At 33.6% G+C, this 144,179-nt stretch overlaps 9 protein-coding genes across 12 annotated transcripts in view; 8 read left to right on the top strand and 1 right to left on the bottom strand.

The window, feature by feature from the left end:
* Nucleotides 1-2,763, top strand: part of LOC25497667 (probable disease resistance protein At1g61300) — a 6,627-nt gene extending 3,864 nt beyond the window's left edge. For all 3 annotated transcript variants that reach the window (XM_039828353.1, XM_039828352.1, XM_039828351.1), the window contains one exon: nt 1-2,763. This exon is cut by the window's left edge and continues 26 nt beyond it. In XM_039828353.1, the coding sequence (XP_039684287.1) occupies nt 1-2,637 (2,637 nt within the window). In that variant the 3' untranslated portion in view covers nt 2,638-2,763.
* Nucleotides 2,764-9,271: 6,508 nt separating this feature from the next.
* LOC120576946 (probable disease resistance protein At1g61300) lies at nt 9,272-16,124 on the top strand. Its single transcript, XM_039827811.1, has 3 exons — nt 9,272-9,402; nt 9,940-11,762; nt 15,360-16,124. The coding sequence occupies exons 1-3, from the start codon at nt 9,333-9,335 to the stop codon at nt 16,122-16,124; spliced, it is 2,658 nt and encodes an 885-aa protein (XP_039683745.1). The 5' UTR covers nt 9,272-9,332.
* Nucleotides 16,125-42,403: 26,279 nt separating this feature from the next.
* On the top strand, nt 42,404-47,003 carry LOC120576830 (probable disease resistance protein At4g27220). Its single transcript, XM_039827354.1, has 4 exons — nt 42,404-42,512; nt 43,077-43,349; nt 43,623-43,712; nt 44,310-47,003. Exons 2-4 carry the CDS (start codon nt 43,091-43,093, stop codon nt 46,883-46,885), a joined length of 2,925 nt encoding a protein of 974 aa, XP_039683288.1. The 5' UTR covers nt 42,404-42,512; nt 43,077-43,090; the 3' UTR covers nt 46,886-47,003.
* A 2,669-nt stretch (nt 47,004-49,672) lies between these two features.
* LOC120576945 (uncharacterized) lies at nt 49,673-51,679 on the bottom strand. Its single transcript, XM_039827810.1, has 3 exons — nt 51,585-51,679; nt 51,213-51,500; nt 49,673-49,784 (listed from the first exon to the last, which is right to left on the bottom strand). Exons 1-3 carry the CDS (start codon nt 51,641-51,643, stop codon nt 49,673-49,675), a joined length of 459 nt encoding a protein of 152 aa, XP_039683744.1. The 5' UTR covers nt 51,644-51,679.
* Nucleotides 51,680-56,505: 4,826 nt separating this feature from the next.
* LOC120576944 (probable disease resistance protein At1g61300) lies at nt 56,506-64,684 on the top strand. The gene is made up of 4 exons (XM_039827809.1): nt 56,506-56,788; nt 57,051-57,140; nt 57,240-59,224; nt 64,604-64,684. Exons 1-4 carry the CDS (start codon nt 56,506-56,508, stop codon nt 64,682-64,684), a joined length of 2,439 nt encoding a protein of 812 aa, XP_039683743.1.
* A 676-nt stretch (nt 64,685-65,360) lies between these two features.
* LOC120577113 (probable disease resistance protein At4g27220) lies at nt 65,361-67,832 on the top strand. The gene has a single exon (XM_039828111.1). It carries the CDS (start codon nt 65,399-65,401, stop codon nt 67,679-67,681), a length of 2,283 nt encoding a protein of 760 aa, XP_039684045.1. The 5' UTR covers nt 65,361-65,398; the 3' UTR covers nt 67,682-67,832.
* Nucleotides 67,833-84,643: 16,811 nt separating this feature from the next.
* LOC120576885 (probable disease resistance protein At4g14610) lies at nt 84,644-87,370 on the top strand. The gene is made up of 4 exons (XM_039827486.1): nt 84,644-84,754; nt 85,321-85,599; nt 85,878-85,967; nt 86,569-87,370. The coding sequence occupies exons 2-4, from the start codon at nt 85,335-85,337 to the stop codon at nt 87,291-87,293; spliced, it is 1,080 nt and encodes a 359-aa protein (XP_039683420.1). The 5' UTR covers nt 84,644-84,754; nt 85,321-85,334; the 3' UTR covers nt 87,294-87,370.
* Nucleotides 87,371-90,126: 2,756 nt separating this feature from the next.
* LOC120576832 (disease resistance protein UNI) lies at nt 90,127-93,627 on the top strand. Of its 2 annotated transcripts, XM_039827366.1 has the most exons (4): nt 90,127-90,545; nt 90,779-90,868; nt 91,267-91,301; nt 91,353-93,626. In XM_039827366.1, the coding sequence occupies exons 1-4, from the start codon at nt 90,476-90,478 to the stop codon at nt 93,138-93,140; spliced, it is 1,983 nt and encodes a 660-aa protein (XP_039683300.1). In that variant the 5' UTR covers nt 90,127-90,475; the 3' UTR covers nt 93,141-93,626. The 2 variants fall into 2 exon arrangements, with proteins under 2 accessions (XP_039683300.1, XP_039683299.1); XM_039827365.1 differs by having other exon boundaries at nt 91,267-93,627.
* Nucleotides 93,628-107,298: 13,671 nt separating this feature from the next.
* LOC25497666 (disease resistance protein UNI) lies at nt 107,299-114,196 on the top strand. The gene is made up of 4 exons (XM_024771271.2): nt 107,299-107,427; nt 109,880-110,185; nt 111,078-111,167; nt 112,005-114,196. Exons 1-4 carry the CDS (start codon nt 107,358-107,360, stop codon nt 113,891-113,893), a joined length of 2,355 nt encoding a protein of 784 aa, XP_024627039.2. The 5' UTR covers nt 107,299-107,357; the 3' UTR covers nt 113,894-114,196.
* The last annotated feature ends 29,983 nt before the right edge of the window (nt 114,197-144,179 follow it).

Genomic DNA, 144,179 nt, shown 5'->3' with positions numbered 1-144,179 from the left:
AGTGTTTATGAGAGTGAGATTAATCAATTAAAACAATTGGTTATTGATTTGGAACGTGATGAAAACGATATTGCAAAACAACTGCAATCGTTGGAGTCTCGGGGCAAAAAACGCAAACCAGAAGTTGATGAGTGGTTGGAAGAATTACTAAATTTGAAAGAAAGTGCAAATGAGATGAATAGCTCAGATGACATTCATGAGATAAATCATTTCATCGACAATATGAAACGACACAAGAAAAAGAAGCCTTTCACTTTGTCAACTGAATTTGTCGGGGGGAGATTAGATGAAAAAATCCATAAAGTGTTGAAACAACTTGACGATGATAAAGTCTTTGTCATTGGCATATATGGAATGGGAGGAGTAGGAAAAACTTTACATGCAACTCTCGTGGAGAATGAAGTAAAAAGGAAAGCAACTTTTAAGCATGTGTTTTGGGTCACTGTTTCTCACAATTATAGCATCTTAAAACTGCAACATAATATAGCAAAAAGAATAGGCTTGAAGCTTGATGAAGATGATGAAAAAGTTAGAGCTGACAACTTATCTTTGGCATTGGAGAAAAAGGGAAAATCAATTCTTATTTTGGATGATGTTTGGAAATATATTGATTTGAAGGAGGTGGGAATTCATCCAAAAGTAAATGGCATTAAAGTGATTCTAACAACTCGTTTGAAACATGTATGTCACCAGATGGATTGCCAGCCATGTGCTATACTACAAATAGATCCTCTTGATGGCCACAATGAAGATTGGGAGTTGTTTATGCTAAAACTCGGACATGATGGAACACCTAAGATATTTCCAAATGAAATAGAAAAGATTGCGAGATGTATTGTAGAGAGATTTAAGGGTTTACCGCTTGCAATCAATGTTATGGCTAGAACCATGAAAGGGGTTGATGACTTTCATCAATGGAAACATGCACTAAATAAACTTAGAAAATTGGAAATGGGGCAAGAGGTGGAAGAAGAAATCTTCAAAGTATTAAAACGTAGTTTTGATAATTTAATGGAAAAGAACCTGCAAAATTGTTTTTTGTATTGTGCATTATTATCAACTGGTACTTTAATTGAAAAAGATGAGTTGATCATGAAGTTAGTTGACAATGGGCAAATAAATGGGAGTATGTGTTTGGAAGAAATATTTGTTGAAGGGAATACCATATTGAATAAGCTTGAATCCCATTCTTTGATTAGTTTATATGGTGATTCTGTAGCCACACATCAAATGGTGAGAAATATGGCCTGTTATATATTGAAACAGAGTAAGAGGGATGCTATAGTGAAGTTCAAAGACTGTGTGACCGAGATACCTCTTTCACATGAATGGGCAGCTAACTTAGAATTGGTTCATATGTGGGGTTGTGATATAGGACCAATCCCAGAGGGCATGTCACCTAATTGTCCAAACTTGTCCACCTTGATTATAAATAGAGTGTCCATTAGTCATGTTCCTGAGAGTTTTTTCAAATATATGAATAGTTTATCAATACTAGATATATCCTATAATAAAAGGCTAGAATCATTGCCAAACTCTGTGAGTGAATTGAGGTCTCTTATTACTTTAGTGCTCAAAAGTTGTTATTCATTGAAACATGTTCCACCATTGGGAGAACTACAAGCATTGTCAAGATTGGTCATTTCAAAAACTTCCATTGAGGAAGCACCACAAGGATTGGAAAAACTAATCAATTTGAAATGGCTTGATCTATCTAGCAACGAGTGTTTAAAGGATACAAGGTCTTTTTTATCCAATCTGACTAAAATACAATACCTCAATCTCCAACATACCAATGCTTTGATTAAAGTTGAAGATATTCAAAGGATGAATATGTTAGAATGTTTAGGAGGCGGCTTTGACTGCAAAGATCACAATCAATACATGCAAAAAAATCTTGACATGAGTTTTGGGCCCAAAAGCTATATTCTCACATTTGCAAGTGTTTGGGGGGAAGATGGTGTTAGTTTGATAAGATTTGATTCTGATGATCCTGAAACTAAGACTATGCAATTTGGAGATTGTGATCATTTCTCCCACATACTGCCTAATGACCTTACATGTCTCTATATAGATGACAATAATTGGGTTTGCTTATGTGCTGCTCTTTCATATAACACTGCTTCTTCTTTGAGGCAAATTGGAACTTATGATTGCAACCAAATGGAGAGCTTGTTTTGTTTATCAGGTTTTTGTTCCTTTTGCACCATGATTCACAACCTTGAAGTTTTGGATCTTCAAAGACTGGAAAGTTTAACCATTGTCTGTAAAGAAGTTTTTGGTGTTAGACAATCTTTGACACAAGGTGGCATATTCTCTTGTCTCAAAAAATTTAATATTTATCATTGCCATTTGATAGAGAAGTTGTTTAGACCACAATTAGTTCAACAACTTCAAAATCTGGAGACAATAGACGTACAGCATTGTTATTCAATGAAAGAGATATTTGTAGTGAGCAACAGTGATGACAATGACCAATCCATCATTTCACTTCCTAAGTTGACCAGATTAACCTTGTATTATTTACCAGAATTGAAAATCGTGTGCAAAGGGAGTATATCATGTGGATCTTCACCAAAAGTAGACATCCATGACTGTCCAAATTTAGAAAGGTATCCAACCATTCAGAGATGTTGAGATTCCTGATTTTTAGTCTGCGTTTTAATTTTAATTAATGTCTGATCACATTTTGACGTTGAACTTTGTACAAAATATTAGATTACTTTTTTTGTTTTTAATAAATTATACAATTTGTATTCAGTTCATGCAGATCCATCATTTCGTATCTTTTTTATAAGCAGAACGATGTGAAAATTTGCAATTGCGTGCTTTTTTCTTATCAGTTCTAATCTACTTTCCGTTTTATGATTAACTCCTTTTTAACCTTTGTGGTTGTTTTGCTTTTTTCTTCTATCATTTTTCCCAAATATATCATAGTTGAAAAAATATCAAATATTATAATTCTTGTTCTTGGATATAAAACAAACAAGGGTGGAAGCACCATTGAGGTCCGTGGATGCACCTGAACCACGTGCATTTTTTAATTTACACTTGTAATGAATAATGATATGGTTTTTTATGCGCTTATTATAATTATTGCACCGCTTTTGCACAAGCTCTCTTATTATAAGTCTTATACTTCTTTTAAGTCCGAGTAATGATACATTAATCACCTTATATGGCAACCCTTCATTGTACACCACTATGTGGTATTTGTTTAGTGGATAAAAGAGAAATAAATTGATAAAAGGGAAGAGAAATATGAATAAAAAATGTCATTTGAAGTGATATATAAGTGGTATCGAAAAAAAAGTTGTCAACCCATAATTCTCCTATACATAAGGTAAAGCCAAACAAGCTTTATTATTATATTTGATTTTATATGATAATGATAAATTATAATTATATTGCATTTCAAAATTAAAATGATCACCATAATATGACATGACGGGGCGTTGAACTTGGTTGTAGTAATAAAATATCACAAACACCGCCACTCAGCCATACATGTGATATAGACTCTGTTTGGTAAAAATAAGCTATAAGTTAGTTGATAGTTGATGACTGATAGCTGATATCTTATAGCTGAAAAGCTTGCTTATTAAAAATAATGTGTTTGGTAAAATTAGCTGTTGAAGTAGCTGATAAGTATAAAATGACATAAAAGGACATGTTTTTTTTTAATATATTTATAGACACACATTTTTTGGAATGTATTTATTTTTTAATATTTTTAATTATAGTTAAATATATTTTTGGTTCCTATAAATATTCAAACTTTTGGTCTTAGTCTCCATAAAAAAAATTCTTCGACCTTTAATCCTAAAAAAAAATTCATCGACAATTTTGATCTCTACTTTATGAATCCCAAAAATAAGAGAAAGGTGGAAACAAAATGTGAGCAAGAATATATAAAATTTTACAACGTACAATAGACTAGTTATTTTTTCCTTTAAAAAAAACAATAGGCTAGTTATTTTTTGTGTGGTGTACGACAGATTAGTTATAGCAAAATATAAAACATATCCTTAAAAAAATACATATATATATATATATATATATATATATATATATATAAAGTGCTCCTTAAAAAAAAAAACAACGTGACATTTTTTTAAGGAAAAAAATGGGGCGGTTATAAAGATGAACATGGGTAGTTGTTTAATTAAAAAAATAATTAATTTAAATTAATAGGGTTAAAGTTGGAAGAAAATATAAAAAGCTACTTGAAATAGCTTTTCAAAAAATGCTATAAGCTCATAAAAAAGCTCGTTACCAAACACGCCACGTTTTCATCTAACGAGCTTATAAGCTAATCCAACAAGCTATAAACTAGCTTTGTTGTGTTACCAAACACAGCCATATATACTATGGTCATTAGCTACTTTTAACCAAGTGATTGGACTCAAGTGATTAATGATTTTTCACTATGATGAATCGTTCGGGAAAATCCGACTTCGATTCTTGGTCAAGCTTTACTTACCCCAAAGCCAAACTTAGAATTACTATGCTCATTCTCCTATGAACCAAAAGAGTAACAAAAACAATAACTACTTTTAAGATCAAACTTACAACATAAACTACAAGTCTAAAGCCCTTGATTTAACTACCAACCAAGTTAGAAGCAATTTTTTTTTAATAATTTTAGTTACAGAATTATATTTAAAACGACCGGAATATGAGGCCTAAAAATCTCAAGGGCCTAAAGCCCTTGCTTTGTACTGACCTTGACTTTTCTATTTACTTCACTTCTCTATACATTAGCTGCGACTTATCTCAAGAATTACTATGGTTAAATTCACTCTCTCTTTTCTACTCAAAATAATTTCATCCTCTCAACCAAGTTTTTTTTCTTTCTGCACTACCGGGTTGTCCTGCATATCGACTTCAAACACTTTGATTGCGAATGCAAGCATAGACTTTTTGCAACTTTTATGTATTCTATCTTCAAAGGATCTTCCTTTTAATCCAATTCCACCTCAAACTCTGGCTTCTATAGCATTCTGTTCATCAACAAGCTTAATATTCTCAACCTACTATGAATCCTAGCGGGAATTTAGTAAACGAATGCAAATGCAAAATAGTACAAACAAATTCACAAGAAAAAGAAAAGAAAAAGAAAGATGAACAAAACACAAATTATGATCAACAAAATGCAAACAATTGCTCTAGACAGGAAGTGATTCAACTCCAGACATCTCTAAATTGTGAGATGGCATACCATTAATAACATTCTTGATCCTTTTTGGAATCCATTGAAAGAGTTCTTTTCGATTCTTATAGAACATCAAAGCAAAGATTAAGATCCACAAACCCAAATAAATCCAAGCAATTGTCGGCGAAATGCTAAAATTGAAATAACACTTCCAAGTAAAAGAATTACCATCATGTATGGAAGGAAACTATTGATGTGAAGCTGTAACATTGTCACAAGCACCAAAGCTAGGTAGTAAAGAAAAATAGCGAAAACCAAAGCCATCATCAGTAGAGATTTTCCGTTGCTTGTATTCATTGCTGCAAACCCGACGATTGCAAACAATAGCTTGAAAAATTGGCCAAATAATTCTCCAACTTCATTCAATCTAGAAAGGGTTGAATGAATTCAAGAAAAAATTAAATGTTTGAGTAGTGATTGAAAATTGAAGTTATTTACCTTATTGAATCCGATGAAGTTCAAGTTCAAGTTGCATTTGGAATTGTAGCTCCTAATTCTGCCGTTGTTCTTCAAACTTAACTTTTGATAAGTACAACACATTCTTCAATATTGCTTTTATAGAGTTGAGGTTTGGAGCTATGAAACAATTTGGATGAGACAGTGACCCATTAAAAACGTTTAATACGAATTCGTTTTATACTATAGTTCTCGATTGAAATTTCTTGTCCAACGAGCAAAGAAAATTGAACCTGTCCCACCAAATAGATTCCATTTATTCCTTCATTTTTATATTGTTAGTTTTTGTCTTTAATCTTTTAAATGTTTGACATTTTTTCAACTTGTTCATTTGAGCATAGTCACATAATTTGCAATTCATGTTGATCACGTATGGACGGATTCGCGGTACGCAATATGAGAAACCCGGTTAAGTATAGTAGACTAACTTAATATTGCAAAAAAGTAGTGCCCACGTTTCAAAATATTCTTTTACATTCACTTTTTTTTTATCGTTATTATTTTGCAAGAGACTATCTCTTTCTCCAAACTTCAAAGAGGTTTTCTTAAAAAATTGATTTGCTACATCGGATTTTTTTTCTTCTCTTTTATCTTCTACTTAACTTCTTCTTCATCTTTCTTCGATCTTCACCCACTTGTATCGGTTCGTTCAGTTCCTCAGTTTCCATAAAATACAAGGGAACTTGTGCGAATCAATTCACAAAAGTACCACGAACCGGCACACAAGTATCGGTTTAATATTTCCATTTTGCAAATAAAAATGAATGACTTTAACATTATAATTATCTTATCACCTGTTTTTTGAAGATAGCTTTGAAAGTAAAATTCTTAGGTGCTCCTTAAAAAAAGTAAATTTCTTAGGTGATAGTTTTGCCTGTGATAGAGACTAATTTTTAAAAAGAAAAAAAACAACTTTACAAGTCTCAAGTATCCACTTACAAGATAACTTTGTTCAATAGAAGGGTTTCAAACGTATTAAACCGCAAAAGCGCGTCATCTTTATATGTAATAAAAATAAAAATGAGTCTCTAAGATGTAGACAAGGAAATAAGATATTGCACCGTTTGACTATATATATTCCACCATTTGAGTTACACATATATACATGGCTAATATTAGGGTAGTCCTACATTGTTACATATACAGTAATTATTAGATATGATGTAAAATATTTTGTACTGAAAAACATAAGATATGATTTAAAATAGAGAAATGTTAATAAGTTCTTTTAGAAAAATGCTAACAAATGATAAAAAGTTTAAAATGAAAATTTTATTTTAAAATTTATGTATTCAACAGATTGAAAACATAAAAAAAAAAAAAAAAAAAAAAAAAAAAAACATTTTTTTATACATGAAAGTAACAATTGTTTTCATTTTTAAATCACTGACATTTGTTAGCGAAACCCTTTAAAATATAAAGTATGAAATAAAAAAGTATATTGGTGGAAAAGAATGGATATAAATGTTTGTTAAAAAAGAAGGATAAAAATGAAAATAAAATTATTCTTTTTCCAACACAATTTCCTATCTCCTCTCTGATGAATGTTCTAAAATTATAAGCCAATCCGGATGCGAACGACTTTTTCACGAATCTACTTGAAATTGTGATTGATTACTTTTAGAAGTAACATTAATGCTTCTAATATTCTTCCATCTAACTTTTAAGATAAAAATGCTTCTATTGTCTACTACATAGTGCTCATCACCATCCCACTCTCAATTTTTAGGCCAAATATCTCCTAGTGTTCTTTAAAGTTTAAACTTGGTTATAAATATTTACTTGCATACTTTGAGATCAATGACAACCTATGGATAATCATGCTTCTTAATTGGACAAATATGCCGATCGTCACAACTTCAGTAAACAAATCATCTAGTTGTCCCTCAGTTTGACAATGTATGATCTTAAGCATTTCTTCATTCACTTGTTCTCTGGTGAAGTGAAATCTTCTCTCAATGTGTTTGCTTCTTCCATGAAGCATTAGATTCTTAGCTAAATCTATGGCAGATTTTTTTATCAATGAGAAATGCAATAGGCTTGCATACTTCTATCTTCATTTCTTTCAACCCATAATCCAACCATATTGCGTGACATGCTGCTAAATAACTTACTATAAAATCAGATTCACAAGTTGAGACCACAGGTTGTTTCTTTGTACACCATGATATTGGAGCATTCATAAACTTAAACAAGTACCCATAAGTGATTTTTTTTGTCTTGCTTATCTCCATACCAATTTGCGGTTGAATAAGCAATTAGGTTCATAGTAGCTGATGCTAGTAAAATAGTTTCCTATTTCTCATGCATATTTAGTGGAAGTATAAACTGTCGCAACAAGTAATAAAGAGTAAGTAGAATATCGATCCCATGAGGATTGTCGTGGATAAGTTCTAAGTATTTTTAAATGCTAAGTTTAATTATTTAAGATCCAAAAAGGAAAATAACAAAGACAAGGCTTTAAGAATCTAAATAGTAAAATGCAGAAGTAAATAAAGCATGTAAAAAAATGAATTATTGATTCAAGTGAAAAATTGTGGTTAAGGAATTGACTTGGTAAAGATAGTGGTTTGCATGATTTAGAAAACTACAACTCTGATATGGAAGCTATAGCTTCGTAGAACTTCCCACGGAGAAATGTAAAGAGTTATAGCTTCGCATAGCTTCCTGTGAACCTGGTGGCCACTAGGTGTATTGTGCACTCATCCTTCGTGTTAAGCCTATGAAGACACACCTCTCGGAGTTCAATCTTGCAGAACTTAACATGCAACATTGCTAGGTTAGGATCTCAAGATTTTCCAACTAAGTGTTACTTTGTTTGAGCCTTTGGGCTATGAAAAGACTCATATCTAGATCCTAGAGTCTATCCTTCTTGTAAGATCAAGGTCATGTTCAAGCAATCTCTATTGATCCTTTCGCCTCTCGATGCTTAGGGACAAATTCACATCTATTAAACATGTTCCACTCCAATACCTAGTTATGATGAGAGAGATATAGCATTAGAAGCAAAAGTGATCAATTCTTACTTCAAAAGATTTTGAGTTAAATCAGTTTTTTAAAAAGAAGTTTAAAAGCTTGTAATGAACTGAACTAGCAAACATAATTATTACCTAATCATTCCGTAACCGCAGGTGGTTTGTTCATAATGAACATAAACACAAAAATTGAAATGGAGAAGATAAGATATAAAAACATAATTGCATAAATCTTATAAGATTAGAGTTTACACAAGATAAATTAAAATCCTTTGAGGATGAAGGTGATTCTTTGCAGACTCACTAAACAATTCACTTTAATGACTCTAAAACTCTAAGATTCTAACTAATATGCTTTCTATAGGAAATGGAAGAAGGTATGAGATGAAGAAGAAAGATTTGAATCTCTAAGTTCGTGGCTAGGGTTGATTGGAGGATGTTACCTCCAATCTCTATTTTATTCAGCACATCCAACCACTAACTCACACTCACAAATGAAGGCTTATTGTCCTTACAAGTCTTTTATTATCCTTTAATGCCCTTTTGGTCTTTTCCCATGTGATGGTCCTTGACTTAACCGTCAAACATTTTATTTTGTGACAACATGGTGGTACATGTTTTTGTCGAAATTTAAAAATTGTGACAATTTCTATCTTTCATTGATAGTGGCTGAAGGTATTCCTGAGATGATTTGCGCTCCTACCAGCAGCTCAGTTAACCATCAAAATAATGCCGAAATCATGAATTTATCTGAAGGTACATGTTCTAAATTCATTATTTTTGAAAAAAACAATTATTGCAATGAAGTGCACTTCTACTACTCCTCTATTTTAAAATAACTGTGGTCCAAAATTATTGTACATATATTAAGAATGATGAAATGAATGGATTTGATGAATTTAGATTTAAATGGTAATCCATTAAAAATTCACTACAAATTATTTGTATAGTTTTGAGTTCAGCCCCAAAACAGATTTATTTGTATAGTTTTGAAAAACAAAATAATTAATTTTTTTTTAATTTATCGATTAAATATTAAGACCTAGGTTTTTATCAAAAATAAATAAATCTAAGTTTACAGTGAATTTTTTGAGGAAAAAAAACAGAGCTACCTAAAGAAACAGAGCTACATTGTTTTTTTTTTTTTTTTTTTTTTTTTTTTTTAAATTTGTTGTTAAAAAAAGCTACATTGACTTTTTTTAAAGTATTATCCCATATATAAAACCAGTAAACAATTTAAACACTTAAATGATTAAGCTTTTATTATGTAACATGACAAACACAATGGAGCAGGTGTGAATGGTAGCGATGGTAACAGAAGTGTTTCCGAAAATGATATTGCAAAGCAACAACAATCGTTGGAATCTCGGGGCAAAAAGCGCAAGCGAGAAGTTGATGATGTATGGCTGAGAAAATTACAAGAGAATCCTCTCACTCTATCGACTGAATTTGTTGGGAAACAATTAGACTTACACATCAAGAGAGTGTCCAAACTTCTAGAGGATAATAAAGTGTTTGTTATTGGCATATGTGGAATGGGAGGAGTGGGGAAAACTTTACTTGCAACTCTCGTGGAGAATGAAGTAAAAAGGAAAGCAACTTTTAAGGATGTGTTTTGGGTCACTGTTTCTCACAATTATAGCATCTCAAAACTGCAACATGATATAGCAAAAATAATAGGTGTGAAGCTTGATGAAGATGATGAAAGAATTAGAGCAGAAAATTTGTCTTTGGCATTGGAGAAAAAGGGAAAATCAATTCTTATTTTGGATGATGTTTGGAATTATATTGATTTGCAGAAGGTGGGAATTCATCAAAAAGTGAATGGCATTAAAGTGATTTTGACAACTCGGTTGAAACATGTATGTCACCAGATGGATTGTCAAACAAATGGTATAATACAAATGTTTCCTCTTGGTTGCCTCAAAGAAGTTGAATCTGAATCTGAAGTTGATGAAGATGAAGATGATGAAGATTGGGAGTTGTTTATGCTAAAACTTGGACATGATGAAACACCTAGGACACTTCCACATGAAATAGAAGAGATTGCGAGATGCATTGTAGAGAGATTTAAGGGTTTACCACTTGGAATCAACGTGGCTAGAGCTATGGATGGGGTTGATGATATTCATCAATGGAAACATGCATTAAGCAGACTTCAAAAATTGGAAATGAGGCAAGTGGTGGAAGAAGTCTTTAAGGTATTAAAGTGTAGCTATGATAATTTGATGGAAAAAGACTTGCAGAACTGTTTTTTGTATTGCGCATTATTTTCTATTGATGATGAGGGTTGGAAGATTAACAAAGATGAGTTGATCATGAAGCTAGTTGACAATGGACAAATAAATGAGAATATGTCTTTGGAAGAAATATTTGATGAAGGGAATACCATATTGAATAAGCTTGAATCCCATTCTTTGATTAGTTCTACTAATAGTTCTTCGGTATACACACATCCCTTAGTGAGAAACATGGCCTGTTATATCTTGAAAGAGTGTCAAAGGAATGTTATAGTAAAGTTGAATAAGAGATTGACCGAGATACCTCTCTCACACAGATGGGCAACTGATTTAGAGTTGGTTCATATGCGGGATTATGACATAGAAGAAATCCCAAAAGGCATGTCACCTAATTGTCCGAAGTTGTTCACCTTGATTTTAAATGAATTGTCCATTAGTCGTGTTCTAGAGAGTTTTTTTATTTATATGAATAATCTATCAATACTGGATTTATCATATAATGAAGACCTAGAATCTTTGCCAGACTCCATCACTAAGTTGAGGTCTCTTGTTTCTTTAATACTAAAAGGATGTGATTCACTGAAACATGTGCCCCCATTGGGAGAATTACAGACATTGTCAAGATTGGTCATTTCAAACACTTCTATTGGAGAAGTTCAAGGCTTGGAAAAACTAATAAAATTGAAGTGGCTTGATCTATCATGCAATAAGAGATTGAATTTGGAATTAGGGTCTTTGTCCAATTTGACCAAAATGCAATATCTTGATCTTCGAAATACCTGTGCTATGATGGCGGTAAAAGATGTTCAAGGAATGAATATGCTGGAATGTTTTGGAGGCACCTTTGACTGCAAAGATTACGACCGTTATAGGAAAATGTTATCATGGTTTTTGGGTGCCAAGCCATTAATTGGACTTGAACCTTTTGACCGTTGATATTCTCTATTTTTTTTTTGGGAAGGGCAAAATTGAGAAAAACCCTTAGATTCTAAGTTCGGGGGTCGTTTTCGCTACGGGAAGGTGTTAGGCACCCGGAGCGATTATGGTATTCCATAAGAACCGCTTTCCTAAGTTTATTTCTACGCTTTAATTTTATTGCTTATTTGTAAAAAAGAAGGTGTGATTAGTTAAGAATGGAGGTGAGAAGAGGTAGAATTTGATTTTTATTTCGGCTTGGATGAGTTTTGACTCATTGCCTACGTACCCTTTTAAGGGATCAAAACCGTTCGTAGTTCTTGCTAAAAAAACTTGTTTTTTTTGTTTTAATTGTTTGATTTCAAGTTTTGAAAAAAAAAAGGTTTTGAAGAAGGAGATTGGGAGGCTTCATGAGCATTAGATTTAGCAAAAAAGTGAGGTTTGATTAGTGATTAGAAAGAAAGTCTAAATGATTAAGATGAATTGAATTTTTCTTAAGAAAAAAGAAAGGAAAAAAATGAAGTGTTGACTTCATACTTATTATGAAAGTTTTTGAAGTGAAGTTCAATTATTTTTTTGAAAAAAAGATGGATTTTCTCTAAGTGTTTAAAACCTAAACGCTTATTTAACCATACAATCCTATGCATACATCTAAGGTGAGTGTGTGCGTGTCGGTGCGTCATAGTGTCCATAGTCCATATTACAAAAATTGCCTAAATACATTCTATGGCCTCTTTGCCAAGCTACAAACCAATGATAACAAATTACATTACCAAATGAATTAAAACTTGCAAAAAAATAAATGCTAGGCTAAAAAGTGGAGGGAATGCTAAATGAGATGCATGAAACATGGAAATAAACTTGTTAGTGAAATAAAGCATAAAGAGTAGCAAGAGGCAAGAACGCATAAAATGCCATAAAGATAGTAATAAAATGGTAATAAACCTAAAATTTTGATATGAAACCCAAGGCATTTGTAGCTTCTAATTCTCATGCTATAGCAAGTCTGAAATAGTTTCTTTTATCTCAAGCTATAAACATAGGATCATTAGAAACAAACAAGCTTAGCTCCATACCAATTTTGAGATAGAATTATCATTTTATTACTTTTTTAGAATATGCATACATTGCTCATACAATCAAGGTTTCATGAATCAATCTAAAACAGCAAAGTAAACATAGAATTGTAGGCATGAGCACCTCACATTAACATGTCAAATGGCATTTATCACATATTCACAAATCAATGATAGAATTGACAAAATAATCATAAGAAATAATCCAAGAGAAAATTAAAATGCCATGGATTAATCATACAAGAATTTTGCTAATTCCAGCGTGCAAAAATACCATAAAACATCAAGAAAATGTCAAGAAGTAAGCATGGATTTTCTAGGAAATTTATCAAAATTTTTAATCAAGACATTGGTTCACATAGCAAAGAAAAACAGTGCAAATAGTAAAAAAAGCAAAAAAACGTGAAAGAAAACTGAGGCCCAAACCAAAACCCAAAACAGACTGGACCTGGATCATCCAAAGGCCTCAGAGGCGTTGGATTGATCCGGATCCAGATCTAACGGTTCAAAACACGCAGCGCATGGTAACGTAATCAAGCATACAGTAACAACGCATCACAGCCATTCAACAAAAGAAACCCTAGATCCTACGGTTCAAAATGGAAGCAAAATAAACCGGACCGGTTCAAACGTCTATATAAGGACGTAGACGCCGGTCCAGTCCATTTCTTCCATCTCTTTCTCTCTCTAAGCTTCCCTCTTCTCTCGCCTCTCTCTAACCCTCACCGCCGGTGAGGATGAAGCCACGGCGGAGACCTTGAAGGTCCGCCGGAAGCTTCATCTTCTCCGGCGAGTTCATGAACTCCGGTGACCTAAAATTTCCAGAATGCCAAAATTTCTTCACCAATCCATTCGTTTTTAAACCCTAATCAAGAATCTGGCAATTATCTTTTCAAAAACAGCTTGAAACGACGCAGATCTAGAAAATTTCATACGGTCTTGAAATGTTTTCTTTGATTTTTGAACAAAAGCATTTAGATCTTTAAAGATCTACATCGTTTCGTCGCTTGATTACTTTTCTGGTATTCGTTCTTGCTTTCAAAACTTAGATCCTTATGGATCTAGGTTTTGTGTTTACGGTTACGGCTTCGCTTTTGAATTCTGGAAATCTTAGATCTGTGTTGCTTGCATGTTTTTACAGGTTCAACTGTGATATTATATTTTTTAAAAAAGATTCTGAGTTTTACCTGAAATTTTTGATTGGAGATTTTGTGAGATTCTTCAGAAAACTTGATTCTGTTCTTGCTGATTTTTGATGCTTCTGCTTGTTCTTTGGACCGAAAATAAATCGGTGATTCACCGGTTCTGTTTCTTCATCTTCTTCGCCGGTTTAGAACCTTGTTTCTTTCCCTCTTCTTCTCGCTGAACCTTCTTCGTGATCGGTACTGGAATTTGCTGCTTCTGCAGTGAATCCGTGCCTTGAATTGCGAAGGAGATGATTCAATGATGATGATTCCTAAGGAATCTCTGAGAATCAATGGAAAATCCAACGAATTTTGATGATTCTTGCTTTCTGGAAAACGGTTAGGGTTTTGTGTTTTTGGTGTTCTTGGTGAATCTGAGAAATTTTTCTGTTTTGATTCAGTTGCTGGAAAAAGAAAATTGAATTTGTGTTTATGAGTTGGCGTGTGATTAATGGCCTTGAGTGGCACTGTGCACCTTTTATAGCATGACATGTGTGCCTCTGAACAAATGAGAAAGTGACACCTGGACCTGAAAAAAAAAAGAATGACACGGCCTTGGACAAAAAATGAAATTTGGACCTTCTTGCAAAAAACAAAACTTAAGGACTAAACTGCAATTGACCAAAAAAGGACTAAAATGAAAATTGGAAAAGAAACTGGACTGAAATGTAATTTTGGGACCTCAATTGAGGGACCAAAATGTAATAAAAAATAAAATTGAATAAAAACGTAATTTGACCAAACGTAAAGCGAAACAAAAATAAAATTGACAAAACGGACTAAAACGAACCAATGGCCTAAATGAGGTACTTCAAAGTAACCTCCCCATGCCAAAATTTCATGTGAAATGACCAAAATGCCCCTAGGGCTACAAACGACCTAAACAGATTCAAATTGACCTGACACTGACTCAGACGCAAATTTAAAATGAATTTAAACAGGGTTTACTGATGAAATGTCAAAAATGAATTTGAAAAGACTCAGAGATAGTCACAAGGATGAAAATGGGACCCACTGCAGGAAATGACCAAAATACCCTTCTGTATGACTTTTTGCAAATTTTGAAATAAACTGTAGAAAAAGCAATGTAATGATTCAGAGACACTTTGGAATGACTTACAAGACAAGTAAAGACATTTCGAAAGGTTTTATGCAAGAAAAACATAGGTAAAATTGTGATTGAAAATACTGCGAGGCAGAGACAATTTGAACTGTGCAGTTGAAATTTGATAATTGACAAAGTTTGAAATGAAATTGGGCCCAGTATTTTTAGGTCCAAAAACAGGGTATAACAGAAAACAAAGCTTGAGCTCAAAGCATATCATCTCACTTTCGCAAATGTATGTGGTCAAGAAATAAGGATGGATGATTATGTTGATTTGAAAAAATTTGACAGTGATCCTAGCACCAAGACAATACAATTTGGAGATTGTAAAAATTTGGGCCACAAACTGCCTAAAGACCTTACATGTCTGCATATACTTAAAAATATTCACTGGGTTCGCCTATGTGATGCTCTCTCATTTAACAATTCTTTGAAGATGATTGACATTATCAGTTGCCGACAACTTGAGAGCTTGTTTTGTTCATCCGGTTCTTGTTCCTTTTGCACCAATATTCACAAGCTGGAAGTTTTGGAACTTCAAAGATTGGAAAGTTTAACTGTTGTCTATAAAGTTGTTGACCAATCTTTGTCACGGAGTGGCATATTCTCTTGTTTGAAATATTTTAACATTTCCAAATGTAATCTGATAGAGACCTTGCTGACACCACCATTAGTTCAAGGACTTCGAAATCTGGAGGAAATGTCTGTATGCTATTGTAAATCAATGAAAGAGATATTTTCAGTGAGCAACTGTGATGACGAAGACAGTACTTCAAGCATTGCACTTCCCAAGTTGACCAAATTATTGTTGTGGGATTTACCACAATTGAAGATCGTGTGCAAAGGCAGTATACGCTGTGGAACTTCTCTACCGAAACTGGTTATTAACCTATGTCCGAGATTAGATAAACAACATCCTACAATAGAAATCCAAGATGTTCAAATTCGAAATTTTTGATTCTCTTTTTTTTCTTCTTAAAATAAGATTATATCAATCAGTGTTTATGTTAACATATAAAATACCTATAATTGGTACATATGTAAGTGTTGGCAGAAAAGCCTATAACTAGGTAGTGTAATGTTTTACTACATATGCTTTTTTTTTTTTTGAAACAGCTTATCTTATTAATACCAGCTTATACAAGGAGTACAAATACATGGTGACTGCAAAAGCGCATAAACAGAAAAAAGCACTAAGGTTGTAATACTGCTGATAACCACAGCCAACCTGCACCCAAACCAAAACTAAACCCCTGAACCGGCAGCTATACCAGAAAAACCGCAACAAACAGAAAACTGGCATAGCAGAAAACAAAAGCCCAAAAAGTGCAGCAGAACTAAAGCAACCTCAACAGACAAAAGTCCCGGACACCTCTAAAACTGCCCCACATTATCTCAATAAGCATTCCTTGGGGTTCCAGCACCACTCGTAATAGAGGCATGGAGGACTCCTAAGTCTAGAATTAGCCCAATTCCACGAAATCACCTTAATATCCTCCACCAATTCACCAAAATCCTTGGAAATATTGTTAAAGATCATATCATTTCTCGCTTTCCAAATCGACCATAACACTGCGTGCCAAATCAACCAATAACCTTTCCGAAGCTTACGCCTCCCAATCTCCCCATTCCAACACTCAAAATGTTGAAAAAGGGATTGAGGTGTAATGAAATTTATCCCCAACCAACCACCTACCTTCGACCACACTTTAAACGTCCACTCACAATGAAGAAAGAGATGTGCCGCCGTTTCAACCACTTTATCACAAAACTCACACTTCCCCAAAGACACCGGTGGTAGTATACGCCTACTCAGCAAGTTGTCTTTTGTTGGTATACGATTGAGGAGTAATTGCCAAGAGAAAACAACCACTTTTAGAGGCGCCGGGCTTCTCCACAACAAATCGAACACCACTTTCTTCGTCCTCTCCAAGGACTCTAGGGGCATCAACAAACTCTCAAGAGAAGCGTAAGATGAGGACACCGAAAACATCCCTTCCTCCTCCAACTTCCACCACCATAAATCTACCTCTCCCACCTTCTCCCATCCGACTAAACACTCAAAAAGGCTATGAACCAACCCCTCTTCCCAAACAAAAAGATTTCTCCTCCACATGAAATGCCAATCACCCCCTCCCACCCCCTCCACCCATACCTCCCCCACCATAGCCTCTTTTTGACTGGAGATAGAGAAAAGTCTTGGGAAACTAATATAAAGAGGCTCATTTCCTACCCATCGGTCCAACCAAAATCTAGTAGTCTCCCCATTCCCCACCTTCCTCACCACCTCCCTATAAATCCAATTTTCCCCCACCACCCTTTCCAAAGACATCAAATCTAACCACCAAGAAGATGCACAAGACGGCCACACAATCTCTTCCGGAAACAATGGAAAACAAATACGGTTCCCATATTTACATATAAGGACCTCCTTCCACAACGATTGCTCTGGTTGCATCAACCTCCACCTCCATTTGGCCAAAAGGCTAAGATTAACCAACCTAATATCTCTAACACCCAAACCCCCCTCTGATCGAGGAAGACAAATCGTTGACCATTTAACCCAACAAACCTTATTTCCACCCTTCACTCCTCCCCAAAGAAATTGACGTTGAATTCTAACCACCTTCCTCCACACCTTCACCGGAAGCTTAAAAAAGGAAAGATAAAAAATTGGGATAGCATTCAACACCGCATTAAGGAGAATAACCCTTCCACCAAGGCTCAGACACTTATTTCCCCAAGAATTAAGTCTAGTATTCAAACTTTCCAACAAAGGATTCCATGTTGACAATCTTCTCGGATTTGCCCCTATCGGCAAACCCAAATACTTGAACGGAAGCATTCCTTCCCTACAATTCAAAAAATTGCACGCCGCATCCATAAACTCCCTACCAACATTCACCCCAATCAAGCAACTCTTCGCAAAATTAACTTTCAACCCCGATACCATCTCAAAACCTCTTAGTAAAGCCTTAAGAGTCCATAAATTATCCACGGTTGCCTCCCCTATGCAAAGTGTATCATCGGCATATTGGAGGTGTGAAACCACTATTCCGCTATTCCCCAAATCAAAACCTTTAAAGGAATTCGAATTAACGGCGTTCCTCATTAAACCACTAAAGCCTTCCGCCACCAAAAGAAATAGAAAAGGCGCCAAAGGATCTCCTTGCTTTAGCCCTCTCTCTATACAAATTTCCTCCGTCGGTGTGCCATTAACTAGGATAGACATATTACCTCCAAAGACACACGCCTTCATCCAATTTATCCACTTCGAACAAAAACCCACCCTCCTAAGCATATACTCCAAGAAACTCCAATCCACCGTATCATACGCCTTTTCAAAATCTACTTTTAGGATTAAACATTCTCGGTTAGCTCTTTTCGCCAAATCCACCACCTCATTGATAACCAACACCCCATCCACCAAATTTCTCCCTTTTACAAATGCCGATTGAGCCGAAGAAATAATAGAACTCATCACTTTAGACAATCTATCGGCCAACACTTTAGCAAGAAGTTTGTATAAACATCCTAAAAGGGAAATCGGACGAAACTCCTTCAAAGTAAAAGGATTGTTGACCTTTGGTATAAGAGTAACAAAGTAGGACAAAAAACTCTTCGGCACCACCTCATTACCATGGAATTGATCAAACATAATTCTCACTTCATGCTTAATTAGATACCAAAATTCTTTCAAGAAAGCAAAATTAAAACCATCCGGGCCCGGGCTCTTATTTCCATCACTTGCTTTAACAACCTTTTCAATTTCCTCAATCGTGAAAGGTGCTATCAAGTTTGTGTTTTCCGCTTCCGAAACCATATCAAAAGCCACCCCATCTAGCCTTGGTCTAACCCAATAAGAAGTTGCCACTTGTCTTTTAAAATACTCCACCACCTCTCTTCTAACCTCCTCCGGAGTTTGCACCCAACCTCCTTCCACTTGTAGAGCTCTAATTGAGTTTTGATTAGCCCTCAATTTCACACTCCTATGAAAGAATTTCGAATTGGCATCACCCTCTTTGAGCCATTTAGATTTGGACCTTTGCACAAGGGATGACTCTTTACTCTTAAGAAGCTTCCATAATTCCTCAAATTTTGACTTCCTTATTTCCACTTCTTGAGGAGTAAGCGCTCCACCCTCCCCCAACAAATCCAACTCTTCTATATCCACCTTCAAACCCACAATTTTCTCCTCCATTCCACCATATTCCTCCTTACTCCACCCCCTAAGGCAATCTTTCAACCTTCTTAATTTATTTTTCAACACCACTCCCATCCATCCTGTCAACCCGTCCGCCCGCCAATCATCCTCCACCACCTTCTTAAACTTCCAATTCGAGATCCAATAATTATTAAAACGAAAAGGCTTAGGCCCCCAATCACTTCCCCCCGTCTTTAGAAGCAACGGACAATGATCGAAAACGTCTCTAGGAAGCACCCATAAAGACGGCACACCCCATACCAACTCCCAATCTTCCGACACCAAGACTCTATCAATTCTACTCATAGCCACCCCGTTAGAATGGAACCACGTGAACTTCCTACCAAGCGGATTTTGATCTTCCAATTCTATCTTATCGAAAAAATCATTAAAAAGTCTCATCTCCCTACTACGAAAACTAGGATTCACCCCTTGAACTCCTCGTCTTTCCTCCCGAGTTCTCACCGCATTAAAATCCCCCACCAAACACCACACACCATCACCTAAACCATCCTTCAACTCCACCAAATTATCCCATAATGTTCTTTTGGCCACTAGATCACACTTCGAATAAATATTCACGACAAAACATCTAGTCGCCAACGGACCCCATTCTAAACAAACGCCCACAAAACCAACACCACTAAAAGAGAAGATAAGTTTAGAGATTGACTTATTCCACAACGATAAAATACCTCCACTGTTGCCCTCCGAAGGGAGAAAAGCCCAATTACAATTTTGACTCCCCCAAAGCTTATAACACAATGCCGGAGAGACGTTGTCCAACTTTGTTTCTTGAATAGCCATAAAATCCACCCCATGATTACGGATTAGCTCCTTTATTTTCTTTTTCTTCAAACTACCTCCCAATCCTCTAATATTAAAAGATGACAAAATCATAGGTCAACCTCTAAAATCTCCAAATGCACACTCTTCTTCACATCCACTTTCTCAAGTTCCACAAGTTTATCCAAAATTGGACCATCCGGCACCGCAAACGTCACACCATTTTTCTTTTTAACTCTAAGAATCCTTTCCGCATCTAGAGCTTCTTGCAGAGTAACTTGATTCAAAGAATTTGAGGACTCCGGTACAGTCTTTGCAGCTTCCACCTTCCTACTAACACCCCATTCGGCACTACCTTTACGTCCTTTCCCCTTCTTCTTAGATTTACCCACCTTTGCCGCTTCCGCAAGCCTACCACATTTGGTTAAACCCATCCCCACTGGGCACTTAACATTATGATACTTCCTAGGAAGCACACCAACGTTTACATTTACGGGATCAAACTGCTCCTCCGATTCTGAGACTGAATTAGACACGGATTCAGAAAAATCGGAAAACACTGTTTGTTTTTTGCACCCCCCAACCTCCAAAATAGGACACTCAGAATTTTTAGAACAAAATGCTCCCTCTTCCAGACCCACACGGCCCAGCCCAATACACACATTTGTACTTTCCTCTTGATCCAACAAACCAGAAACAAGTGGGACCGGTGGGCCCCCTTTGCAGAACGTCTCCCCCACTCTCTCAAACGCGTAAACAGTACGCTCTTCTCCCCCCACACACGCCTGGCTTCTTTCCTGCCTCCTGGGAGAACACACCAACTGGAACTCACCCCCATCAGACTTGTCACCAACTACTGTACCCCCCTCCTTTTGTCCCCTCAAAACAGTACTAGGCTGCTCCCCTAAATCCGCCAAAATTGGTAACGAATCAGGTACTGCCACGTCAGCTTCTTCTTCATCCTCCTCTGATTCTCCTTCACCATCGCCGGAACTACCAGCTTCATCACCGGAAAAAATGGCTTCCGGCTCCTCTCCTCTTCGTTCAACACCGAACTCCAAGAAATCATCCTCTTCTCTTTCTCCTTCCTCCTCCATCTCCCTTCCAACAACCCTTCTATCCTCCACCACCCACAACTTAAACACTGCCCCAACCACCTTAATAGGCACCTCTTCATCTATGAATCTCCACCTCTCCGTACTGACTTTGATTCTAGCAACATCCATCCTTTTCCTACTTGCTGTGGCCTCGTCAAAATCCAAAAAAGTTCCGAACTTGCTTCCCAACACCTTGAAGAAATTTTCATCCCATACATGCAAAGGGATTCCCACAATCTTCAACCAGACAAATCTTCTCCTTGCCACCAAAACCGGTGACCAAGGCTTGACCTCCGAAAACATACCCTCCCACCAACACTTGTCTTCCTTCTGAGCATTTTCCACCACCCCAACCTCTTCACAACTGATAACAACCATATTATCACCCATCTCAGCCACCTTAATCCCCTTGTTACCCTTCATGAACAAACTGGTTTGAATGCTCCTAGCCGACATGGGGAACTTGAGGAAACCCACAAAAGATTTGCTCAACTCTTCTAACACCAGATCACTCGGTAACACCTCCAACAGTTCCAACTCCCTCGTTGCTGGATTTCCCATCACAGAACCACCCTTAGTCACCGAGCTAAAGGATCTGCCATCAACCACCTTCGCCGGAGACACATGAGGCACCACCGCCTTCACCGTCGCTGCTGGAACAGCAACTTCTCTGCTGAATCTTGCCAAGTTAACCCTGAGCCTCACATTACCCATAGAGACATTTGACAACCTGCGCTCCATAGCCTCCACATCGGAAACCCCTTTAAACTTGACGAAACCGAACTTCCGTCCCCATCTGTCAACCTTGTTAGGAATGAAGACCTCTCCAACATGACCGAATCTAGCAAAGATTTTCCAAAGTTTCACTGATTCCACATCCTCCGGGAAACCCGTAAAGAAAAACGATGTAGTATCTCTGTCCAAAGGGTGTACAAAACCAGATTTGCGCTGCTCCTTTGGGACACTCACAGTTTGTGGCCCTTGTTGCCCCTTTCCCCCCAGACCTTCTCTCTCTAGATTCTCTCTCATCCTATCTTTTTTTTTTACTACATATGCTTTGGAAAGCCTCCAGCACATTTCTATATTAGTTACTTGAATTGCGATTGTTTAATTCAGTCTCTCTTTTCTCTTCAAAATAACTTCCATTTTTTGTTTCTGTTTTTCCATAATCTTCACATCAATAATATCATGGTGTTCGTCAACAAGCTTCTGATTCTCAATTTAATAACTGTTCATGTTTGCAAGACACTGAGTTTATTAGAGTAATGATTTTGGGCTTGCGAAAGTAGCATTGGATTCAAAGACACGCGTAACTACTCGTGTAATGGGAACCTTTGGGGTAGGTTAAACCTCTGTTTGTGGTATAGCTCGAATCATATTTCAGTGTTTACATATGAAAATAAGCTGAAAACAACTTATGAGCATGACATTAGTTGTTTTCATATGCTTTTCCAAAATGTCTGGCATGTTCTTATTCCATTAGATAAGCTCAAATATGCTAATTCCAACCGGCCTTAAGTAGTTTAGCTCGTTCCCACCACTACATCTTGAATATGCTAAGCTCAAATATTGAATCATTTGAATATTGATAATACTCAAACTCAAGTATGTACAGTTCCCATTCTGAGTATATCTAATGGAATAATTTGTTTCTGAATCGCCATGTACTATTCTGATCTTATGTATATTCTTTGTGTTAAGTTACTAGAATATTAAAATCTAATTATTTTTCAGTGAAAACGGATTATATTAAACAAAATTGGTTCCTCATTATGTAACCTATCTATATGTTGTTCTCGTAAACTTAGTTCAGTTGGCGGGGATAATGCATAATAAATGCAAGGTCTGTGGTTCAAACCCCGACCAAAAAAAAAAAGACTATCCATATGGTACAATTTTCAACTAGTCATATACACCTTTACTGATAGCACTTGAGTGACATAGATTTGGTAACATTGGTCAACCACAATACCACAAATGGCTTTTTTCTCTCTCTTTCATAAGGACCGTGACATTGTGATTGATTAATGTCATCAATGTCACCAATTCTATGTCACGCAATTGTTACGCCTTTAATGAATGAAACTCCTTAATGATTCAAGCCTTTATTACACTATTTGAAAACATTGAGTTTAACATGTGTTATATCCTGATTTTGGACCTAAAAATACTCATTCGAATTTATTTTCTACCACTGATATTTGTCAATTTGCTGTTATTTTACTCCGAACCTTTACTCTCTTTTCATCTGCATATTTTACTGTCTCCGTCTCAAAGTATGTTTAATCATGATTTTCTTGCATAAAGCTATCCAAAGTGTTTTTCTTGCATTACAAGTCATTCGAAAAACTCTCTGAATCATTGCATTACTTTTTTTTGCATTTTATTTCAAAAATCATACAAAAGGGTATTTTGGTCATTTCCTGCAGTGGAACCCATTTTAGTCCCTGTGTTTGTCTCTGAGTCTTTTCAATTTGTCTCTACAAATCATTGTTGAGTCTTTGTTTGAAAAATCATTTCAAAAATTGCATCTGAGTCGGTTTGGGTTAATTTAGTCCCTGGGGGCATTTTGGTCTTTTCCTGTCAAAATTTCGACAGGAAGGTATTTTAAAATACCTCATGTCAGTATTTGGTTCGTTTTAGTCCTTTTGTTGATTTTATTTTTTGTTTCACTTTACGTTTTTTCAAATTACCAATTTTAATCCAATTTTATTTTAACTTGCATTTTAGTCCAAAACCTTTTTTAAATTGCATTTAGATCCATTTTTTTTATTGCAGTTCAGTCTTTTTACTTTTCTTTTTTGCAGCAGAGTCCCAAGTCCAATTCTAGGTGGCATTACCCCATTGGTCCTGGAATACACATGTCAGCTATAAATACAATACAGTGTCAGAATTTCAGGGGAGAGATCAATCACGCGCCACTACCAAAAAACACCTGAGAATTCTCTCTCTCTTGGCAGTTACAGATCAAAACAGAAAAAATCACAAGAACAATCACATAAACCCTAGATTTCCACATTCATCACAAATTCATCATTTTCTTTTCGATTTTCAGAGATTCATCAAAGAATCTTCATCATTGGATCGTTTTGCTCTGCAATTCGAGTGCGAGTTCACCACTGAAAGCGGCAAACTCAAGCACGATCGCAGAGGCGTTTTTGAGGAAGAAGAAGAGGGAAAGAAGAAGCAGAACCAGTGAAATCACCGGTTTATTTCCGGTCCAGCAATCAAATCAACAGCACAGAAAACGAAGAATCAAGTGTTTCCGAAGAAATTCAACAAAATCTTCATTAAATCACAGGTAAAACTCAAACTTCACCTTTCTTTCTCAAGAACATCAACAAAGACGAATCAAATGTAGATCTGTGAAGTTCTAAAGCTTTCATTCAAAAAAAAGAACTAAAAAAGACCGAAAAAGATTTCGAAAACCGTAAAAAAAGAATTTCAGATCTACGTTGATTCGAAGCTTGCATGCAAAATCTAGTGCCATATTCGTGTTCAGGACAAAAAAGGATATTTAAAAATGTAAAAATTTTCAAAAACGGAGAAGCTTGTTCAACTCCGGCGGCGGCGGCGCCACCCTTGGGCGGCCGGCCACCACGCCGGAGGGACAAACCTCACCGGAGAAGATGAAGATCATCCTCCATATGCAGTTTCCGGCGAGAGAGAGAGAGAGAGGAGAGAGGTGAGAGCTTCTCTCACTAGGTTTAGGTTAGAGAGAGAGAGAGGAGAAGGAAGAATGAATTGAACCGGTCCCCGAACCTTTTTATAACCAACTGAACCGGACCGGTCCAATTCTGGTTCGCTTCCCCTCAATCTAGACCGTTGGATCTAGGTTTCCATCTCCTGGATCAATCCAACGATCCCTGTGCTTTCCTGTATGATCCAGGCCTTTAGGTTGTGGGCTTGGCCTTTGTTTTACAGTTTCTTTTGTTTTTTTTGCCTTTTCTTTGCTATCTGCACCTTACTTTCCTGCTATATACGCCTCTATTTGTTCTAAAAATTTCCTAAAAATTCTATATGTTTTTTGTTGTATCTTTTGACATTTTGTGTGATATTGCTACCTGTTTAAAGATGATAAAAGTGTAGGTGTTATTTTTTTTGATTAATTTGTTCTTTTTAGACTAATTTTGTGAATTTCTTGCCATATTTTTTTTCATGAATTTTGGCACATGTTATGAACAATTAGTATGCAATTTTATGATAAATGTGATGTTGATTTTTTGATTGTGCTACTGTTTTGGTATGATTTGTGTGTTTCTTGCATTTTAAGCAACTTTTCTTCTCATTATGTCTTGGTTATTTTCACCATTTCTTCACCATTTTATTTCATATTCAATTGATTACTTTTTCCTATCACTCATGTTATATTTTTTCATCTTGTTTTGCTAACATTGTTGACTCATGTTTCACTCATCTCATAGCATCTCACCACATCATTCTCATTTCTACTAGATTAGGTTTTATTTCTTGCAATTTTCCTTTCTTTGTATTTCCAATGGTTATGTAATATTTTAGGCTAGTTTAAATTCATCTTTTAAATTCTTGCAAGACCATAGCATGTATTTAGGACTCGATGTAAAGGACTATGGACACTATAAGTGATGTACACCGACACAAGCACCGACACATGCACACACCCCACATGGGTATCCTAGATGCATGATTAGGGAATGTATGTTTAGATGTATGCTTAGGTTTTATAATGCTTAGACAAAAAAATCATTTTTCCCAAAAAATGTGAATAACCTCACTTGAAAACCTTTTTCCAAAAAATAGGAGTCAAAACTCCTCATTTTCCTTTTATTTTCTTAAGTAAAAATCTTAATGAATTTTAATCATACTTAGACTTTATTTTGCAAAATAACTAATTCCACCTCACATTTTCCAAATCTCATGCCCTTGAGGCCTCTCATCTCCATTCTTCAAAATTCCTTTTTCAAACTTAAAATCAACAAATAAAAACAAAAAAAAACAATTTTTGAGAATGAACTACGTTTGGTTTTGATCCCTTAAAAGGGTACGTAGGCAATGAGTTAAAACTCCTCCAAGCCAAATAAAAATAAAATCTCAATCATCTTCTCTCCCCCATTCTTCACTCAAATAAAACTTCTTTTTCAATAAGTAGGCAATAAAAGTAAAGCGTAGAAATAAACTAGGAAGAAGGTTCTATAATCATTGCGGGTGCCTAACACCTTCCCGTAGTGAAAGCGACCCCCGAACTTAGAAACTCTAAGGGTTTTCTCAATTTTGCCCTTCCCAAGAAAAAATAGAGATTATCAAAGATTGAAAGGTTCAAGCCTAATCAATGACTTGACACCCGAAAATCGCGATAACAACATGTAATCATACTGCTACTATATTTTTTGTTTTTTTCACCATGTAATCATACTGCTCCTATTTTTTTTAATTAGCATTGAAGGATATTTTTGTAATCATGTGTAAGATGAACTTGTCCTTGCATTTACTTATCTAAAAATAGTTACTCAATCACATGCTTTTTTATGGATTGTCATATTATTATAGAGATTAATTAGAATAGAATGACAATGTAATTAATTTTACACTATCATGCTAGCTAGATTAATCGGAAGATTAAATGTGATGATGTGGCAGAAGGACTAAATTGAAAACGTTAACGAACTTACTGGCTTATGTGTGACCAAAATAACTTAAATAACTAATCTGTTACAAATTTTAAACTTAAAGACTTATGTGTGACTAAAATAACTTAAAAGACCAATATATTACAAACCTTAAACTTAAAGGACTCCTGATGCAGTTTTACCTTTAGGAGGCTCATTCAATAGTTTTCCAAGAGTTGCTTAGTTGAAGTAATTGAGGACTTATTAAGTATTTACATTAAAAAAAAACGTAAATACTAAGATGTATATATGAGAGTCATTTAAACAATCACTTAATATGACTATTATTAGAGATGCCCTAAAATTTGTAGAAATAGACTCTTGTTTGGCTAGTTATTTAAGATGCCATTTGATAAAAACGTTCAGTTTGCATTAATTGGGGAGTTCCTCTTTTGAAAAGCAAAAACAAAGCGTTGAAAAAAAACTGTAGCACGCAGACCGAATTAAACGTTTAATACGAATATTATACCATATAATCAATTCAATTACGGGTTATTATTATTATTAATATTTATGTTGACAAGTAAAATATCCAAATGCTAGATCGATTGGGTCAGTGTATATTAAACGTATTAAACGTTTGATTGGGACAGTGCCATATACTAGATAATCATATAAAAGTGAATAAGATATAGAAAAGGAAAAAGGATTTTGCACTTATTGACTTCCACACACGTCTTTCTATAATAAAAGAAAATAGAGTAAAAATAGAAGAAAATGAAATAGTAAACTATAGAAGGTAGTAAATAAAGATTAAAAACGAAATATTATTATTTATAAAATAGAAGTGAGTTACATATATACATCGTTCGTTTCAACAACAGCCACTATTATGAACAATATCCTCAAGTAAAATATCCAAGTACTAGACCGATTGGATCAGTGAATAGTATAAATTTTGTAGGGAAATGTTAACTAGTGCCCTCGGGGCACTGGTTAAGGAATTATAAAAGGAGATATTGTCTTGGAAATTGTATATTCTACTTTTTAAAGTTAAAAAGTATTCTTTTCAATAAAAAATTTGACTTTTCTTTCCACTTTCAGTTCATTAACTAGTGCCCGGGCACTAGTTACATGACCAATTTGTATTAACGGTGGACAGTGAATAACAAGCATATAATTCTAAAACATCAAATTCTGCCATTGTTCTTCAAACTCAACTTTTGATGAGTACAACACATGCTTCAATATTGGTTTTCTTATATAATAGTTGATGTTTGGAATAGACATCTATGATATTCTCCAATATTGGTCTTTAATATTTTAAATGTTTGACATTTTTTCAACTTGTGGATCTGAATTCAACCACCAATATATGGAGAAGAACGATGAGCAACTGATGAACATTATGATGCATGAATATAATATGGACATCGAACACATACCAACACTGATAATAAATTTAAAAAATTATATATTTAATTTATTTTTGTGATCGTGTGTTGGTGTCGAATATAATTTTGTGTAATTATTTTTGACAGAATATAATTTTGTATTCTATTAACAAAAAATGTAAAACCTTAAAATTGATTTGAGTATCATATGATCATAAAATAAAATAAAATAAAGAGTTGAGCATATAGAACAAAATTCGTATTAAACGTTTTCTTAGGGTCGTATTAAACGCTTGATTGGGACATTGTTCCAGAAAGTAATACAAGTTATATGTTGATAAGATAAAAGCGAAATACTCCTCCGTTTCAAAATACATTTCAAGTCAACAACTACATATGCCAATGCACAATTTTGACGTTAATATATAATTATCTAAAGTAAAAATTATAAAATTTAATATTTGAAAATATTTGTCGAGACAAATCAAAAACATCTTACACGCTAATATTTGTATTTATACATTAGTTAAAAATTATGGTCAAAGTAAGCCAAGTGAATAGTGCACATTGCAAAAGTTGGACATGTATTTGAAACGGAGGGAGTACAAAGCTAGTCATATAAAAGTGAATAAGATATGGAAAAGGAAAAAGGATTATGCAGTTATTAATTTCCACACACGTATTCTTGTAAAAAAAAAAAAAAAAAAACTTCCACTCATACTTTGTACAAACACTTATTTTATATAACAAAAAAAAACATTTATTTATTGGCCTTTTTGTCTTTTAGTTTGATATAATTTTCAAGTTAGTCTTTTAAAATTATAAAATTCTAATCAGGTATTTTTAGTTTGAAAGAATTATCAAGTTAGTCCTTTAAATTTCAAAAGTTTTAAATAGGTCATTTTAGTTGATAAATTATTTCATCATTGCTCATATAATCAGCATCCGTTTAACTGATGTTGATGTAGCCGTTAAATTGTTGATTTGTTCACAAAAACTCACATTCACATTCACACACACATACAAAAAAACTCACATTCACACACTCTCACATGAGAGTGGTACATAGTGTGTATGGAAAAAACATTCCATGAAACAATATCCAAAATAAAAATAGAACACAAATTGTTCTAAACGTATTAAACCACAAAAGTACGTTGTCTTCTACACACACTTTGTACCGAAAAAAAGACTTCCACTTTTACACACACTTATCAAAATCAGTTCAACAAGAACAAAACCATGAAATTAATTATTTCACAATAGCTATATTATAGGATATTACAAATTTCAAATGAACATTTTACATCATAGAACAACTTGACAAAAAATAGAAACTCATTCAACAAAAACAAAAACAATAACAGCAAAATAAAAATACAACACACAATTTGTTCTCAAGTAAGATACAAATATATATATTACAACTCCTAATCGCCACTATGAGTCTAACCCTCAAAAACTTTCTTGATCCTTTCTGGAATCAATATTTGATAGAGCTCTTTTCGATTCTCATAGCACATCAAAGCAAAGAGTAAGATCCACAAGCACAAAAAAATCCAAGCAATTGTAGGAGAAATCATCATCAAAGCTAGAACTGAAACAACACTTCCAAGTAAAACAATAACCATCATGAATGGAAGGAAGCTCTTGATGTGAATCTGTAACATTGTAATAAGCACCAAAACCATGAAGAAAAGAGCAACCATGAAAACTAATGTCATCATAATCGGGAGGTCGATATCAACTTGAGACTTTCCATTACTTGTATTCATTGCTGCTAACGATAGCCCGGAAAATTTTCCAAGTAATTTTCCCTCTTCAGTCAAGCTAGAAAGAGTTGAATCAATTCAAAAATATCAAATGTTAGGAATAGTATATTCAACAAACTACAATAGAAACATTTGAAGTTATTTACCTTGTTGTAGTTCCTAATTCTGCAGTTGAATTTGACATGTCATTGTTACCCTCAATAGAATTCTTGATCCTTTGGGGAATCATTTGATAGAGTTCTTTTCGATTTTTATAGCCCATCAAAGAAAATATTAAGATCAACAGCCCGAAATCAATCCAAGCAATGGTAGGGGAAATATTCATCAAAGCTAAAATAAAAACAACACTTCCAATTATAAGGAGACTCCTTATCTGAAGTTGTAAGATTTTCACAAGCACATAAACCCAATAGTATAGAGCAACCATGAAAACTAAAGCCAACACCAGTGGAGATTTTGCCATACTTGTATTGATAATTGCAAACAATAGTACAAACAGTTGAGTAAACAATTCTCCAACTTCTCGCAAGCTATAAAGGATTGATTGAATCAGTATAACACATGGAATTGATGCTATAACTACATGAATAATGAGTATTATTACCTTGTTGAAGAGAATGAAGTTGAAATGATCCCGGTTGCATTCGCAGCTGCAGCTTCTTCAGGCATTGTTCCTCTCACTCAATCTTTGATTTGATGAGTTCAAAACTTTATTGCTAACTGCTATATATTTATAATGAAATGAGCTTTTCATTGGACTTTATTTGCTGAAGAAAGTGCATGGAAAATGATACTCGTTTAATACGTTTAATACGATCTTTGAATAATACAAAAGTTGAACTTTACCTCTCAATCCAAAAGAGAACAAAAAATTCAAACTTTCCCATCATAAACCACGTAATATTCTCAAATTTTGTCTTTAATCTTGTTGGGGAATTTAGATGATCATCAAGAGCAACAGCATATCAATATTCCGAAACCACAAAATAATAGATAGATGTTATATATCACCATACAAAAGCTCAGACATTAGGTATATGAACCACATCTTAATATATTCGATATTTAATGTATGACTAACCATTCACACTTAAATTAACAATTTCTTTCTCAAGTTTGAGTCTGGGTTTTAAATAATGGTCGCGGTCGCGTTAAGGTTGTCGCAATTTCGGCTGTTACGGCGGATGTTGCGTTACAGATTGTGGTCGTCGCAAAGTGAATTAATCACAACAATGCACAAATATTATTAAATCATTTATTCTATCATATAGTGTATAATAACTTAAATTGTACTATTATTTTATATATTCTAAGATGGTTAAAATAAATATAATAATTACAACATTACAACACTATACAACATTTGCTCAACAAAAAAAAAAACACTATACAAGAATACAACACGAAAATAGGCGTGAAAGGAATATGAGATACTACTGGCTCATTAGAGTCTCTCATTATGTATTTTTCCTTATGAACGTTGTTGTGTTTTTCGCTTCTGTAATGGTGTGTCGCATTAGTAACGGAGTTTTACGGTTGCATCGGCTTTTTGTAATGGTTGTAACGGGAGTTTCGGTGTGATTTTTCATCTCACCCTTAAAACAGATAAAAACGGTATCGGTGACCACCTATACCTTTTTGTCGCGGCCGTTTTCGCGGTAACGGATCCGTATTTAAAACCTTTCCCACACGTCCTATACTTACACTACGGTTAACACAAATAGAACACTCATCCCGACTACATGTATTGGAGGTGCTCTAAAATTTGTAGAAATAGACTCTTGTTTGGCTAATTATTAAGCTGACCTTTGATAAAAACGTCAAAAAGATAAAGAGTGTTCAGTTTGCATTAATTGGAAAGTGACTTAATTTATAATACTTTGTGGGACACCGACCGAATTAAACGTTTAATACGAATTTTATATTGTATAATCAATTCAAATCCGGGTTATTTGTTTATTTATGTACGTTTCAAGTATAAAACAAATTAAAAAAAAAAAGTCAGAGTTCGAACCTCGGACACCTCATTTATATGCAGGGGTCGGGATTCGAATCCCGGACACCCCACTTATTCATCTTAGGTGAATTTTAGCCACTAGGCTACCTGATCAAATATAAAATATAAAATGGATTTAAAAAAATAAAAAAGTGTAAAATTGTTTTTTTCTGTTTTTTTTATCAAAAAATAAAAATAAATAAATAAGTATAAAATAGGTTCTCGTCAAAAAATCATAAACCATGTCGTGTAAGAAAAAACTGTATAACAAGTATGTTCAATATATCCTCTCAAAAAAAGTTTTTTCAATATATATTTGTTTCAGACTCTAAAACGTCGAAGTTCGTCTGCCAACCTATGAAATAATATCGATTTGCTTTCACATTTGAGGTTAGGTATTTAAACTAATTTAAAATTAAGGATTTTTTTTTTTTTTTAACAAGTAAAAATGGATTATATTATAAACGAAAGAGCATTCTCAAGCACAAGATGTGTTAGAGGAAACTTAAAAAGTACATAGATACAAAGCCAAAATAAAAGATAAAAGTTAGGTTAGCCAATGCCCAAACAAACAAAAAGGCTCGACCATCACATATGAAAATTAGGCCGAATAGAGATATTAAACGACTTCATCCACCAAAAGGAACGAATCTTGACTTTCTCTACCAATTGATGAACAATACTCTCTGTATTTTTTAAGATCCGACTATTTATTTCATTCCACACAACCCACACACAACATAACCAAATAAGTTGCAGAAAAAAAAAATAATAATTAATATATTAACACTCTCTATTAAAAAAAATTAAAAATTGATTGAATATATTAAAATTTTCTATTAAAAGAATTTAAAATTGCTTAGTTGAAGTATAACCGACTATTTATCAAGTATTAACATTTTCTTTTGGCAAAATCAAGTATTTACATTAAAAAAAAACATAAAATGTGTATATATATATGAGATCCACTTAAACAATCGCTTAATATGACTATTATCGAGATGCCCTAAAATTTGTAGAAATAGACTCTTTTTTGGCTAATTATTTAAGATTCCATTTGATAAAAATGTTATATATAAATCGTGATCAGTTTGCATTAATTGGGGACTGCCTCTTTTGAAATTTTTGTCTCTCGCTAAACTACATCACAATTTTTGCCCCAAATAAAAGTTGTCTAAAATACTTATTGTGAAAAACCAAAGTCCACGATAGATAGATAAGACTCTTGATAAGAGTTTATAAAGAGAAGACACTCATCACCTTAAAAACTGATTTTGTAAGAATGATTTTATAAAAAGACTCATGTCTACGTTGAATGTATAAGACTCTTGATAAAAATTTATAAAAAGAGGCATTCCACATCTTAAAAGCTGGTTTTGTAAAGTTAGAGCCTAAATTTCAACAATATCAAAATATCATCTTGTCCCTCAAAAATCGTATAAAACCAAAAATTGATCAAATACCATAAACGTTTGTCTTCTAATGTTCTATCTTGTGCTGTTTTATCTTGTATTGTTATGTCTATTACTTACTTTTTAGTAGATTAAACACATCCTTAATGTTCAAGGACAATAAACCGTTGTCAAAAAGACTTCTTTGTTACATTTCGACATGATAGGTTTTTAAAAGTTATACCGTTTGAAATTTAAAATGATCTACTTATTTAGAATTCTCCTATTTTTCTTTTCCAAATATGATCTTCGAGCCATAGTATTTAAAATAGAACTGCTCTTTTAATGTTGGTCTTTGAGAAAAATGAACTTAACTCGCTTGAAAAGTTTACTACAAAATTTGTGTGTAAAATTTATATTTTATATCAGCTGAGCAAGAAGAAAACCATGCAATCAATTATTTGACAATACCCATTGCAGTATATGACAAATTTCAAATGAACATTTTACAACAAAATCACAAAAACTAGAACTTTATTTAGCAAACACACAAATTGTTCTAAAGCAAGCTCCACGTATCGATTTTACTTGTTTTATTGATGGGTTTCAAAGGTATTAAACCACAGACACAAACTCGTTGTCTTTTATCATATATGTTGACATGGAAAATACCCAAATACTACCTAGTCATGTCATATCATATCATATAAATATAAAAGTGAATAACTTGTAGAAAAAGAAAGAGGATTTTACACTTATTAATTTCAAATACACACTTCTTACCAAAAACTAAATAATTTATTATGAGTTTTCTATTATATGCAAATTTGTACGATAACAACAAAATAAAAATACAACATATAATTGTTCTTAAGCAAGATACACATAGAAATTGTACTTTAAGGTTTTTATAAGACTTTGTTGAAGAAAAAACATAGATAAAGAGATTTGATATAATTTGGGTAAACGGTGACTGAAAGTGACCCATAAAACGTTTAATACGAATTCGTTTTATACTAGCGCTGTCCTTCATGTACGCAGAGAAGAACATTGAAGCTACGAGACTTGGAAGAACATGACTGAAAGTGACCCATTAAAAACGTTTAATACGAATTCATTGTATCCTATATATATATATATACTCAATTGAAAAAAAAAGATTGAACTTGCCCTACCCATATATATATATATATATATATATATATATATATATATATATACACACACTAGTACTTTTATCTGTGCTACCGCCCGAGACAATTAACAATGGAGAAGCTGATATATTGCAATATAATCTATTACATCGAAAACAAAATGATTCAATATTTTATGTCCTTAGATCACACACTCGTGCGTCGTACGGGCGAGATATATGTAAAATATATTACTGTCATGAATTGATATAGATAAAATTATCGTTAAGAATCCAATTCAAAGCCAATCTATAGTAAATAACACATAAAAACACTATTAAGATAACTAACATGATCCATAATTGGATAGAAGTTCAGATTGTGAAATCTCACTCTAAATTTGTATCTAACTGAGTATGAAGAGTTGGTAGGTTTGGATAGAAGCTAGCGTTAAGCCTTTTTGTTTTCTAAAAAAATTGACTTTTTATCATCATGTTAGTAGATCCAACTTTTAGAGTTATCTTGGTAGAGTGGATGTTGGATTCGAGAATATCAACACTTTAGAGTTATCATACACTTTAGAGATTTCTTATGAAGCTTTCTGTTTACCTCATCCTTGCAACTATATCAGTTTGTTTAATTGTAAAAAAATAATCAAGTTTACATTCAAACGTGGCTATTTAATGAAAAATTAACATTACTAATGAAAGAAGCATGGAGACAGCATAATTGTGCCAACACTACCAATGAAGGGCTAAACATGGAAAATAAAATGACAATATCATGGTTGAATTACTCATTGGCCAAGTGGCAATCCTTGGGTAGTGTGAATAAGAATGTATGAGAAAAAAAGACATTGGGCTGAAGCAAAAGAGTAGCGTAACATGCATTGGAATGAAAAAGAAAACTAGGTTATGCTTGCTATATAAGAAGAAGGAAGCCGCACAACACAATTATTCAATTCTTGGGAAACTAGGAGGAATCACGGTACGGCACAGAAGGGTGACGTTTTGGAAAGGAGTTCACGCTTCACGGGACAGGAGAAGGAGAGAGGCACATGGGAGTTGGAATACAACAGCAGTACTGATTAAAAAGAGCAAAGCCGGCAACGATGGACTTCGATCGGTTTATTTCTTTTACTATGTTGTTTGTTCCTTTGATCATTTTAGCTAAGTCCCTTTGATTAAGCCAAAATGAATCTATTGTATCTGTGAATCCATGTAGCTTTTGACTATATTGTTATCAATATTGTTAAGTAGCATATTTCGTGAGGGGTTAGGTGAGGGGTAGGGAATTGGTTTGAAGATAACATTCGTAGGGAATTGGTTTGCCTCTGTTTGGGTGCTTTGGAAGGAAAGGAATAATCGAGTGTTCCAAAATTTGGTGTCCGATCTTTCGACTCTTGTGGAACATGTTAAAATGCATTATTTCTTATGGTTGAAATCTCAACAGGAAATCTTTAGCTTTAGCTTTCATGATTGGTGGAAACATCCTCTTTTGTGTATGGGTGTCCACTTGTAATTTATTTTCTTTGGTGGCAATCCTCTTTTGAGGACACCTTGACTTTGTAAATACTTTTCGGTGTTTTGCCTCTTGCACACCTTGTGCAGGGTAATTCATCTTGGTTTATATCATATCTCATTTTAGCTTGTTAAAAAAATATATAATTTAGTCATTATTCATAATTATTCTTGCTTAATGCTTTTCTTAATATCGTTTGTCTGACTATTAACACTAGCTTTTATCGATTGCTTGAATTGAATTTAAGCTTCCAAAGTTATTCAATCGGTTTAAGAGATTAAAAGGTTATAACCTAGGAAAGGACTTTGAGTCAAGAGATTGATCAAAGCTAATAAGTTAATCTGTCGGAAAGGCTGAAATTACATTGAGAACATAGAGAATCTAGCTACCACGGTGACCAAAGGAGGATTCGATATTGGGAAAAACCCAAGTCCCACATCGGATAGACAAGACTCTTGAGAAGGCCCCCAATTTCAACAGATTTGAAAGCTTAATCATCTGTTTTCCATTTAATTTCCAACCAGTTTAATTTTACTTGCAATTTACTATTTTTAGCATTTAACCCCACTGCTTAGGGCAACCTGAATTTAATACATTCTTTATTTTAACACTTTTGTCGAGTAGAAATTGAAACAATCCCTATAAATACGAACTTATAAATTTTATTAGTTCGATATTTTAGTACACTTGCTAAAAGTTTATCACATAAAAATCCTTTAAGTAATTCAACATAACCTGAAATAGGAAGTATTACCAATGTCAAAATAAAGAAACTTGGGCCACAGAAAATCAGCAAGAGGATTAGGGACAGTAAACTAAGAAAGCATTCAACATTAGATGTTACATCAACAAAGCATTCAACAAAAAGTAAAGCATATCTCTAATATATTATAACATAACATATTTAAGAAAAAAAAATTATAGCTTTACCTGATGCATAATCAACAAGAGGCTTAGGGACACGAGAAATACCATGCTGTCAACCTTCTTTAGGTTTCTGCAGAAACTATTCTGCCTGGAGCCAGAATCATGGGCGATCTCGGATCATCTGGAGATGAAACATGAAGGAAATAATTTGATACACTAGGCCATAGGCTTCTTGGACCGGAGCTAGAAAAGGATGCATTGTGCTTCATCTTACTATGAAAACTTTACTGACAGAATCTATGGCCAATCAGAAACCTTAAATAGTTGGTTTTACAACAAGAATTTTTGTGGATTGTGAATGACAAAAACCATAAACTTAACAAAAAACAACAAAGGAAGAAGAGAAGAAAGTGTTTGCTGAATCAATTTCATGTGTGAATTGCGATGACAAAAATCAAAACATTTGACACCTTTTCTATAATATCGGTGTCACAAGACAAGCTTAATACAAAACATTTTAATTTACTTACAAAAAGATAGCTCATATTGAAGGTATTTTCCTGTCAGCTGCATCACAATCAGTTGACATTGGAGTTATCATAGCTACAGAGTTCATTGCGCCAAAACATAAAGGACTTTGAGGCTATTATTAAGTCTTATTAAGATCGTAGTAATGTTTAATGAGAGCCCCAATTGAACTCCTTGAGAATGAAAGTGGTAAGTTAGCTAGAAGACGGAAAGGAAATTGAGCATTCAGAAAACACTAAAGAAGCCCCATTACAAGATGGAGTTTGACCAAGTCCCCGAAAGATATTCACGTGCTTATTCACTTGTGATAAGTGCCAGAAAGTAGTAATTCAAATGAATATTTAAGACACTTTTGTTACTTGTTTTGCAAGTTACTTAGGGAAAAGTCGAGATATAAGTGTGTATTACTCTCTTACACTTTATCTATCTTACTTTACCCATTTATGCAGGAATTTAACTCAAGACACTAAGCAAAGAAGAAAAACAAAGAAAAAGTACAAAGGGTTACTCGCAATGGCGAGTAGAAGGAGATCAAAGGTGAGTCAAAGGCGAGCAATAGACAGAAAGTACCAGAAACTACTCACACTCAACATGCAAAGGACAGGAGGTGAGTGCACTCACAATGGCGAGTGGAAGGCGAGTCCAAAAGGCGAGCAAGTTCCAGAGAGCACCAGTTTTTACACGCCCTCAACTCGTAATGGCGAATGGAAGGTGAGCAACTCGCAATGGCGAATGCATTTACTCGCGAGGCGAGTTAGGGCGGCTAAAATTCCTTAGAGATGACGTGGCACAAACCCACTGGTGAAGAAACCTCAACTCGCCAAGGCAAATGAAGCTACTTGTGAGGCGAGTTGATGCAGATCATAAAGTTTATAAAAGCTCACTTGATCCATTCATTTCCAACATCTTAGAATCTCATAGACTTTTCTGTATTAGCTTTAGAGAGAGAGATATGGCTTGTTCTTCATAGAGTGAGAGTGATAGAAGGTGGGTTCTTCCTCATTTGTTGAGAAATCACATGTTGTAATGAATCTTCATCTTTCAATTCAATCTTGCAAAGCTTCCATTCTTCATTTTTGGGATTAAAGGTACTTGATCTTAGTTAAACATGTAATCTTTTGATCTTTGTCATATCCCTTGCTCTTAAATTATTCAATCCTTGAAACAGTTTATGATCAAACATAATACAACTGAAATTGTCGTGTCCGGTCTCTAATTTTTCCACCGATCAAACATATCATTAGGTTTGCAACTTCATTCAAGCTAGAATGGGTCTGACAGTGACCCATTAAAATGTTTCTTTTGTTTTGTTTTCATTAGGAAACATTAAAACGTTTAAAAAAATGTTTTTTTTAATAAATTTTTTAAAAGAAATGTTTTATAATACACTTTTCTTTTTATTTGTATAATATATGTTTGCCATTGAAAAAAACTTTTCTTTCTTTTTGGGTTATAATACACTTTTTTTTTTTTTTTTTTTTACAAAAGCAAAATTAACTCATATTATTAAGGGTTAATTAAGTTTTTGGTCCCTATAAATATATGCAGTTTTGTTTTTAGTCCCTATAAAAATAAATCACACTTTTTAGTCCCTACAAAATTTTCTGTTAGTGTTTTTAGTCCCTGTTAAATTAAAATTTGTTTAATTATGCTTAAACTTCTAAATTTGTGAAAGATTTTTTACATACATGTTCATAACATCATAAGACACTCTTTTGTAAATTATTTTAGTTTTTTAACATGTAATGAATTAAATATGAATTTTTTTAAAAGCCAAATTTTCAAGATTATATTAATGAAAGTTAGGACCTAATAATAAAATTTTAAATTACTTTTTTGCGGAGGAACCTTGAATAATATTCTAAGTAAGTATGTGAAAAATATATGTTACAAATTTAAAAGTTTAAGCACAATTAAGCAAATTTTAATTTTACAAGGACTAAAAGTATGTGTTGGTCCCTGTTAAATTGAATTTTTTTTAATTATATTTAAACTTTTATATTTTTAAATGATTTTTAACAGACATGTTAAGAACATTATAATAATCTCTTTTATAAAAAATTAGAACTTTTTAACATGTAATGAATTAAATATAATTTTTTTAAAACGCCAAAAAGTCAAGATAAAACTAACGAAAATTTGGACCTAAAAATAAAATTTTGAGCTAATTTATTGTGGCGGAACCTTTTATAATGTTTTAAACAAGTATGTAAAAAATCATTAAAAAAATTTAAAATTTTAAGCATAATTAAACAAATTTTAATTTAACAGAAACTAAAAACATTAACGGAAAATTTTGTAGGGATTAAAAAGTGTGATTTATTTTTATTGGGATTAAAAACAAAACTGTAGATATTTATAGGGACCAAAAACTTAATTAACCCTATTATTAATAAGGAAATGTTCAATACAGAAATGATAAATCTCGAAAACATGTTGATTAGCCCATGAACCATCTGTCCTAGATAAAGAGTGAGCAAGTATGTTCGCTTGTCAACAAATAAACTTCACGTCAAAGTTGAAATGTATAAATAATTGATTCCTAATAACCGAAAGTAGCATATAAAATTCAAAAACTCTGCTACACTGTGACAATAGAGAATTCACAAGAGTACATGAATCCGACTAAAAAATGACATTGAGCCATCCTTTACTGCTAACAAACCCGATTGTCTCCACCAGGACCATTGCCTCTCCTTCCAAGACAGGCATTTTCATTCTTTTCCACCTTGTTTAAAATATGGAGTTAGTTAAAGTTTAGTTTGTTGGTTAACATTTGTTATTATATGGTTAATTGATTAATGTCTAACAAGCTCCATGTACTTAAAGTTTATGTTTTCTAATGGGAAATCATTATATAATTATGTATTCTTTTGATTATGTCTTTTCTCCTACTAACTCATCGAAAAAAGATAGGTAAGTTTATATTCTATATTCAATTAATTTGTTTATATCTCTATAACCTAAAAATATGTAGTACAAAATTGAAAATAAGAGAGTTGAGTATAATATGTACAAAATCCGTATTATTAAACGTTCAATTGGGTCAAAGTTTGATCTCAAATAATGATAATATAGTTTATTGGGGACTATTATGGGGACCACGGCTGCCCACTTCCTTTAAATTAAACAATTTATGGACGACGCGTACTTCATGTGGTTTTTTCTGATATATCTATCATCTACTTATGAAATATAGACATACAAATGAACCCAATAGGTTTAGCTAGTAGATCACTCCAATAGATGAGAATCATGAGTTAACAACATGCAAAGAGACTAAACACAACTTACCAAATTAACAACAACTACGTTTTAGACATACGAACAACAAAGAGGGGGAGGTGACAAAGAGAGGAGGTTTCGATGCACTGGAGAACGATTCGGATGGACAAGCACAAGAAGTATTAACAACAATTTTACCATGACTGAAAGTACAGGCACAAATAGAAGAAGAAGATGGCGAGAGAAAGGGAACGATGTCTAGCACATCGATCTAACAACACTACCAAAGTAGCGGAGATGGCGGCTTTAGGGAATCTAAGAAACCCTAAGCCGCAAGAGGAAGTGCGCACCAACGACTCTCAAAAAGTCATTGCTGCCTGGGAATAAGATGTGATATTGTTTAGTGAGGGATAAATTTTTTAATTTTGTCATATCCCTTGCTCTTAAATTATTCAGTCCTTGAAACAGTTTATGATCAAACATAATACAACTGAAATTATCGTGTCCAGTCTCTAATTTTTCCACCGATCAAACGTATCATTAGGTTTGCAACTTCATTCAAGCTAGAATGGGTCTGACAGTGACCCATTAAAATGTTTCTTTTGTTTTGTTTTCATTAGGAAACATTAAAACGTTTAAAAAAAATGTTTTTTTTTAATAAATTTTTTAAAAGAAATGTTTTATAATACACTTTTCTTTTTATTTGTATAATATATGTTTGCCATTGAAAAAAAAATTTCTTTCTTTTTGGGTTATAATACACTTTTCTTTTTGTTAAACCACCAACGTCAATATTAGAAATATGGAGTTAGTTTATTTTTTTTATTTTTTTTACAAAAGCAAAATTAACTCATATTATTAATAAGGAAATGTTCAATACAAAAAGGAGAAATCTCGAAAACATGGTGATTAGCCCATGAACCGTCCGTCCTAGATAAAGAGTGAGCAAGTATGTTCGCTTGTCGACAAATAAACTTCACCTCAAAGTTGGAATGTATAGATAATTAGTTCCTAATAACCGAAAGTACGTAGCATATAAAATTCAGAAACTCTGCTACACTGTGACAACAGAGAATTCACAAGAGTACATGAATCCGACTAAAAAATGACATTGTGCCATCCTTTACTGCTAACAAACCCGATTGTCTCCACCAGGACCATTGCCTCTCCTTCCAAGACAGACATTTTCATTCTCTTCCACCTTGTTTAAAATATGGAGTTAGTTAAAGTTTAGTTTGTTGGTTAACATTTGGTATTAGATGGTTAATTGATTAATGTCTAACAAGCTCCATGTACTTAAAGTTTATGTTTTCTAATGGGAAATCATTATATAATTATGCATTCTATATTGAATCAATAGATTTTTCTCTTTTTTAATTAGTTTTGTGAGTCAGACGACATAAGATTGAAAGTTCTTTTGAGTATGTCCTTTCTCCTACTAACTCATCGAAAAAAGATAGGTAACTTTATATTCTATATTCAATTAATTTGTTTATATCTCTATCACCCGCACTAAATGGTAAGAATATAACCTAAAAATATGTAGTACAAAATTGAAAATAAAATTATAAAATAAAGAGAGTTGAGTATAATATGTACAAAATCCGTATTATTAAACGTTCAATTGGGTCAAAGTTTGATCTCAAATAATGATAATCTTGTTTAATTGTGGCATCGCTTCCACTTCCTTTAAATTAAACAATTTATGGACGACGCGTACTTCATGTGGTTTTTTCTCTGTTTTTTCTGATATATCTATCATCTACTTGTGAATGTGAAATATAGACATAATTCATAAGTCATAACAAGAGTTTGTTGCTGCTGTTTTCGAAGGACCTTCTTTTTTGGTATATTCTTTTCTCTTTTTTCAATGAAATTTGGATTATGATCTATACTCTACTAAGTTGTACAATTTATTTTATTGATTTCTATTATATTATTTTTATTTATTTGTTGTTAGATTTGAAAATTATTGGATTGTGAGTGCTGCTGTGAATGATCAGTTTAACTATGATTTATTTTATTGATTTGAAAAACATAGATCTAATTTAAACCAAAACTGTGACAAACACTAAATAATAAATCAAGAAAACCTTTTTCTGTCAACTTCTCTGCTTGTAAGTTGTAACGCCATCACGAAGCTTTGAGGGAGATGAACATAGAAAGAATAAACGTTTTTCTGATAGAAGAAGCTAGGATATTAAATAGAGATAGAGGAAGAAGCTTTGAGAGTAACATTTTCACTCAAAACCCACACTATTCTTTTTAAAAGACATTAAATTAAATGGATGTTAAGGTTTGAGAGTAACCTTTTCTTTAAAATTTAGTAAAGCACATATATAATTTAGATATATATATCATATTATATGCTAAATACAATTATTTGAATCTAGCTTTGGATCTGTGTTTAGGAAAGATATTGATAATGGGTAGAAAAAAAAACGAGGACTGCCGGAAACACGTTACAGAAGTAGAAAATAAGAATACATGGATATGCAATTATTGTAGTATTGAGTATAGTGGAGGAGCTTCTAGAATTGAAGCACACCTGGGTTTGAATGGCAAAGGAGGAAACATTAGGCGATGCTCCCATTATCATGAAGGAATTCACAACAATATGGCATCAACTTCAAGTAATCCACCAGAAGCTGTGATTAATAGACTTTATTCAACACAATATCAAGGTAAATGTGAACAACTTTTTTATATCGAGTTCATGAATTAACTAGCATATCATACAATAATAAGTTATTAAAGAAGTATGTCAATTAATATTCGTTAGTATTGAGGATGTGTAGTTCGCTTGGTTGAACTAAGAGATTAAATGAGATAAAGATTCAAAGTTCTGTCTTTTATATGAACTCGCTTCAAACATTATATTTTGTCACAACATGCTGGTACATACATGTTTTTGTTGAAATTTAAAAACTGGGAGAATTTCTATCTTTCATTGATAGTGGCTGAAGGTGTTCCACAAGTGATTGGCACTCATACCAGAAGCTCGGTTAACCATCCAAATAATGCTGAAATCATGAATTTATTTCAAGGTGCGGGTTCTAATTCATTGTTTTTGAAAAAAAGAAAAAAAAAATTATTGCAATGAATTGTAAATTTAATACTCCTCTGTTTGAAAATAAATGTCTTTTAAAGTTGTTGCACATATATTAGGGATGAAAAAATAGATGGATTTGATTTGGATGGTAATGGATCCTAGATCAAAATGATCAATTAGAAATTAGAAATTCTTTTAAGAATTCAATCAAATATATCCAGTAAACATCAAATCCATCTACTAAAGCATATTAGTTTTTTTTTTTTTTTTTTCTCTCATGAATTCATCCCAAAAACATTTATTTTAATAGTTTTAAAAAAATTAATATTAAAAATTAATTTATTTTTAAAATTTATCATTTAAATAATAATGCCTAAGTTTTTATCAAAAAAAAATTAATAATACCTAGCTTTACATTGACTTTTGTAAGTAAAAATACAGAGCTACATATTGATTTTGTTTTAATTTGTTGTTAAAAAAAGCTACATTGACTTTTTTTTAAAGGTGTTATCTAATATATAAAACCAGTAAACAATTTAAACACTTAAATGATTAAACTTTTATTATGTAACATGACAACACAATGGAGCAGGTGTGAACGTTAGCGGTGGTAACAGAAATGTTTATGAAAGTGAGAATAATCAATTAAACCAATTGGTTGTTGATTTAGAATGTGAGGAGTCTCGGGGCAAAAAACGCAAACCAGAATTTAATGTGTCGTTGGAAGAATTACTTGCTGATGAAAATAAGCCTCTCACTTTGCCGACTGAATTTGTCGGGTCGAAATTAAATGAAAATATCCATGAAGTGTTGAAACTCCTTGCTGATGATAAAGTCTTTGTCATTAGCATATATGGAATGGGAGGAGTGGGAAAAACATTACTTGCAACTCTAGTGGAGAATGAAGTAAATAGGAAATCAACTTTTAAGGATGTGTTTTGGGTCACCGTTTCTCACAATTATAGCATCTCAAAATTGCAATATGATATTGCAAAAAGAATAGGTGTGAAACTTGATGAAGATGATGAAAAAATTAGGGCAGAAATTTTGTCCTTGGCATGGGAGAAAAAGAGAACATCAATTCTTATTTTGGATGATGTTTGGAAATATATTGATTTGCATAAGGTGGGAATTCATCCAAAAGTGAATGGCATTAAAATGATTTTGACAACTCGGTTGAAACATGTATGTCACCAGATGGATTGCCACCCAAAAGCTATAATACAAATGTTGCCTCTCAGATGCAACAAAGGATATGGATCTGAAGATTGGAAGTTGTTTATGCTAAAACTCGGACATGATGGAACACCTAAGATACTTCCAAATGAAATAGAAAAGATTGCGAGATGTATTATAGAGAGATTTAAGGGTTTACCGCTTGCAATCAATGTGATGGCTAGAACCATGAAAGGGGTTGATGACTTTCATCAATGGAAACATGCACTAAATAAACTTAGAAAATTGGAAATGGGGCAAGAGGTGGAAGAAGAAATCTTCAAAGTATTAAAACGTAGTTTTGATAATTTGATGGAAAAGAACCTGCAAAACTGTTTTTTGTATTGTGCATTATTATCAACTGATACTTTAATTGAAAAAGATGAGTTGATCATGAAGTTAGTTGACAATGGGCAAATAAATGGGAGTATGTGTTTGGAAGAAATATTTGTTGAAGGGAATACCATATTGAATAAGCTTGAATCCCATTCTTTGATTAGTTTATCTAATAATATAGTAGCCACACATCAAATGGTGAGAAATATGGCCTGTTATATATTGAAACAGAGTAAGAGGGATGCTATAGTGAAGTTCAAAGAGTGTGTGACCGAGATACCTCTTTCACATGAATGGGCAGCTAATTTAGAGTTAGTTCATATGTGGGGTTGTGATATAGGACCAATCCCAGAGGGCATGTCACCTAATTGTCCAAACTTGTCCACCTTGATTATAAATAGAGTGTCCATTAGTCATGTTCCTGAGAGTTTTTTCAAATATATGAATAGTTTATCAATACTAGATATATCCTATAATAAAAGGCTAGAATCATTGCCAAACTCTGTGAGTGAATTGAGGTCTCTTATTACTTTAGTGCTCAAAAGTTGTTATTCATTGAAACATGTTCCACCATTGGGAGAACTACAAGCATTGTCAAGATTGGTCATTTCAAAAACTTCCATTGAGGAAGCACCACAAGGATTGGAAAAACTAATCAATTTGAAATGGCTTGATCTATCTAGCAACAAGTGTTTAAATATGGATACAAGGTCTTTTTTATCCAATTTGACTAAAATACAATACCTCAATCTCCAAAATACCAATGCTTTGATTAAAGTTGAAGATATTCAAAGGATGAATATGTTAGAATGTTTAGGAGGCGGCTTTGACTGCAAAGATCACAACCAATACATGCAAAAAAATCTTGACATGAGTTTTGGGCCCAAAAGCTATATTCTCACATTTGCAAGTGTTTGGGGGGAAGATGGTGTTAGTTTGATAAGATTTGATTCTGATGATCCTGAAACTAAGACTATGAAATTTGGAAATTGTGATCATTCCTCCCACATACTTCCTAAAGACCTTACATATCTCTGTATAGAGAAAAATAGTCATTGGGTTTGCTTATGTGATGCTCTGTTATGCAACACTGATTTTTCTTCTTTGAGGAAAATTAAAACTTATTATTGCCAACGACTGAAGAGCTTGTTTTGTTTATCAGGTTCTTGTTCCTTTTGCACCAAGATTCACAACCTTGAAGTTTTGGAACTTTCATATTTGAAAAGTTTAACAGTTGTCTGTAAAGATGTTGTTAATGTTAGACTATCTTTGACGCTAGCTGGTGGCATATTCTCTAATCTAAAAGACTTTAATATTTTTTGTTGCCATTTGATAGAGAAGTTGTTTACACCACAATTAGTTCAACAATTTCAAAATTTGGAGATCATATCCGTAACTCTTTGTGCTTCAATGAAAGAGATATTTGCAGTGAGCAACAGTGATGACAATGACCAATCCATCATTACACTTCCTAAGTTGACCAAATTATCCTTGAGCAGTTTACGACAACTGAAGAGCGTGTGCAAAGGGAGTATATCATGTGGATCTTCACCAAAAGTGGACATCTTTAACTGTCCAAATTTAGAAAGGTATCCAACAATCATTCAGAGATGTTGAGATTCCTGATTTTTGGTCTGTGTTTTTAATTAATGACTGATCACATTTTGACGTTAAACTTTGTACAAAATATTAGATTACTTTTTTTGTTTTTAATAAATTATTACTTGTCAACGGTACAATTTGTATTCAGTTCATGCAGATCCATCATTTTGAAACCTTTTTTTTTTGTTTGACCATTTCGTTACTTTTTTTATAAACAGAACAATGTGAAAATTTGCAACTGCGTGCCTTTTTCTTATACTGCGTGCCTTTGTGGTTGTTTTGCGTTTTTCTTCTATCATTTTTCCCAAATATATCATAGTTGAAAAAATATCAAATACTATTATAATTCTTGTTCTTGAAAATTTAATTTACACTTGTAATGAATAATGATATGTTTTTTTATGCGCTTGTTATAATTATTGCACCGCTTTTGCACAAGCTCTCTTATTATAAGCCTCATACTTCTTTAAATCAGAGTAATGATACATTGACCAACCTATATGATAACCCTTCATTGTATACCACTATCTGGTATTTGTTCGGTGGATGAAAGAGAAATAAATTGATAAAAGGGAAGAGAAATATGAATAAAAAATATCATTTGAAGTGATATATAAGTGGTATCGAAAAAAAGTTGTCAAATAAATAATACAACTCGAGAGTTTATCTCAACTCATTTTAGTTATGTAAACTCGACTCGTAAATTTGTACGAGTTTACCTAAAATTAAATTGTATAAGATATTTTATATATATATAACATATGTAAGCTAATATTTAAACAAAACATAACCAATTAACCACATTTAAATAATAAACTCTAACAATAAAAAATAAAATTTATCAGTACATTTAAACTCTGTTTCATCTTCAGTTGTAACTTTAACTTCAATTGTTCCATTTTCTCATTTAAATACTTGAGCAAGTAATATATTTGAATGATTTCAAATCAATCAATAATAACAAGCTTCTGAATGCATTACCTAAAATTTAATGTATGTCATTGTCACACATTGGCGTAGCTTCTGTACAGAACAAACATGGAAAAAACGAGTTATGTTAATTGTAAAGGCAACATTTCAGCACTTTGGGATTGAAAAAAGAATTGGATTTTGAAAGAAAATGAGACAAAAAAATAACCAAAATAAAAAAATAAAAAAATTCAAAGGTAAACTCGGACGAGTTTACTCCGAGTTTAACAAGTTTAACACGTGTTAACTCGGTCAAACTCGTCAAACTTTCCGATTTCACCAAAAATCGAGTTTACCTTCGAATTTACACATTTTTGCCACCTAAAAACGTAAACACTCGATTTGTGGAACAATGTTGTCAACCCATAATTTTCCTATACGTAATGTAAAGCCAAACAAGCTTTATTATTATATTTGATTTTATATGATAATGATAAATTATAATTATATTGCATTTCAAAATTAAAATAATCACCATAATATGACATGATGGGGCGTTGAACTTGGTTGTAGTAATAAAATATCAAAAACACCGCCACTCAGCCATACATGTGATATACTATGGTCATTAGCTACTTTTAACCAAGTGATTGGATTCAAGTGATTAATGATTTTTCACTACGATGAATCGTTCGGGAAAATCCGAGTTCGATTCTTGATCAAGCTTTATTTACCCCAAGGCCAAACTTAGGATTACTATGCTCATTCTCCTATGAACCAAAAGAGTAACAAAAACAATAACTATTTTAAGATCAAACTTACAACATGAACTATAAGTCTAAAGCCCTCGATTTAACTACCAACCAAGTTAGAAGCAATTTTTTTTAAATAATTTGAGTTACAGAATTATATTTAAAGCGACCCGAATATGAGGCCTAAAAATCTCAAGGGCTAAAGCCCTTGCTTTAGAGGCAGCCCCTTAGAATGACCTTGACTTTTCTATTTACTTCACTTCTCTATACATTAGCTGCGACTTATCTCAAGAATTACTATGGTTAAATTCACTCTCTCTATTCTACTCAAAATAATTTCATCCTCTCAACCAAGTTTTTTTTTCTTTCTGCACGACCGGGTTGTCCTGCATATCGGCTTCAAACACTTTGATTGCGAATGCAAGCATAGACTTTTTGCAACTTTTATGTATTCTATCTTCAAAGGATCTTCCTTTTAATCCAATTCCACCTCAAACTCTGGCTTCTATAGCATTCTGTTCATCAACAAGCTTAATATTCTCAACCTACTATGAATCCTAGCGGGAATTTAGTAAACGAATGCAAATGCAAAATAGTGTATTGTTAACAAGAAGTGGAAGTAAAATTCCATCATTTTGTAAATCTGAACTCGTCCAAGCTTTGCACTTTATTAACTATTTTACTCGTAAAGAATTTTAGCTTAATTTTACAATGTGCACTGCATCAATCATTTTATTTTATAACATTTTTTGAGAGACTGTCAAATCCTTTGCAAGTTTCAGCACTAGACAGATTCAGCTAAACTCTTTGTATGGTTTGATGGTTTGATTTTTCTCTGAGAAACTTTTTGATTCCCCAAGTCTTGATTCTTCTTTTGCCAATTTTCTTCTTTGAATTTCATTTCCTCCACTTCTCTAATATAGACTTCTCTCAAGTATTACTAAATGTTTAACTCACTCCTCAAATTAACATCCTCTAAAGCAAGTTTTTTCTTTCTGTTCTAAGCTGCAAGCATAGAATTTTGGCTCACATTCTCTCTCTTTTTCCTTAAGCTTCTCTGCTTTCTTTTCCAAGGTTACTCCTGCCATGTGACTGATTCTCCCAAGCTTCTCTACTTTCTTTCGTCTACACTTCCACCAATCTAGACTTCAATACATCCATCTTCAAAGAACTTTTCCATTTTATCCAATTCCACATCAAACACCGGCTTCTTCACATCAAGAATAGCATTATGCTTTTGAGTTGTTCTCAACCTAAAATGAATACAGGCTGAAGTTCAATAAGCGAATTAAAATGCAAAATAGTGATGGAATGCCATTCAATGCTTCTTAAAAGACAGAGATTAAACCATGTGTCAGATAAATTTATTGTGTACTCATCTTCCATAATCTCACAAAATAAATATAGTTCCTCTTTGAGTTCCAAGTTCATTTACATTCCTGAGTCAAAGGTTAAGCACAAAAATACTAATTGCAACTAGGAAATCAATATGAATTAAAATTAATTAGCCATAATAATGGGAGTACTATGCAATGAAAAGTATTCCCTTTAGAGTGCATATTCATGAGCCACCATGACTTATGATTTCCTATCAATCTCTGAACTCAGTCTGCTAATTTAAGCAAGTATGGCATAATAACACTACAAGAAAATATTGATTTTGCCACCATTATTTTACTACAAATAATTCTTTTTATTTCTTGAGAAGATTACTTATGATTAGTTTTAGTAAAAAATATATGATTATTACTCTCTTTCTTCATCAACAATTACTCAATTTCACTGAATCCCTAAAACTCATCTGCACCATCTTTGAATCCCTGATTCATCACCATCGCTGCATCACAATCAGTTGACATTGGAGTTACTATATGTAAGATTGGTTGACGGCTAAATCAGTTGTCGGCTATCAGCTTAACATAGCTAGAAAGTTCATTATATCAAGATATAAAGAACTTTAATTTGAGGCTATTATTAAGTCTTATTAGGGTCGTAGTAATGTTTAATGAGAGCCCCGATTGAACACCTTGAGAATGAGTGTGGTAAGTTAGCTAGAAGAAGGAAATGAAATATGACTATGAGCATTAAGAAAACACTAAAGAAGCGGACTCCAGCTGCCCTTATCAGAGAAAGAATCCATCACACGATGCAGTTTGACTAAGCCTCCCAAAGATATTCATTTGCTTATTAACTAGGTCAGAAATGATTGGGCGCAAAAGGAGGGGAGCCCGGATAAAGGTTGTTGCCTACCAGGGTGGGGATCGATCTGGCAGCCACATCCTACCAGAATGGTTTCGAACGTATTAAACCCCAAAAGCATGTCATCTTTTATATGCTAACTGTATAGAAGGAAATAAATAAACAAATACTAGATAGTGATGTAAAAGTGAGTTTACACACACATACATGGCTAATATTTGGCTAGTTTTACATTGTTAAACAAACACTTACAACAGTACTGAACTTTTTTTTCTAAGTTGTACAAACAAATTCACAAGAAAAAGAAAAGAAAAAGAAAGATGAACAAAACACAAATTATGATCAACAAAATGCAAACAATTGCTCTAGACAGGAAGTGATTCAACTCCAGACATCTCTAAATTGTGAGATGACATACATTAATAACATTCTTGATCCTTTTTGGAATCCATTGAAAGAGTTCTTTTCGATTCTTATAGAACATCGAAGCAAAGATTAAGATCCAGAAACCCAAATAAATCCAAGCAATTGTCGGCGAAATAACCATCAATGCTAAAATTGAAACAACACTTCCAAGTAAAAGAATTACCATCATGAATGGGAGGAAACTATTGATGTGAAGCTGCACCAAAGCTAGGTAGTAAAGAAAAATGGCAAAAACCAAAGCCATCAGTAGAGATTTTCGGTTGCTTGTATTCATTGCTGCAAACCCGACGATTGCAAACAATTGCTTGAAAAATTGGCCAAATAATTCTCCAACTTCATTCAATCTAGAAAGGGTTGAATAAATAAAATATTAGAAGAAACAGAGTAAGTTAATGTTTGAGTAGTGATTGAAAATTGAAGTTATTTACCTTGTTGAATCTGATGAAGTTGAAGTTGCATTTGGAATTGTAGCTCCTAATTCTGCCATTGTTCTTCAAACTCAACTTTTGATGATGAGTACAACACATTCTTCAATATTGCTTTTATAGAGTCGAGGTTTGGAAAAAGAGCTATGAAGAAAAAACATGGAAAAGGAGCTATGAAACAATTTGCATGAGACAGTGACCCATAAAAACGTTTAATACGAATTCGTTTTATACTATACTCGATTGAACTTTCTTGTCCAACGAGCAAAAACAATTGAACCTGTCCCACCAAATAGATTCCATTTATTCCTTCATTTTTATATTGTTAGTTTTTGTCTTTAATCTTTTAAATGTTTGACATTTTTCCAACTTGTGCATTTGAGCATAGTCGCATAATTTGCAATTCATGTTGGTCACCTATGGGCGGATTCGGGGTACGCAATATGAGAAAAATTCTACCCGATTAAGTATAGTAGGCTATCTTAATATTGCAAAAAAGTAGTGCCTGCGTTCCAAAATATTCTTTTATATTCATTTTTTTTATCCATGTTATTTTGCAAGAGACTATTTCTTTCTCCAAACTTCAAAGAGGTTTTCCTACAAAATTGATTTGCTACACCGGATTTTTTTTTCTCTTTTATCTTCTACTTAACTTCTTCTTCATCTTTCTTCGATCTTCACCCACTTGTATCGGTTCGTCCAATTCCTCAGTTTCCATAAACTACAAGGGAACTTGTGCGAATCAATTCACAAAAGTACCATGAACCGGTAGACAAGTATCGGTTTAATATTTCCATTTTGCAAATAAAAATGAATGACTTTAACATTATAATTATCTTATCACCTGTTTTTTGAAGATAGCTTTGAAAGTAAAATTCTTAGGTGCTCCTTAAAAAAAGTAAATTTCTTAGGTGATAGTTTTGCCTGTGATAAAGACTAATTTTTAAAAAGAAAAAGAACAACTTTACAAGTCTCAAGTATCCACTTACAAGATAACTTTGTTCTATAGAAGGGTTTCAAACGTATTAAACCGCAAAAGCGCGTCATCTTTTATATTTAATAAAAATGAGTCTCTAAGATGTAGACAAGGAAATAAGATATTGCACCGTTTGACTTGTATTCCACCATTTGAGTTTACACATATATACATGGCTAATATTAGGGTAGTCCTACATTGAAATTGAAAGAAGGTAGTGTTTTCTCTTCTTTTAATTTTAATTTTTTTTTCTTGATTTTTTAATTTTTTAATTTAGTTTTTCAATTATTTAATTTAAAAAAGGATTATATGAGTTTTTTATTTTTTTAATTCAATAATTACACACGTGGCATGCCACATTGGCGTTGACCGACAAAATTGAGAAAAAGGACCAAATATGCAAAGGGGCTAGTTCTTGATAGGCCAAAATTGTAGTTTTTATACATAGGGGGCCAAATTGCAACTTTTTGAAAGTTAGGGGGGAAAAATGCACTTTAACCAAACATTTTTTATGATGTATACATATACAGTAATTATTAGATATGATGTAAAATATTTTGTACTGAAAAACATAAGATATGATTTAAAGTAGAGAAACGTTAATAAGTTCTTTTAGAAAAATTCTAACAAATGATAAAAAGTTTAAAATGAAAATTTTATTTTAGAATTTATGTATTCAACAGATTGAAAACATAAAATAAAAAATAAACATTTTTTTATACATGAAAGTAACAATTGTTTTCATTTTTAAATCACTGACATTTGTTAGCGAAACCCTTTAAAATATAAAGTATGAAATAAAAAAGTATATTGGTGGAAAAGAATGGATATAAATGTCTGTTAAAATAGAAGGCTAAATATCCTTTGCATGCACTCAAGGTAGGCCCGTTCCTAGAGTTTTACAGGCCTTAGGCATAATATGAAAAAAGGGCCATTACATAATGCATCATAATTTTTTTAGCTCATTGTTGTGTTTTTTTGCTTTTCATTTCATTTTTTATTTCGCTTTTCATTACAAAATAAATGTTTTTTTTAGACAACATCTGAAAATAAATTAAATATTATATATACACCAAAACAAAATAAAAATACCGTAGAAGTAGAGAAAAATAGCACATGTGAAGTAGACTGAAATTTTAGCACCCTATTTTCAACTAAAATAGAATTTGCTTTGTTATGAAAATTATCTCAATTTCTTGGATAATAAATATCGTTGATATTTTTAATATTAATGAAGCACGTTATTAGGAACAAAGGGCCCAAAAAAATATCACCAATTTCTTCGATAATAAATTTTTGAGCATATTATCAAGAACAACCAATTTTTTTATAGGAGGGTGTATATAGAAATGTTTGTGTTACATTGGATATATATAGCAAATCTCACTAAAAGGGCCAACAATACTAATAGATGTCAGCCCATTCCTTTATCATGTCAAAGTTTGGGCCTTTGCAGAGAATTTTTCTATATATACCCCCCGAAATCCAAATATTTCTATATACACCCCCTTACCTTAAAAATTTTTTGGCCCCCTACCGGCATGGGCCCTAGGGCCGGCCCTGACTCAAGGATCACGTAAAATAAGAGATAAATGCAAGATAATAACTAACATATTTGGTGGTCATCAATAGCTCTAATGGCATTTGTAGGAAATAGTATACCATAATCTAAAGTTATCTTGATGTATATCATAACCCTTTTTGTTGCAAGTAGATGAGAGCTTCTAGGTTAACTCATAAACCCACTGATCATGGAACACTCTAAACTCTGAAAGCAATAATCATTCAATAAATTCAATAATTTAAGAGATTTAGATTCTATGTTTACATTTTTTCAAATCATACACAACTTGGTTTCCATTAAAATTTACAACGGAAGACAATCAACATTTATAAAATCTCATCACTGAGTAGTAATCTTTAAAAAAAAAAAAAAAGAGTAATCAATCTCAATATGATATTGTCACTCCACATAAATACATCACCATGATACAATTATCTTCATCATATAATTAACATAAGTCATCAATGGTATCAAAGACAAGGTCATAAGACCAACACCCCTACATCAGAGTAGGCATGGCAATGGGGCGGGGTGCGGAAGGGTTTTACCTTCCCCGTCCCCATATCCGATTCTCATATACTTACCCGTTACCCTACCCATACCCAACGGGGATGAGAAATTGAATCCCATCCCCGACGGGTTCGGGTATCCCCGCCCCATCCCCGTCCCCGCATTGAATAATTTTTTTAATAAAAAATAGAAGTTTTTTTTGCATCCCCAAGAGCAACATTGTAATACATTATCCAACAATAAGCTCACTTTCACATTTGTTAGACAAAATGATTTAGTTGATCCTTTAAATATCAATGGTAGTTTTTATTAACATGACAATTATCAAACAAAATAACATAACATATCAACATAAAGTAATTTTTTACATTTGGGCCGGGTTTGGGTATGGGTTCGGGGTGGGTACCTATATACCCGTTACCCGTCCCATACCTGTGTTTTGAGATCGGGGAAAACTCATACCCATACCGAAACCCAGTCAAAACGGGAAAAACCCGTCAAATTGGGTTTGGTTCGGGCGGGTAACCACGGGTATGGGTTTTGTTGCCATGCCTACATCAGAGTCCATTTAGACTCTAAGCAAAAATAAATAAACGAGGAAGCACCCAAGCTAACCCTCAAGCATCAAAGAAAAGCAATCACTTCAATCCTACCAATCACCTACGCCATTCAAAGAAATGACACGGAACGACCACTGGGTTTAGATTATATTCCACAAATAATATATAATCAGGTGAAAGTAAAAAACATATTTATTTTCAAATGATCAATAAACAATTAATCAAATCATTCACAAAGAATTCCACATCGACATTAATCATCGAGCATACAAGCATAGTAAAACATGTACAAATTCACCCCTTTCACATGTTCATACGCATTCACTAAATTTCACCAATGTATATAATCATCAATTCACAAAGTCGAGTACGACAAGTTTCACCAATTATCAAATGCATGCGATGTTCTAGACTCTTCTAGATACATATGGTACCAAATGGATTCCGGAGATAATTTTACCGTTTCAAATGCATGGACTCTCAAGTAAAGACTCGAAAATACACAAATAACCAATTCTATATTATACAATTTACACCATCATATAATATCTTCACCAAATTTACCAAATACATTATCAAGTATTTACATCGAAACAATCAACAAGTCATAATTTAACAAGAGTGAACATATCATCACCGGATATTAATTTTTTACATTTCTTTTCATTCAACTATTCTTTTACTGTTTGCTTTACTTTTATTGGGGTTCACGGCTGCCCACTTCCTTTAAACTAAAAAATCTATTGATGCGTTGACTAGAGAGCCTTAATACTTCATCTGTTTCTTTGCTCTGTTTTTTCTGATATTAAAATACTTCAGAAAACTTAGAGAGAATAACAAGAGTTTGTAGCTTCTGTTTTGGAAAGGACTCCTTTTTTGGTAATTTTTTCACTCTCTTCTATTATCTTTTTGTAATGAAATTTGGTCTATGATCTATACTGTACTCTATTAATCATTGTACAATTTATTTTAATGATTTCTTTTACTTTTATTGTTAGATCTGAAAATGATTGGATTCTGAATCTTGAATTTATAGGAATGTGAAGTTTATTAGGGGAGGTTTCAATTCATTTCCCTGTTTTTGATCATACTTATCCATGTTTGTTTTTATGTTACCAAATTATAAGAAATAATTGTAAGTTATAGGTTACAAAGTTTGGGAGTAACAATTGTAACAAAAATAACTTTTACTTCATGATTTTTTGTGGTTTCCCCAAGTTCTATTTTTTTCTTCATCATTTACTATCTAGAGACGCGCACATATACAGTTATTTGAATTTAGCTTTGGATCTGTGTTTAGGAAAGGTATTGATCATGGGTAGAGGAAAACACGAGCACTGCTGGAAACATGTTACAAGAGTAGAAAATGAGAATAAATGGATATGCAAATATTGTAATGATAAGTTTAGTGGAGGAGCTTCTAGAATTGAAGCACATCTGGGTTTGAATGGCAAAGGCGGAGGCATTAGGCGATGCTCCAATTATCCTCCCGTGGCTGGTAATGAAGGAGTTCAGAATAACAACAATATGGCATCCACTTCAAGTAATCCACCTCCGGAAGTTGCGATTAATAGAGTTTATTCAACACAAGATAAAGGTAAATGATAATCTGTTTTTACCATTATTTGGCTTCTATACATATTCAGTTAGGAATTAGTTAGTCTATTGAGTTGTATAAATAAGATAATCATGTACACAACTTACTATCGTTTTCAATCTAATTCAATATGTAATTGTTTTCAATCTAATCCATGATTCTTTGTAGAACTCACTTCAAACATTTTATTTTGTGACAACATGGTGGTACATGTTTTTGTCGAAATTTAAAAATTGTGACAATTTCTATCTTTCATTGATAGTGGCTGAAGGTATTCCCGAGATGATTTGCACTCCTACCAGCAGCTCAGTTAACCATCAAAATAATGCCGAAATCATGAATTTATCTGAAGGTACATGTTCTAAATTCATTATTTTTGAAGAAAACAAGTATTGCAATGAAGTGCACTTCTACTACTCCTCTATGTAACATGACAAACACAATGGAGCAGGTGTGAACGGTAGCGATGGTAACAGATGTGTTTCCATAAGTGAGATTGATCAAATAAAACAAATGGTTCTTGATTTAGAATGCGAGGAAAATGTTATTGCAAAGCAACAGCAATCGTTGGAATCTCGGGGCAAAAAGCGCAAGCGAGAAGTTGATGTATGGCTGAGAAAATTACAAGATATGAAAGGAAACCTCTCAAATGACACTTCTGATGTAAGTAAATTGATAGAAAATTTGAAAAAGCTCAAGGAAGAGAAACCTCTCACTCTATCGACCGAATTTGTTGGGGAAGAATTAGACTTAAATATCAAGAGAGTATTTAAACTTTTAGAAGACGACAAAGTTTTTGTTATTGGCATATGTGGAATGGGAGGAGTCGGAAAAACTTTACTTGCAACTCTTGTGGAGGATGAAGTAAAAAGGAAAGCAACCTTTAAGGATGTGTTTTGGGTCACTGTTTCTCACAATTATAACATCTCAAAATTGCAACATGATATAGCACAAAGAATAGATGTGAAGCTTGATGAAGATGATGAAAGAATTAGAGCAAAAATTTTGTCTTTGGCATTTGAGAAAAAGGGGAAATCAATTCTTATTTTGGATGATGTTTGGAAATATATTGATTTGCAGAAGGTGGGAATTCATCCAAAAGTGAATGGCATTAAAGTGATTTTGACAACTCGGTTGAAACATGTATGTCACCAGATGGATTGTCAGACAAATGATATAATACAAATGTTTCCTCTTTGTTGCCTCAAAGAATCTGAAGATGAAGTTGATGAAGATAAAGTTGATGAAGGTTGGGAGTTGTTTATGCTAAAACTCGGACATGATGAAACTCCTAGGACACTTCCACATGAAATAGAAGAGATTGTGAGATGCATTGTAGAGAGATTTAAGGGTTTACCACTTGGAATCAACTTGATGGCTAGAACCATGGATGGGAATGATGACATTCATCAATGGAAACATGCATTGAGCAGACTTCAAAAATTGGAAATGAGGCAAGTGATGGAAGAAGTCTTCAAAGTATTAAAATGTAGCTATGATAATTTGATGGAAAAAGACTTGCAAAACTGTTTTTTGTATTGCGCATTATTTTCTATTGATGATGAGGGTTGGAAGATTAACAAAGATGAGTTGATCATGAAGCTAGTTGACAATGGACAGATAAATGAGAATATGTCTCTGGAAGAAATATTTGATGAAGGGAATACCATATTGAGTAAGCTTGAATCCCATTCTTTGATTAGTTCTACTAATAATTCTTCGGTATACACACATCCCTTAGTGAGAAACATGGCCTGTTATATCTTGAAAGAGTGTCAAAGGAATGTTATAGTAAAGTTGAATAAGAGATTGACCGAGATACCTCTCTCACACAGATGGGCAACTGATTTAGAGTTGGTTCATATGCGGGATTATGACATAGAAGAAATCCCAGAAGGCATGTCACCTAATTGTCCGAAGTTGTTCGCCTTGATTTTAAATGAATTGTCCATTAGTCGTGTTCCAGAGAGTTTTTTTATGTATATGAATAATCTATCAATACTGGATTTATCATATAATGAAGACCTAGAATCTTTGCCAGACTCCATCACTAAGTTGAGGTCTCTTGTTTCTTTAATACTAAAAGGATGTGATTCACTGAAACATGTGCCCCCATTGGGAGAATTACAGAGATTGTCAAGATTGGTCATTTCAAACACTTCTATTGGAGAAGTTAAAGGCTTGGAAAAACTAATAAAATTGAAGTGGCTTGATCTATCATGCAATAAGAGTTTGAATTTGGAATTAGGGTCTTTGTCCAATTTGACCAAAATGCAATATCTTGATCTTCGAAATACCTGTGCTATGATGGCGGTAAAAGATGTTCAAGGAATGAATATGCTGGAATGTTTTGGAGGCACCTTTGACTGCAAAGATTACGACTGTTATAGGAAAACAAAGCTTGAGCTCAAAGCATATCATCTCACTTTCGCAAATGTATGTGGTCAAGAAATTTGGGGTGCTTGCTGTAGCAACGGGAGTGAAGAACGGTGGAAGCCCATACGGAAACCCCACTGGCATAGTAAAGCGATTGTCTGCAGAAGTGGTAGGGAGCACGCTTGTAGTTACTGGTGCAGCTGTGGTTGTAGGGATAGCTGTAGCTGATTGCTCTTGAGCAGCTAGTAGAGCAGTCATGACGTCATTAGCTTTAGCCAATTCCTCCTTTAGAGAGGCTAACTCGGTGCGAAGCTGAGCGTTCTCTTCTTCCATAGCCCTTTTCTTTCTTCTGTATTCTCTGGTTCGATCAATTCTATCTGGTTCGTAAATCCTCTGAGCACGAGCCACTTTTCACACTGCGGCAGAGAAACCAGGAGGTGGTAAGCACTTGGAAGCCTTTGGGACCGATGCATGATACATATGATGCATGATATGCAAATGCAAATGCGAAAGACTTATTTTTTTCATCGAAGGATTTTTAAACAAATTAGAAATCTTTGCAAATAATCAAAACTACATAGCATTTTCAGAAGGAAGACTTTGAAATTTCAACAAAATAAACAAATGAAGCCCTCAAGCATAGGAAGTAGTCGGAGGATCATCGGACTCGGAATCTGAATCACAGTATCTATCAAAGAAGTCTCGTCGTCCTCGAGCTCTATTGGAGTCCCTCATAAGCAGCTCATCTTTCTCTTCCAATTCCCTCCGGGCCTTAGCTAGCTCTTTCTTCAACATTAGATTCTCATGAGTCTTCTGCTCATCTCTACCATCCAAAGTCATGATTAGATTCTCGGCTTGATTATACCGAGCTTTCCACACTTGCTTCTCACGACTCTCCATAGCTAGATGCTCCTGATACATATCCTGAGTTGCGGGAAGCAGAGGTAGAGGCATAGACGGAGTGGATGAAGACACGTATCTCATAGCTGGATAAGGCATACCAATCTCCTCAGCTCGATCTATCACCCACTGAGTATAGGCCTCATGGGCGACACCGGATCTCACACCTAGATGCTTCACACTTTTCCTTCGAACCTTGGACCAAGCATCCACGAAAGCTTTCCTTTGTCCGGTAGGAGCATTCGTGTAGAAGAAGAACTCTGGAGATGTAGCAAGATTGATGGGCTTCGACTTCATAGGGAAACCAAACTGTCTCATAGCAAGCTCGGGATTGTAGTTGATTCCCCCACGGGTACCAAGAAGAGGTACATTGAGAAAGTCTCCACAACCCATAATGATTTCCTTCACTTGAGCGGCTGGAGTGAGCCAGACAACCTCATTAGGAGTGAGGGCCATAATCCGCTGCGAGTAGGACCAATTCTCCGAGTTGTCATGGAAGGAACTCGGAAGGTGCGAAATAAACCACCTATACAAAAGAGGTGTGCAGCAAAGAATATACCCACGGCCCTTGAGAGTCCTGTCATGAATGGCGTGGTAGGTATCCGCTAGCAAAGTAGGAACCGGGTTCTTGGAATGGAAGATCTCGATAGCATTCATGTCCACGAAGTTGTCGAGGTTCGGAAAGAGAATGAGCCCGTAGATAAGCAAAGCAAGGATAGCCTCGAGTGTATCCTGACGAGTGGTACTGAGATTAGCCTGCTCAAGAAGATACTTCGAAGTGAAACCCCGGATGTGAGACTTGGTAATAAGATGGTTGGAGACGTCGGAAGTCTTGAGGTAGAGATCCTTAGCAATAACCAGAGGAGTAAGAGAAGTCCCGGGACCGGTGAAAGGCGTCTTCTCGGCTATAGGTAAACCCACTAGATTGGAGTAAGCCTCGAGAGTAGGAACCAACTGGAAGTCCGGGAAAGTGAAGCAACGGAAGCTCGGATCATAAAATTGCACCAGAGTGTGCACTAGCTTCTCATCTACATCGGTTCGGAGCAAAGTAAGCAATCCCCCATATCGGAGTCGGAACCCTGTTTGACTCTTGACCTTGAGTGCCAACTCTCTCAAACTAACCAAATCCACTTCCTTGAACTTGTAGCACTTTGTCTTCTTCATACCTGTGATTATTTACAAAAATTTCCATTTGTTTAAACCCTTCGATGAATGCATGAAAAATGTTTATGCATGAATGCATGTATGCATGATTGTGTTGTTAAAGAACAAAGTGGGTTGAGTTTCAAAGTAACGGGGCCACGGATGGACACGGCGTCCGGTGAACTAAGGCTTTGGATAGTAGTAACCAAGGTTCTAACACAGTTCCCAAACTGCAACCTCTCTCACATATATCATGGTAGTACAGGACGACACCCGTTCCATGATTATTTGTGAGAAGGTCTAGTTTGAGTGTAGTATCGCGTGACGACTAAAGTTTGAGACAACACTCAATTTAGCCACCGCACTACGTCCTAAAAAGGTTAGGATGGGTTTGGTAACTACGGTTCATAGCTTCGTCGAACAATTGAAAGTGAAGTGCCTAAGCATGACAACACACGCCGACAATATCACCTTCAAAATGCCTCAGCTATGTGAGATTGATCGCATAATCCAATACACGAGGCAACCCCCGGATCGAATTGTCGATTATATCTCTACCTAAACATAAGTTCACTCAGCCCGGGTTAGGACTTTTGATATTCTCACCCCACACGTTGAATGAAAGTAAACAAATATTCACATATGTAAGCAATAAAATAAAGCGTAAATATAAACTAAGGAAAACTAGGCGCGACCCGCTAAAAAGATCCCCAGTGAAGTCGCCATTTCTGTTATCATGGTTTTGGGGTGCCAAGCCATTAATTGGACTTGAACCTTTCGACCGTTGATATCTCTCTTTTTTCTTGGGAAGGGTAAAAGGAGAAAAACCCTTAAAAAATTCTAGATTCGGGGGTCGTTTTCGCTACGGGAAGGTGTTAGGCACCCGGAGCGATTATGGTATTCCATAAGAACCGCTCTCCTAAGTTTATCTCTACGCTTTAATTTTATTGCTTATTTGTAAAAAAAAGGTGTGATTAGTTAAGAATGGGGGGTGAGGAGAAGTAGAATTTGATTTTTATTTCGGCTTGGATGAGTTTTGACTCATTGCCTACGTACCGTTTTACGGGATCAAAACCGGCGTAGTTCTTGCTCAAAGATGGCTTTTGTTTTTCTTGGTTGATTTTAAGTTTGAAAAGAGATTTTGAAGAATAGAGATGAGAGGCCTCAAGGGCATTAGATTTAGCAAAAAAAAAGTGAGGTTTGATTAGTGATTAAAAAGAAAGTCTAAATGATTAAGATGAATTGAATTTTTCTTAAGAAAAAAGAAAAGAAAAAAGATGAAGTATTGACTTCATATTTATTATGAAAATTTTTGAAGTGAAGTTCAATTGTTTTTTTTTTGAAAAAAAGATGGATTTTCTCTAAGTGTTTAAAACTTAAACGCTTATTTAACCATACAATCCTATGCATACATCTAAAGTGAGTGTGTGCGTGTCGGTGCGCCATAGTGTCCATAGTCCATATTACAACATTGCCTAAATACATTCTATGGCCCCTTTGCCAAGCTACAAACCAAATGGTAAAATATTACATCACCGAATGAATTACAATTTGTAAAAAGGAAAACTAAACTAACGGATACAATAGTGAAGATAATGAAGTGCTATGAAGTGATCAACATGAAAGGAAACGTTAGTAGCAAAATAGTAAAAAAGAATATGGCATGAAGCGATAGAAGAAAGTATAGCATAAGACGGTAAAGTGACGATGAAAATAAGCCGGAAACATGTGATGAATAATGCGCATGAAGCTAAAATAAGACCCAACACATCAAAACAGTGACATACACATAGCAAACAGTAGCAAAGTTCACATGGAATGGTATGCAAATCAAACATGACGAACACGAACATTATGCACATGAAGTAACGGGTAGAAATGCGAGAAAAATGACTTAAAGTGGTAAAAACCCTAACAAAACAACACATATGTTTTTACCAGTCTTTTCCAAGCGAAATACCACTAAAAATTATCAAGAAAGTAGTAAAAATTACGTGGTAATTTCCTCGGATTTCATGGTAAAAATTTGGAGCAAGCAGGGGTGCAGGAAACACAGTGAAGTGGTGCAAGTAGCAGATAACACACAGAAACGTAAAGAAACAAAAGCCCAAACCAAAGCCCAATCACTAAGAGATCCGGATGCACAGGGAGCGTTGGATTGATCCAGGGAAGGAAACCCTAGATCCAACGCTCAGGATCGAAGGGATTGGACCGGTCTTGAACCGGTCCGGTTTAGTTGTCTATAAAAGGGAACTAGCACCGGTTTAATTCATTTTCACTCCCCTTTCTCTTTCTACACTCAGAGCTTCTCTCTCATCTCTCACCTCTCATCAGACTTCCTCACCGGAGTTGATGAAGCCACGGCGGAAACCTAGGTGGTTCGCCGGAAGCTTCATCTTCTCCGGTGAACCAGCGCCCAGAAACCAACCAAACTCGCACCAAATCCTTCGCCTCCTTCTTCTAAACACGAATCCGTAATCTGTTTTCATATTTGAAACGTGAATCAACGCAGATCTGATATTTTCTTTTACGGTTTCAGAAAGTTGAGTTTTCGTTTTTTTTTGATAAGATTCTATGGATTTGGCACAGATCTTCGTTGATTCACTTGGATTGATGTTTTTCGAAAGAGATGAAGTGAACAAAGGCTTTAAGCGATGTGGATCTAGAACTTTGACGCGACGTGAAACTGTTTTGAGGTTTTTTTATCTTTTTTGAATTGAAACATTTTGATTCGTACAGATCCACATCACGTTGGTCTCGCCACTGTTCTTGATGAAGAAAAACTGAGAGGAAACGTTTTTTGTTTACGATGTAGATCTTATTGATTTCAGTTTCGGTTTCAAAGGTGTTTTTTGGTTTTCGAATTTTCTTAAACCAAAACGTTTTTTATCACTAAGTTCTACATCGTTTTCCAGTGATTGAACTTCTTTATGAGAAAAACGAGGTGTTTGAAGTTATACCTGAGGTTTTAATGGAGATTCTGGTTGATTTTCTTCAGAAAACCGTGATCTGCTTGCTGCGTTTTTGATGATTTTGTTATTGAGCTACTGAAAATAAATCAGTATTTTTGTACGTGAATCTTCATCTTCATCACCGGTTTAAACCTAGCTTCTTCCCTCTTCTTTCTCTTCACTGTTTCCTCGTGATCAGTGCTTGAGTTCGTCGCGTTTCAGTGATGAACTCGCACTTTGAATTGCGAGGAAATTGATTCTGTGATGATGATTCCGTGTTGAATCTCTGAGAACCAACGAGTAATCAAAGAAACTTTGTTGAATTCTGTTGAATTTGGTGTTTTTGTGTTGATTTGGTGGAAATCAATGGTGGATTGAGGTGGTTAGGGTTTCTGCCATTGATGAATCTTTGAAGCTTTTTGTTGATTCTGTTTTGATCTAACAGAAAAGAGAGAGAAAGTTGAATTCTGTTTTGGTGAGTTGGCGTTTGATCATTGCTTCTGATTCTGACTCAATGCTTTTATAGCTGACATGTGTGCATTGGAACCAATAAGAAAAGGACACCTGGACTTGTAAAAAAAAATGGCACGGCTTTGGACTTAGAATTAATTTGGGACCTTTCTGCAAAATTGAAAAATTAAGGGACTAATATGAAAATAAAAAAGGACTAAAATGCAAATTGGAAAAGAAACTGGACCAAAATGCAATAAAAAAATGAAATTGAATAAAACGCAATTTGATCAAACGTAAAGCGAAACAAAAATAAAATTGACAAAACGGACTAAAACGAACCAATGACCTAAATGAGGTACTTCAAAGTAACCTCTCTATGCCAAAATTTCGTGTGAAATGACTAAAATGCCCCTAGGGCTAAAAATGACCTAAACTGACTCAAACAGACTTGACACTGACTCAGACGCAAGTTTGAAATGAATTTTAACAAGGTTTACTGAAAAACAATTTGAAAAGACTCAGAGACAGCCACAAGGATGAAAATGGGTCCCACTGCAGGAAATGACCAAAATACCCTTCTGTACGACTTTTTGCAAATTTTGAAATAAACTGTAGAAAAAGCAATGTAATGATTCAGAGACACTTTTGAATGACTTACAAGACAAGTAAAGACATTTCGAAAGGTTTTATGCAAGAAAAAACATAGGTAAAATTGTGATTGAAAATACTGCGAGGCAGAGACAAATTGAACTATGCAGTTGAAATTTGATAATTGACAAGGTTTGAAATGAAATTGGACCTTGTATTTTTAGGTCCAAAAACAGGGTATAACAATGTGTTTTGGGTCACTGTTTCTCACAATTATAACATCTCAAAATTGCAACATGATATAGCACAAAGAATAGATGTGAAGCTTGATGAAGATGATGAAAGAATTAGAGCAAAAATTTTGTCTTTGGCATTTGAGAAAAAGGGGAAATCAATTCTTATTTTGGATGATGTTTGGAAATATATTGATTTGCAGAAGGTGGGAATTCATCCAAAAGTGAATGGCATTAAAGTGATTTTGACAACTCGGTTGAAACATGTATGTCACCAGATGGATTGTCAGACAAATGATATAATACAAATGTTTCCTCTTTGTTGCCTCAAAGAATCTGAAGATGAAGTTGATGAAGATAAAGTTGATGAAGGTTGGGAGTTGTTTATGCTAAAACTCGGACATGATGAAACTCCTAGGACACTTCCACATGAAATAGAAGAGATTGTGAGATGCATTGTAGAGAGATTTAAGGGTTTACCACTTGGAATCAACTTGATGGCTAGAACCATGGATGGGAATGATGACATTCATCAATGGAAACATGCATTGAGCAGACTTCAAAAATTGGAAATGAGGCAAGTGATGGAAGAAGTCTTCAAAGTATTAAAATGTAGCTATGATAATTTGATGGAAAAAGACTTGCAAAACTGTTTTTTGTATTGCGCATTATTTTCTATTGATGATGAGGGTTGGAAGATTAACAAAGATGAGTTGATCATGAAGCTAGTTGACAATGGACAGATAAATGAGAATATGTCTCTGGAAGAAATATTTGATGAAGGGAATACCATATTGAGTAAGCTTGAATCCCATTCTTTGATTAGTTCTACTAATAATTCTTCGGTATACACACATCCCTTAGTGAGAAACATGGCCTGTTATATCTTGAAAGAGTGTCAAAGGAATGTTATAGTAAAGTTGAATAAGAGATTGACCGAGATACCTCTCTCACACAGATGGGCAACTGATTTAGAGTTGGTTCATATGCGGGATTATGACATAGAAGAAATCCCAGAAGGCATGTCACCTAATTGTCCGAAGTTGTTCGCCTTGATTTTAAATGAATTGTCCATTAGTCGTGTTCCAGAGAGTTTTTTTATGTATATGAATAATCTATCAATACTGGATTTATCATATAATGAAGACCTAGAATCTTTGCCAGACTCCATCACTAAGTTGAGGTCTCTTGTTTCTTTAATACTAAAAGGATGTGATTCACTGAAACATGTGCCCCCATTGGGAGAATTACAGAGATTGTCAAGATTGGTCATTTCAAACACTTCTATTGGAGAAGTTAAAGGCTTGGAAAAACTAATAAAATTGAAGTGGCTTGATCTATCATGCAATAAGAGTTTGAATTTGGAATTAGGGTCTTTGTCCAATTTGACCAAAATGCAATATCTTGATCTTCGAAATACCTGTGCTATGATGGCGGTAAAAGATGTTCAAGGAATGAATATGCTGGAATGTTTTGGAGGCACCTTTGACTGCAAAGATTACGACTGTTATAGGAAAACAAAGCTTGAGCTCAAAGCATATCATCTCACTTTCGCAAATGTATGTGGTCAAGAAATAAGGATTGATGATTATGTTGATTTGAAAAAATTTGACAGTGATCCTAGCACCAAGACAATACAATTTGGAGATTGTAAAAATTTGGGCCACAAACTGCCTAAAGACCTTACATGTCTGCATATACTTAAAAATATTCACTGGGTTCGCCTATGTGATGCTCTGTCACTTAACCATTCTTTGAGGATGATTGACATTATCAGTTGCCGACAACTTGAGAGCTTGTTTTGTTCATCCGGTTCTTGTTCCTTTTGCACCAATATTCACAAGCTGGAAGTTTTGGAACTTCAAAGATTGGAAAGTTTAACTGTTGTCTATAAAGTTGTTGACCAATCTTTGTCACGGAGTGGCATATTCTCTTGTTTGAAATATTTTAACATTTCTAAATGTAATCGGATAGAGACCTTGCTGACACCACCATTAGTTCAAGGACTTCAAAATCTGGAGAAAATATCCGTATCTCATTGTAAATCAATGAAAGAGATATTTTCAGTGAGCAACTGTGATGAAGAAGACAGTACTTCAAGCATTGCACTTCCCAAGTTGACCAAATTGTTGTTGTGGGATTTACCACAATTGAAGATCGTGTGCAAAGGCAGGATACACTATGGAACTTCACCACCGAAACTGGTTATTAACCTATGTCCGAGATTAGATAAACATCCTACAATTTGAAACTGATTCTTTTTTTTTCTTAAAATGTGTAAGTTTTAATGCCTATCTACATTTTGAAGTTCAATTTGTAAAAAATAATATCAAACTACTTACCTATCAGTGGTACAAGTTGTATTCAGTTCGAGCAAGAATGTGTTTATGTTTTGGGATACTCTCTAATTAGTCTAATACTATTTTTCTATTCAACCATGTTGTTCTGAAGCTTTTCTGCCAACACTTACATGTATGTAATGTTTTACTGCATATGGAGAGACTATCAACATTTTATTGCTTTAGAAAGCCTCCAGCACTTGATAGCTGCAAGAAATGTTTACTTCACTTATCTCTATAATATCAAAGCCCTTCCCCTTCAAATTTCTTGCAAGAAATGTTTACTATCAACACTTTATTGCTTGTTCAATTTAACAACTATCCATGCTTGCAAGACACTGATTTTGGGTTTGCGAAATTAGCATTATTGGATTCAAACACATGTGACTCTACTCGTGTAATTGGAACCGTTGGGTAGGTTAAACCTCTGTTTGTAGTATAGCTCAAATCATATTTCAGTATTTACATATATGAAAATAAGCTGAAAACAGCTTATGGGCATGACATAAGTTGTTTTTATATACTCTTCCAAAATGCTAATCCAAACGGGCCTTAAGTTTGCTCGTTCACACCACTACATCTTGAATATGCTAAGCTCAAATATTGAATCATTTGAATATTGATGATACTCAAACTCAAGTATGTACAGTTCCTATTCTGATCTGATGTATATTCTTTGTGTTAAGTTACTAGAATATTAAAATCTAATTATTTTTCAGTGAAAACGGATTATATTAAACAAAACTGGTTCCGATTATGTAACCTATCTATATGGTGTTCTTGTAAACTTAGCTCAGTTGGTGGGGATAATGCATAATATATGCAAGGTCTGTGGTTTAAATTCCGACCACAAAAAAAAAAAAACTATCCATATGGTACAATTTTCAACTAGTCATATACACCTTTACGGGTAGCACTTGAGTGACATATATTTGGTAACACCATTTTGAGTTTGACATATAATCATACTGCTACTATATTTTTTATTTTTTTCACCATGTAATCATACTGCTCCTATTTTTTTTTTTTTAATTAGTATTGAAGGATATTTTTGTAATCATGTGTAAGATGAACTTGTCCTTGCATTTACTTGTCTAAAAATAGTTACTCAATCACATGCTTTTTTATGGATTATCATATAAAACAGACAACGGAAGGAATTGAGTACAAAGAAAACTATATTATATATTATAGAGATTAATTAGAATAGAATGACAATGTAATTTTTTTTACATTATCATGCTAGCTAGATTAATCGGAAGAATAAATGTGATGATGTGGCAGAAGGACTAAATTGAAAACGTTAACGAATTTACTGGCTTATGTGTGACCAAAATAACTTAAATGACTAATCTGTTACAAATTTTAAACTTAAAAGAACTTATGTGTGACTAAAATAACTTAAAAGACCAATATATTACAAACCTTAAACTTAAAAGGACTCCTGATGCAATTTTTCCTTTAAGAGGCTCATTTAATAGTTTTCTAAGAGTTGCTTAGTTGAAGTAATTGAGGACTTATTAAGTATTTACATTAAAAAAAAAAACATAAATACTAAGATGTATATATGAGAGTCATTTAAACAATCACTTAATATGACTATTATTAGAGATGCCCTAAAATTGGTAGAAATAGACTCTTGTTTGGCTAGTTATTTAAGATGCCATTTGATAAAAACGTTAAGTTTGCATTAATTGGGGAGTTCCTCTTTTGAAAAGCAAAAACAAAGCGTTGAAAAAAAACTGTAGGACACAGACCGAATTAAACGTTTAATACGAATATTATACCATATAATCAATTCAATTACGGGTTATTATTATTTATTTAATATTTATGTTGACAAGTAAAATATCCAAATGCTAGATCGATTGGGTCAGTGTATATTAAACGTATTAAACGTTTGATTGGGACAGTGCCATATACTAGATAATCATATAAAAGTGAATAAGATATAGAAAAGGAAAAAGGATTTTGCACTTATTGACTTCCACACACGTCTTCTTATAAAAGAAAACCTCGATAGAGTAAAAATAGAAGAAAATGAAATAGTAAACTATAGAAGGTAGTAAATAAAGATTAAAAACGAAATATTATTATTTATAAAATAGAAGTGAGTTACATATATACATCGTTCGTTTCAACAACAGCCACTATTATGAACAATATACTCAAGTAAAATATCCAAGTACTAGATCGATCGGGACAGTGAATAGTACAAATTTTGTAGGGAAATGTTAACTAGTGCCCCGGGCACTGGTTAAGGAATTATAAAAAGAAATATTATCTTAGAAATTGTATATTCTACTTTTTAAAAGGTAAAAAAATATTTTTTTCAATACAAAATTTGACTTTTCTTTCCACTTTCAGTTCATTAACTAGTGCCCCGGGGCACTAGTTAACATGACCCAATTTTGTATTAAACGTTTGATTGGGACAGTGAATAACAAGCATATAATTCTAAAACATCAAATTCTGCCATTGTTCTTCAATCTCAACTTTTGATGAGTACAACACATGCTTCAATATTGGTTTTCTTATATAATAGTTGATGTTTGGAATAGACATCTATGATATTCTCCAATATTGGTCTTTAATATTTTAAATGTTTGACATTTTTTCAACTTGTGGATCTGAATTCAACCACCAATATATGGAGAAGAACGATGAGCAACTGATGAACATCTATGATGCATGAATATAAATATGGACATCGAACACATACCAACACTGATAATAAATTTAAAAAATTATATAATTTAATTTAATTATTTGTGATCGTGTCGTGTTGGTGTCGAATATAATTTTGTGTAATTATTTTTTGACAGAATATAATTTTGTATTCTATTAACCAAAAAATGTAAAACCTTAAAATTGATTTGAGTATCATATGATCATAAAATAAAAATAAAATAAAGAGTTGAGCATATAGAACAAAATTCGTATTAAACGTTTTCTTTAGGGGTCGTATTAAACGCTTGATTGGGACATTGTTCCAGAAAGTAATACAAGTTATATGTTGATAAGATAAAAGCGAAATACTCCCTCCGTTTCAAAATACATTTTCAAGTCAACAACCTCACATATGCCAATGCACAATTTTGACCGTTAATATATTTAATTATCTAAAGTAAAAAATTATAAAAATTTAATATTTTGAAAATATTTGTCGAGACAAATCAAACAACATCTTACACGCTAATATTTGTATTTATACATTAGTTAAAAATTATGGTCAAAGTAAGCCAAGTGAATAGTGCACATTGCAAAAGTTGGACATGTATTTTGAAACGGAGGGAGTACAAAGCTAGTCATATAAAAGTGAATAAGATATGGAAAAGGAAAAAGGATTATGCAGTTATTAATTTCCACACACGTATTCTTGTAAAAAAAAAAAAAAAAAAAACTTCCACTCATACTTTGTACAAAACACTTATTTTATAATAACAAAAAAAAAACATTTATTTTATTGGCCTTTTTTGTCTTTTAGTTTGATATAATTTTCAAGTTAGTCTTTTAAAATTATAAAATTCTAATCAGGTATTTTTAGTTTGAAAGAATTATCAAGTTAGTCCTTTAAATTTCAAAAGTTTTAAATAGGTCATTTTAGTTGATAAATTATTTCATCATTGCTCATATAATCAGCATCCGTTTAACTGATGTTGATGTAGCCGTTAAATTGTTGATTTGTTCACAAAAACTCACATTCACATTCACACACACATACAAAAAAACTCACATTCACACACTCTCACATGAGAGTGGTACATAGTGTGTATGGAAAAAACATTCCATGAAACAATATCCAAAATAAAAATAGAACACAAATTGTTCTAAACGTATTAAACCACAAAAGTACGTTGTCTTCTACACACACTTTGTACCGAAAAAAAGACTTCCACTTTTACACACACTTATCAAAATCAGTTCAACAAGAACAAAACCATGAAATTAATTATTTCACAATAGCTATATTATAGGATATTACAAATTTCAAATGAACATTTTACATCATATAACAACTTGACAAAAAAATAGAAACTCATTCAACAAAAACAAAAACAATAACAGCAAAATAAAAATACAACACACAATTTGTTCTCAAGTAAGATACAAATATATATATTACAACTCCTAATCGCCACTATGAGTCTAACCCTCAAAAACTTTCTTGATCCTTTCTGGAATCAATATTTGATAGAGCTCTTTTCGATTCTCATAGCACATCAAAGCAAAGAGTAAGATCCACAAGCACAAAAAAATCCAAGCAATTGTAGGAGAAATCATCATCAAAGCTAGAACTGAAACAACACTTCCAAGTAAAACAATAACCATCATGAATGGAAGGAAGCTCTTGATGTGAATCTGTAACATTGTAATAAGCACCAAAACCATGAAGAAAAGAGCAACCATGAAAACTAATGTCATCATAATCGGGAGGTCGATATCAACTTGAGACTTTCCATTACTTGTATTCATTGCTGCTAACGATAGCCCGGAAAATTTTCCAAGTAATTTTCCCTCTTCAGTCAAGCTAGAAAGAGTTGAATCAATTCAAAAATATCAAATGTTAGGAATAGTATATTCAACAAACTACAATAGAAACATTTGAAGTTATTTACCTTGTTGTAGTTCCTAATTCTGCAGTTGAATTTGACATGTCATTGTTACCCTCAATAGAATTCTTGATCCTTTGGGGAATCATTTGATAGAGTTCTTTTCGATTTTTATAGCCCATCAAAGAAAATATTAAGATCAACAGCCCGAAATCAATCCAAGCAATGGTAGGGGAAATATTCATCAAAGCTAAAATAAAAACAACACTTCCAATTATAAGGAGACTCCTTATCTGAAGTTGTAAGATTTTCACAAGCACATAAACCCAATAGTATAGAGCAACCATGAAAACTAAAGCCAACACCAGTGGAGATTTTGCCATACTTGTATTGATAATTGCAAACAATAGTACAAACAGTTGAGTAAACAATTCTCCAACTTCTCGCAAGCTATAAAGGATTGATTGAATCAGTATAACACATGGAATTGATGCTATAACTACATGAATAATGAGTATTATTACCTTGTTGAAGAGAATGAAGTTGAAATGATCCCGGTTGCATTCGCAGCTGCAGCTTCTTCAGGCATTGTTCCTCTCACTCAATCTTTGATTTGATGAGTTCAAAACTTTATTGCTAACTGCTATATATTTATAATGAAATGAGCTTTTCATTGGACTTTATTTGCTGAAGAAAGTGCATGGAAAATGATACTCGTTTAATACGTTTAATACGATCTTTGAATAATACAAAAGTTGAACTTTACCTCTCAATCCAAAAGAGAACAAAAAATTCAAACTTTCCCATCATAAACCACGTAATATTCTCAAATTTTGTCTTTAATCTTGTTGGGGAATTTAGATGATCATCAAGAGCAACAGCATATCAATATTCCGAAACCACAAAATAATAGATAGATGTTATATATCACCATACAAAAGCTCAGACATTAGGTATATGAACCACATCTTAATATATTCGATATTTAATGTATGACTAACCATTCACACTTAAATTAACAATTTCTTTCTCAAGTTTGAGTCTGGGTTTTAAATAATGGTCGCGGTCGCGTTAAGGTTGTCGCAATTTCGGCTGTTACGGCGGATGTTGCGTTACAGATTGTGGTCGTCGCAAAGTGAATTAATCACAACAATGCACAAATATTATTAAATCATTTATTCTATCATATAGTGTATAATAACTTAAATTGTACTATTATTTTATATATTCTAAGATGGTTAAAATAAATATAATAATTACAACATTACAACACTATACAACATTTGCTCAACAAAAAAAAAAACACTATACAAGAATACAACACGAAAATAGGCGTGAAAGGAATATGAGATACTACTGGCTCATTAGAGTCTCTCATTATGTATTTTTCCTTATGAACGTTGTTGTGTTTTTCGCTTCTGTAATGGTGTGTCGCATTAGTAACGGAGTTTTACGGTTGCATCGGCTTTTTGTAATGGTTGTAACGGGAGTTTCGGTGTGATTTTTCATCTCACCCTTAAAACAGATAAAAACGGTATCGGTGACCACCTATACCTTTTTGTCGCGGCCGTTTTCGCGGTAACGGATCCGTATTTAAAACCTTTCCCACACGTCCTATACTTACACTACGGTTAACACAAATAGAACACTCATCCCGACTACATGTATTGGAGGTGCTCTAAAATTTGTAGAAATAGACTCTTGTTTGGCTAATTATTAAGCTGACCTTTGATAAAAACGTCAAAAAGATAAAGAGTGTTCAGTTTGCATTAATTGGAAAGTGACTTAATTTATAATACTTTGTGGGACACCGACCGAATTAAACGTTTAATACGAATTTTATATTGTATAATCAATTCAAATCCGGGTTATTTGTTTATTTATGTACGTTTCAAGTATAAAACAAATTAAAAAAAAAAAGTCAGAGTTCGAACCTCGGACACCTCATTTATATGCAGGGGTCGGGATTCGAATCCCGGACACCCCACTTATTCATCTTAGGTGAATTTTAGCCACTAGGCTACCTGATCAAATATAAAATATAAAATGGATTTAAAAAAATAAAAAAGTGTAAAATTGTTTTTTTCTGTTTTTTTTATCAAAAAATAAAAATAAATAAATAAGTATAAAATAGGTTCTCGTCAAAAAATCATAAACCATGTCGTGTAAGAAAAAACTGTATAACAAGTATGTTCAATATATCCTCTCAAAAAAAGTTTTTTCAATATATATTTGTTTCAGACTCTAAAACGTCGAAGTTCGTCTGCCAACCTATGAAATAATATCGATTTGCTTTCACATTTGAGGTTAGGTATTTAAACTAATTTAAAATTAAGGATTTTTTTTTTTTTTTAACAAGTAAAAATGGATTATATTATAAACGAAAGAGCATTCTCAAGCACAAGATGTGTTAGAGGAAACTTAAAAAGTACATAGATACAAAGCCAAAATAAAAGATAAAAGTTAGGTTAGCCAATGCCCAAACAAACAAAAAGGCTCGACCATCACATATGAAAATTAGGCCGAATAGAGATATTAAACGACTTCATCCACCAAAAGGAACGAATCTTGACTTTCTCTACCAATTGATGAACAATACTCTCTGTATTTTTTAAGATCCGACTATTTATTTCATTCCACACAACCCACACACAACATAACCAAATAAGTTGCAGAAAAAAAAAATAATAATTAATATATTAACACTCTCTATTAAAAAAAATTAAAAATTGATTGAATATATTAAAATTTTCTATTAAAAGAATTTAAAATTGCTTAGTTGAAGTATAACCGACTATTTATCAAGTATTAACATTTTCTTTTGGCAAAATCAAGTATTTACATTAAAAAAAAACATAAAATGTGTATATATATATGAGATCCACTTAAACAATCGCTTAATATGACTATTATCGAGATGCCCTAAAATTTGTAGAAATAGACTCTTTTTTGGCTAATTATTTAAGATTCCATTTGATAAAAATGTTATATATAAATCGTGATCAGTTTGCATTAATTGGGGACTGCCTCTTTTGAAATTTTTGTCTCTCGCTAAACTACATCACAATTTTTGCCCCAAATAAAAGTTGTCTAAAATACTTATTGTGAAAAACCAAAGTCCACGATAGATAGATAAGACTCTTGATAAGAGTTTATAAAGAGAAGACACTCATCACCTTAAAAACTGATTTTGTAAGAATGATTTTATAAAAAGACTCATGTCTACGTTGAATGTATAAGACTCTTGATAAAAATTTATAAAAAGAGGCATTCCACATCTTAAAAGCTGGTTTTGTAAAGTTAGAGCCTAAATTTCAACAATATCAAAATATCATCTTGTCCCTCAAAAATCGTATAAAACCAAAAATTGATCAAATACCATAAACGTTTGTCTTCTAATGTTCTATCTTGTGCTGTTTTATCTTGTATTGTTATGTCTATTACTTACTTTTTAGTAGATTAAACACATCCTTAATGTTCAAGGACAATAAACCGTTGTCAAAAAGACTTCTTTGTTACATTTCGACATGATAGGTTTTTAAAAGTTATACCGTTTGAAATTTAAAATGATCTACTTATTTAGAATTCTCCTATTTTTCTTTTCCAAATATGATCTTCGAGCCATAGTATTTAAAATAGAACTGCTCTTTTAATGTTGGTCTTTGAGAAAAATGAACTTAACTCGCTTGAAAAGTTTACTACAAAATTTGTGTGTAAAATTTATATTTTATATCAGCTGAGCAAGAAGAAAACCATGCAATCAATTATTTGACAATACCCATTGCAGTATATGACAAATTTCAAATGAACATTTTACAACAAAATCACAAAAACTAGAACTTTATTTAGCAAACACACAAATTGTTCTAAAGCAAGCTCCACGTATCGATTTTACTTGTTTTATTGATGGGTTTCAAAGGTATTAAACCACAGACACAAACTCGTTGTCTTTTATCATATATGTTGACATGGAAAATACCCAAATACTACCTAGTCATGTCATATCATATCATATAAATATAAAAGTGAATAACTTGTAGAAAAAGAAAGAGGATTTTACACTTATTAATTTCAAATACACACTTCTTACCAAAAACTAAATAATTTATTATGAGTTTTCTATTATATGCAAATTTGTACGATAACAACAAAATAAAAATACAACATATAATTGTTCTTAAGCAAGATACACATAGAAATTGTACTTTAAGGTTTTTATAAGACTTTGTTGAAGAAAAAACATAGATAAAGAGATTTGATATAATTTGGGTAAACGGTGACTGAAAGTGACCCATAAAACGTTTAATACGAATTCGTTTTATACTAGCGCTGTCCTTCATGTACGCAGAGAAGAACATTGAAGCTACGAGACTTGGAAGAACATGACTGAAAGTGACCCATTAAAAACGTTTAATACGAATTCATTGTATCCTATATATATATATATACTCAATTGAAAAAAAAAGATTGAACTTGCCCTACCCATATATATATATATATATATATATATATATATATATATATATATACACACACTAGTACTTTTATCTGTGCTACCGCCCGAGACAATTAACAATGGAGAAGCTGATATATTGCAATATAATCTATTACATCGAAAACAAAATGATTCAATATTTTATGTCCTTAGATCACACACTCGTGCGTCGTACGGGCGAGATATATGTAAAATATATTACTGTCATGAATTGATATAGATAAAATTATCGTTAAGAATCCAATTCAAAGCCAATCTATAGTAAATAACACATAAAAACACTATTAAGATAACTAACATGATCCATAATTGGATAGAAGTTCAGATTGTGAAATCTCACTCTAAATTTGTATCTAACTGAGTATGAAGAGTTGGTAGGTTTGGATAGAAGCTAGCGTTAAGCCTTTTTGTTTTCTAAAAAAATTGACTTTTTATCATCATGTTAGTAGATCCAACTTTTAGAGTTATCTTGGTAGAGTGGATGTTGGATTCGAGAATATCAACACTTTAGAGTTATCATACACTTTAGAGATTTCTTATGAAGCTTTCTGTTTACCTCATCCTTGCAACTATATCAGTTTGTTTAATTGTAAAAAAATAATCAAGTTTACATTCAAACGTGGCTATTTAATGAAAAATTAACATTACTAATGAAAGAAGCATGGAGACAGCATAATTGTGCCAACACTACCAATGAAGGGCTAAACATGGAAAATAAAATGACAATATCATGGTTGAATTACTCATTGGCCAAGTGGCAATCCTTGGGTAGTGTGAATAAGAATGTATGAGAAAAAAAGACATTGGGCTGAAGCAAAAGAGTAGCGTAACATGCATTGGAATGAAAAAGAAAACTAGGTTATGCTTGCTATATAAGAAGAAGGAAGCCGCACAACACAATTATTCAATTCTTGGGAAACTAGGAGGAATCACGGTACGGCACAGAAGGGTGACGTTTTGGAAAGGAGTTCACGCTTCACGGGACAGGAGAAGGAGAGAGGCACATGGGAGTTGGAATACAACAGCAGTACTGATTAAAAAGAGCAAAGCCGGCAACGATGGACTTCGATCGGTTTATTTCTTTTACTATGTTGTTTGTTCCTTTGATCATTTTAGCTAAGTCCCTTTGATTAAGCCAAAATGAATCTATTGTATCTGTGAATCCATGTAGCTTTTGACTATATTGTTATCAATATTGTTAAGTAGCATATTTCGTGAGGGGTTAGGTGAGGGGTAGGGAATTGGTTTGAAGATAACATTCGTAGGGAATTGGTTTGCCTCTGTTTGGGTGCTTTGGAAGGAAAGGAATAATCGAGTGTTCCAAAATTTGGTGTCCGATCTTTCGACTCTTGTGGAACATGTTAAAATGCATTATTTCTTATGGTTGAAATCTCAACAGGAAATCTTTAGCTTTAGCTTTCATGATTGGTGGAAACATCCTCTTTTGTGTATGGGTGTCCACTTGTAATTTATTTTCTTTGGTGGCAATCCTCTTTTGAGGACACCTTGACTTTGTAAATACTTTTCGGTGTTTTGCCTCTTGCACACCTTGTGCAGGGTAATTCATCTTGGTTTATATCATATCTCATTTTAGCTTGTTAAAAAAATATATAATTTAGTCATTATTCATAATTATTCTTGCTTAATGCTTTTCTTAATATCGTTTGTCTGACTATTAACACTAGCTTTTATCGATTGCTTGAATTGAATTTAAGCTTCCAAAGTTATTCAATCGGTTTAAGAGATTAAAAGGTTATAACCTAGGAAAGGACTTTGAGTCAAGAGATTGATCAAAGCTAATAAGTTAATCTGTCGGAAAGGCTGAAATTACATTGAGAACATAGAGAATCTAGCTACCACGGTGACCAAAGGAGGATTCGATATTGGGAAAAACCCAAGTCCCACATCGGATAGACAAGACTCTTGAGAAGGCCCCCAATTTCAACAGATTTGAAAGCTTAATCATCTGTTTTCCATTTAATTTCCAACCAGTTTAATTTTACTTGCAATTTACTATTTTTAGCATTTAACCCCACTGCTTAGGGCAACCTGAATTTAATACATTCTTTATTTTAACACTTTTGTCGAGTAGAAATTGAAACAATCCCTATAAATACGAACTTATAAATTTTATTAGTTCGATATTTTAGTACACTTGCTAAAAGTTTATCACATAAAAATCCTTTAAGTAATTCAACATAACCTGAAATAGGAAGTATTACCAATGTCAAAATAAAGAAACTTGGGCCACAGAAAATCAGCAAGAGGATTAGGGACAGTAAACTAAGAAAGCATTCAACATTAGATGTTACATCAACAAAGCATTCAACAAAAAGTAAAGCATATCTCTAATATATTATAACATAACATATTTAAGAAAAAAAAATTATAGCTTTACCTGATGCATAATCAACAAGAGGCTTAGGGACACGAGAAATACCATGCTGTCAACCTTCTTTAGGTTTCTGCAGAAACTATTCTGCCTGGAGCCAGAATCATGGGCGATCTCGGATCATCTGGAGATGAAACATGAAGGAAATAATTTGATACACTAGGCCATAGGCTTCTTGGACCGGAGCTAGAAAAGGATGCATTGTGCTTCATCTTACTATGAAAACTTTACTGACAGAATCTATGGCCAATCAGAAACCTTAAATAGTTGGTTTTACAACAAGAATTTTTGTGGATTGTGAATGACAAAAACCATAAACTTAACAAAAAACAACAAAGGAAGAAGAGAAGAAAGTGTTTGCTGAATCAATTTCATGTGTGAATTGCGATGACAAAAATCAAAACATTTGACACCTTTTCTATAATATCGGTGTCACAAGACAAGCTTAATACAAAACATTTTAATTTACTTACAAAAAGATAGCTCATATTGAAGGTATTTTCCTGTCAGCTGCATCACAATCAGTTGACATTGGAGTTATCATAGCTACAGAGTTCATTGCGCCAAAACATAAAGGACTTTGAGGCTATTATTAAGTCTTATTAAGATCGTAGTAATGTTTAATGAGAGCCCCAATTGAACTCCTTGAGAATGAAAGTGGTAAGTTAGCTAGAAGACGGAAAGGAAATTGAGCATTCAGAAAACACTAAAGAAGCCCCATTACAAGATGGAGTTTGACCAAGTCCCCGAAAGATATTCACGTGCTTATTCACTTGTGATAAGTGCCAGAAAGTAGTAATTCAAATGAATATTTAAGACACTTTTGTTACTTGTTTTGCAAGTTACTTAGGGAAAAGTCGAGATATAAGTGTGTATTACTCTCTTACACTTTATCTATCTTACTTTACCCATTTATGCAGGAATTTAACTCAAGACACTAAGCAAAGAAGAAAAACAAAGAAAAAGTACAAAGGGTTACTCGCAATGGCGAGTAGAAGGAGATCAAAGGTGAGTCAAAGGCGAGCAATAGACAGAAAGTACCAGAAACTACTCACACTCAACATGCAAAGGACAGGAGGTGAGTGCACTCACAATGGCGAGTGGAAGGCGAGTCCAAAAGGCGAGCAAGTTCCAGAGAGCACCAGTTTTTACACGCCCTCAACTCGTAATGGCGAATGGAAGGTGAGCAACTCGCAATGGCGAATGCATTTACTCGCGAGGCGAGTTAGGGCGGCTAAAATTCCTTAGAGATGACGTGGCACAAACCCACTGGTGAAGAAACCTCAACTCGCCAAGGCAAATGAAGCTACTTGTGAGGCGAGTTGATGCAGATCATAAAGTTTATAAAAGCTCACTTGATCCATTCATTTCCAACATCTTAGAATCTCATAGACTTTTCTGTATTAGCTTTAGAGAGAGAGATATGGCTTGTTCTTCATAGAGTGAGAGTGATAGAAGGTGGGTTCTTCCTCATTTGTTGAGAAATCACATGTTGTAATGAATCTTCATCTTTCAATTCAATCTTGCAAAGCTTCCATTCTTCATTTTTGGGATTAAAGGTACTTGATCTTAGTTAAACATGTAATCTTTTGATCTTTGTCATATCCCTTGCTCTTAAATTATTCAATCCTTGAAACAGTTTATGATCAAACATAATACAACTGAAATTGTCGTGTCCGGTCTCTAATTTTTCCACCGATCAAACATATCATTAGGTTTGCAACTTCATTCAAGCTAGAATGGGTCTGACAGTGACCCATTAAAATGTTTCTTTTGTTTTGTTTTCATTAGGAAACATTAAAACGTTTAAAAAAATGTTTTTTTTAATAAATTTTTTAAAAGAAATGTTTTATAATACACTTTTCTTTTTATTTGTATAATATATGTTTGCCATTGAAAAAAACTTTTCTTTCTTTTTGGGTTATAATACACTTTTTTTTTTTTTTTTTTTTACAAAAGCAAAATTAACTCATATTATTAAGGGTTAATTAAGTTTTTGGTCCCTATAAATATATGCAGTTTTGTTTTTAGTCCCTATAAAAATAAATCACACTTTTTAGTCCCTACAAAATTTTCTGTTAGTGTTTTTAGTCCCTGTTAAATTAAAATTTGTTTAATTATGCTTAAACTTCTAAATTTGTGAAAGATTTTTTACATACATGTTCATAACATCATAAGACACTCTTTTGTAAATTATTTTAGTTTTTTAACATGTAATGAATTAAATATGAATTTTTTTAAAAGCCAAATTTTCAAGATTATATTAATGAAAGTTAGGACCTAATAATAAAATTTTAAATTACTTTTTTGCGGAGGAACCTTGAATAATATTCTAAGTAAGTATGTGAAAAATATATGTTACAAATTTAAAAGTTTAAGCACAATTAAGCAAATTTTAATTTTACAAGGACTAAAAGTATGTGTTGGTCCCTGTTAAATTGAATTTTTTTTAATTATATTTAAACTTTTATATTTTTAAATGATTTTTAACAGACATGTTAAGAACATTATAATAATCTCTTTTATAAAAAATTAGAACTTTTTAACATGTAATGAATTAAATATAATTTTTTTAAAACGCCAAAAAGTCAAGATAAAACTAACGAAAATTTGGACCTAAAAATAAAATTTTGAGCTAATTTATTGTGGCGGAACCTTTTATAATGTTTTAAACAAGTATGTAAAAAATCATTAAAAAAATTTAAAATTTTAAGCATAATTAAACAAATTTTAATTTAACAGAAACTAAAAACATTAACGGAAAATTTTGTAGGGATTAAAAAGTGTGATTTATTTTTATTGGGATTAAAAACAAAACTGTAGATATTTATAGGGACCAAAAACTTAATTAACCCTATTATTAATAAGGAAATGTTCAATACAGAAATGATAAATCTCGAAAACATGTTGATTAGCCCATGAACCATCTGTCCTAGATAAAGAGTGAGCAAGTATGTTCGCTTGTCAACAAATAAACTTCACGTCAAAGTTGAAATGTATAAATAATTGATTCCTAATAACCGAAAGTAGCATATAAAATTCAAAAACTCTGCTACACTGTGACAATAGAGAATTCACAAGAGTACATGAATCCGACTAAAAAATGACATTGAGCCATCCTTTACTGCTAACAAACCCGATTGTCTCCACCAGGACCATTGCCTCTCCTTCCAAGACAGGCATTTTCATTCTTTTCCACCTTGTTTAAAATATGGAGTTAGTTAAAGTTTAGTTTGTTGGTTAACATTTGTTATTATATGGTTAATTGATTAATGTCTAACAAGCTCCATGTACTTAAAGTTTATGTTTTCTAATGGGAAATCATTATATAATTATGTATTCTTTTGATTATGTCTTTTCTCCTACTAACTCATCGAAAAAAGATAGGTAAGTTTATATTCTATATTCAATTAATTTGTTTATATCTCTATAACCTAAAAATATGTAGTACAAAATTGAAAATAAGAGAGTTGAGTATAATATGTACAAAATCCGTATTATTAAACGTTCAATTGGGTCAAAGTTTGATCTCAAATAATGATAATATAGTTTATTGGGGACTATTATGGGGACCACGGCTGCCCACTTCCTTTAAATTAAACAATTTATGGACGACGCGTACTTCATGTGGTTTTTTCTGATATATCTATCATCTACTTATGAAATATAGACATACAAATGAACCCAATAGGTTTAGCTAGTAGATCACTCCAATAGATGAGAATCATGAGTTAACAACATGCAAAGAGACTAAACACAACTTACCAAATTAACAACAACTACGTTTTAGACATACGAACAACAAAGAGGGGGAGGTGACAAAGAGAGGAGGTTTCGATGCACTGGAGAACGATTCGGATGGACAAGCACAAGAAGTATTAACAACAATTTTACCATGACTGAAAGTACAGGCACAAATAGAAGAAGAAGATGGCGAGAGAAAGGGAACGATGTCTAGCACATCGATCTAACAACACTACCAAAGTAGCGGAGATGGCGGCTTTAGGGAATCTAAGAAACCCTAAGCCGCAAGAGGAAGTGCGCACCAACGACTCTCAAAAAGTCATTGCTGCCTGGGAATAAGATGTGATATTGTTTAGTGAGGGATAAATTTTTTAATTTTGTCATATCCCTTGCTCTTAAATTATTCAGTCCTTGAAACAGTTTATGATCAAACATAATACAACTGAAATTATCGTGTCCAGTCTCTAATTTTTCCACCGATCAAACGTATCATTAGGTTTGCAACTTCATTCAAGCTAGAATGGGTCTGACAGTGACCCATTAAAATGTTTCTTTTGTTTTGTTTTCATTAGGAAACATTAAAACGTTTAAAAAAAATGTTTTTTTTTAATAAATTTTTTAAAAGAAATGTTTTATAATACACTTTTCTTTTTATTTGTATAATATATGTTTGCCATTGAAAAAAAAATTTCTTTCTTTTTGGGTTATAATACACTTTTCTTTTTGTTAAACCACCAACGTCAATATTAGAAATATGGAGTTAGTTTATTTTTTTTATTTTTTTTACAAAAGCAAAATTAACTCATATTATTAATAAGGAAATGTTCAATACAAAAAGGAGAAATCTCGAAAACATGGTGATTAGCCCATGAACCGTCCGTCCTAGATAAAGAGTGAGCAAGTATGTTCGCTTGTCGACAAATAAACTTCACCTCAAAGTTGGAATGTATAGATAATTAGTTCCTAATAACCGAAAGTACGTAGCATATAAAATTCAGAAACTCTGCTACACTGTGACAACAGAGAATTCACAAGAGTACATGAATCCGACTAAAAAATGACATTGTGCCATCCTTTACTGCTAACAAACCCGATTGTCTCCACCAGGACCATTGCCTCTCCTTCCAAGACAGACATTTTCATTCTCTTCCACCTTGTTTAAAATATGGAGTTAGTTAAAGTTTAGTTTGTTGGTTAACATTTGGTATTAGATGGTTAATTGATTAATGTCTAACAAGCTCCATGTACTTAAAGTTTATGTTTTCTAATGGGAAATCATTATATAATTATGCATTCTATATTGAATCAATAGATTTTTCTCTTTTTTAATTAGTTTTGTGAGTCAGACGACATAAGATTGAAAGTTCTTTTGAGTATGTCCTTTCTCCTACTAACTCATCGAAAAAAGATAGGTAACTTTATATTCTATATTCAATTAATTTGTTTATATCTCTATCACCCGCACTAAATGGTAAGAATATAACCTAAAAATATGTAGTACAAAATTGAAAATAAAATTATAAAATAAAGAGAGTTGAGTATAATATGTACAAAATCCGTATTATTAAACGTTCAATTGGGTCAAAGTTTGATCTCAAATAATGATAATCTTGTTTAATTGTGGCATCGCTTCCACTTCCTTTAAATTAAACAATTTATGGACGACGCGTACTTCATGTGGTTTTTTCTCTGTTTTTTCTGATATATCTATCATCTACTTGTGAATGTGAAATATAGACATAATTCATAAGTCATAACAAGAGTTTGTTGCTGCTGTTTTCGAAGGACCTTCTTTTTTGGTATATTCTTTTCTCTTTTTTCAATGAAATTTGGATTATGATCTATACTCTACTAAGTTGTACAATTTATTTTATTGATTTCTATTATATTATTTTTATTTATTTGTTGTTAGATTTGAAAATTATTGGATTGTGAGTGCTGCTGTGAATGATCAGTTTAACTATGATTTATTTTATTGATTTGAAAAACATAGATCTAATTTAAACCAAAACTGTGACAAACACTAAATAATAAATCAAGAAAACCTTTTTCTGTCAACTTCTCTGCTTGTAAGTTGTAACGCCATCACGAAGCTTTGAGGGAGATGAACATAGAAAGAATAAACGTTTTTCTGATAGAAGAAGCTAGGATATTAAATAGAGATAGAGGAAGAAGCTTTGAGAGTAACATTTTCACACAAAACCCACACTATTCTTTTTAAAAGACATTAAATTAAATGGATGTTAAGGTTTGGGAGTAACCTTTTCTTTAAAATTTAGTAAAGCACATATATAATTTAGATATATATATATCATATTATATGCTAAATACAATTATTTGAATCTAGCTTTGGATCTGTGTTTAGGAAAGATATTGATAATGGGTAGAAAAAGAAACGAGGACTGCCGGAAACACGTTACAGAAGTAGAAAATAAGAATAAATGGATATGCAATTATTGTAGTATTGAGTATAGTGGAGGAGCTTCTAGAATTGAAGCACATCTGGGTTTGAATGGCAAAGGCGGAGGCATTAGGCGATGCTCCCATTATCATGAAGGAATTCAGAATAACAAAAATATGGCATCAACTTCAAGTAATCCACCAGAAGCTGTGATTAATAGACTTTATTCAACACAATATCAAGGTAAATGTGAACAACTTTACTATGCATATTCAGCTCATGAATTAACTTGCATATCATACAATAAAAAGTTTATTAAAGAAGTATGTCAATTAATATTCGTTAGTATTGAGGATGTGTAGTTCGCTTGGTTGAACTAAGAGATTAAATGAGATAAAGATTCAAAGTTCTGTCTTTTATAGGAACTCGCTTCAAACATTATATTTTGTCACAACATGCTGGTACATACATGTTTTTGTTGAAATTTAAAAACTGGGAGAATTTCTATCTTTCATTGATAGTGGCTGAAGGTGTTCCACAAGTGATTGGCACTCATACCAGAAGCTCGGTTAACCATCCAAATAATGCTGAAATCATGAATTTATTTCAAGGTGCGGGTTCTAATTCATTGTTTTTGAAAAAAAGAAAAAAGAAATTATTGCAATGAATTGTAAATTTAATACTCCTCTGTTTGAAAATAAATGTCTTTTAAAGTTGTTGCACATATATTAGGGATGAAAAAATGGATGGATTTGATGAATTTTGATTTGGATGGTAATGGATCCTAGATCAAAATGATCAATTAGAAATTCTTTTAAGAATCCAATCAAATATATCCAGTAAACATGAAATTCATCAAATCCATCTACTAAAGCATATTAGTTTTTTTTTTCTCTCATGAATTCATCCCAAAAACATTTATTTTAATAGTTTTAAAAAAATTAATATTAAAAATTAATTTATTTTTAAAATTTATCATTTAAATAATAATGCCTAAGTTTTTATCAAAAAAAAATTAATAATACCTAGCTTTACATTGACTTTTGTAAGTAAAAATACAGAGCTAAATATTGATTTTGTTTTAATTTGTTGTTAAAAAAAGCTACATTGACTTTTTTTTAAAGGTGTTATCTGATATATAAAACCAGTAAACAATTTAAACACTTAAATGATTAAACTTTTATTATGTAACATGACAACACAATGGAGCAGGTGTGAACGTTAGCGGTGGTAACAGAAATGTTTCTGAAAGTGAGAATAATCAATTAAACCAATTGGTTATTGATTTAGAATGTGACGAGTCTCGGGGCAAAAAACGCAAACCAGAAGTTGATGCGTCGTTGGAAGAATTACTTCTTGCTGATGAAAATAAGCCTCTCACTTTGCCGACTGAATTTGTCGGGTCGAAATTAGATGAAAATATCCATGAAGTGTTGAAACTCCTTGCTGATGATAAAGTCTTTGTCATTGGCATATATGGAATGGGAGGAGTGGGAAAAACTTTACTTGCAACTCTCGTGGAAAATGAAGTAAAAAGGAAAGCAACTTTTAAGCATGTGTTTTGGGTCACTGTTTCTCACAATTACAGCATCTCAAAATTGCAACATGATATTGCAAAAAGAATAGGTGTGAAGCTTGATGAAGATGATGAAAGAATTAGAGCAGAAAATTTGTCTTTGGCATTGAAGAAAAAGGGAAAATCAGTTCTTATTTTGGATGATGTTTGGAAATATATTGATTTGCAGAAGTTGGGAATTCATCCAGAAGTAAATGGCATTAAAGTGATTTTGACAACTCGTTTGGAACATGTATGTTACCAGATGGATTGCCACCCATATGCTATAATACAAATGTTTCCTCTTAGTTGTTACTACAAAGAATATGGATCTGAAGGTAGTGATGAACAGTGTTTTCATCCAGACGAGTTTACGAGTTAACACTCAATTTGTGGAACAGTGTTTTCAACCCATAATTTTCCTATACGTAATGTAAAGCCAAACAAGCTTTATTATTATATTTGATTTTATATGATAATGATAAATTATAATTATATTGCATTTCAAAATTAAAATAATCACCATAATATGACATGATGGGGCGTTGAATTTGGTTGTAGTAATAAAATATCCCAATCACCGCCACTCAGCCATACATGTGATATACTATGGTCATTAACTACTTTTAACGAAGTGATTGAACTTAAGTGATTAATGATTTTTGATAATAAAAATGAATGACTTTAACATTATAATTATCTTATCACCTGTTTTTTGAAGATAGCTTTGAAAGTAAAATTCTTAGGTGCTCCTTAAAAAAGGTAAATTTCTTAGGTGATAGTTTTGCCTGTGATAGAGACTAATTTTTAAAAAGAAAAAAAACAACTTTACAAGTCTCAAGTATCCACTTACAAGATAACTTTGTTCTATAGAAGGGTTTAAAACGTATTAAACCGCAAAAGCGCGTCATCTTTTATATGTAATAAAAATGAGTCTCTAAGATATGTAGACAAGGAAATAAGATATTGCACCGTTTGACTTATATATATTCCACCATTTGAGTTACACATATATACATGGCTAATATTAGGGTAGTCCTACATTGTTACATATACAGTAATTATTAGATATGATGTAAAATATTTTGTAATGAAAAACATTAGATATGATTTAAAAAGAGAAATGTTAATAAGTTCTTTTAGAAAAATGCTAACAAATGATAAAAAGTTTAAAATGAAAATTTTATTTTAGAATTTATGTATTCAACAAATAGAAAACATAAAAAAAAAAAAAAAAAATTTATACATGAAAATAACAATTGTTTTCATTTTTAAAATATAAAGTATGAAATAAAAAAGTATATTGGTGGAAAAGAATGGATATAAATGTCTGTTAAAAAAGAAGGATACAAATGAAAACAAAATTATTCTTTTTCCAACACAATTTCCTATCTCCTCTCTGATGAATGTTCTAAAATTATAAGCCAATCCGGATGCGAACAACTTTTTCACGAATCTACATGAAATTGTGATTGATTATTTTTAGAAGTAACATTAATGCTTCTAATTGACCAAAAAAAAAAAAAAACATTAATGCTTCTAATATTCTTCCAAGTTCCATCTAACTTCTAAGATAAAAATGCTTCTATTATCTACTACATAGTGCTCATCGCCATCCCACTCTCAATTTTTAGGCCAAATACCTCCTAGTGTTGTTTAAAGTTTACACTTAGTTATAAATATTTACTTGCATACTTTGAGATCAATGATAACCTATGCATAATCATGCTTCTTAATTGGACAAATATGCCGATCTTCACAACTTTAGTAAACAAATCATCTAGTTGTCCCTTAGTTGGACAGTGTATGATCTTAAGCATTTCTTCATTCACTTGTTCTCTGGTGAAGTGAAATCTTCTCTCAATGTGTTTGCTTCTTCCATGAAGCATTAGATTCTTAGCTAAATCTATGCAGATTTTTTTATCAATGAGAAATGCAATAGGCTTGCAAACTTCTATCTTCATTTCTTTCAACCCATAATCCAAAGTTATCTTGATGTATATCATAACCCTTTTTGTTACAAGTAGATGAGAGCTTCTAGGTTAACTCATAAACCCACTGATCATGGAACACTCTAAACTCCGAAAGCAATAATCATTCAATAATTCAAGAGATTTAGATTCTATGTTTACATTTTTTCAAATCATACACAACTTGGTTTCCATAAAAATTTACAACGGAAAACAATCAACATTTATAAAATCTCATCACTGAGTAATAATCTTAAAAAAAAAAAAAAACAAGAGTAATCAATCTCAATATGCTATGTGTCACTCCACATAAATACATCACCATGATACAATTATCTTCATCATATAATTAACATAAGTCATCAAAGGTATCAAAAGACAAGGTTATAAGACCGTACATCAGAGCCCATTTAGACTCTAAGCAAAAATAAATAAACGAGGAAGCATCCAAGCTAACCCTCAAGCATCAAAGAAAAGCAATCACTTCAATCCTGCAAATCACCTACACCATTCAAAGAAATGACGCGGTGGTCAACCGAACGACCACTGGGGTTTAGATTATATTCCACAAATAATATATAATCAGGTGAAAGTAAAACAACATATTTATTTTCAAATGATCAATAAACAATTAATCAAATCATTCACAAAGAATTGCACATCGACATTAATCATCGAGCATACAAGCATAATAAAACATGTACAAATTCACCCCTTTCACATGTTCATACGCATTCACTAAATTTCACCAATGTATATAATCATCAATTCACAAAGTCGAGTATGACAAGTTTCACCAATTATCAAATGCATGCAATGTTCTAGACTCTTCTAGATGCATATGGTACCAAATCGATTCCGAGAATCTGCGAACGTAATAAACACCTACAATTACGTTCTTCACCATAACCAACATCATTCTTTACGGAAAGTGTTCTTCACCATAGACTCGATATGACTATGAATGCATGAACCCTCAAGTAAAGACTTGACAATGCACAAATAACCAATTCCATATTATACAATTTACACTATCGTATAGTATCTTCACCACCAAATTTACCAAATACATTATCAAGTATTTACATCTAAACAATCAGCAAGTCATAATTTAACAAGAGTCAACTTCAAATCATCACCGGATATTAATTTTTTACATTTCTTTTCATTCAACTATTCTATTACTGTTTGCTTTACTTTTATTGGGGTTCACGGCTGCCCACTTCCTTTAAACTAAAAATCTATTGATGCGTTGACTAGAGAGCCTTAATACTTCATCTGTTTCTTTGCTCTGTTTTTTCTGATATTAAAATACTTCAGAAAACTTAGAGAGAATAACAAGAGTTTGTAGCTTCTGTTTTGGAAAGGACTCCTTTTTTGGTAATTTTTTGGTAGAGGAAAACATGAGCATTGCTGGAAACACGTTACAGAAGTAGAAAATGGTCGTAAATGGATATGCAAATATTGTAATGATAAGTTTAGTGGAGGAGCTTCAAGAATTGAAGCACATCTGGGGTTGAATGGCAAAGGTGGAGGCATTAGGCGATGCTCCAATTATCCTCCTGTGGCTGGTAAAGAAGGAGTTCACAACAATATGGCATCCACTTCAAGTAATCCACCATCGGAAGTTGCGGTTAATAGACTTTATTCAACACAATATCGAGGTAAATGATAATCTGTTTTTACCATTATTTGGCTTCTATACATATTCAGTTAGGAATTAGTTAGTCTATTGAGTTGTATAAATAAGATAATCATGTACACAACTTACTATCGTTTTCAATCTAATTCAATATGTAATTGTTTTCAATCTAATCCATGATTCTTTGTAGAACATGGTGCTACATGTTTTTGTCGAAATTTAAAAATTGTGACAATTTCTATCTTTCATTGATAGTGGCTGAAGGTATTCCCGAGATGATTTGCGCTCCTACCAGCAGCTCAGTGAACCATCAAAATAATGCCGAAATCATGAATTTATCTGAAGGTACATGTTCTATATTCATTATTTTTGAAAAAAACAATTATTGCAATGAAGTGCACTTCTACTACTCCTCTATTTTAAAATAACTGTGGTCCAAAATTATTGTACATAGATTAAGAATGATGAAATGAATGGATTTGATGAATTTAGATTTAAATGGTAATCCATTAACAATTCACTACAAATTATTTTAAAAAAAATCCAATCAAACATGAAATTCATCAAATCCATCTTTCTGTGATGAATTTAGCCCAAAAACAGATTTATTTGTATAGTTTTGAAAAACAAAATAATTAATTTTTTTTAATTTATCGATCAAATATTAAGACCTAGGTTTTTATCGATTAAACACTTAAATGATTAAGCTTTTATTATGTAACATGACAAACACAATGGAGCAGGTGTGAACGGTAGCGATGGTAACAGAAGTGTTTCCGAAAGTGAGATTGATCAAATAAAACAAATGGTTCTTGATTTAGAATGTGAGGAAAATGATATTGCAAAGCAACAGCAATCGTTGGAATCTCGGGGCAAAAAGCGCAATCGAGAAGTTGATGTATGGCTGAGAAAATTACAAGATATGAAAGGAAACCTCTCAAATGACACTTATGATGTAAGTGAATTAAAAGAAAATTTAAAAAGGCACAAGGAAGAGAAACCTCTCACTCTATCGACTGAATTTGTTGGGAAACAATTAGACTTACATATCAAGAGAGTGTCTAAACTTCTAGAGGATGATAAAGTGTTTGTTGTTGGCATATGTGGAATGGGAGGAGTGGGAAAAACTATACTTGCAACTCTTGTGGAGAATGAAGTAAAAAGGAAAGCAAGTTTTAAGGATGTGTTTTGGGTCACTGTTTCTCACAATTATAGCATCTCAAAACTGCAAAATGATATAGCAAAAAGAATAGGTGTGAAGCTTGATGAAGACGATGAAAGAATTAGAGCAGAAAATTTGTCTCTGGCATTGGAGAAAAAGGGAAAATCAATTCTTATTTTGGATGATGTTTGGAATTATATTGATTTGCAGAAGGTGGGAATTCATCAAAAAGTGAATGGCATTAAAGTGATTTTGACAACTCGGTTGAAACATGTATGTCACCAGATGGATTGTCAAACAAATGGTATAATACAAATTTTTCCTCTTGGTTGCCTCAAAGAAGTTGAATCTGAATCTGAAGTTGATGAAGATGAAGATGATGAAGATTGGGAGTTGTTTATGCTAAAACTTGGACATGATGAAACACCTAGGACACTTCCACATGAAATAGAAGAGATTGCGAGATGCATTGTAGAGAGATTTAAGGGTTTACCACTTGGAATCAACGTGATGGCTAGAGCTATGGATGGGGTTGATGATATTCATCAATGGAAACATGCATTAAGCAGACTTCAAAAATTGGAAATGAGGCAAGTGGTGGAAGAAGTCTTTAAAGTATTAAAGTGTAGCTATGATAATTTGATGGAAAAAGACTTGCAAAACTGTTTTTTGTATTGCGCATTATTTTCTATTGATGATGAGGGTTGGAAGATTAACAAAGATGAGTTCATCATGAAGCTAGTTGACAATGGACAGATAAATGAGAATATGTCTTTGGAAGAAATATTTGATGAAGGGAATACCATATTGAATAAGCTTGAATCCCATTCTTTGATTAGTTCTACTAATAATTCTTCGGTATACACACATCCCTTAGTGAGAAACATGGCCTGTTATATCTTGAAAGAGTGTCAAAGGAATGTTATAGTAAAGTTGAATAAGAGATTGACCGAGATACCTCTCTCACACAGATGGGCAACTGATTTAGAGTTGGTTCATATGCGGGATTATGACATAGAAGAAATCCCAGAAGGCATGTCACCTAATTGTCCGAAGTTGTTAGCCTTGATTTTAAATGAATTGTCCATTAGTCGTGTTCCAGAGAGTTTTTTTATCTATATGAATAATCTATCAATACTGGATTTATCATATAATGAAGACCTAGAATCTTTGCCAGACTCCATCACTAAGTTGAGGTCTCTTGTTTCTTTAATACTAAAAGAATGTGATTCACTGAAACATGTGCCCTCATTGGGAGAATTACAGACATTGTCAAGATTGGTCATTTCAAACACTTCTATTGGAGAAGTTCAAGGCTTGGAAAAACTAATAAAATTGAAGTGGCTTGATCTATCATGCAATAAGAGTTTGAATTTGGAATTAGGGTCTTTGTCCAATTTGACCAAAATGCAATATCTTGATCTTCGAAATACCTGTGCTATGATGGCAGTATAAGATGTTCAAGGAATGAATATGCTGGAATGTTTTGGAGGCACCTTTGACTGCAAAGATTACGACCGTTATAGGAAAACAAAGCTTGAGCTCAAAGCATATCATCTCACTTTCGCAAATGTATGTGGTCAAGAAATAAGGATGGATGATTATGTTGATTTGAAAAAATTTGACAGTGATCCTAGCACCAAGACAATACAATTTGGAGATTGTAAAAATTTGGGCCACAAACTGCCTAAAGACCTTACATGTCTGCATATACTTAAAAATATTCACTGGGTTCGCTTATGTGATGCTCTGTCACTTAACGATTCTTTGAAGATGATTGACATTATCAGTTGCCGACAACTTGAGAGCTTGTTTTGTTCATCCGGTTCTTGTTCCTTTTGCACCAATATTCACAAGCTGGAAGTTTTGGAACTTCAAAGATTGGAAAGTTTAACTGTTGTCTATAAAGTTGTTGACCAATCTTTGTCATGGAGTGGCATATTCTCTTGCTTGAAATATTTTATCATTTCTAAATGTAATCTGATAGAGACCTTGCTGACACCACCATTAGTTCAAGGACTTCGAAATCTGGAGGAAATATCCGTATCTCATTGTAAATCAATGAAAGAGATATTTTCAGTGAGCAATTGTGATGAAGAAGACAGTACTTCAAGCATTGCACTTCCCAAGTTGACCAAATTGTTGTTGTGGGATTTGCCACAATTGAAGATCGTGTGCAAAGGCAGGATACACTATGGAACTTCACCACCGAAACTGGTTATTAACCTATGTCCGAGATTAGATAAACATCCTACAATTTGAAACTGATTCTTTTTTTTCTTAATGCTTATCTACATTTTGAAGTTCAATTTGTAAAAAATAATATCAAACTACTTACCTATCAATGGTACAAGTTGTATTCAGTTCGAGCAAGAATGCGTTTATGTGTTGGGATACTCTCTAACTAGTCTAATTTTATTTTTTTATTCAGCCATGTTGTTATGTTGTTCTGAAGCTTTTCTGCCAACACTTATATGTAGTGTAATGTTTTACTGCATATGCAGAGACTATCAACACTTTATTGCTTTAGAAAGCCTCCAGCACTAGATAGCTGCAAGAAATGTTTACTATCAACACTTATTATCTCTATATTAGTTACTTGAATTGCGAAGAAATGTATCAACACTTTATTGCGAAGAAATGTTGACTATCAAAGCCCTTCCCCTTCAAATGTCTTGCAAGAAATGTTGACTATCAACACTATATTGCTTGTTCAATTTAACAACTATCCATTCTTGCAAGACACTGATTTTGGGTTTGCGAAATTAGCATTATTGGTACTCTTCAATTTGAATGTTTTACATGTGGTCAACTTTACAACCACTTACAACTAAATTATAATAAATCTTTTTTTTTTTTGGTACAAGAGAGGGCCGAAGCCCAAAAGAGAAAACTAAACAATTACACGAACATTTCTAGGCATACAAGCACCAGAGATGTCATCAAAGAGGAGACTATTGAGCTCACTAGGAGGGGTCTCCAAAATAGTAAAATTCCATGAATCCATGGTAAGGCTAAAGTTGGCAAGCCAATCAGCACTTCTGTTGCCTTCTCTCAAAGTGTGATGAACCTGAATCCGCCAATTACGATTCAAAATATTTTGAATACGCCGAATGAGCACAAGGATTGTCCCATTCATCTTGCAATTATTTGTTATCATGTCAATAAGCAATTTTGAATCACTTTCAACGCAAAGCTGAGAAATACCGTCCCTCCAAGCCAACTCTAGACCAAGGTACATACCCCACATCTCTGCATGAAGAGCATCACACACGCCAATCTTGCGGACAAAACCTTTGATCCATCTACCATTAGCATCCCGAAGTAAACCTCCACAACCCGAGCGATCTCCATTCTCTTTGCAAGCTCCATCACAATTGAGTTTGATCCATCCCTCTTGAGGATATTTCCAGCCAATATAAATTGTTTCAGTGTGTCGAAGATCCATTTGAAAATGATTAAGTGTACAATCTTCAATATCACTAGTAAACTTTTGGATGATACTTGTGGGATTCTCTGGTCTCTGGAAATTTTCCTCGAAGACTGTCTTGTTCCGCCATTTCCAAATATACCAGCAAGTAGACATGAAAGTTGTCTTCCACTTAGAGTTGAGATCTCTGTTTTGACGCTTATCGAGGTTTGTAAAAACCCAATCCCTGCAATCAAAGGAAAAAAAGTCAGTTATACAATTTGAAGGTATAAGTCTGATCCATACCTCGGTTGCATAAGTGCAGTCTCTGAGTACATGAAGAGTAGTCTCATCCTCACTCCCACAAGAAGGACAAATTGGGGATATGCCAACACCCCATCTACTTCGACGGTAATTAGTTAAAATGCGATCATGAGCAACCAACCAAATGAAGGTTTGAATACGTTGCGGACCCTTCCAATTCCACAAACTTTTCCAATCCCCTCCGGTATTAGCATGATTTCCGTCTTTCATGTCGTAAGCACTTTTGACTGAGAATTGTCGCGTACTCGTGCCTCCCCAACCAATAATGTCATTTATTGAGCAAAATCAATAAATAATGAATCTCTTATACAATCCTATAGCGACAAAATCAAGTTCATTTATTGAGCAAAAATAAGGGTGTGTTTTTTTTAAATTATATTTGTAGATTCAATAAAATCATAAAAATGCATATGCTTATGTTTCTTACAAGTATATTAAATTATTATCATTTTGTGATGAATTGTTAACGGGAACCAGACAAAGGTATGAGAAGTTTAGGGAAAGCAAAAGAGACTTAAGCAAAAGAGACAAAGGTAATTTTGTAATCCCGTTATTTTAGCCTATTCTAATTGATTTCATTATTATAACTAGTTTAATCTTGACACACCGTCATTGTAAAACTTTTAATGCTAACAACAAATTACACCCAACCATGAGAATGTCCTCACAACTCAAAATCAAAAAGATTTACGCACACTCACATAAAATTAAAAAATTAAAACAAAATTAAATCAATCACATCAATTAATATCATTTAATTTTTTTTCTATGTTTTGTGAGTGTGTCTAAATCATTTTGATTTGGGGTTGTATTCATCTCAGACTTCCTCTCCAACCATATTAGTGTTAGGAAACTATGCAAAATTTCTCTAATAAGACCGGTGAAAGTGAAATAAAGGCTAACACACCTAATTGATAATAGCGTTTGGCCATTTATGCCTAATCTCTGGGCCGCTACAAACCTTTTTTTGAGGTGTCTAAAATTCAAACTTCAAACTATATACTATACATTATTTCTACTAATTGAATTAAGCTCACAAAGACATATACATGTGTTTTTAAACACCCGTAAACTATCTCTACCCCAACTCAATTTCACCAAAAAATATGCATTCTTCCGAATACAAGTCTTTATTTATGCGAGAAATAAGATAATATAAACTTAACAATCCTTTACCAATTATTGTTGCAAGTTGAATGTGAAGTCAGCATGTATCACATTTCTTTTCTTCAAAATCGGCACCGAACTATAACATAACTTTATTATTTAATTGAAGAAAAAATAATCACCCTTACATTTATTTAATGCACGGTGTGAAAGTAGGCCAATAATTTAAAATAGCTTTCTGCTTTTCACTTTTACTTTGGTTGGACAATATCCACATGCAATGGGTCCTAGTGTTTAAAGTTAAAAGTAAAGGTTGACAAATGCATGAACTTTTTTTTTTTTTTTTAAGGAAACATATGCATGAACCATTTTGTTTATAAAATTAAATAATGCATGTCGCATTTTTTTGTTTTTGTTTTTGAGAAACTGCATGTAGCATATTTATTCATTTGAAGTTTTGAGAGGTTATTCATTTGAAGTCTTCTATACAAAGTCTTCGGTTTTGTCATTTTTTTGGTCTATTTTCGTTTTAATTTTTCATATATGTTCCATTTTGGAAAAAACATATTTTCCTTTTCTTCTTCAAAATTACTATTTTTTATTTTAATCAAGTTGTTTAATTACTAATCCTCCGTTCCAAATTATATGATATTTTGGACATTTCACGTATTAAAAAAATTTAATTAGTTTTGTGTCGTAAAGATATATTATGAGTTGCTTTAAAAAAGTGTCCTTAATAAATTATGTGAAAAAGATAAACGAAAGAATTGAAAGAAAATAAAGTAATAAATAGTTAAAGATATAATAAGAAAAGTAACATTCATATTTCATTGGTATTGATATTGAAAAATGACATATAATTTATGACAATTTTTTTTCTTTTCAAAATGATATAATTGAAGACGGAGTGTATAATTTTACTAAAGAATTTGAACTTCTACAATTACATCGTCTCTATTAAATGAGTTGGGCTCACGTGAACAAAATTAATCTACCTATGACATATTTAATAATAAACTGAGATATATAAATGAATCTAATAGAACAATTACGTGTACAAAATACTAGCAGTGATAAATGATCGAGGAGGTGAGGTGATATGCAAGTTCTACGAATATTAAACTATTCATTGTTTGTGTTTAATTTTTTTTTTTATGTTATATGAAAAAAAAAAAAAAAAAAAGCAAATGACATCACAAAACTAACAAAACAATACATCATCGAATTCAAGATGATCACGAGGAAGCCTACAATGAGTTGGATCATTAGATTTGTCTAAGAGAAACCCTATAAATGAGATTGACACTGCATTTTCATTCAAAATCTTAAGACATTAAGTATATTGGACATCTCACTTATATGTTGCTTAATATTTACTCTTGCATCAAATGTAAAAGGTTAACTCACTACACAAGTCACATTAACTTCTTCTCTATAAGTGTGAGAATCTTGGTGTCTATGATTTGACGAAATAGCCAAATAAGGTTGAAGACACAACCCGGTAAAAAAGATGGGTTGGGGACGCTTTTATTAAGGGGCGTTTTTATTCATTTTCTTCATGTATAGAGGGGTACTTTTAAGAGACACAAATGAGATTGACACCACATTTTTTATCCAAAATCTTTAGACACATATGTTGTACTTGCAAAAAGTACAATAAGAGATTATAGGGTTATGAATCGTATATTAGGGTTTTAGACTGATTATTGGATACCTTGAGAATGATCTCCAGAGTAGTATTTATAGCCTGCTATGGGCTTGGGTTACTGTTGCTTGGCTTCCAACCAATAGGGATATTTAGGTATTTTAGGCGGTTTCTAGAAGCTCTTGGAGGCTAAGGAAGGCGGCATCCTTCAGGAGGACGCGCCTAAACCCAATAACCCTTCTGGAGGGCCTCTGGGCCCTTTCGGAGGGCGTTTAAGTCCTTCTAGAGGGCTTCTAAGCCTTAAAGAATATTATGAAGGTCTGGACCCCCAAGCACAAGTCTTGGAACAAGCGTGGTGCTTATTTGTCTTATGAGGTCTTTCGGATACGTCGCCCTATTGGGCGATGTCTTTCTCATTCTGACACCTTTCTATCTAACGGTTCATGTTTCGTGACCTTTCATTTACTGGCTTGTTTCGCCGTCAATATCTTTCTCCTTGTTTTAAGACTGTTTTATCGGTATGTTCTAGTGCCCACATGTTTCCATACCGACGTTCCTTCAGTCGGAAATTCATTTTTAACTTCGAATTGGTACAAATGACTTGTTTTGAACAAGGCGTTCATAGTGCAAAGGCCTTTGTTGGCTATTTTTAAACAAATGAGTTATAGGTAACACATAAAGTAAGCGCCCTTGTGGCTGTGAGTTCATGTCTTAAGTGTCGCCAGTTAAGTCTTATCGGACCGCCGAGTTCAGAGCCTTTAAAAAGGTTGACCCAGTTATAAGCGATCTCTCGATAATCTTCTTTTATCGGACCGCCGAGTTCAGAGCCTTTAAGAAGGTTGACCTAGTTATAGGCGATCTCTCGATAATCTTCTCTTATCGGACCATCGAGTTCAGAGCCTTTAAGAAGGTTGACCCAGTTATAGGCGATCTCTCGATAATCTTCTTTTATCGGACTGCCGAGTTCAGAGCCTATAAGAAGGTTGACCCAGTTATATGTGATCTCTCGATAATCTTCTTTTATCGGACCGCCGAGTTCAAAGCCTTTAAGAAGGTTGACCCAGTTATAGGCGATCTATCGATTTGTAGATTTCCGTGGATATTGTAGTAGTAGCACCTGGACAAAATAACAAACTAACATGGCAAAGTATTTGTAGAGATTAAGGTGGCTCATTAAAAACCTGCAAAACAAATCTCAAAGGTCGAAAAAGTTGTTTTTAAAATATAATTCCGTGTTGCATCTTTAAGTTTTCAATGGCGTGAATGTTGCTTCCATGCTCGTTTAATTATGGCATGTTGATTGGCGAGTTCTCTCCTTTCATTCATCTAGCCCTTGGCGGGCTTGTTAGTATCCCAACCTTGATTTATCTGAAATAAATATAACAATCCTTCCAAACTTCCAAAGTAATCAATATCATAAATAAACGAGTCCTTAATCATATGCAATCATATTCAATGGAAACTAACTATTCTTTTTCTTCTTTTTATTTAGCTCGCCTATAATTTGTACTCCTCTTCCTTTTACATATGAACTATCTTTCCCGTTAACTTACCATGCTCCTGTTACATATGAACTAACTTACTCAGTTATTCTTTATGTCTTTACTTCACCCTATGAAGTTGGAACTATGTTTTCTACTCAACTTTATTCTTTTATATGGGTCTGGTGCTAATTAATCTATTATATCTATTTTGACTAAACAGTTAGTTTAGTTCGCAAAGTAAATGGTACATAGGAGAGGTTTCCAGGAAAGAGAGGTGGGTCTCTTGAACCTCTGAAATATCAAAGCTTTTCTCGCCAGAATCCCTCATATGTGACCCTTAACAAAACTATACTTCACTTCTGCCACGGGGTACCTAGAGTAGTTAAATAATTTTTCTAGTGATAGAATTTACTTTACAATATAAATATAATTATAAAATTGTACTCCCTTCTATTAGATTGAAACTAATTTTTCCGTTTAGTTATGTTGTTTTCTACTTGTCTTCCTTCGCCTATTGACTACAAACTAACTCGCCCGCTCAATTGTCTAATGGTATACTCCTATTTAGGAAAATATTTTTGGTTTAAAATTCATATACTTGTCTTCATAAATTGACTATGTTTCACCAAGGCAATAATCTATATCAAAGTTTATCCAAGTGCAATATTAATACCTCCCATAAATGTTTTCACTACTTCATTCATTCGAGATTGTATAGGAATAAGAATGATTAATTTGTAGAGATTAAATACTATGAACTTAGGTGTGATATTCGACCTTATCAACACATAAATAGGGCAAACAGCCATAAACTTTGAATAAAAAAATCATCACAAAAAAATACTAAATTTGCAGTAGGTACCTTTGAAGCTTAAGTCTTCCATATATAAGCTAAATCCACAACAATAATGAAAGTGATCAACAACAACATATATTACTAGTTAAATTGAAAAGTTGTAAAGCTAAATCCATGATCGATTGACCATATAGGATGCAACATTCATATTTATAAGATTGAAACACATTATTCTCAAAGTAGTTAGTTATGATCAGCCATCTACATAAAGCATATATTTATACTATAATAGGAATTCATGTAAGGCATATTATCTACAATATAATCAAGTTCAAACAATAACACACTCTATATTATTTATCGATTATGATCATAACATGAATATACAGTATATGTATCCATTAGCTAAACACTTTAATAACATAAAATAGCCAATGATGATGTAAAACAAAAGATGGCATACGTGTATAGATACAAAACCACAATCAATTCAATTTATATGATTCATATCTCCTTATAACATAAAACAAAAAGAACGATGATATTGAAGCACCAAACAAAACCTGGGAACACAAAGTAATTAAAAGGCTAACACCGTAGATCTCCCACCGTAAATAGCCCATAATTGTAAAGATCATATTACGTGTTCATCAAATTGAAACAGAGACCGTGCGTGAATCTCTTTTTAGATATAAGGATAGGGATTAACCGATAACAAATTTAGAAAGACACAACCTGATGTGATATCATGATCCCTCCGCCACCGATGCTCGAAGTTTTGATAGCTGCCTTTGTCGTATTCTTGGGAAGAGGACAGATGAATAATGACGAGGTTGAGAGAAATCTCGGTTTTTTATGACTGTCATAGCATCTCGATCGATGTTGGTTTGGTCTTCACCGGTCATCTTCTTTCGAGATCGCCGGGAAGGTTTTCAGGGTTGTGAGTGTGGTCTATGTTAGTTTTACCGTTTCCCGACAGCGCCAACTGTACTTGCAAAAAGTACAATAAGGGATTCTAAGATTAAGAATCGTATATTAGGGTTTTAGAGTGATTATTGAATACCTTGAGAATGATCTCAAGAGTAGTATTTATAGCCTGCTGTGGGCTTGGGTTACTGTTGCTTGGCTTCCAACCAACAGAGATATTTAGGTATTTTAGGCGGTTTCCAGAAGCTCCTGGAGGCTAAGGAAGGCGGCATCAGGAGGACGCGCCTAAACCCAATAACCCTTCTGGAGGGCCCTTCCGGAGGGCGTTTAAGTCCTTCTAGAGGGCTTCTAAGCCTTGAGGAATATTATGACGGTCCACATGTATATGAGTCATTTCACTTATATGTTATTCATCATCTATTGTAAAATTTTAACTCATATTAAACACATTAACATCTCTCTCTCTCTCTCTCTCTCTCTCTCTCTCTCTCTCTCTCTCTCTCTCTCTCTCTCTCTCTCCTCTGTGTCCATAATTATGTGACATGCAACATAGTCAAATAAGGTCAAACGGAGGCACAACATGGTCAAAAATATGGTTTCTATATCTTTCACGAGAATAGAGATAGAAAAATTAGAAAAATAAAGAAGATCATGAAAAATAAATCCGAGATTAAGAGATATAATAGTGGTAAAAAAAGAATTGTGTGTTTTGTTCATGTGATTATAAAAAATAGAGCGAGTTTATGGTAATTTTATCGGTTTGTTGAAGTAGTTTGAGATATTTGGGTAATTAATTTACCAAAAAATTAAACTCAATTTAAAAAATGCCACAACATTTAAAAATGTCCAATAAACATGTACTCCCTTTGTCCCAAATTATAAGGAAAAAAAAAATCACACTTATTAAGAAAACTAAAACATAAGAATTTGGAGTATAGTTTTTTGTGTTTTCTTTTAAAAAAGTTTTATAGGAAGATGTAAAAACAATTTTCATTGGCTATTGGTTATGGAGAAAATGAAAGAGAGATAAAATTAAATGTAATTTTCATTTAATTTTATGAGAATAAACAAAAAAAAAATTATTGGAAAAGATGATTTTTTTTGAAAAATAAGATAAAAGTTTGTTTTTTTTTTTTTTTCTTATATTTTGGGACAAAGAAAATGAGTTTTTTTTGCTTATATTATGGGATAGAGGGAGTATTTTGTCAACTTAACATAACGCATCAACATTATTCAATCGTGAAATCCCAACGAAGACCAAAAGTTAAGGAAGTTGAAATAATAGAGATTGATTATAAAATATTGCATGAAAGCGAAAAACATAAAAAGAAAAACTTCAACTTAATATAAATGTTTACAAACAACGTTGAAAAAACTAACAAAATAATTTATCAAAATGTTTAGAGTTTCAAGGGAGCCTACAATGAATTAGATCATCGCAAAGCACACAACTGAGATTGACACCACATCATCACCCAAAATCTTAAAGCATTATGTATATTGATAATCCCACTTATATGTTTTTCAAGATCTACTTGCATCCAATTTGGAACTTTGAGTCACAATTGACATTTCAACATCTCTCCCATAAGTGTGAGACTCTTGCGTATGAGGTCTGGTGACATAGCCAATTAAGGTCAACCGTAGGCACAACATGGTAAAAAATGTGAGTTGATAGTGGTTTGATGGATGGAGGTTTATGATCTTATCTTTTATAAAAAAAAAAAAGAGAAAGAAAATTAGAAAAAGAGAGAATATAAAAAAGAAATTTAAAGATGATAGAAATGACAAGGAAAAAAAGTAGTGTGTGTTTTCTCCTTTGAAGTGTTAGTAATAGAGCGGGGTCATGATAATTTTATGGTATAGTGGAAAGAGTTGAAAAAAATATCACATCATTTTAAAATGTCTTATAAGCATGTAATTTGTTAATTCAAAATAACACGTCTACATTTTTCAATGACCAGATCCCACCAAAGACCAAAAGTGAATGTATTTAAAATAGTAGAGGTTGTATAATTTTTTTCTTTCATGAAAGTGAACATCTAAAAACTTATATTTAATATAATAAAATTAAACTAATGACATCCAAAAACTAAAAAATAGTTCATCATAGTGTTTGGAGTTTTGTGCAAGCCAATAATTGATTGATCATCACATTTGATCAAGAGAAATCCGACAAGAGAGATTGACACCACATCTTCACCTAAAGCCTTAATACATTATATATATTAGTCATCTCACATTCATGTTTCTCAATATATACAGGGCCAGCCCCAGGCATAGGCCACGAGTGCGACGGCCTAGGGCCCATGCCAGTAGGGGCCCTAAATTTTTTTTATCGGTGGGGGTGTATATAGTAAGAATTGGTTTTATGGTGGTTTATATAGTCAAATATTGGCAGGCCCGAAAATTTATATGAAAAGATGGGCTGCAGTCTGTTATTGTTTTGGCCTTTTTGATGCAATTTACTATATATACCCCATATGAAATAAAGCTTTCTATATACACCCTCCCAAAAAAATTGGCCCTTTCTTTCTAATAATGTGCCAAGAACTTTTTATATATATTTTTTGGGGCCCTTTGTTCCTAATAATGTGTCTTACTAATATTAAAAATATATGTGATATTTATTATCCAGAAAATTGGGAGAATTCTCTTAACAAAACAAATTATATTTTAGTTGAAAATGGGCATACTAGAGAAATTAATCTTAATCTTGCCTTGAAAGTATCTAAAATAAATTAATTATATCAATATATTAATATAAACTTGGTACTTATAGCATATAAAAAGATGGATGTTTTATTTGTAGTATAACAAATGAGTTATTGTATCTTAGATTACTCTAAAAAATTTAACACTAATTTTGTTTATCAAGTATTATTGTTGTTATGTGTTTAGCATTGGAGAATTTTGTATCCAAATGTTTAAAATTTAATTAATTACGTGTTGATATACTTTTATTTTTTTGGTTTTACTATCATTAGATGTCAAAAATTCAGTGTCGATTATTTAGGTGCTAAAATTTCAGTTTACTTCGGAGAAGCTGTTGTTCTCTAATCCTATGGTATTTTGTTTAGTTTTGGTTTCTATAGAGTATTTGATTTATTTGAAGATGTTGCCTAAAAAAGCTTTTATCTTATAGTGAAAAGCGAAGAAAAAAATGAAGCGTTAGTAAAATCATAACAAGAAACTAAAAAAGTTATGATGTATTATGTAAGGGCCCATTTTTTCAAACTATGCCTAAGGCCCCTTAAACGCTAGGAACGGCCCTGAATATATACTTTTGCTTCCAATGTAGAAGTTTAACTTACACATGACACATTAACATATCTCTGTTACGTGTGAGACAATCAGTATTTCTGATCTGGTGAAAGAGCCAAATAAGATCAGAGACACAACATGTTTTATAGAGAAATGTTTTTGTTTCTTTCTTTCCTGAGAAAGGAGAAAGTATATTAGAAAAATAAAGAAGACGAAAAAGGAATCTGAACATGAAAGAAATGATAAGGGAAACAAATAAGGAGTAATTGTTTTTATTTGAGAGTATAAAGTATACAGCGAGTTACTGATAATTTTATACATTTATTGAAGGAGTTAAGAATTAATGGGTAATTTTTTTATTAAAATATTAGACTCATTAAAAAAATGTAACGATAATTTTCTCTCAAAAAAAAATGTAACGACAATTTAAAATGTCTAACAAACATTTTTTTCTTCCTTATTTTGGAATTTCTATTCATTGATGTTGATTCCGATCTGTTTTGGCTGAAAATAAAATGGACTTTTTTCAGCAGGTCTCTAAACATTTTCTTTACTTGGCTCAGGTTCGGGGGTCTGGACGTCATGTACGTATTTTTTTATCTCACATCTATATTTTTCTATTGTAAGATCTCACCAAAGATCAAAAGTGAATGAATCAGATATAACAGTGGTTGAATAATTTTTTGACATTTGAAAACTAAAATTAATTTAAGATAATTTTTTTTAAGCAAAACGACATTAAAAAATATAGAAATCAAATTATCATAATGTTGGGACTTCTATGAGATTCTACATTGAGTTGTATAATCACATTAGCCTAAGAGCAATCACACGAGTGAGATTAATATCACATCTTCATCCAAAGTCTCAAGGCATTACGACGTGGATCATATTATTTATATGTCGCTCACAGCTACTCTTGCTTACAATGTGAAATTTTAACTTACACTGAACACATTAACATCTCTCCGTGTTTTGTGATCCACCACCGTTGGGCTTTCTGGAGGAGCGAACACTAATGTGGATCGACGCATTGGAGAAAGGGCAACCACATGTGAAAACGAGACTACATTTCCATCCAAAATTTTAAGGCTTAAGTATGAGTTTTTTTCACTCTTTTGATGTTCAACTTGCACTTTTTCATGTGATGTTGGACTTTAACTAACTTTTGCTACATCACAATATCATCTCCTTAAGTTTGACGGAATTCTAGCTCGTGCTTGGCATGGATTTCCATAATAGTTTCTCTAATGAGACTAGTGAAAGTGAAATAAAGGCTAACACACATAATTGATAATAGCGTTTGGCCATTTATGTCTAATCTCTAGACCACTACAGACTTTTTTTGTGGTGTCTGAAATTCAAACTTTAAACTATATACTATGCATTATCTCTACTAATTGAGTTAAGTTCATAAAGATATATACATGTGTTTTCAAACACCCGTAAACTATCGCTACCCCAACTCAATTGCACCAAAAAATATGCATTCTTCCGAATACAAGTCTTTATTTATGGGAGAAATAAGATAATATAAACTTAACAATCCTTTACCAATTATTGTTGCAAGTTGAATGTGAAGTCAGCATGTATCACATTTCTTTTCTTCAAAATCGGCACCGAACTATAACATAACTTTATTATTTAATTGAAGAAAAAATAATCACCCTTACATTTATTTAATGCACGGTGTGAAAGTAGGACAATAACTTAAAATAGCTTTCTGCTTTTCACTTTTACTTTGGTTACCCACATGCAATGGGTCCTAGTGTTTAAAGTTAAAAGTAAAGGTTGACAAATGCACGAACCCTTTTTTTTTTGAAGGAAACAAATGCATGAACCATATTGTTTATAAAATTAAATAATGCATGTCGCATTTTTTTGTTTTTTTTGTTTTTGTTTTTGAGAAACTGCATGTAGCATATTTATTCATTTGAAGTTTTGAGAGGTTATTCATTTGAAGTCTTCTATACAAAGTCTTCGGTTTTGTCATTTTTTTGGTCTATTTTCATTTTAATTTTTCATATATGTTCCAATTTGGAAAAAACATATTTTCCTTTTCTTCTTTAAAATTACTATTTTTTATTTTAATTAAGTTGTTTAATTACTAATCCTCCTTTCCAAATTATATGATATTTTGGACATTTCACGTATTAAAAAAATTTAATTAGTTTTGTATCGTAAAGATATATTATGAGTTGTTTTAAAAAATTGTCCTTAATAAATCATGTGAAAAAGATAAATGAAAAAATTGAAAGAAAATAATGTAATAAATAGTTAAAGATATAATAAGAAAAGTAACACTCATACTTCATTGGTATTGGTATTAAAAAATGACATATAATTTATGACGTTTTTTTTTCTTTTCAAAACGATATAATTGAAGACGGAGTGTATAATTTTACATAGAATTTGAACTTCTACAATTACATCGTCTCTATTAAATGAGTTGGGCTCAAGTGAACAAAATTAATCTAGCTATGACATATTTAATAATAAACTGAGATATATAAATGAATCTAATTAACAATTTACAATTTTAACTGTCTATGAAGATACATAATTGAACAATTACGTGTTCAAAATACTAGCAGTGATAAATGATCGAGGAGGTGAGGTGATATGCAAGTTCTACGAATATCAAACTGTTTATTTATTTATTTTTATGGGGTCCACGGCTGCTCATTCCCTATAAAATCCAATTGTTGAGAGCCTCATGCTTCATCTTTTAGAAATAATCCAAGAGTTTGATGCTGGTGTCAGTTTTAAGAAAGACCATCTGTTTGGTACATTTTTCTTCTCCCTTCTCTTCTCTTGAAATTTGGTTTATCATCTACTCTTTAGTCTTTACTACTATTGTAAAAAATATAAAATAAAAAAACTACTCTCTACTTCTTGCCGTACAAATTACTCCTAATCATATTCTTTATCACAAATTAATCCACGAAAATGGATGGATTTAGTTTAATTCACAAAAAGATCGTAGAGAGTATGTTCTTTCAATTAATTAATACATATATTTTTGACTGGACATAATTAATTTTATTTAATTTATTTATTGTTGGATCTGAAAATCATTGGATACTAAGTAGCTAGGCTGAATGATTAATTTAACAGAGTTGCCTAGTTAACATAATATGAGATGTATAGAGAGACTAATGACTATGTGATAATGAGTTTTTTTATAAATAGAAATGGGATTATATAGCAGATTTAGAGAATGTTTGAATGAATTAGATTTTCCTACAAACTATGAGAAATGTATTCAACCAAACTTGAGGGTATTAAAGTTTTTTTCAAAAATTAAATTTTAAAATAAAAGGTTAATTGTTCAAATTGGGCCTGTAATATATATGAAGTTTGAAAAATGACCTTGTAAAAATAAAAACATATTATAACTTCGTAATTTGAAATTCTTCTTATTTTTTAGAGTAAATTACACTCCCCTCCCCTCAAAGATGCTTGAATTACACTCCCCTCCCCTCTTAAGTTAAAATATACACTTTACTCCATCAATAATTTTTTTTGTGTTAAAATTTATACTTCCCTCCCTTATAAGATGCTTGAATTACAAACTCCTCCTTTAATAATTAAATATGCACTACACTTTAATCTATTTGAACATAAATAAATATTCTTAAAATATATATTAATTTTGAATCACCATTTAAGAAAAATTAATTCATTTATTTATAGTTTAAATGTCAATGATAATTAAATTTAAATATATTGCTATTGATTTTATAAATTAGAGTATACAATTAACTTTTAAATGATCATGCTTTAATGATTTTAGTAATTTTTCACATATTTTAATTTTGTTTTGGGTTGTTTCATATTTTATAATAGGGTTTAAAACTACATGTTAATGAAATTGTGAATAAAAAATAGCGTAAAATATGTATTCAATTTTTTATTATATTAAAATAGACCCGCAATACTATTTTTTTTTAAGTGTGTTAAATTATTATTTTTGCTAGATTATTAGAAATAATAAAAATGAATATTGAGGGAGTAAAGTGTAGATTTTAACATAAGAGGAGAGGGGGATGTAATTCAAGCTTCTCTTAGAGGAGGGAAGTGAAATTTTTTCTAATATGTTTTGAATAAGAGTGGAGGGGAGTGTATATTTTAACTTAAGAGGGAGGAGAGTGTAATTCAAACATCTTTGAGGGGAGGGGAGTGTAATTTACTCTATTTTTTACCCTTTAATATACACGTAATCCAGAAAAGTGTCTGAAAAGTTGAATTTTTTATGATTTTTTTGCAGACATGTTAACGATGTTAAAATATGACGTTCCACAAAAAATTATAACTTTTCGACAAGAGACGAATTAATTATAAATTTTTAAAGTGAAAAAATTCAAAAATGAAATTAACAAAAATCTCGACCTAAAAATTGAATTTTATGCCAAATATTTGTAAAGACATCTATATAAAATACTTAGAAAGGATAATCAAAGTTTTATAGCATTTGGAATAAACCTCAATTTATTTGATTTCGTAACCAAAACTTGCAAAATTGCAATTTTATTCGTAGTAAGCATATGCTCCCGGATCAAATTTTGTTCTCTAATTTTTTTAGGTATGGTTAGAATAGCATAAGAACCTTCATCGTTAAATTTTAGATTTTTTAAACTAGGGATAAATTAACTATGAATTGTTTAAGTAATTAATAATTATTAGAAACAAAAATTCATAATTATTTATTTCCTTGTCGAAAAATTCTAATTTTTTTCGTGGAAAACTGTAGTTTAATGTCATAAACATGCATGCAAAAAATCTTGAAAAAATTCAACATCTAAGTCAGTTTTCTAGACTTCGCGTATATTAAAGCGTCAAAAATAGAAAGTACCTCAAATTACAGGATTAAAATGTGTTTTTATTTTTACATGGTCATTTTTCACGTTTCACATATATTACAGGGTTAATTTTAACCCTAAAATTCCTTCAAAAACAATTAACCAGAAAATAAAAGCAGGTGGAATTAAACTGATATCAAAACCGATTAATCGTGCACAAATTTTCAACTAGATTCTATTTTTTTCCATGAAAAGAAAATAAACTAGATATTTCTTTGTAAATTATATCGATCAGTGAAGATCAAATTAGTACCAAAAACACATCTCATTAAAATTTGGGAGTAACAATTGTAATAAAGAAATAATACCTTCTTCGTTATTTACTATCTAGAGAAGCACATATATAATAAGATATATATACTGTATGCTTATTTAGGTTTTAGAATTCAACCGAGGACGACTGCCGGAAAGATATTGATAATGGGTAGAAAAAAAAACGAGGACTGCCGGAAACACGTTACAGAAGTAGAAAATAAGAATACATGGATATGCAATTATTGTAGTATTGAGTATGGCGGAGGAGCTTCTAGAATTGAAGCACATCTGGGTTTGAATGGCAAAGGAGGCATTAGGCGATGCTCCAAATATCATGAAGGAGTTTACAACAACATGGCATCCACTTCAAGTAATCCACCACTAGAAGCTCATGTGATTAATAGACTTTATTCAGCACAAGATCAAGGTAAATATTGCTTCTAAACACTTTTAATATACATATTCAGTTCATGAATTAACTAGCATAGCATTAAATATAAACTTATTCAAGAACTTGTTAAAGTAATTGTCAATTCCGTTACTATTAGTTGGTTAGTTGGAAATTAGTTATAAGTTGTAAGTTACTCGATTAATTAGCCTATCGAGTTCTATAAGTTACTCGATTTTTTCTGGCTACTATTATAAGAAAAAATCTATTTGTTTAGATTCATTTAATAAATGATGTATGCGGTTTATAATATAGACAACGTACATCATTTATTGAATAAACATGAGAAATGTATTTTTGCTTATAACAATGACAAGAATATGTCTACAAGTACTATCATTTCTTCCCTTAAAAAGAACTACCATTTTCAATTTAATTCAATAGTATTCATATGTTCTCTTATCAATAGTATTCATATGTTCTCTTAGACCATCCACAACAGAGCACCCTAAACTAAGTGCTTACATTTATTTCATATGTCTACATCGCTCATTTTACGGTAATACTTAATAAGCACCACTTTTCTTCAACCCAGCACCTCAAAATAAATTATTAAATAGGTCTCACAAATAATTTTATATCATTACATTTTAACAACATTTATTTATTTTATTAAGAGTTATTAAATGAGGGGGGCCTATTCTTCATAGCCACCATTCTTCATAGGCACCCATATATTATTCTCCACAATAGGGGTGCCTATTTAATATATGGTGCTAAATAGGTGAAACATCCACTATTGTGGACGGTCTTATCCCATGTTTCTTCATTGAACTCACTTCGAATATTATAATTTCTGATAATATGTTGGTGATCATCCATGTTTTTGTTGAAATATAAAAATTGTGACAATTTCTATCTTTCATTAAAGTGGCTGAAGGTGGTCCAGAAGTGATTGGCACTCATACAAGAAGTTTACTTAACCATCAAAATAATGCTGAAATCATGAATTTATCTGAAGGTACGGGTTCTAATTCATTTTTTTTTTTTGTTTAAAAAGCAAAAGAATTATTGCAATGAAGTGCAATTTTAGTACTCCTCTATTTGAAAATAAATGTCTTTTTAAGTTGTTGCACATATATTAGGGATGACATAATGAATGGATTTGATGAATTTAGATTTGGATGGTAATGGATCATAGATCAAAATGATTCATTAATCCATAACCAGTTCCCTAAAAATTCTTTTAAAAAAATCTAATCAAGTTATATTCATTAAACATGACATCCATCTTCTAAAGCATACTAATATTTTTTTTTTTCCAATTTTTTAAAATATATATTGAATTTCTTTTTCTTTTGATGAATTCAGCCCAAAACATATTTAGTTTAATAGCTTTAAAAACGATTTTTTTTTTAAAAAAAAATTTATCATTTAAGTAATATTACCTAGGTTTTTATCAAAGAAATTAATACTAATATCTAGGTTTACATTGACTTTTTTGAGTAAAAAAACCAAAGCTACAGTTGATTTTTTAGGGAAATATTAACTTGTGTCATTTGGACATGAATTAAGAAAGTCAGTGTAAAAGGTTTTTTTTTTTGAAAATTGTGTTTTTAGTGTCTTAAAAGTTTCAAAAGTTATGTTTTCAATATAAACTTATTTTTTATTTCAATTTAAAGTTCTTTAACTTGTGCCCTCATGACACAAGTTAGCACAATTTTTTTTTTAAATTTGTTATTAAAAAAAGCTACATTGACTTTTTTTTAAAAGTGTTATCCAATATATATATAAAACCGGTAAACAATTTAAACATTAAACTTTTCTTATGTAACATGACAAACACACAACGGAGCAGGTGTGAACAGTAGCGGTTGTAACATAAGTGTTTATGAGAGTGAGATTAATCAATTAAAACAATTGGTTATTGATTTGGAATGTGATAAAAACGATATTGCAAAACAACTGCAATCGTTGGAGTCTCGGGGCAAAAAACGCAAATCAGAAGTTGATAAGTGGTTGGAAGAATTACCAAATATGAGAGAAAGTGCAAATAAGATGAATAGCTCAGATGACATTCATAAGATAAATAAGTTGATCATCAATATGAAAGATTACAAGAAAAAGAAGCCTTTCACTTTGTCAACTGAATTTGTCGGGGGGAGATTAGATAAAAATATCTGTGAAGTGTTGAAACAACTTGACGATGATAAAGTCTTTGTCATTGGCATATATGGAATGGGAGGAGTAGGAAAAACTTTACTTGCAACTCTCGTGGAGAATGAAGTAAAAAGGAAAGCAACTTTTAAGGATGTGTTTTGGGTCACTGTTTCTCAAAATTATAGCATCTCAAAACTGCAACATGATATAACAAAAAGAATAGGCTTGAAGCTTGATGAAGATGATGAAAAAGTTAGAGCTGGCAACCTGTCTTTGGCATTGGAGAAAAAGGGAAAATCAATTCTTATTTTGGATGATGTTTGGAAATATATTGATTTGCAGAAGGTGGGAATTCATCCAAAAGTAAATGGCATTAAAGTGATTCTAACAACTCGTTTGAAACATGTATGTCACCAGATGGATTGCCAGCCATGTGCTATACTACAAATAGATCCTCTTTATGGCAACAATAAAGATTGGGAGTTGTTTATGCTAAAACTCGGACATGATGGAACACCTAAGATATTTCCAAATGAAATAGAAAAGATTGCGAGATGTATTGTAGAGAGATTTAAGGGTTTACCGCTTGCAATCAATGTGATGGCTAGAACCATGAAAGGGGTTGATGACTTTCATCAATGGAAACATGCACTAAATAAACTTAGAAAATTGGAAATGGGGCAAGAGGTGGAAGAAGAAATCTTCAAAGTATTAAAACGTAGTTTTGATAATTTGATGGAAAAGAACTTGCAAAACTGTTTTTTGTATTGTGCATTATTATCTAATGATTGCGATTGGGATCTGCATTGGGATTGGGATGAGTTTCAAAAAGATGAGTTGATCATGAAGCTAGTTGATCATGGACATATAAATGGGAGTATGTGTTTGGAAGAAATATTTGATGAGGGGAATGCCATATTGAAGAAGCTTGAATCCCATTCTTTGATTAGATATACTTCTAATTATTCGTTATCCACGCATCCCTTGGTTAGAAATATGGCCTGTTATATCTTGAAAGAGAGTCAGAGAAATGCTATGGTGAAGTTGAATGAGATATTGATTGAGATACCTCTCTCACATGGATGGGCAACTGATTTAGAGTTGGTTCATATGCAAGATTGTGATCTAGAAGAAATCCCAGAGGGCATGTCACCTGATTGTCCGAAGCTGTCCACCTTGATTATAAATAAAGTGTCTATTAGATATATTCCAGAGTGTTTTTTCAAATATATGAATATTTTATCAATACTGGATCTATCCTATAATGAAAGGCTAGAATCATTGCCAAACTCTGTCAGTGAATTGAGGTCTCTTATTTCTTTAGTACTCTTTAGATGTGATAGATTGAAACATGTGCCCCCATTGGGAGAACTACAAGCATTGTCAAGATTGATCATTTCATTTACTTCCATTGAGGAAGCACCACAAGGCTTGGAAAAACTAACCAATTTGAAATGGCTTGATCTATCTAGCAACAAGCTTTTGTATATAGATTTTGGGTCTTTTACATCCAATTTGACTAAATTGCAATACCTCAATTTCAGAGATACCAATTGTTATCGCGATTTTCGGGTGTCAAGTCATTGATTAGGCTTGAACCTTTCAATCTTTGATAATCTCTATTTTTTCTTGGGAAGGGCAAAATTGAGAAAAAACCCTTAGAGTCTAAGTTCGGGGGTCGCTTTCACTACGGGAAGGTGTTAGGCACCCGCAATGATTATAGAACCTTTTTCCTAGTTTATTTCTACGCTTTACTGTTATTGCCTACTTATTGAAAAAGAAGTTTTATTTGAGTGAAGAATGGGGGAGAGAAGATGATTGAGATTTTATTTTAATTTGGCTTGGAAGAGTTTTGACTCCTTGCCTACGTACCCTTTTAAGGGATCAAAACCAAACGTAGTTCATTCTCAAAAATTGTTTTTGTTTTTGTTGGTTGATTTTAAGTTTGAAAAAGGAATTTTGAAGAATGGAGATGAGAGGCCTCAAGGGCATGAGATTTGGAAAATGTGAGGTGGAATTAGTTATTTTGCAAAATAAAGTCTAAGTATGATTAAAATTCATTAAGATTTTTACTTAAGAAAATGAAAGAAAAATGAGGAGTTTTGACTCCTATTTTTTGAAAAAAAGGTTTTCAAGTGAGGTTATTCACATTTTTTGGGAAAAATGATTTTTTTGTCTAAGCATTATAAAACCTAAGCATACATCTAAACATACATTCCCTAATCATGCATCTAGGATACCCATGTGGGGTGTGTGCATGTGTCGGTGCTTGTGTCGGTGTACATCACTTATAGTGTCCATAGTCCTTTACATTGAGTCCTAGGTACATGCTATGGTCTTGCAAAAATTTAAAAGATGAATTTAAACTAGCCTAAAATATTACATAACCAATGGAAATACAAAAGAGAAAAATTGCAAGAAATAAAACCTAATCTAATAGAAATGAGAATGATGTGGTAAGATGCTATAAGATGAGTGAAACATGAGTCAACAATGTTAGCAAAACAAGATAAAAAAATATAACATGAGTGATAGGAAAAAGCAATCAATTGAACATGAAATGAAATGGTAAAGAAATGATGAGAATAACCAAGACATAATGAGAAGAAAAGTTGCTTAAAATGCAAGAATCACACAAATCATACCAAAACAGTAGCACAATCATAAAAACAACATCACATTTATCATAAAATTGCATACTAATTGTTCATAACATGTGCCAAAATTTATGAAGAAAAATATAGCAAGAAATTCACAACATTAGCCTAAAAAGAAGCAAATTAACCAAGAAAATAACACCTACATTTTTATCATTTTTAAACCATTGAGAAATATCACAAAAGCATTAAAATGTATTAAGAAGCATATGACAAATTTTTGGGAATTTTTAGAAAAAAAATTAAGCACACAGAGGTTCAATTAGCAAAAAAGCAGGGGGGAGATGGCAAGAAAAAAGCAAGAAACGTACAGGAACCCTAGGCCCAAACCCAAAGCCCGAACACTCAAAAGCCAGATTACATAGGAGACGTTGGATTGATCCAGGGGGGAACCCTAGATCCAACGGCCAGGAATGGAGGGTATTGGACCGGTCTTGGACCGGTCCGGTTCACTGGCTTACATAAAGGTGGCATGACCGGTTTTTTTTATTCTTCTCTTCCCTTTCTCTCTCTTCTCTCATCCTAGTGAGAGAAGCTCTCACTTCTCTCTTCTCTCACCGCACCGGATTCTGGAAAAAAAGGATGATCTTCATCTCCTCCGGCGGAGTTTGTTCATCCGGCGTGGTGGCCGGCCACCCAAGGGTGGCGGCGCCGCCGCCGGAGTTGAGCAAACTCCTCCGATTTCGAAAATTCTTACATTTTTAGATATCCTTTTTTGTCCTGAACACGAATATGGCACTAGATTTTACATGCAAGATTTGAATCAACGTAGATCTGAAGTTTGTGTTTGCGGTTTTGAGAAATTTCTCTTGTTTTTCTTTTGGTTCTTTTCGAATGGAAACTTCGAAAGCTTCACGGATCTACGTTAGATTCGTCCTTGTTGATGTTTCTTTGAGAAAGAACGTGAGGCTTAAGTGTTACCTGTGGTTTTCAGTTGGATCTTTCGAACGAAGATCTTCGGAAACACTTGAACTTGATCTTTGCTTGTTGATTTCTGGCTTTGAAACCGAAAATAAATCGGTAATGCTCCTCTTCTGCTTCACCGGTTCGAATCTGCTTCTTTTCCTATTCTTCTCAAATTTTCAGAATCTGTGATCGGCGCTTGGAGTTCTTCACCTCCGGTGAGGAATTCGTGCCTTGAATTGCAGAAGGATCAATTCAATGATGAAGATTCACCAATGAATCTCTGAGAATTGATCAAAATCTTGATGAATTTCGATGAATCTGGTTCTGGAAAGATTAGGGTTTATGTGATTGTTCTTGTGATTTTTTGTTTTGATCTGTAACTGCCAAGAGAGAGAAAATTCTCAGGCGTTTTTTTAGTGGTGGCGCGTGATTGCTTCTGATCTGGAAATTTCTGACACTGTGTTGCATTTATAGCTGACATGTGTAGCTGAGAACCAATGAAAAAATGACATCTGTTTTGGGACCTTTCTGCAAAATAGAAAACTTGAAGGACTGGACAGCAATAAAAAAGACTAAAATGAAATTTTAAAAGTTTTGGACTAAAAATGCAATTCTGGGAATTATTTGAGTACTAAAAATGCAATTTTAGAAATTGTTCAGGGATTAAAATGCAATTAAAATAAAATTGGACTAAAATTGGTAAGTTGGACAAAAATGACAGGAAAAGACCAAAATGCCCCTAGGGACTAAAATGACCCAACCTGACTCAGATGCAGTTTTTGAAATGATTTTAAAAAGAGATTCAACAATGATTTGTACAGACAAGTTAGAAAGACTCAGAGACAGGTACAGGGACTAAAATGGGTTCCACTGCAGAAAATGACAAAAATACCCTTTTGTATGATTTTTTTTGCAAATATTTGAATTAAAATACAAGAAAACACTTTGGATGGTTTTATGCAAGAAAATCACAATTGAAAATACTTTGAGACAGAGACAGCAAAAGATGCAGATGAAACAAAGTAAAGACTCAGAGTAAAACAACAGTAAATTGACAAATATCAGTAGTAGAAAAGAAATTTGAATGAGTATTTTTAGGTCCAAAATCAGGGTATAACACGAATGCTTTGATTAAAGTTGAAGATATTCAAAGGATGAATATGTTGGAATGTTTAGGAGGCAGCTTTGACTGCAAAGATCACAACCAACACATGCAAAAAAATCTTGACACGAGCTTTGGGCTCAAAACATATCATCTCACCTTAGGAAACTATGTAGATGATGGAAAAATTTGGTGGAAAAGAACTAACTTGAAAATCTCTGATCCTAGTGAACCTGAAACTAAGACTATACTATTTGGAGATTGTGATCATTTCTCCTGCATACTGCCTGAAGACCTTACATATCTCTGTATAGAGAAAAATAGTCATTGGGTTTGCTTATGTGATGCTCTTTCATATAACACTTATTCGTCTTTGAGGAGAATTGGAACTTCTGATTGCCAACAAATGGAGAGCTTGTTTTGTTTATCTGGTTCTTGTTCCTTTTGCACCAAGATTCACAACCTTGAAGTTTTGGAATTTCAAAATTTGGAAAGTTTAACCGTTGTCTGTAAAGAAGTTTTTGATGTTAGACAATCTTTGATACCTGCAGGTGACATATTCTCTTGTCTAAAAAAATTTAATATTTATAATTGCGATTTGATAGAGAAGTTGTTTACACCACAATTAGTTCAACAACTTCAAAATCTGGAGACAATATCCGTAGAGTATTGTGATTCAATGAAAGAGATATTTGCAGTGAGCAACAGTGATGACAATGACCAATCCATCATTTCACTTCCTAAGTTGACCAGATTATGCTTGAGAAGTTTACCACAACTGAAAACCGTGTGCGAAGGGATTATACTTTGTGGATCTTCAAAACCGAGTTTGTACATTGTCTCATGTCCTGGCTTAAAAAGGCGCCCTACAGTAAAGCTCATAGATGGCGAGAATTCTTTTGGGATTTTTCCTTAAAATGTGTCGGTTTTAATGTTTGTTTGAATTTTGACGTTGAACTTGTACAAAATAAAAGTATTAAATTAACTATTTTATAAGGGTTAATTAATGTTTTTTTTCTTTCTATATTCTGACTTTTTGCTTTTTCTTTTGTCGGGGTTCGAACTAAGCTCACGAGGACTTTAGACTTTTTGCTTTAATTCTCTTAAAAAAATTTGACTTTTAATCCTTAAATGTTTTTTATCCACAATTTTTGTCTATGCTTTAAGCTAGGTCATGTGTATCCTTTAGATTTTTTAATAGATTATTGCAAGAATGTTTAGAATATAATAAGAATTTTACAATTTCTTTTTAACAAAATATGCATTTTTAAGCATTGAAACCATAAAAGTTTAAATTTAATTTATGTGTTGTTAAAAAAATAAACTTTTTTTAAAGAGATTTTTATAATATTCTAAAGATGATTGAAAAAAAAATCAAAATTTCAAATTCCTTATCTAGTACTCACTCCATTTCAAAATACATATTCAAGTCAACTACTTCACATATGTCAATGCACAATTTTGACCGTTAATATCTTTAACTATTTAAAGTAAAAAATTATAAAAATTTAATATTTAGAAAATATGACAAATCAAACATCTTACATGCTAATGTTTGTATTTATACATTAGTTAAAAAATATGGTCACAGTAAGTCAAATGAATAGTGCACCTTGCAAAAATTGGACATATATTTTGAAACGGATGGAATATAACTATGGCAGTTTTAAAGTTAAGAACCAAATTGTCTTAAATAACATGAATTAAATATACTGCATTATACCTCCACATCTCAACTTTAAACCGCAAAAGTCTTTATCTTTCATTCAGAAATTCATTCAATATGGTATTTAACCATCCAAAGGTACTGGTTCAAATAGAAATAGAAAGTAATGGCATAATGGAAATTTCATTTAATAATAACTAAGACACAGATTTTTTTTTTCCAAATACTAGATCATTTAAAAGTATACATTCAACAACTATGAAAAATAAGAGTTGCCATCTGAGTGCATATTCTCCAGGTCTAGTGATTTCCTATCAATCTCAGAACTTTCTCTGCTATAAATTTAACTGTGGCATGTTCTCTTCTCATTTCTGATAGACCCTTCTCAAATTGTTAATAACAAGTTTACTGATATTAGCAAAAAACTATACTTCAATTTTATTACCAAAAGATCATCCGGCAATTCAATAAGAAACCTAATGATAATCCATCCAATTCAATGTAAATATTAGATAGCTAGATTTTGAGTACTCTTTCATATATTATGCATTTGTAGTCCCGATGGTGGAAGGACTTGATGAGTTTGGAGGCGGGAGAGGATGCAAATTGGTTCAACTCGGAAGCTACTAGAAAGGTGGGGAATGGGAATAGTTCTAATTTTTGGGAGGTGGCTTGGAGAGGGGAAATCCCATTTCGAGTTAAGTATCCTAGACTTTTTGCGTTGTCTAATCAAAAATATACTTCTTCCGGTCCTATTTATAAGAGAATTGTTTTTTTAGATACATTGAATAATGTATGTATCTAGTCAAGAACCTAAACCAAATACATAAATCCTTTGTATCTAAAATATAAATTGTCTCTTGTAAATATGACCGGATGGAGTATTATGGTTTAAAACAGATGAAATATTATCATTCTTTGACATACAAAAAAAAAACTCTACTTGATGAACAAAATCCTATGCTGCCTTTTGCAATATTCATGAGTTGATTAATTAATATACTTTGGAATACTCTAACTAGTCCTCTAACTAGTCTAGGATTATATTTTTCTCCTATATTGGAATTCATAATCTAATTTTAGGGCTATGCAATTTTTCAATAAACTGTGTATTACAATGTAATGTTTAACCAGACGTGGAAGTAAAATTTTCCATCAATTTGAAAAACTGAATTCATCCAAGATTGTACTTTACCGTCGAGCTTTGCATCAAAATCCTTCAAGTAATTCAACATAACCTGAAGTAGGAAGTAGGCTTATTTGATCCAATGGTCCCTCAAATAATTTCAAGTTTTCATTTTGTACCCATAATTAATAAAACGTACATTTTGGTCCCTCACTTTTTCCTCCGTTTGCCAAATAAATCCATCTATTAACTTTAACTCTAAATATCTATAGTGGACCAACTTTAAAAGTGGTCCATCGTAGACCTTATAATTTTGTTAATCTTAACTGTTTGATTTTTTTAAAGAAAGTGGACCCTTTGATCTATTTCAATTTCTACCTTGATGAAGGATTTTTACCTCTCATAAAACTATTTACATGTAAGTATAATAGGATCGTGTCCACAGGGAGTTGCGTATTTCATAAGCATTTTCACAATATTTGTCACGTTAAGTGTTTGAGTATAAATTGTTTGTTTGTGTAAAACTATTTTCCTAATTGACATAAACGTAAAACGAGAAGAGATAGGGCTATTCCGCTTGCGGTCAGAGACATCAACCAAGCGTAAGAGCTGCAATCTCTCGATCGATTAACGGATTCTAGCTTTTTAAACTATATTATCATAATCACTCAACAATATCATTTGTGTCCAAATGATATCGTTATTTTTAAGGGATCGTTTAAACATCGATTTCCCAAACATTTAAACGATCACAAAGTCGATTGGATAGTTTAATCGACGATTTCCCAACCGATTAAATTACCTAAAAGCATTAAGTCCTAGATTAAAACTGATTATCAAATATTAACATCCATGTCTAGAGTGATAACTTAAGATAGATTGTTATTCTATTTCTAGATTAAAAAGTATGTGTCCATATCATTTTGAATCTCAATAAAACAATAAACGCAAGAATAACAGCAATATTGAATAAATAGCTAGAACCATATATTAAATGATCAAAAGATTACATAATAGCTTGTTTGAATACCTCAAAACTACAAGAGTAGATATAGCTACATATGTCTATGATAGCTTTGCAAAGGATGAAGATTCCATGACAGGATCTATGATGTCTCAACAAATCTTGGCTTGAATCTACTCCTAACTACCTTGCTTTGTGTTTCTCTCTCTAGAAAAGCCCTAGTCTCTCTCTAAAATCAGAAAAATATGAATAAAAATGTAATAGAATGGTTGGAAAAAGAAGAGAAAACTATTTATATGGGCCACTTCTGCAGAATTTCGCTAATAGCTAACTATTTCGCTATTAGCGAAATGTGAGAAATATGCCTCTGCACCAATGGAGTTGCTCCACGTGTCCCTTATCCACTTGGCTTTCCTGAAGTTCGCTTCCAACTTCGCTAATAGCGAAACTCCCTGTGAGTTTTTCATCAAACATGCCTAAACTAACACATAAACTAGATCATTTTGAGCACTTATCATACCTTCATCTTCATCTTCATCTTCATGGTTGACATTCATCAAAAATCCAGAAAAACCAAACATTGAAATTGAACCAAAATCATCACAAAACACTCGCAGCTCTCAGATTTTGTGTTGCTTCCTTGCATAATCAAATCAACCCATGGAGAATAAACATTCAAAATTTCCCTCACCATATAATTCATATTACCATTGTGCCACTCACCTTCTCCTTCAACCTTTTATCGCAAGCCCAAGAAGTCATAACCATCACCGTGGCCGTCGCGGGATACCCCACCACCTTGTCCCTTTCCTTCGTGCATTTACTATTGGAATCTCTCCTGCACCATGTCCATTTTCTGCCGCATATCCCATGTTGGGATCTCGTCCGCCGCCAAGCCATTCATCAGCATGGAGCTGCGATTTCGGTGCAGAGCTGTGATTTCAAATTTATGGTAGAAAACAACAGATCTGTGATTTGAATATTAACCTCTTATGCAACAAATAATTCAATTTCTTGATCAATTGTCACTTCATATGTTCATTGTTGCAACAACATAAGCTTCGATTCAAGAGTTTATGATTCGATTAACCTTGGGTTTTGTAACACTCCGTTTTCCCAATGTAAAAATTTCATTTAATTAATCAGAGTAATTCACATAAACGGAATGTCACACTTCTTTTCTTAAAATCATAAACGGAATAATTAACTAATTATCCTTCAAAATTCAATAACATAATATTTAATACTTCGCAGCGGAATTTATTCAAACATCAAAAATAATTTTGGCACGAAGGCCTCATCGAAGTATCTCATAAAAATCCAATTAACAACTTAATCATGTAAATTCATAAGCAATACATAAGGAATAGAAAAGCATGCAACAAAGTTCCTATCCCGTTACATATCAGAGCACCTAAAGACACATCCACTCACGACAGCAATCTAACAACAACTTAAACTCGATCACCTGCAAGTTACTCATACGAAGAGCAATATTTCCAAGCAGAAGGGGTGAGATTTCACAAAACAATAATATCAAGCATATAATTCAGTAATTATATTTAACAACATAAATAACTTCATCTATTAGTAATAATAATTCTTCAAGTAATAATTCTTAATGACTCAACAAACTTCTAATCATCATTAACTTCATATTCATCACATTGTAAACATTATCATATAACACATAACAACCAAATCATAACCAACATAGATCATCACATCTTAAATATCATCTTTAACACACAGCATAATCATCATCTCATTAAACACAGTATAATCATCACCTCATAATAACATAGACAACATAATCATCATCTCATAATCATATAAACAACAACATGTTCATCATCTTATAATAATATGACAACAACATATTCATCATCTTATAATAATATGACAACAACATATTGATCATCTTATAATAATATAACAACAACATATTCATCATCTTATAATAATATAACAACAACATAAACAACAACGATTAATAAATATTAATACTTCACTTAGTTCTTTATTAACAACTTATTGGAAAATGACAACTCAATGACAACGACAATGCAACTTCTACAACTTAAACTCAACATATACAACTTCAACTTCTTAATCATGCATGTGGTACCAACCAGGACATCAAGTCCCCAACGTATTGAGCGTAAATAGGCTCATAGAGCATCAAGCCCTCTCCCTTCACATATTATGTATAAATATACATTATAGAGCATCAAGCCCTCACCCAACGTAAATGAGTATGCAATGGACTCAACATCTTAACAACTTAACAACTTAGACATCTCTTATGACTCCAATAATTTGGACCAACATCATATAACTTAAACAACTTAACCAACATTAGCAACTTAATGATATTAATACATCACATCAGCAAGGCAACACCATCAAATAATTTACAGTAGGTCATCATCAACAATGAGTAACTAAACCTTATTAGTGTAGGGTTCTATGATGAACCTCTATTTTATTTGTTAGATTATTTAATTTAAGTTCTTTATTTAGTTATTTTATGAATCCTATATTATTTTATTATGCAAATTCTTTACTTCATTCGAAGTGAACCAACGTTGAGATAACAATACTTATGAAAGCGACATACCTATTATTGGTGAAAACCTACCTGAGTCAAGAAGTAACTAAGATAACGAAATAACAGTAATTAGGAAAATAGTGAAGGTGAGAAAAACACAAGAAGGGGGGGTTGAATTGTGTTTTCTTTCTCTCTCTAAAAATTCTTCTTCTGATAAACCTTCAGAAGCAGTTTGTGAGTGCTTCTGATGAAATGATCAGAATCAGATATGCAGCGGAAAAGAACAGAGCAGAGAAAAGAAAGACAAAGACACAAGCAGTTATCCTGGTTCCTTCCTGTTGTACCCTGATTTTGGACCTAAAAATACTCATTCAAATTTATTTTCTACCACTGATATTTGTCAATTTGCTGTTGTTTTACTCTGAACCTTTACTCTCTTTTCATCTGCATATTTTACTGCCTCTGTCTCAAAGTATGTTCAATCATGATTTTCTTGCATAAAACTATCCAAGGTGTTTTTCTTGCATTACAAGTCATTTGAAAACTCTCTGAATCATTGCATTACTTTTCTTGCATTTTATTTCAAATATTTTCAAAAATCATACAAAAGGGTATTTTGGTCATTTCCTGCAGTGGAATCCATTTTAGTCCTTGTGATTGTCTCTGAGTCTTTTCAACTTGCTTTACAAATCATTGTTGAGTCTTGGTTTAAAAATCATTTCAAAAAATTGCATCTAAGTCAGTTTGAGTCAGTTTAGTCCCTAGGGGCATTTTGGTCTTTTCCTGTCAAAATTTCGGCAGAGAGGTATTTTAAAATACCTCATTTTTGTAGCTGTTTCATTTTAGTCCTTTTGTTGATTTTATTTTTGAGTTTCACTTTACGTTTTTTTCAAATTACCAATTTTAGTCCAATTTTATTTTTAATTGCATTTTAGTCCAAAATATTTAAAAATTCCATTTCAGTTTTTTTATTATTGCAGTTTAGTCCTTTTAGTTTCCTTTTTTGCAGGAAGGTCCTTGAATCAAATACAGTCCAGTCCAGGTGTCATCACCTCATTGGGTCTCAAGTACACATGTCAGCTATAAATACAACACAGTGTCAGATTTTCAGGAGAATCCACACAATCACTGCCACATCACAGAAACAGATTTCAACTTTCTCTCTCCATTCAGTTAGATCTAAACAGAAAAATTCTCAAGAACAAAGAAAAAACCCTAGAAATTTCCAGAGCTAGAATCCATTGAAATGGCTTTGATTCTCAGAGATTCCGTAGAATCTTCATCATCGAATTGATCAATTCTCTGCAATTCCAAGTGCGAATTCGCGTTTGAAGCAATCTCAAGCACTGATCACAGAGAAAGAATCGGAGAAAGAAGCAAACTCAAGCACTGATCACAGAGAAAGAACCGGTGAAGAAGAAGAAGATAGCAAACCAGTGGAAAACACCGATTTATTTTCGGTTTCAGAGCGCTAAAGCAACAAGACGAAGTTTTCCGAAGATCTCCGTTGAAATCTCCGAATAACAACTCAGGTAACGCGTAAACCTTCTCTTTTTCCATCTCAAAACATCAACAAGAAACGAATCAATGTAGATCTATGAAGTTCCAAAAGCTTTCATTCAAAAAGAACTAAAAAAAACTAAAAAAAGAAATTTCGAAAACCGTAACACAAAATTTCAGATCTACAACGATTCAGACCTTGCATGAGAAATCTAATGCCATATTCTTGCTTAGAACAAAAAAGGATGTCTAAAAATGTAAGATTTTTTGAAAACGGAGGAGTTTGCTCAACTCCGGCGGCGGCGCCGCCACCCTTGGGTGGCCGGCCACCACGCCGGAGGAACAAACCTCACCGGAGATGATGAAGATCTTCCTCCATTTCCAGAAACCGGCGCGGATGAGGGAAGAGAGAAGTGAGAGCTTCTCTCACTAGAGTGAGAGAAGAGAGAGAAGGAGAGGAAGAAAAATAAAAAAAAACCGGAGTTCCCCCCTTTTAAAGCCAGTGAACCGGACCGGTTCAAGACCGGTCCAATCCCCTTCGTTCCTGGCCGTTGGATCTAGGGTCTCCCTCCCTGGATCAATCCAACGCCTCCTGTGTAATCTGGGTTTTGTGTGTTTGGGCTTTGGGTTTGGGCTTAGTTTTCTGCACGTTTCTTGCTTTTTCTTGCTACCTACACCCTATTTTTTCTGCTGATTGAACCTCTGTGTGCCTATTTTCTTTCCTAAAAATTCCAAAAAAATTGTCATATATTTCTTGATACATTTTAACTATTTTGTGATGTTTTCCAATGGTTTAAAAATGATAAAAAAATGTAGGTGTTATTTTCTTGGTTAATTTGTCTCTTTTAGGCTAATATTGTGATTTTCTTGCCATGTTGTTCTTCATAAGTTTAGACATGTATCATGAACAATTAGTATGCAATTCTATGGTATATGTGATACTGAATTTATGATTGTGTTGCTGTTTGGGTATGGTTTAGGTGTTTTCTTGCATTTTAAGCAACTTTTATTCTCATTATTTTCACCATTTCTTTGCCATTTCATTTCATGTTCAATTGATTGTTTTATCATTCATGGCATTTTTCTTATCTTGTTTTGCTAACATTTGTTGACTTGTTCTTCACTCATCTCATAGTATCTTACTACATCATCCTCATTCCTATTAGATTAGACTTTATTCCTTGTAATTTTTCCCTTTTGTATTTCCAATTGGTTTGTAATAAATTTAGCTAGTTTAGCTTAGTTTACATTCTTGCAAGACCATAGAATGTATCTAGGACTCAATGTAAAGGACTATGGACACTATAAGTGATGTACACCGACACAAGCACCGACACACGCACACACCCCACATGGATATCCTAGATGCATGATTAGGGAATGTATGTTTAGATGTATGCTTAGGTTTTACAACGCTTAGACAAAAATCATTTTCCCAAAAAAATGTGAATAACCTCACTTGAAAACCTTTTTCCAAAAAATAGGAGTCAAAACTCCTCATTTTCCTTTTATTTTCTTAAGTAAAAATCTTAATGAATTTTAATCATACTTAGACTTTATTTTGCAAAATAACTAATTCCACCTCACATTTTCCAAATCTCATGCCCTTGAGGCCTCTCATCTCCATTCTTCAAAACTCCTTTTTCAAACTTAAAATCAACCAACAAAAACAAAAACAATTTTTGAGAATGAACTACGTTTGGTTTTGATCCCTTAAAAGGGTACGTAGGCAATGAGTCAAAACTCCTCCAAGCCAAAATAAAAATAAAATCTCAATCATCTTCTCTCCCCCATTCTTCACTCAAATAAAATTTCTTTTTTCAATAAGTAGGCAATAAAAGTAAAAGCGTAGATATAAAACTAGGAAAAAGGTTCTATAATCATTGCGGGTGCCTAACACCTTCCCGTAGTGAAAGCGACCCCCGAACTTAGAATCTAAGGGTTTTTTCTCAATTTTGCCCTTCCCAAGAAAAAAGAGAGATATCAACGGTCAAAAGGTTCAAGTCCAATTAATAGCTTGGCACCCAAAAACCATGATAACAGAAATGGCGACTTCACTGGGGATACTTTTTTTTTTTAAGCGGGTCACGCCTAGTTTTCCGTAGTTTATGTTTACGCTTCGTTTTATTGCTTACATATGTGTATACTTGTTTATTTTCATTTGACGTGTGGGGTGAGAATATCAAAGTCCTATACCCGGGCTGAGTGAACTTATGAATAGGTAGAGATATAATCGACAATTCGATCCGAGGGTTGCCTCGTGTATTGGGTTATGCGATCAATCTCACATAGCTGAGGCATTTTGAAAGTAATATTGTCGGCGTGTGTTGTCATGCTTAGGCACTTTGCTTTCAATTGTTCGACGATGCTATGGACCGTAGTTACCAAGCCCATCCCTGGCCTTTTTTAGGACGTAGTGCGGTGGCTAAACCGAGTGTTGTCTCGAGTTTTAGTCGTCACGCGATACTACACTCAAACTAGACCTTCTTGCGAATAAACATGGAACGGACGTTGTCTTGTGCTACCATGATATACGTAAGAGAGGTTGCAGTTTGGGAACTTGATTAGAACCTTGGTTACTATTATCCAAAGCCCTAGTTCACCGGACACCGTGTCCACCCGTGGCCCCTCGACTTTGAATCTCAACCCTCTATGTATTCTCTGTAATTGAAAAACAATCATGCATACATGCATTCATGCATAAATTTTTCTCATGCATTCATCGAAGGACTAGACAAATTAAAAACTTTGTAAACATCACAGGTATGAAGAAGACTAAATCCTACAAGTTCAAGGAGGTTGATTTGGTTAGTTTGAGAGAGTTGGCACTCAAGGTTAAGAATCAAACAGGTTTCCGACTCCGGTATGGTGGTTTGCTTACTATTCTCCGGACCAATGTTGAAGAGAAGCTAGTGCACACTCTAGTGCAATCCTATGACCCGAGTTTCCGTTGCTTCACTTTTCCGGATTTCCAGTTGGTCCCTACTCTCGAGGCTTACTCCCACTTGCTAGATTTGCCTATAGCTGAGAAGATACCTTTCATTGGTCCCGGGACTTCTCTTACTCCTCTGATCATTGCTAAGGACCTCTATCTCAAGACTTCCGATGTCTCTAAGAATCTTGTCACCAAGTCTCACATCCGGGGGTTCACTTCAAAGTACCTACTTGAGCAAGCCAATCTCAAAACTACCTGTCAGGACACGCTCGAGGCTGTTCTTGCATTACTTATCTATGGGCTCATTCTCTTTCCAAATCTCGACAACTTCGTGGATATGAACGCTATTGAGATCTTAGTAAATAACGTTTACAAAGTTTCTAATTTGTCTAAAACTCTTCGATGACAAAAGGAGTCATTTTTGCATCTGCATTTGTACATATCATGCATCATTCATCGGTCACAAAAAGCTTCCAAGCGCTCATTGCCTCCTGGTTCTTCTGCCACAGTTTGAAAGGTGGCTCGTGCTCGAAAAGTCTACAAACCTGACAAAATCCATCTGATTAGATTACACAAAAAGAAGAATTTGGCAGCTATGGAAGAAGAAAATGTTCAGCTCCGTACCGAGTTAGCTTCTTTGAGGGAAGAATTGGTTAAGGCCAATGATACCATGACTGCTCTGTTGCCTCCCAGGTTCCGTTCTGACCTCAAGTGTGATTTCCATCAAGGTGCTCTGGGTCATGACGTCGAAGGATGCTACGCTTTGAAGTACATTGTGAAGAAGCTCATTGATCAAGGAAAGTTGACTTTTGAGAACAATGTCCCTCATGTCCTCGACAATCCTCTTCCGAATCATGTTGCTGTAAATATGATTGAGGTATATGAGGAAGCTACCAGACTTGATGTTCGTAATGTTGCAACTCCTCTAGTGCCTCTACACATCAAGCTATGCAAAGCTTCTCTGTTTAACCATGATCATGACAATTGCCCAGATTGCTTCCGTAATCCTTTGGGTTGCTACGTTGTTCAAAATGACATCCAGAGCTTGATGAACGACAATTATCTGACTGTCAATGACATCCAAGAAGGACAAGCTGCTGGCTGGGGCAAGTTAATACAACTCCGTAAGAATAAGCACAAAGAAGGTCTCGGGTTTTCCCCAACTTCAGGAGTCTCCACAGGAACCTTCTACAGTGCTGAGTTTGTCAATGCAATTACTGAAGAGGCGACTGGATTTGGTCCTAGGCCTATGTTTTTTATACCAGGAGGCATTGCAAGAGATTGGGATGCCATCATCATTCATTCTATCATGCATGTTTCCGAGTAATGTGTCTTGTTGCTTAAGTGTTTTGTTTTTCAAAATAACAATCCTCTCGCTCTGCCCAAAGCGAAAGTGATATTTTCTGGAAGGGCATGTTTGTTTCGGCATCGCCGTTATCAATAAAAATCGTCGTTTCTTTCACGACTTTTTTTTTTTTTTTTAGTGCTTTTTTTTTTCTTGGAAATAATGGTAATGCCAGAAAAAACCAAAACATCTGTATTTTCTTATTAATTTCAAAAATCTGCATAAAAACCTCTTTCTAAAAATCATCCAACCATTTTACGCAGATTGAACCATAATAAACCCGTTGAACACAGTAATCCTACGGTTCCTCCAAATTTTGAATTCCCGGTGTATGAAGCTGAAGATGAAGAGGATGATGATATACCATATGAGATCACTCGACTGCTTGAGCAAGAATCAACCTGTTGTGTGGAATAATGAATGCCGAGAAGCTTTGGATAGCATCAAGAATTACCTGTTGGAACCACCTATCCTTGTCCCACCCGTGGAAGGAAGGCCTTTGATTATGTACTTGGCAGTATTTGATGAATCTATGGGATGCGTGCTTGGTCAACAAGATGAAACTGGAAAGAAGGAACATGCTATCTACTATCTGAGCAAGAAGTTCACCGACTGTGAAAAATGCTTGAGAAGACTTGTTGTGCTCTGGCTTGGGCTGCCAAACGCCTGCGTCATTATTTGGTGAATCATACAACTTGGTTGATATCCAGAATGGATCCGATAAAGTATATCTTTGAGAAAGCTGCTGTTACTGGAAAGATTGCACGTTGGCAGATGCTTTTGTCTGAATATGATATTGTGTTCAAAACTCAAAAGGCAATCAAAGGTAGCATTCTTGCCGATCATCTTGCTTACCAACCTCTTGATGATTATCAACCAATTGAATTCGACTTCCCCGATGAAGAGATCATGTATTTGAAATCAAAAGACTGCGAAGAACCGTTGATTGGTGAAGGTCCAGATCCCAATAGCAAGTGGGGTTTAGTCTTTGATGGTGCTGTCAATGCTTATGGTAAAGGAATTGGGGCAGTCATTGTATCCCCGCAGGGGCATCACATTCCTTTTACCGCCCGGATTCTGTTCGAATGTACAAACAATATGGTTGAGTATGAAGCATGTATCTTTGGGATCGAGGAAGCAATTGACATGAGAATCAAACACCTCGACATCTATGGAGATTCTGCACTTGTCATCAACCAGATAAAGGGTGAATGGGTGACCCATCATGACAAGCTGATTCTTTACCGTGATTACGCAAGACGTTTGCTGACATATTTTACAAAGGTTGAGCTGCACCATATCCCTCGAGATGAGAACCAAATGGCCGATGCTCTTGCTACTCTATCCTCCATGTTTCGAGTGAACCATTGGAATGATGTGCCAATAATCAAAGTGCAACGCCTTGAAAGACCTTCCCATGTGTTCGCTATCGGGGATGTGATCGATCAGACTGGTGAAAATTTGGTTGACAGTAAACCCTGGTACTACGACATCAAACAGTTCTTGCTGAGCCGTGAGTATCCGCCAGGTGCTTCCAAACAAGACAAGAAGACCCTGAGAAGATTGGCCAGTAGATTCCTGTTAGATGGAGATATTCTGTACAAGAGAAACTATGACATGATATTGCTAAGATGTGTTGATGAACATGAAGCAGAGCAGTTAATGCATGATGTACATGACGGTACCTTCGGGACCCATGCTACAGGGCATACTATGTCAAGGAAGTTGTTACGGGCAGGTTACTACTGGATGACCATGGAGCATGATTGCTACCAGCACGCTAGAAAGTGCCACAAATGTCAAATCTATGCTGATAAGATTCATGTGCCTCCGCACACTCTCAATGTTATCTCATCCCCATGGCCATTCTCTATGTGGGGCATCGACATGATTGGAAAAATTGAACCGAAGGCTTCAAATGGTCATCGTTTCATCTTAGTGGCAATTGATTACTTCACCAAATAGGTTGAAGCTGCATCCTATACCAATGTAACCAAGCAAGTGGTAGCCAAGTTCATCAGGAACAACATCATCTGTCGATATGGTGTTCCCAGCAAGATCATTACCGACAATAGTACCAATCTGAACAACAATGTGGTGCAAGCTCTTTGCGAAAAATTCAAAATTGAGCATCATAACTCTTCTCCTTATAGACCTCAGATGAATGGTGCAGTTGAGGCCGCCAACAAGAATATCAAGAGAATTGTCCAGAAAATGGTAACCACTTACAAGGACTGGCATGAGATGTTACCCTATGCTCTGCATGGCTACCGTACTACCGTGCGCAGTTCAACCGGTGCAACCCCTTTCTCTCTTGTATATGGTATGGAAGCAGTTCTTCCTTTGGAAGTGGAGATCCCATCTCTCCGTGTGATCATGGAAGCAAAGTTATCCGAGGCTGAATGGTGCCAAAGCCGGTATGATCAGTTGAATTTGATTGAGGAAAAACGTATGGATGCCATGGCTCGTGGACAATCATATCAAGCAAGAATGAAAACTGCTTTTGACAAGAAAGTCCATCCGCGAGAATTCAAGGAAGGTGAACTTGTATTGAAAAGAAGGATAAGCCAGCAACCCGACCCAAGGGGCAAGTGGACGCCTAACTATGAAGGTCCTTATGTTGTCAAGAAGGCCTTCTCCGGTGGTGCTTTAATTCTTACACACATGGATGGTGTTGAACTTCCAAATCCTGTGAATGCTGATATAGTCAAGAAATACTTCGCCTAGATATATGAAAAGAACAGCGTGGTAGGTCGAAAACCCGAAAGGGCGGCCTAGGCAAAAATGCGCTTCCCGGTGGATCGAAAACCCGAAAGGGCGGTCCAGGCAAAAATAAGGGACAAAAAAAAAACAAATATGAAAAGCTCGCTGAGATTGTACGCAACTCAGGCAAGAATGAGCGTCTCGATGAGCCGAAAACCCGAAAGGGCGGTTCATGCAAAAATGAGATTGAAACAAAAGGCAAGTAACTATATCTGGCAAATCACAATTCCCTTGGGGCATCCACAGCTGTTAGTGACTATCTCCATCAGAAGCTTCTGTACTTGCGAATTCAAAGTTTCCAGGAAATGTAGTGGTTACTGTGTTCAATGTACCACCAACCAATAAAATTACCATTTTCCAAGCTTTGTGAATCCGTGGAGTCATGCCTTTGGCTGACCACCACTCTTATACATCAATTTGAGACTGTGCTTTTGTTTGAAACTCTATTTTTCTTCTACTTTCATAGCTATATACAAAACATTTTCTTTCTATTTTGATAATGACAATGCTTGAAACAAACATTTTGAAAATTGAAAACTTTTTGTCTATTTTGAAAAGCAAACCTGAGCAACAGGGTACATTCAAATGAAACATGCATGAGCGAGAGTATGTTGATGTCTATTTCAATATGTGTTACAAGCAGGCTCTTCCCCAGGATAGTCTGTGGTCAATGGCAAGAATGAAAAAACAGAATGAAAATGCATGAAAATAAATGAGCTCGCTAAGTTGAAAACCCGAAAGGGCGACTTAGGCAAAAATGGGGCATTGAAAAAAAGAATTTATTTCCCCGGTGGATTGAAAACCCGAAAGGGCGATCCAGGCAAAAATGGGATGCAATGAAAAATGAAAAAATGAGAATATAACATGCAAAAAGCATTGACCACAGATGCGATATCTACGACATACCCAGCACTGAAATGCCCAGCATAACGGCGTTATCCCCAGTCGGGTCTTCCAAGATTCTATCCCCAGCAAGTTGATTAGCTATCTACCCTCAGCCATGGTTCCGGTACGTCTCCCAACGGCGTTATCTCCAAAGAGGATTTCTATGATGTAGCACGAGCCATTACGTGCCCAATACTCCAATGTCTTGTCTGTCTCTGCGAAACTGTGTCTACAAACTGCCAACCATCATGCATTTCAAGCATCCATGCACGCATAATCATGCATATTATGTGCCCATGCATTTAATGAAACTGTTATATCATCCATACATGTTGCATTTCCAATGTCAATTTCAATATCAAATCAACGCTTATGTCAAATTCTCTGTCAAAATCTTGTGAGCCAATGTTATTGGTCAATTTCTACCTTTCAAATTGAATCGACGTCAAGTCAATTTCAATCTATATTTTGTCAAAAAAACCCAATCCCCATCAATTTGTTTCTGTATGGTCGAGTGGCAAGTTCGAATCCAAGAACAGCTCGTACCTTTGTTTCTGTGTGGTCAAGTGGCAAGTTCGATCCTAGAACAGCTTGTACCCATCAATTTGTTTCTATTTGGTCGAGTGGCAGGTTCGATCCAAGAACAGCTCGTACCTTTGTTTCTGTTTGGACAAGTGGCAAGTTCGATCCAAGAACAGCTTGTACCCATCAATTTGTTTCTATTTGGTCGAGTGGCAGGTTCGATCCAAGAACAGCTCGTGCCTTTGTTTCTGTTTGTTCAAGCGGCAAGTTCGATCCAAGAACAGCTTGTACCCATCATTTTGTTTCTGTATGGTCAAGTGGCAAGTTCGATCCAAGAACAGCTTGTACCTATCTTTGTGTCTTTGTTTTTCAATCAAGTGGCCAGTTCAATCCAAGAACAGCTCGTACCTTTGTTTCTGTGTGGTCAAGTGGCAAGTTCGATCCAAGAACAGCTTGTACCTATCTTTGTGTCTTTGTTTTTCAATCAAGTGCCCAGCTCACTCCAAGAGCAGCTTGTACCAATCAATTTGCTTCTGTTATCGGTCGAGTAACCAGCTCACTCCAAGAGCAGCTTGTACCTATCAATATGTTTCTGTTTGGTCAAGTGTCCAGCTCATTCCAAGAGCAGCTTGTACCTGTCAATTTGCTTATGTTTGGTCAAGTAACCAGTTCGAATCCAAGAACAACTTGCACCCGTTTACTTTTCAATGTTATCGGTCGAGTTACCAGTTCAATCCAAGAACAGCTCGTACCTGTCTATTTGCCTTCATTCCCGGTCAAGCGCCCAGCTCAATCCAAGAGCGGCTTGTACCCGTCAATTTGCTTCTAGTTTCCTGTCTACCCTGTTATCTGTTATCTTACTAATGTCAACCAGTCCCGCAATGGATACGACATCTTTTGTTAGTTCCAACTCTCGTTTGTCTTGCATTCATAATCCAAATGTTGCATGACATTCATGATATTTGAAAATGGGCTAGCGTATTTTTACGTCCAAACACAGTGCAAATGTTAATATTTAAGTATCTTCGTCCCGTCAAGCCAAAGACTCCGTCTCTTGACCCTCCGGACAAAGAAACTTAAATAGGGGCAGCTGTTGTACCCTGATTTTGGACCTAAAAATACTCATTCAAATTTATTTTCTACCACTGATATTTGTCAATTTGCTGTTGTTTTACTCTGAACCTTTACTCTCTTTTCATCTGCATATTTTACTGCCTCTGTCTCAAAGTATGTTCAATCATGATTTTCTTGCATAAAACTATCCAAGGTGTTTTTCTTGCATTACAAGTCATTTGAAAACTCTCTGAATCATTGCATTACTTTTCTTGCATTTTATTTCAAATATTTTCAAAAATCATACAAAAGGGTATTTTGGTCATTTCCTGCAGTGGAATCCATTTTAGTCCTTGTGATTGTCTCTGAGTCTTTTCAACTTGCTTTACAAATCATTGTTGAGTCTTGGTTTAAAAATCATTTCAAAAAATTGCATCTAAGTCAGTTTGAGTCAGTTTAGTCCCTAGGGGCATTTTGGTCTTTTCCTGTCAAAATTTCGGCAGAGAGGTATTTTAAAATACCTCATTTTTGTAGCTGTTTCATTTTAGTCCTTTTGTTGATTTTATTTTTGAGTTTCACTTTAAGTTTTTTTCAAATTACCAATTTTAGTCCAATTTTATTTTTAATTGCATTTTAGTCCAAAATATTTAAAAATTCCATTTCAGTTTTTTTATTATTGCAGTTTAGTCCTTTTAGTTTCCTTTTTTGCAGGAAGGTCCTTGAATCAAATACAGTCCAGTCCAGGTGTCATCACCTCATTGGGTCTCAAGTACACATGTCAGCTATAAATACAACAGTGTCAGATTTTCAGGAGAATCCACACAATCACTGCCACATCACAGAAACAGATTTCAACTTTCTCTCTCCATTCAGTTAGATCTAAACAGAAAAATTCTCAAGAACAAAGAAAAAACCCTAGAAATTTCCAGAGCTAGAATCCATTGAAATGGCTTTGATTCTCAGAGATTCCGTAGAATCTTCATCATCGAATTGATCAATTCTCTGCAATTCCAAGTGCGAATTCGCGTTTGAAGCAATCTCAAGCACTGATCACAGAGAAAGAATCGGAGAAAGAAGCAATCTCAAGCACTGATCACAGAGAAAGAACCGGTGAAGAAGAAGAAGATAGCAAACCAGTGGAAAACACCGATTTATTTTCGGTTTCAGAGCGCTAAAGCAACAAGACGAAGTTTTCCGAAGATCTCCGTTGAAATCTCCGAATAACAACTCAGGTAACGCGTAAACCTTCTCTTTTTCCATCTCAAAACATCAACAAGAAACGAATCAATGTAGATCTATGAAGTTCCAAAAGCTTTCATTCAAAAAGAACTAAAAAAAACTAAAAAAAGAAATTTCGAAAACCGTAACACAAACTTTCAGATCTACAACGATTCAGACCTTGCATGAGAAATCTAATGCCATATTCTTGCTTAGAACAAAAAAGGATGTCTAAAAATGTAAGATTTTTTGAAAACGGAGGAGTTTGCTCAACTCCGGCGGCGGCGCCGCCACCCTTGGGTGGCCGGCCACCACGCCGGAGGAACAAACCTCACCGGAGATGATGAAGATCTTCCTCCATTTCCAGAAACCGGCGCGGATGAGGGAAGAGAGAAGTGAGAGCTTCTCTCACTAGAGTGAGAGAAGAGAGAGAAGGAGAGGAAGAAAAATAAAAAAAAACCGGAGTTCCCCCCTTTTAAAGCCAGTGAACCGGACCGGTTCAAGACCGGTCCAATCCCCTTCGTTCCTGGCCGTTGGATCTAGGGTCTCCCTCCCTGGATCAATCCAACGCCTCCTGTGTAATCTGGGTTTTGTGTGTTTGGGCTTTGGGTTTGGGCTTAGTTTTCTGCACATTTCTTGCTTTTTCTTGCTACCTACACCCTATTTTTTCTGCTGATTGAACCTCTGTGTGCCTATTTTCTTTCCTAAAAATTCCAAAAAAATTGTCATATATTTCTTGATACATTTTAACTATTTTGTGATGTTTTCCAATGGTTTAAAAATGATAAAAAAATGTAGGTGTTATTTTCTTGGTTAATTTGTCTCTTTTAGGCTAATATTGTGATTTTCTTGCCATGTTGTTCTTCATAAGTTTAGACATGTATCATGAACAATTAGTATGCAATTCTATGGTATATGTGATACTGAATTTATGATTGTGTTGCTGTTTGGGTATGGTTTAGGTGTTTTCTTGCATTTTAAGCAACTTTTATTCTCATTATTTTCACCATTTCTTTGCCATTTCATTTCATGTTCAATTGATTGTTTTATCATTCATGGCATTTTTCTTATCTTGTTTTGCTAACATTTGTTGACTTGTTCTTCACTCATCTCATAGTATCTTACTACATCATCCTCATTCCTATTAGATTAGACTTTATTCCTTGTAATTTTTCCCTTTTGTATTTCCAATTGGTTTGTAATAAATTTAGCTAGTTTAGCTTAGTTTACATTCTTGCAAGACCATAGAATGTATCTAGGACTCAATGTAAAGGACTATGGACACTATAAGTGATGTACACCGACACAAGCACCGACACACGCACACACCCCACATGGATATTCTAGATGCATGGTTAGGGAATGTATGTTTAGATGTATGCTTAGGTTTTACAACGCTTAGACAAAAATCATTTTCCCAAAAAAATGTGAATAACCTCACTTGAAAACCTTTTTCCAAAAAATAGGAGTCAAAACTCCTCATTTTCCTTTTATTTTCTTAAGTAAAAATCTTAATGAATTTTAATCATACTTAGACTTTATTTTGCAAAATAACTAATTCCACCTCACATTTTCCAAATCTCATGCCCTTGAGGCCTCTCATCTCCATTCTTCAAAACTCCTTTTTCAAACTTAAAATCAACCAACAAAAACAAAAACAATTTTTGAGAATGAACTACGTTTGGTTTTGATCCCTTAAAAGGGTACGTAGGCAATGAGTCAAAACTCCTCCAAGCCAAAATAAAAATAAAATCTCAATCATCTTCTCTCCCCCATTCTTCACTCAAATAAAATTTCTTTTTTCAATAAGTAGGCAATAAAAGTAAAAGCGTAGATATAAAACTAGGAAAAAGGTTCTATAATCATTGCGGGTGCCTAACACCTTCCCGTAGTGAAAGCGACCCCCGAACTTAGAATCTAAGGGTTTTTTCTCAATTTTGCCCTTCCCAAGAAAAAAGAGAGATATCAACGGTCAAAAGGTTCAAGTCCAATTAATGGCTTGGCACCCAAAAACCATGATAACACTTCCACAACACGGAAGTAGTCCAGTCCCCCTTCCACTTCCAAGGAGATTTCACTATAATCACAAAGATTACAAATGCTCAATACTCTCTAAGTATGAGACTTCACAAAAATGCTCAAGCACACACGCAAGAGTCTTCCAATACTCAAGCACTAAGCAAGAGACTTCTAATGCTCAAGCACGCAGGCAAGAGGCTTCTGATCAAACAAAAATACAAAGAATTAAGTTTGACTTGAACCCTTGATATACAATCAGTGGTGTTCTCAATACAATACGATAAAGACTCTAGACTTTTGAATTTCTAAGATGTATCAAATCAGTGCAGAAATTCAGTGTGCTTTGTAGAATCAAATTGACAGAGTTTTGGCGCTTTTGAACTTGTGTATCTCTGTCAACAATCTTCAAGTCTTCACTCCTTTATATAGAGGCGTGAAAGAGACGTTGAGATAATTAGCACGTCTAAAGAGTCGTTTAAAATCCTTTGATCATTCACCAATAATCATTTGCCTGATTTGGGTGTAGTCCTTTGAAGAATTAGCTTCAAATTCATTCCCATCTTGAAGGCACAAATTCTGCAGGCATAGCTGTTGTCTTGTCTTGTAGCGTGGACAAAAACAGAGTAGTGGAGGTAGTGGTTGTACACTTGTACTTTGTCAACTCTGTTAACGAAGGACAAATGCTCAGTGCTATCCAAATGACCGTTGATACCTCCCTTTCAATTCTTCGTTCTTCTTAGATAAGGTTGAAATGAGAAACAACTACTTTGGATCTTCAGTTTGAATATATGGATTAAATGTAGCTTCTGGTGATGATTTCGCTTCTGATGAAAACCTTGCTTCTGATGAGCTTCTGCTTCTGATGAGCTTCTGCTTCTGATGACGTCATCAGTTCAGAAGCACTTCAGCTTCAGAAGCACTATAAGCTTCAGATGCAGTTTTCTTCAGATGCTTAGAATTTCTTTTTCTTTCCATTGTTCTTCCAAGACCTATTGAAATTACTTGACTAGCCTTTGGTCCTGTATACTTGAACAATTATTAGCAATAACCAATTGACAATTTTTAATACCTTGTTATCATCAAAACTCATTAAGGTTCATTGTGAAACACATTTTGTTCCAACAATCTCCCCCTTTTTGATGATGACAAACAATAGTATTTAAAAATGATCAATTGTTGTTGATCTAATTAATAAGTTGACTACTGGGATAGAGGTTTGAAAGCTCCCGCTGAGTCTAATAGATCTTTAAGGTGAGGTTTGTAAACTCCCCCTGAGTTCTATTCTTATAAATTAAATTTCAATAAAATATTCATAAATAATCAGAAGTATTAAAAAGGTTTAGAAGTGGTTCTGAACAAAGCTCAAGTTATTATAATGGGGCTCAGAGCCTTAAAATACTATACATCTACTCCCCCTTTTGTCATCAACAAAAAGTAAGTAAAAACAAAAGAAAGAGTATCAGAGCAACAAAAGTATAAACTTTAAAATACAGTGTATCAGAGCAAACAGCATTAAAATGCAGAAATATTATCAGAGCAAAAAAACTTGTAAAAAGCATGATTCAGAAGCAATGATAAAATTCAAGATAAGCAAGTCAAAGTACATAGTTAAAACAAAAATCTAAACAAGTAACATTTGTGTGCAACTAAGGTTTGGCTAGCTTAGACATCTGTTCCAATAGATATTTAATCTGCTCATCCTTCTTCTGAAGTTGTTCATACTTCTTCTGAAGTTGTTCATCATTCTTCTGAAGTTGTTCATCCTTTGCTCTCAGTCTACTTTTCAACCCAACTTGAATTCTTTCAGCCCTTGAAGTGTAATCAACTTCTGGATAGAAAGGAGTGTTGGCTAACAAAGGCACATAATCTAGCTCCTTCACTCTAGCTGCTTCATGCAAATCATCCAACATTTTCTTCAGCATTGCAGAGTGAGATGAGACACATTTTGTGCTCAGTTGATCCAGCAGCTCATTAAAACCTTTCTTCAGATCAATCCATTGATCAAGATAGTGAATAGGAGGTACAGGAACTGTTCTGCGAAGAATCAGTGTCTGAATCTCATCACTAAGCCTGATAAGCTGTTCATCAATATACTCAGACTCTAGGATGGTATCAGGGATGGGTGAAGGTTCAGGATGGATTGTTTGAGATGTGGAGGGTTGGTCAGAGGCTGTTTGATGTTCAGGAGTGGTTAAGTCAATTATTGGTGATTCTGGTTGTTGTTGTTGTTGTTGTTGTTGTTGTTCTGTGTTAAGCTAGGGTTGTTCTGTTGTTGTTTGTTGTTGGTCAGAGACATGGTGTTCATGAACAGATTGTTCAGAAGCACCTTGTTCTTGGTCAGAAGCAACCTGTTCAGGAACAGTTTGTTCAGGAACAGTTTGCTCGGGGATGGTTGTTTCAGTTTGGGTTTCTGTTTGGGTTTCCAAAACAATCTTTTCAGGGACTATCTTAGAGGCCTTTTTAGGTGTTGGTTGCATTTCACCACCTAGATGTCTTTCTAGGTTGTGAAGGGTTGATGATTCTTGTTGTTGGGGGATTTTTGAAGTAGTTGCTTCTGAAACTACTTCAGAGGCTCTTTGTGGAGTTTGGTCATTTTGTGGGTTTGGTTGGTTAGTGTTATCATGGTTTTGGGGTGCCAAGCCATTAATTGGACTTGAACCTTTCGACCGTTGATATCTCTCTTTTTTCTTGGGAAGGGTAAAAGGAAAAAAACCCTTAAAAAGTTCTAGATTCGGGGGTCGTTTTCGCTACGGGAAGGTGTTAGGCACCCGGAGCGATTATGGTATTCCATAAGAACCGCTCTCCTAAGTTTATTTCTACGCTTTAATTTTATTGCTTATTTGTAAAAAAGAAGGTGTGATTAGTTAAGAATGGGGGGTGAGAAGAAGTAGAATTTGATTTTTATTTCGGCTTGGATGAGTTTTGACTCATTGCCTACGTACCCTTTTAAGGGATCAAAACCGTTCGTAGTTCATTCTCAAAAATAGTTTTTGTGTTTGTTGGTTGATTTTAGGTTTGAAAAGAGATTTTGAAGAAAGGAGATGAGAGGCCTCAAGGGCTTAAGATTTGGAAAGTGTGAGGTGGAATTAGTCATTTTGCAAAAATAAAGTCCAAGGAGGATTAAGGTTTATTGAAAGTTTTACTTAAGAAAATAAAGGGAAAATAAGGAGTTTTGACTCCATTTTATTTTCAAAAAGGTTTTCAAGTGTTATTTGCATGTTTTAGAAAAAAGTTGATTTTTATCTAAGTGTTCGAAACTAAGCGTTCATCTAATCATGCAATCCTAGCCATACATCTATGCATACAATCCTAAGCATACATCTAGGGTGCATGTGTGCGTGTCGGTGCGTCATAGTGTCCATAGTCCATATTACAAAAATTGCCTAAATACATTCTATGGCCCCTTTGCCAAGCTACAAACCAATGATAACAAATTACACCTCTAAATGAATTAAAACTTGTAAAAATAAATGCTAAGCTAGAGAAGGTGGAGGAGGTAGTGAAATGCTATGAAATGTATGGCACATGAGATGAAATAGTTAGTAAAATAAAGCATAGAGTAAAAGGAGTGCACAAAAAATATTAAGAGAAAAGACATAAAAGAGACTAATAAAGTGACAAAATGTGCATGAAAGTGGTTATAGAATTCTAGTACATGCATGACCCCTAATTCCTTCATTATGACAAATTTTAGAGGTCTTGTTTGGTGTCGAAATGAGGGAAAATAGAACACATTTTATGCTAGAATTTATAGCACACTTTCACAATATTTTGGCACTTCATTAACTAGTAAAAGTGCATGTTAATTGCAAAGCAAAGAGGGAAGTAAAAAAAACACTATACACAAGCAGCAACTTGCACCCATAACCAGTGATAATTCATCACAAAAATTGCATCTTAAGAACTCATATCGCATGCCAACATTTTCATGAGGAATATACTACTAAAATGCACAAAATTATGCCTAAGCGCTCTAATTAACCAAGAAATATCACATACTCTCTTTTATCATTTTAAAACCATTGAGAAGCATCAAAAAGGCATGAAAATTTATCAAGAAATATGTGATAATTTTTGGAGATTTTTTAGAGCAAATTTAAGCATGCAGAGGTTCAAACAGCAAAGAAACATGGTGCAAATAGCAAAAAAACAGCAAAAATTGAGAATAATAGGCCCAAACCAAAATCAGAAAGCCTGGAAGCACAGGAAGCGTTAGATTGATCTGAAGGCTGAGAATGAGAGAGTAAAACCGAAAATAAACCGGACCGGTTCAAGTCTCTATATATAGAGGTGAAATCCGGTTTTTTCATTTTGATACTCCTCTTTCTCTTTCTTCTCTCTTTTAGAGAGAGAAGCTCCACCTTCTCTCTAACTTTCCGGTCATCTTCTCCGGTTGGCATGGCTTTTCCGGCGCGGCGGACGGCGGTGGCGCCTCCGCGCCGGAGTTCGAAACTGCTCCGATTCAAATTTTTTTTACGTTTTTAAACATCCTTTTTTATGTATTACTCGAATCCGAGCTTAGATTTTTCAAAAGAGCTTTGAATCGGAGTAGATCTAAACTTGAACTTTGAGGAAAACCTTTCTTTTTTTTTTTGAACAAAGAAAAGGAAAAGGAAAGCGCGGAGAGTTACCTCTCCACTGTGCTTTGCGGTTCTGGCTTGTGGTTCTGGCTGCGCGTTTCTGGCTTTGTGATTCTAGCTTTCCGGTTCTAGCTTCGCGTTTCCGGCCTCGCGTTTCTAGCTTTCCGGTTCTAGCTTTCTTCTTATTTCTTCTTCTCTGTGTTTTGCGATTCGGTTCTGGCTTTGCGTTTCCTCACGTTTTGCGTTTCCTCTGTGATCGGTGCTAGAGTTTCTCGCCTCCGGTGAGAAATTCGTACCTTGAATTGCAGGGGAATCAATTCAATGATGAAGATTCATCAGTGAATCTCTGAGAATTGGTGAATTTGTTGCTGAATCTGATTCTGGAAACAGTTAGGGTTTTCTTTGTTCTTGAGACTTTTTCTGTTTTTGATCTGTAACTGAATGGAAAGAGAAAAAAAATCTGTTTGTGGTGATTTCAATGATTGTGTATCTGATCCTGAGAATCTGACACTGTGTTGTTTTTATAGCTGACATGTGTGAGTGATTGGACCATTAGAAAGCTGACATGTGGCATTGGGCTGAGAAAGGGGCGCTGCCCTGTAATTTTGACTTGAGGGACCTGTTTGCAATTTTAAAAGAAAAAGGACTGGACTGAAAAAAATAAAAGCAAGGACTGAAATGAAATAAAAAACTTTTGGACAAAAAATGCAATTTTGGAACCTCAATTGAGGGACCAAAATGCAATTAAAATAAAATTGAATAAAAAACGCAATTTGACCAAACGTAAAGCGAAACAAAAATAAAATTGACAAAACGGACTAAAACGAACAAATGGCTTAAATGAGGTACTTCAAAGTAACCTCTCTATGCCGAAATTTTGTGTGAAATGACCAAAATGCCCCTAGGGCTAAAATTGACCTAAACAGATTCAAATTGACTTGACACTGACTCAGATGCAGGTTTGAAATGAATTTAAACAGGGTTTACTGATGAAAAGTTAAAAATGAATTTGAAAAGACTCAGAGACAGTCACAAGGATGAAAATGGCTCCCACTGCAGGAAATGACCAAAATACCCCTCTGCATGACTTTTTGCAAATTTTGAAATAAACTGTAGAAAAAGCAATGTAATGATTCAGAGACACTTTTGAATGACTTACAAGACAAGTAAAGACATTTTGAAAGGTTTTATGCAAGAAAAACATAGGTAAAATTGTGATTGAAAATACTGCGAGGCAGAGACAAATTGAACTGTGCAGTTGAAATTTGATAATTGACAAGGTTTGAAATGAAATTGGGCCCAGTATTTTTAGGTCCAAAAACAGGGTATAACAGCTGCCCCTATTTAAGTTTCTTTGTCTGGAGAGTCAAGAGACGGAGTCTTTGGCTTGACAGGACGAAGATACTTAAATATTAGCATTTGCACTGTGTTTGGACGTAAAAATACGCCTACCCATTTTCAAATAATATGCATGCCATGCATCATTTGGATTATGAATGCAAGACCTCATGGGGATTGGAATTAACAAAATATGTCGTATCCATTGCGGGATTGGTAGACATTGACAAAGATAGTGAATAGCAGAGTAACGGGGAACTAGAAACAAGTTGGACAGGTACAAGCTGTTCTTGGATTCAAACTAGCCACTTGACCGGGGATGAAACAAACAGACAACTGCGAGTTGTTCTTATGGATTCGAACTGGTCACTTCACAGGGGATAGAGGTTACTGGACAAACATGAGTTGTTCTTATGGATTCGAACTGGTAACTCACTTGGGGATATTGGAAAGTGCGAGTTGTTCTTATGGATTCGAACTGGTGACCCGACTGGGAAAAAGAGAAAATTGGCAAGTACGAGTTGTTCTTATGGATTCGAACTGGTGACTCGACTGAGAACAAGGCAAATAGACAGGTGCGAGCTTGTTCTTGGATGCGAACTGGTTACTCCACCGGAGACAAACAGATAGATAGGTACAAGCTGCTCTAGGATTGAGCTAGTCACTTGACCAAACGGAAACATATTGACGGGTACAAGCTGCTCTTGGATTGAGCTGGGCACTCGACCGATAACATAAGCAAA

Source organism: Medicago truncatula, chromosome 7 (genome assembly GCF_003473485.1).
Source record: "Medicago truncatula cultivar Jemalong A17 chromosome 7, MtrunA17r5.0-ANR, whole genome shotgun sequence".
Classification (NCBI taxonomy): Eukaryota; Viridiplantae; Streptophyta; class Magnoliopsida; order Fabales; family Fabaceae; genus Medicago; species Medicago truncatula.
This window is presented reverse-complemented; position numbering and strand designations above follow the sequence as displayed.

Coding starts and splice junctions, on each gene's coding strand:
- LOC120576946 (XM_039827811.1), top strand. CDS start 9,333: ATGATTTGCGCTCCTACCAGCAGCTCAGTTAACCATCAAAATAATGCC. Junction 9,403..9,939: donor AATCATGAATTTATCTGAAG/GTACATGTTCTA, acceptor ACAATGGAGCAG/GTGTGAATGGTAGCGATGGT. Junction 11,763..15,359: donor ATTACGACCGTTATAGGAAA/ATGTTATCATGG, acceptor GTATAACAGAAA/ACAAAGCTTGAGCTCAAAGC.
- LOC120576830 (XM_039827354.1), top strand. CDS start 43,091: ATGGGTAGAAAAAAAAACGAGGACTGCCGGAAACACGTTACAGAAGTA. Junction 43,350..43,622: donor TTATTCAACACAATATCAAG/GTAAATGTGAAC, acceptor TTTCATTGATAG/TGGCTGAAGGTGTTCCACAA. Junction 43,713..44,309: donor AATCATGAATTTATTTCAAG/GTGCGGGTTCTA, acceptor ACAATGGAGCAG/GTGTGAACGTTAGCGGTGGT.
- LOC120576945 (XM_039827810.1), bottom strand. CDS start 51,643: ATGGCAGAATTAGGAGCTACAATTCCAAATGCAACTTCAACTTCATCA. Junction 51,501..51,584: donor ACTTCATCAGATTCAACAAG/GTAAATAACTTC, acceptor AACCCTTTCTAG/ATTGAATGAAGTTGGAGAAT. Junction 49,785..51,212: donor ATCTTAATCTTTGCTTCGAT/GTTCTATAAGAA, acceptor TATTCATTTTAG/GTTGAGAACAACTCAAAAGC.
- LOC120576944 (XM_039827809.1), top strand. CDS start 56,506: ATGGGTAGAGGAAAACACGAGCACTGCTGGAAACATGTTACAAGAGTA. Junction 57,141..57,239: donor AATCATGAATTTATCTGAAG/GTACATGTTCTA, acceptor ACAATGGAGCAG/GTGTGAACGGTAGCGATGGT. Junction 59,225..64,603: donor ATCATCTCACTTTCGCAAAT/GTATGTGGTCAA, acceptor TTGATCTAACAG/AAAAGAGAGAGAAAGTTGAA.
- LOC120577113 (XM_039828111.1), top strand. CDS start 65,399: ATGAAATTGGACCTTGTATTTTTAGGTCCAAAAACAGGGTATAACAAT.
- LOC120576885 (XM_039827486.1), top strand. CDS start 85,335: ATGGGTAGAAAAAGAAACGAGGACTGCCGGAAACACGTTACAGAAGTA. Junction 85,600..85,877: donor TTATTCAACACAATATCAAG/GTAAATGTGAAC, acceptor TTTCATTGATAG/TGGCTGAAGGTGTTCCACAA. Junction 85,968..86,568: donor AATCATGAATTTATTTCAAG/GTGCGGGTTCTA, acceptor ACAATGGAGCAG/GTGTGAACGTTAGCGGTGGT.
- LOC120576832 (XM_039827365.1), top strand. CDS start 90,476: ATGGCATCCACTTCAAGTAATCCACCATCGGAAGTTGCGGTTAATAGA. Junction 90,546..90,778: donor TTATTCAACACAATATCGAG/GTAAATGATAAT, acceptor TTTCATTGATAG/TGGCTGAAGGTATTCCCGAG. Junction 90,869..91,266: donor AATCATGAATTTATCTGAAG/GTACATGTTCTA, acceptor ACAATGGAGCAG/GTGTGAACGGTAGCGATGGT.
- LOC25497666 (XM_024771271.2), top strand. CDS start 107,358: ATGCTTCATCTTTTAGAAATAATCCAAGAGTTTGATGCTGGTGTCAGT. Junction 110,186..111,077: donor TTATTCAGCACAAGATCAAG/GTAAATATTGCT, acceptor CTTTCATTAAAG/TGGCTGAAGGTGGTCCAGAA. Junction 111,168..112,004: donor AATCATGAATTTATCTGAAG/GTACGGGTTCTA, acceptor ACAACGGAGCAG/GTGTGAACAGTAGCGGTTGT.